Source organism: Dermacentor albipictus, chromosome 3, assembly GCF_038994185.2.
Source record: "Dermacentor albipictus isolate Rhodes 1998 colony chromosome 3, USDA_Dalb.pri_finalv2, whole genome shotgun sequence".
In the NCBI taxonomy this organism is placed as follows: domain Eukaryota; kingdom Metazoa; phylum Arthropoda; class Arachnida; order Ixodida; family Ixodidae; genus Dermacentor; species Dermacentor albipictus.
This window is the reverse complement of record NC_091823.1, coordinates 166813304-166937495: the sequence shown is the minus strand read 5'-3', so window position 1 is coordinate 166937495 and position 124192 is coordinate 166813304. Positions and strand designations below refer to the sequence as shown.

Below are 124192 nucleotides of genomic sequence, written 5' to 3'. Positions count from 1 at the left end.
AAAGTATAGATATAAAATGTCGATAGAATTCTTACCGACTGCTTATTATCTTATGTCGTTAGAAAGTGTCAACTGTGAAGCGACTATTTATTGACCACCTTTATACATCCTAACAACTTGCTAGTAACATCCTCTCGACTATTCGCCACAGATAGTTGACAGGATGTTACTAGGAAGTCGTTAGGATGTATAAAGGTGGCTAATAAATAGTCGCTTCACAGTTTTTAGGAAGCACATAAAAATTTTATTCAGAGGTAATTTCTTTTGCAATTATATATTACAAAAATAGGCTTTGATTATCTCTGAATAAAATTTTTATATGCTTCCTAAAAACTGTGCAGCGACTATTTATTAACCACCTTTATATATTCTAACAACTTGCTAGTAACATCCTGTCAACTATCTGTCTGTGGCGAATAGTGATTGCCAAGTGGCTAGGTGTGGCATGCAACAGAAGAAGACAGGTTTCCATTTGTGCTTGAACACATCCATTTAATATCCCCGGGCTAGTAAGGAGGACGAGTTCTCCAGCTGCCCTGGAAGTAGGCTGAAATGTTGCGTTGTGTAGTCTAGAAAAGAGAAGAAAAAAGGCAATATATTAGTTTTGCTACAGTGACATTGCAACACACCATGCATCTGTTTCTTAAAAAGGAAGTGCACAAGAGACAAGCTTTCAACCCTGTGAGCTCTAAACATCTCCACCTTTTTTGTGCAAAGTCCTAAAAATGCATGAAATGACTGAATTAGTGCATTAAAGCTGGGAGCGTGATGGATGTGGGTAACACCAACAGATGCACGACACATAAACTCTATCATACCAATTGTCATCTACAAACAAAAGCTGTAAATCAACTTCAGTTTAATGAACTTCGATATTCGTATTGTGACCAGTACATGGAAGTTTCATGTGTGAATTATCTTAGGAAAGGCAAGGTGCCAGTCATAACTGTGCTGCAGCTTTGCTTGGGCACAGGTACATAGAAGAGTTCACTTTTGTGTTGCACTTAAGAACCACGAAATGATACAAGCAACATGTAAGCAGTTGAACAGGCATTACGGACGTTCTACAGCAAGATTAGAAAATGCCTTTGCTGTGTAGGCAGACATTGTCAAAGTGAGCTTGTTACTAAACATGTTAGCTTTCCACAAGACAAGATATTATATTATCAGTGCATTTATATGACCAGGGCCTCTACCACAAAAATACGTATGCCAACAATAATGACAATTTTCTAGTTATGGTGGCAAAGCTTGCATTATAATATGCTAATATAATCAGGTTAATAGCTATTTTAGCAGGAAAGAAAGGAGTATACCCTAAGATAACACTGAAATTGCCATGAAAGGAGTTTTGTGGAAAACTGCACAAAGAATATTAAGATGCTTCTTTGTGACACACATGCCTACTATGGTGTTTACCTTCTTGGAATCCAACGGATCCTTCTGTGGAAGGCATTTGACAGCCGCCCAAAGAAGGACCTATCTTCAACGTCTTCTATTGAAAAAGGAGCTTTAAGGAGGCCCTCTGCGAAGTGAAAGCCTGAGTTGGTAGCATCCAGGCACAGCCTCTTCAGCATGCCCTTTTCAACGTATACTCCGTCACCGATGTCTACCTGTGAAAGAATACAACAACCACAGACTCATTTTATACACGTTTGATCAAGGAATGGTTAGGAAGTAGGGTAAGGTTTGCAAAAACGGAAGTCGCTGCTTCTCGTTGATTCGGTTTAAAGAACAAAGCAGCCTTACGTATGCCATACATGCATTGCACTGAGCTGTGTACTTTTACGTAACACTAGAAAGTATTGGGAACTTCAATGCGAAAGAAAGGCATGCATCTGCCTAGAACTAAGGAAATGTGTGCCACCCGTTGACACAGAGTGAGATCTGGTGCTGTTTTAGTGATTAGCAGACATTGAAAGCTTCAAGCCTCATCGAGTATTGGGCCAAGCTGTGCTCGATTAGTGACGCACAAGTGCTCGAGAACTATCAAACAAGATGCAATTGTCTTCAAATACAATTCTGACTTCCCCTTGCAGACATGCAGCTTTCAATTTACTGACTGCACTTGGGTGTAAAGATTTTGTCTGACAGAGTGAATAAACCACATACACAAGCAGCATTTTCATAGTTAGCATAGTCTGTAATAGGTACTGATACCTTCAATTTAGAAAGCCCTGTATATTGGGCCTCATCAAACTAATTTCACAAAAGGTTCGTCAAGGCAGAAGCATAGAACTTTAGTCATTAGAAGACAGGTGAAAGGAGTTAATTATTGCAATTATTACTGAAAATTAAATTTTAGACAGCTCATCCCAATGAGAAATTGATGCAAGCAGTTTGTACATGCCACATAAGCATGTAGATATCAAAAATAGGGATTAGAGAAAACCTTCCCTCAGAGGTTCATTAGTACAAGCAGCCATGCCCTCTAGGAGACATGACTTCTTTTTCTCTAGGCAGAAAGACGCTCGAGTATTTTATTGACACGTATATGTGCCCATGCATATATGTCATCTCTGTTGTAAACCTTTTTTTCATGTACATGCAAGGTGTGTTTATAACATCTCATTGTGCACAAAATTTGCGTAATAATTTAAAGACCGCGATTTTGTAGCGATGGTATTCCTTTTCGCTATTCATTAGTGGGCTGACCGACGCCCCGGCCCGTGCTACGTACTGCAGCTGCCGGCCGTTAGCGGTGGGCGAGAAGAGTGATGTAGAATCGAGGGGTAAGTATCGCTACAAAATCGCAGTCTTTAAATTATTACGCACTGCCGTAACCTATGATTGCAAGAGCTGACATCTCGCTATTAAGATTTGGTTGGTCTGTCTTTCTTAAAAGCCGGCGTCTGATTGAAATGTCTAGATTAAAAACGCACCTCGTTATTGTAATATCGGCCTATATCCGTTCTGTAACATAGAAGACAAATACGCGAAGACACTCAAGAACATAAACAATACACACAGGTTCTCGCGACGCGGACTTTCAAACCGCACTATATACATACAAATATCCTCATACAAGCTTCTATGTGCTTAATAAGCGTCAAACATAGCAATCGTTAGTCAACGCGCGAAGCCCATGATACATCGACACATACATTACACATGTACTGTACTTGAGGGAATGCCTACATAGCCAATAACTTCTTGCCAGGAAACTACCGAACGAACACCAACTTTCAATGTGTTTTCATAATTGTGGGAAGAAGCCGAGGCGAGCGGACGCGTGTCACATGCACTCCGCAGTTTTTGGACTTTTTGACCCATCAAACCCTATTGGACCACCAAACTTTTGGCTGGGATCGACACCGGAACTGAAGAGGACCACGAGGACCCCAAATTCAAACCGGTGGGTCCAATATTTTGGATTTTATCGGACTTTGAATTTCCCCCGTGGTCGGCCGGACGGTAGGCCTAACGAGACCTAGCACGAGAGCGGGGCTCCGCGGGCTCCCCGACCTCGGCCCGAGGTAGAGACGACCTGGAGCGAAGTCCCGAATACCCAACACCAACTTTGAGCAATCATCGACGAGAGGACCGACAGGTTTCATGGCGGATACCCAGGAAACCATGGAGGAATATTTTCGCGACGCCACCGAGCCCGTCCTCGTGCAAGATCGAAGCGGGCCCGCGCCAGGCACCCAAGCCCCCAGAGGCAGCACCCCAACGACAGGAAGACCACAGGCAGAAAGCAATAACGGCGCGGACACGGAATGGGAGATCGCCATGTCCAGGAGACAGAAGAGGCGCCAGCGAGACGGCAAAGGATCGAGCAGCCATGTTTTGGCGGGAACGGCGCTAGGGAACAGAAACTCCCTAGGTGACGCAAAGACAACAGGCGGCGCGCCAGCTGCGCCGAAGCGAGGAGGAGGAGAGGGGGTGCCGCGGAGGAGACTGCTTCCGCTCCCCAAGGACGATTTAAAGATAGTGCTCAGGCCGAGGGGACTCGCAGTCAAGAGCTTGCAGACACACCAGGTTGCGCGAGCGGTGGTCGCAGCCACCGGATCTGGATGCAAGGCGGAAGACTTGATCATCAGGCTGCGCAATGGCTCCAACATCATAATAGTAAGCACCGACAACGAAGAGGCGGCCCAACGTATACGGCGCATCACGCAGCTAACGTTCGGGAACAGCACCTACGCCATCAACGCACACGTGGCGGCGCCGGAGGGCACGTTGCGGGGGGTCATCCACGGGGTGGACGCGGGGACCTCGCCGGAAGAGCTCAAGGCGAACCTACGAACCCGAACGCAGGGAGTGAAGATACTGGCAGCCAGAATGCTAGGCCGATCGAGCGCGGCTGTCATTACTTTCGAAGGCCCCATTCTCCCCAAGCAAGTTTTATACTACGGGGGGGAAATGGGGTGCTACCCCTACAGGCCGACCAGACAGATATGCTACATATGTTGCCAGCAAGGACACCGCTCGGACGTTTGCCCAAACCCGAACATCAAGGCCTGCAAGCAATGCGGAGAGCAAGACCCAATTACAGAGCATCAATGCACACCCAAATGCCTAGTCTGCGGGGGCGACCACAAGACGGGCACTAGGGACTGCAAACAACGACTAAAGACAGCGGAGGAGCTGCGCGGCAGATCCGCCCAAAAGGGCCAGAAATGGCGGAGCCGGAGCAGGAGCCGTAGCCGAGGAAAAAGAACAAGATGGTTCGGAGAAGAAGACGACTCCCGGGACCAAAGCAGAAGCAAGTCAAGGAGCCGGAGCCGAGGAAGAAGCACGAGCCAGGACGGACGCCGGGACGAGTCCTACCCGCCACTGGGGAAGCAGAACGGGCCCGGAACAAAACAACAGCAGACGAAAGGTGGCGTTAAGGTGAGCTGGAGAGCAGGCCCTCCCAAATCACTATTTCCGCACTCGGATACCTACACTACACAGACAAACAATGAAAAGAAACTAGAGGAGGAAAACAAGGCATTAAGAAAGGAGTTAGAGCAATGTCGCGAAGGGACTAGGCAACTTAAAAGAAAACTAGACGAGCTCATCAAAGAGTTGCAGTGGCAGAGACAGGGGAGGAACGTGACAAACACGTCGGCTCCATCAGTTGAGGACACGCAACAGACAGAAGAGCAAAACTTCAGAGACCAGATCAAAGGTTTCATGATAACAGTACAGAAGCAGATGCACGAAATGCAGCAAAAGCAAGCGTTGCAGGAACAGAGCTTCCGCACCTACGTTAAAAACCAAAATACCCAAAGAACCACTAACGACGCCAGGGATAGACTCTACAATGAGATGCGTTTCGGACCTGAAAGCCAAAGTGCAAACAATAACAACAAAACATGGCAGGACAAAACCAATTAAACGTATGGCAGTGGAACTGCAGAGGGTATCGGAGGAAGCAGGGCCTCTTAGAGCAGTTCATTAACACTAAAGGAGCACAACCAGACATAATCATGCTACAGGAAACCAACATAACACCCACGCTAAGGGGATACACGTGCCAAGACAGCGGAAGGACCGCAACCCTCATTAGCAATAAGATAGTAACCATAGCACACAAGGAGATTGAGGGGACAAAAATCGAACACGTGATCACAGAAATCATACCCAAAAAGAAATATAAAGGGAGAAGTACGTTCATAATAAACCTATATAGCCCCCCTAGACAAAAAGATGGAGATTTCGAGAAGCTGTTTGCCGAGGCAGACAAACTAGCCAGATCGAGCACACTCATCATAGCAGGGGACTTTAATGCCAAAAGTCCGAACTGGGGCTACCAGAAGGCAGAACGAAAAGGACAAAAGATAAGTGACGCGGCGGAAAGGATCAGATGTGAGCTACTCACAGACGAAAACCAACCTACGCGACTAGGGAATAGCGTAAGCCCAGATACCTGCCCAGATCTAACCTTTGTGAGAGGAGCAAGCCAGGTCGAATGGGAGAACACGCTAGAAAACCTAGAAACCTAGAAACAGATTGGGACGCGTTCAGACAGGGCAGTCAACAACTAAAGGGAGAGATCACATCCATCAAGGAATGGTGTCGGCAGCTCAAACAAATACAGGAAACATATACGCATGAAATAGATAGGACGGAGCAAGTACCGGAGGTGGACAAACGTCTGCTTGGGCTATGGGAAGCGAGACGTGGGCTCACTAAAAGATGGAAAAGACAAAAGCTTAACAAGAAACTCAAAAAGAAAATAGCAGAAATCACAGCAAAAGCAGAGGAATATGCAACGCAACTGGCCAGGCAAAGCTGGCAACAGTTTAGCAGTTAGCTACAAGGTACGCTCAACGCGGCCAAAACGTGGCGCATTCTGAGAGCATTAATGGACCCAGGGAAAACAAAGGCAGAAAGCAACAAGGCAATCCAGAGGCTGATTCACCAGTACGATGGTACCGAAGAGCAGCTAATGGAGGCCTTGAAAAACAAATGCTACGGACAGGAAAGACCCGAAGAATATAAAGGGGAATACCAGGGGGAAGAAAACGCAGATATGGACAGGCCAATCACACGAGAAGAAGTGAACGCAGCTCTGGGGTCCCTAACCAAAAACACAGCACCGGAAGCAGACAAAATTAACAACTCCCTCATTCGCAACCTAAGCGAGGAGGCGATAGATCAATTAACAATCTACTTAAACAAATTGTGGAACGAGGGAACGATCCAGGAGGAATGGAAACACGCCGAGGTCGTAATGATCCCGAAGCCAGGAAAGAAACTACAGATAGAAAACCTAAGACCAATCTCCCTCACCTCGTGCTTGGGAAAGTTATACGAAAGAATAATCACAAAGAGAATACAGCAACTCATGGAAGGGAAGGAACTGTATCCCCACAGTATGTTTGGCTTCCGAGCACAGCTATCAACACAGGATGTCCTCCTACAGATTAAGGAAGAGGTCCTAAGCAAAGCACCCAAGACAGGAGAAAACATCATAATGGCACTAGACATCAAGGGAGCCTCCGAAAATGTCAGTCACACGGCAATAATGGAAGGGCTTCAAAACATAAATTCTGGGAAGAGGACTCATGACTACGTGAGAGCCTTCCTAGCAAAAAGAACGGCCACAATAGGACTAGGGGATATAAGAAGCGAAACCTTTGTCACCCCAAGCAAAGGTACGCCACAGGGCTCAGTCATTTCACCCATACTGTTTAACATTGCGATGCTTGGCCTGGCCAGGGAACTAGGCGAAATCGAGGGCATACGACATGCAATGTATGCGGACGATATCACAATATGGGCCAACCAAGGAACGCTAGGACAAAAGCAAGAGAAACTGCAACAGGCAGCAAACCGCGTAGAAAACTATGTTAAGGCAAGAGGCCTGGCTTGCTCCACAGAGAAATCGGAAATACTCAGAATTGGAAAGAACCCCACCAAGGCCGAAATCGAAATAAACTTAGAGGGCCAGCTTATAGCGGAAAAGAACATGATAAGAATTCTAGGAATGTGGCTGCAAAGCAGCGGAAAATGCAGTCACACAATTAGCTTACTCCAAAAATCGACAGATCAAGTAAGCAGGATGATTACGAGAGTTTCAAATAGAAGACATGGCATGAAAGAGGCAGACACGATCAAGTTGGTTAAAAGTTTAGTGGTCAGCAGAGTCACATACTCGCTACCTTACCACTTGATGAACAAGCTAGAAAGAGAACAAGCAGAAACCATACTAAGTAAGGCGTACAAAACGGCACTGCACCTACCGAGGAATACTTCAAACGACAAGCTACTGCAGCTAGGAATACACAACACGTTCAGCGAGCTGGCAGAAGCGCAACTAAACACACAAATAGCGAGACTTTGGCAGTCGGCTACAGGAAGAATGCTCCTAAAGAGACTAGGATACGATACGAAAGGGGCAATAGATCGAGAGGCAGACATCCCAGACAACATCAGACAAACCCTCAGAATAAGTCCAATTCCACGCAACATGGATGCGAACCTGCACGCAACCAGAAGGCAGGCAAGGGCAGATTACGTGGAAGGCCACCTGGCAACACAGGAAAACACGGTGTACACGGATGCAGGGCTATACCCGTGGGACAAGCACACTAGAACACACAGAGTAGCTACGGCTGTAGTAGACTACATGGGAGAGACAATCAGCTGCGCAACCATAAGGAATTGCACGGTAGCGGAGGGGGAAGAGGTCGCCATAGCGCTTGCAGCGACCGAAGGCTACCGAAGTAACAGATTACTGACCATATTAACAGACTCCAAAGCTGCATGCAGGCATTACGTGCAGGGGAGAGTCTATAAAGAGGCCCTGCGAATCCTCCTCGGAGCAGGAACCCTCGGAAATAAAGTGACACACAAACTTTTCTGGATACCGGCCCATACTGGGATAGAAGGGAACGTGAGAGCAGACAGTCTAGTTCGCGAGATCACATACCGAGCTGGACATATAGAGCCTCTCGAGAACCCTACAACGGTGGAGCCGACGTGTGCGGAAATATTAAACTACTATAGAGGGCAGAGAATCAAATATCCTCCGCCACACACACTACTTACACAACAGGAAGCAGCCGACTGGAGAAGGCTACAAACCAGAACTTTCTATAATCTACACATATTAAGTAAAATGTACCCGACACAATACAGAAACTCCTGCCCATGGTGCGGAGAAATACCAACAATTTACCACATAACATGGGAATGTAAGCATAACTACACATTCCATAAACATGAAAACCCGAGTGCGGAGCAATGGGAGGGCCTGCTCACCAGCAGCGAGCTCACCGCCCAAAGGGCGATCGTGCAGCACGCGTGCGAAGTGGCCAGGCTCAGTAGAGCCCTGGAATAGGTGCACACCCGTGCTGAGAAGCCAGGCAGCAAGCGCAAGACGGCTCACCGCTAAACCCCTTGATCGAACCAATAAAGTTTTCTCTCTCTCTCTCTCTCTCTCTCTCTCTCTCATAATTGTGTGCTGTTAGGAATGGCCGTACGGGGTGGCAACGTGCCAGCTTTCAGCCCGCTGCGCGTGTTCCAAGCCCCCCAGACGAGGCGCCTTCTGAGAACTATGGATGACAGGCGGCCACGTGGCGCGCGGTCAGCTCTGGAATGTGGTGCGCCGCCGCGCCACCCGGGACGGCGCGCAGTTCTACGAGGCCCTCGGGCGACGACACCGCGGGCTATGCTGTACCGAGAGTTCTACAAGGCCCTCTGACGTCGACTCCGGAGCCTTTGTGTGTGGGCCAAACGGCGGGGCGCTAGCAAGTTTACAATGATTGGACGAAGATTCCCGACCACTCGTGCTCCGTCCACGCCGAACGATGACGTCAAGCGGAGGCTTATAAGCAGCGTTTGCCGGCTGCTAGAGCGTGCTCGTGTCGTGCTCGTCGTTGGGAGCTGAGTGCTCGTTGTTATGCTAAAAATGTAGTAGTGAGCTGTGTGTTAGAATGCTGTTTGCTGAATGTTAATCTTGCGGGCTTCATATGGGAGTCGCGCTAGACTGCCGATGTATGTCTTGTCTTAAAATATGTTAATCTGTAAATAAATCCTGTTCACCGAATTCATATCTACGACCTTCGACTCCTTCAAATGGTGGCAGCGACGAGGTAGTCCGACGAGTCCTACATCTGCTTGACAGAGGTAGGATCGTCCGACGAATCTAATAGTGCCCATTCAGGCATAGCAATCAAGGCGGGTAGCAGAATGCAAGTACTACGCTGTAACATCAGAGGAAGCTTCCGTGAAATTGCTTGCTAAATGTGCACAGCAACATGGCTAACATACGATAGGAAAGCGCTTTGCTCTAGCTAGTTACACAACGCTCATTACGTAAAGCATAAGCTTCAAGAATGCGCGCAAGCGCCAAACTTGCTTACCTTTCAAGACTTCGCAAACGCTCCTTCGTCTAACAGGTACAGAGGCACCGACGTTTTTTTGGCGCAAGCACTGTAGAACTTCCGATGAACTCCAGCTGCACTAAAGCACAACCTTCAACAGTCTTCCAAACACTACAATTCGAAGCCCCAGTACCAGACTTTTGACTAGAGCGCGGGCAGGCAGCTCGGCAGAACAAAGGCAGCTCGGACGGGCGCTGTACTAGGGCACTCACTGACGACACTGGTGGATCGCTCGAAACACACGGCGAACTAATGGCGTTACGTGAGTCCGGAGGGTTTGGGATGGTTACTGCACACGACACGGAGCACGTTTTGTCTAGGCACTTCTATAATATAGCTCAAATACCACCTTACTGCAAGAAGCATTCACTACGACCAACGTGGTGTGTCGACCAAACAAATACTGCAGTAGCGCCACTCTGCGGTTTTTTAGAAAAATGTATCTTAAATGAAAAAATTGCGTGTTTTTTCCTAATAACATTTGATAGAGTCCTTTAATAGATTTGTTTGGTCCAAAAGTGTGTACTTTGTACTTTGTGATACAAAGTTTAAGGAAATGTATATATATTAAAAACTAAGCGGATGTTGCCTTCAAAATTCGCAATTGCTTCGGGTGCATGCAGGTTGCAAAAGCACGGCCTTCGAGATCGGACTTTGTCACTCAAAGGAAGCCGTAGTGGGAGGCGGAGAGGCATTTAGACCCCAATCGTTGGGTTTACAGTGCCTAGGTAGGCTTCCTTATTATAAAGAATGTGCGGGGACTTCAGCCGAACCATGAGCGAGCTATACAGACACACGCGGTACGATTCGGTGTCCGATTCGACGTGCGGCGCGTAAGCGCCGCCCACATCCAGCTCCCCAGCTTGAGTTCATATCCACGTCAGGGGTAGCACACTCTCAAGTTCAGCAAATGGCCACAGAGGGCGAAAAACTCGACCACGCGGCACTGTTAAAGAAAAAGGCACAGTACACCAATTAAAAAGGTTCCCCGTTGAGCGCATTATCTCCCGCTAGAGGCGCCGTAGTAAGCGCAATTTTAACCTACAAACTTTCTTCAACAATAAACGAAGCGTTTTTATTGCATGATAAAGGCTACAAAATTATAATCCCTAATTTTAAGTTGTACTTTTCATTACCAACTTTGTTGTTTTTTGTCATTTTAAACGCTAAATAGCGTTCAGCATCATCGACCTCCCACGTGACCTCCGGCCTGGATTTAAAATATTTACCGGTATGTTCGCCTGCACGGCAGGTACGGATTCCTTGGTTCGTACATTGGTTGGTTATTTTGTGCTAACACCAGTTTATTGCGCTTCGATATCTCGCGTTATTTAACTTGGGGGTTGGGGCTAGGTTTCAGTCTTGAGCCATGTGGAACATGTCTGCATCGAAATGGGAGCCGGGTCCTGCTGCGACTGGGGACAGCAATACCGGTGAGTCGTTTAACATCACTGCTTCAATCGCTATGTAATTTACTCGTCTGGTTAACTTACAGGCGGAGGTAAGTTAACGAACTAGATGCTGCATTACATAAGGGCAGTCAGGACCCTCCGTTGCTGTTTCCGAAATAAACTTTCAGTTGCGAGGCCATCTTTATGCACACATTCACGAAAGAGAAACGATATCGGAACGCGCGTCACATTTTTCATCTCGTTGTAGCCGTAGCCATAAGTGACTGAGTTGCCTTATGAATATATTTTTTTTTCGAGTCCGCCGGCACATTCTTTCGTTCACAGAACCGAATAACCTTTTGATAAACTCACGCTAAAGTACTGAATTTAATGTATTAAACAGTTGCACACATGATAATTCACCCATATTTCGTACCTGTTGGTTCCAAATGTTCTTGATGGTCAGTTTGGCTTACCTCAGGACATCTATTTTTGCAGTAGTGAAGCGGTGCATCACGTTCATGCACAAAAAGAATGTATCAATTCTAATAGCTTCATGTCTTTCATCTATTCGCTTGTTAAATCAGCAGTGTGATCTCTTCTAGTGTATAAACGAGCGCACAAATGTTCTTATTTGTGATCTGAATAATACTAAAGCTGTTCACATGCATTGTAGTTACGCAGACATCAATTTTACGGAGAGTAACCATATTTATTTACCCCCGCTGCTTAAGCACCCTAGAACAAACAGTGTACATTTGCATGTGTTCTGTAGTCACAAACCATTGCAATGTATATGTCGCACCTTTTCGCGTTTTATATTGCAAAATTGTGCCTATTCAATTTCTGATGCAGTCAAAATTTCTGTTCCAGACATGCAGTAATGAGGATGGCACCAGTATAAAGCAACACACTCCATGCACTAAACAGAAGCTGCTGCCTGCTACAACAAGGTCATTGTGTGGACTTTGGCTGCTACTACAAGGTAAACAACACCTGGTTCAGAAATAAATATGCTTGATATATGCTGTATTGGCTTGCTAGTCTTGAGATACATGTCATTTGTTTGTAGCAGATGATATGAACATTTGTCCATGTTTACAGTTCAGCACAATTAGTTCGAACATAAAAGAAAACACTACATGAGTTTGGATAATCTCTGCTGTATCTCATGTGCCATTGTTCTGCCCCAACAGAGTCTCTGCCAAGTACATCTTGGTCATCACGGGAGCCCCCATCTACACCAACAGGAAGGGGCTGGAGCTGAATTGGCAAGACCACGAACAAAGAAGCCATTCCAGAATTATTTGGGTGAGATATCAAGTCTATGGACGACTGTTTCAAGAGTGAAATAAGCCTACTCCATCATTCCACCAGCACGGATATTGGCCGAGTCATCCAGGTACCTCAACAACAAAAATTATTTGTCTTCAGATGTACCTACAACCTCTGAACAAGCACAGACGACGCTGGCTAAGAGTGTTCTGTCAGCTTGCCCTTCCTTAGTGAGCTTCCTGGCCTTGCCAATTCTTGCCAAGTATAATTTTGTTTCAATGAATGCAAGCTTCTTCATTCCACACTTTTGTTAGAGGTCATTCCTATTCCTCATACAAACAATAAAGGTCAACCGATTCTTTGCTCATACTTAATGCCAGTCACTGTCAAGTAGCATAACATGTGTAGCAGTTCTTTCTAGTGTATGTTGCCATGTGCAATTCCTCTCCTGAAATAGCTGATGCGGCATTGGCGTGTGTCTTGCATTAACCTTTACACTGTGTGCTATGTATAGCATTTAACTTTTGTTAATGTTTTTGGCTTTCAATGCTTGCAAGGTAGAGTGGCTTCTTTCTTGAATGCAAGTTTTCTCAGTCCCATATTGAATTCCTAGTCTCATTCAGGATTGCTATTCTTGCTCGACAGCCTGTGTTTTTGTGCAAACTACAATGAAGAGATTGATTGCAGAATCTGGTTTCGGCGCTGTGCGACTTGGTACTTGTCACCGTGTTACGTTTCTCATATGTAGGAGCCTGGTCAGTTGCATTGGGAAACAGTCTCTGGAGGCATGCACCTGCTCCTACAGTCTGCACAGTGACATAGACTGCGAATTTACACGCATCGTGGTTAGTGCTCCCCGTTCTGTCCTTTTCTGCTGCTGCCGTGTGCAAATTTTGCTTGTGGCCTTCCTCAGCCATGATTTGGCGTCAATGGAGACTCTCATACATACTTACATGGTTCTAAGTGTATGAAGTTGATATCCACATGTGTGGAAAGGCCTGCAAAAGTGACTGCAAAATAGTGATGTCCACATAACCGACCATGTCCATATGTAGAGAATGTGGCGGACCAAGTGTGAGTTACACATTAGTGGCATGCAAAAGAACAAAAAGAAACATGCAGGCTGGAAAGGCGCTAACGCTAAAATGCCGGGCACTCCATGTTACTGTTGGCTGTGGCAGCAGATGCTTGCGTCACCCGATTGCTTCGCAATGCAAGTTGCTCATATTCAACGCCGACTGTCGGTGCAAACACGTGGGACACACTGTCCAGTCTGCTTGCGCTGCTGGTTGTTGCTTGTTACCAGACTGCAGTGTGCGATGACGGCAAGCGCTATGCCTACAGTCGGACGGTTGAATATGCCGCAAGCAACCCGCGTGCATGTATTTATTTTTTATTTATTTATTTATTTTTACCCTCAGGGCAAAGCATTACAGAGGGGAGTGGGTAATACATAACACTGAAATTCAAGCAACAGCAGAGAACAATTACCAAGACATAGATAAGTTAGGATAAGTGATCAACACAATATATCATTCAATAGAAGCGGTAACAGCAGTCCGAAACAATACAGGGTCAGGAATTGTGGCAATTGAGGAAGGAAGGTGGTTCCAGTCATATGACGTGCGAGGAATAAAAGAATCCAAGAATGTTTTAGTTTTGCATGTAGAAATGCCTACCTTATGTATGTGATCTGTGCGGCGTGAAACATATGAAGGGCGAGGAAGTAACTCGTAGCCAATGGACTCATTATGAAATATTTTGTGAAAAAGGCACAGGCGTGCAATTTTGCGTCGTGATGCAAGTGAAGTTAGGCCCAGGGTAGTCTTCATAGTGGTTACGCTTGATGTACTCCGAAAGTCAGAAAGAATAAACCGCGCTGATTTGTGTTGTAACATCTCCAGTAAGTCGATCAAACTCTTAGCACCAGGGTCCCAGATTGATGAAGCATATTCCAGTTGTGAACGTACAAGTGTGGTATAGAGTAGAAGTTTGATGCTAGTTGGGGCTGCGTGAAAGTTGCGTTTCAGATATCCGAGCATGCGATTAGCCTTGTTAGTGATGTGCTCAATGTGCGCATGCCAGCTAAGGTTAGACGTAATATGAATTCCGAGGTACTTGTATCTTGTAACAGGATCAAGCACCACACCATTAAGAGTATATACTGGTAATTCACTATTAACTCGAGAGATGCGCATAAGCTTGCACTTTTCAGCATTTAAAGTCATATTCCAAGTTTTGCACCATGTTGAGATAGCGTTAAGGTCAGACTGAATCATGTGCTTATCACTGTCATTTGTTATTTGCCGAAAAAGGACGCAGTCATCGGCGAAAAGATGCTCACTGTTGTCATGTAGATCGTAGCCAATGCATAGTGCCAGTGTATAGATTGAGCGTTATGTTAGAGTATGCTGAAGTGATTTGATTGCATAATCTTTTTTCAATGTTTTCCCACTTGGTCATGCTTGCCGTGTTACATTTCTGGGATGTGGCAGCCTCTTCAGTTGTATTGGCCAATGGCCTCTCGGGGTAAGCACCTGCTCCTGCAGTCCACACAGTGACACAAACTCCCTGTTTACATGTACTGTGATTGGTGCTCCCTGTTTGTCCTTTCCTGCTGCAGCCGTGGGTAAAGTGTGCTTGTGGCCTTCTCTGGCCATGATTTGGCGTGAACAGAGACTATCATACATGATTACATGGTTTGAAGTGTATGAAGTTGATATCCACATGGGTGGAAAGGCCTGTAAAAGTGGCTGCGAATTGGCGATTCCCACAAAACAGACCACATCCATATGGAGAGCAGGTGGGGCACCAAGTGTGAGCGACCCATTAGTGGCCACCGAAAGAACAAAAAGAAACGTGCATGTAGGAAAGGAGGTAACACTAGGTTGCCGGGTAGTTCATGTCACTGTGTTGGCTATGGCAGCAGGTGCCTGCGTCTCCCGATTGATTCGCAGCGCAAGTTACGGTGATTGTCAGTGGAAACAGGTGGGGCACTGTCCAATCTGCTTGTGCTGCTGGTTGTCACTCGTTACTAGACCACCATGTGCGACGTAGGCAAGCACTGTGCCTGAAGTCGGATAGCTGAATGTGCTGTATGCAACTTGTAGCGCGTGAATGCCCACTGTTGTCATGTGGATCTTAGCCAATGTACAGTGTATTTTCTGAACCTTATGCGGTCATTGAATGCAGTCTAATTTGATAATGGTCGCCGTGTTATGTTTCTTCGATGTGGCGACCTGGTAAGCTGCATGGGCAACAGTGTCCCGAGGTAACCATCTCCTCCTGCAGTCCACACAGCGACAAAGACTCCCAATTTACATGCACTGTAATTGGTCCTCTCCCCATTCGACATTTCTTGCTGCAGCCGCCGGCAAATTATGCTTGTGGGCCTTCATCGGCCGTGATGTGGTGTGAGCGGAGACAGCACACATTATTGCATGGTTAGAAGTTGATAGCTACATGGGCGGAAAGGCCTGCAAAAGTGGATGCAAAATGGTGATGCGCACATTGAGAATGTGGTGCACCAACTATGAGTTACACAGTAGCGGCCCCCGAAAGAACAAAAAGAAACGTGCAGGATGGAAAGGCGGGAACGCTAAAATACCGTTTAGTCCATGTCGCTGTGTTGGTTGCGGCAGCAGGTGCCTTGCGTCACCGGATTGCTTTGCAATGCAAGTTACGGCGACTGTCTGTGCAAAACGGTGGTGCACTGCCCAATTTGCTTGCGCTACTGGTTGTCGCTCGTTACCAGATCGCCATGTGCGGCGACGAAAGTGAGCAGTTTCTGAGCTCGCGTTAATGGTTTCAGCGCATCTCGACATGCAAATTTTATTTCTGATCTTGTATGAGAAGGTGCACTGGTTTTCTTCTGCCAATAAAATCGGACGTCCTGTTCACTCACTTGTGGCTTGTTTGTATGGGCGTCAGTAGAGACTCTTTAGTCTCCTGGCCATTAAAACGCGGCATCTGGGGCATGCCGCAAAGCCAGCGAGGCGAGCAGGGCGCGTACCCAGCGTACGCCACCGGTATAAAGCGGCCATATTAAAAAGTGTATTAAAAAAAACATTTCCGCTTCCTGTTTAAGTAGCGCCATCTGTCGGGTCCCCCACTAAGTTCCATGCGCTGCCGCTTCTTATTTTCGAACCACTGTGGAAGGTACAGTTTCCCTTCTCTAAAGTTGTTCTTTATTCTATGTCCACGTCGAGAAACGCAATATAAACAACTCTGCACAACACTGCTTCGCTTTACGCGAACGCTGTCGATACAATTATGCCCCGTGAGTGACAGAACACTTCACGACGGCGCGTTGTCCACTGACGGCTCCGCTAAAGCCAGCGATAGGGCCGGTAGGCATAGCTAGGCGGACGTTGCAGCCGACGGCGCTTGCGATCCAGCCCGAGCTCATCGAAGAGTGCTTATTTTTGCCAAAACAATTAACAGTGTACACTTAGGTCGGCGGTAATTAAATGCAATTGGTTTACTCGACGCAGTCGTTGCAAAGGGCAAACATGCAAGCGAAGCGTGCGGCCTCGCTCAGACGGTCGGTGTGTGATGTCTGCTCGCGAAATGCCCTCGCGTCGCGGCTCCCGATCTCACCAGTAGCTTAGTGCTAGTGTACAAGGCGCTGGTTTGCATAACAGGCACACGTTCGAGATAATTTTACTGAACTGGTAACTATTTCATGTCAGAAACAAACTGCAGCAGGCAAGGAAAAAGAATAACTGCGAGAAACCGGCCAGCCAGCACCGCCTCCGTGGAGGAAACGTCAGAGAACGTCACATGCCATTGGCTGTGGCCAGACGACGGTGCAGTTGTCGGACACGTCGGACGACGAAAATCTGCCCGGTTTGTCGCACGCCGGACGTCCTTTCCGGCGCTTCGGCACGGCAAAACACCTCGATTCGGGTTGAAGTTTCGGCGCGTCGGACGCCGGATCGGACACCGAATCGGACCGTGTGTCTCCCGCTTTAGTTGGCGAACACGAGCCGATCAGCGCGCCGTCCGTGCAGCTCCGTCTAGTGCTATGGTGCATGGCCTACGGGCTTCTTTGACACCTACTGAGCACAAATTCATGATCACCGCTCATATACACGCTTCCCATGGAACTATCTGCCGTGTTTTCGAGAATACGTGTCCTCATCTTGAATTGGTGAGACCATATTTCCTCTTAGCATCCGGTATTAGAAGCAATTTTTTTCTATGAACATTCTACTATCATCTGTTACTAGAAAGTTGATTAAAAATTAGGAAAAGAGTTACTGTGCAAAAAAACATTATTTTTAAAAAGCAGCCAGTCTTTGCATATTCATTTATAGTTCAGATGCTGTTATATGTTCATTTTTCACTAAATCATTTTTAACAACTTTCTAGTAACCAGTGTTACTAGAAAGTTGATTGAAAATTGTGGAAATTTACACCTGTCCATGAAACAAGACTGTCTTGCACCAGCCATGTTCACTGAATAATTATAACCTTATTGAATAATATTTATGCATGTTTTGTAACTTGGGTTATGTACTTTAAGAATATAATTATTTTTATTGACTTCCTATTGAATCGTGTTTCTAAAAAGTTAAAATAGTGTGTCCTAACTTTCTAGAACCTTTCTTTTTACACACTGAAGTTACAAAAGAAGTAACCAACTTTCTTTTGACAAACGTTACTAAAAAGTAAAAGTCAATAGGATGTTACTAAAGTTGATAGGATGTTGATAAAAGTTCTAAAGAAAGTAAGGAAGCATTTTTGTATGGGCATGCGTTTTTCTCGTGTTGGCCCGACCACCACGCGGCGCACTTCGGTGGGTGTTCGTTTGTCCAACCGAGGGGATTTTTGCCTGGCAAAGTTTTGGACGCTTTCTGGCTAGCAGACGAGCAAAATAAATAATGGTCGCTCGCCACCATCAGAGTGGGGACTCGACGGATTGCAACGCGTTCGCTTGAGCGCAATCTGTCCGTAAAGTCCTGTCTCGCCGGTGTAGGATGCCGAGGAGTATGCGTATGATTCTCTGTGGGTCAAGCGTCTCACGTTTTCTTCGATATTCATTCACTAGATACATGAGGTGCCAAAAGTGGTCATTCGATTGTGGCCAACATGCTTTCCTTCGCGTCTTTTTTTCTTCATTTCGGTGCCTGCGCCCCACAAAGGAAAAAAAAGATATTGTTGCGGCGCAGTGAATTGCCGCATGGTGCATCATCGTCATTCAGCCTTTCTCATCCGACTCTCGTCAGGTCGTCGTTAAGTCATCGTCGTGATACATTCGTCGTGCATGCGTTGTAACAAAGACATCGCCATGACCTCGTGGATCTTTTCATCGTCTTCACTAAAGCTTCTTCATCCGACTATCGGTACGCCATCGCCATCATGACATTGTCGTCATACAGGCTTCGTGATGCAGTCATCATGACGCCATTGTAGTCATAAACTCGGTCGTCACATTTTCTCATACCGTTGTCATGCCATTGCCGACATTGTGTCGCCGTCGTGCCATTGTAGTTATGTTGTTATTATCACGCTGTCGCTTTACCCTCGTCATCCGTTCAGTAACGTCATCCCATTGTCGTCATGCCACCATTGTAGTCATACCGGCCACGTCGTTCACTCGACGTCGATCCTTCAGCATTCTGTCATAATTATTTTTTCATCATTCAGTCAGAATTATAATGCCGTAGTCATGCCGTTGTTCTTATTGCTACGTCGTCACAATCGCTATCGTGCGTCTCTCATCATACTGTCCCCATCATGCGTTTACGGTCGTGCAATCTTTCTCAATCCAGCTTCGTCAACCGACTCTCGTCATGCCAACATCGTCATGTCATCGTTGTCATACAGGCTTCGTGATACAGTCGTCGTCACGCCATTGTCATCACACAGTCGTGGTCATCCCATTGTCACCACACTGGTGTCGTGCCATCGTGGGGATGTAGTCGTCCTCATTCATCTGTCATGATGTCGCAGTCGTTCCATCGTCGTCATTCCCATTCCTACATTTGACCTTCGTCATGCAGTATTCCTCATTCCATCGTCGCCACAGCATTGTCCTCACTGCATGCAAATACAGTGTTCTGCCCACGGGTGTTATTTGCATTCCGCCAGAATCGAAATGCGATCTCCGCAGCCGTTAACCGATCCTAGGACCTTGTGCTCAGCACAACAGCGTCAGCCAATGAACCCATGGACCGTGGGGAGTCGGTATGAAGTATAATCGGCCATTACATCGTTTTCGCTTCTCCGGGTTTGTACCTACAAGCTCGTAATGGGTTAGGTACAGGGTAAAAACGTGCTGTGCACATGCGGCAACGTTTTATTCTCGTGCCTGCGCTTAAAACAGGTGTGCGAAATCTCGACCTCCGTCACCACCTGTCCGTAAAGCCCGCGTAGGAGCTGCGGGCTTGTGACGTGAATGATATCGGGCTCGGCGCTCTCCTCGCTCGTTCACCCGCACTTGCTGCTAAAAATGGCTGCCGCCTATAGACGTTTCCCAATCTGGTCGGTACGGATGATGCCTTCCTATATCATTGATAGCAATTGCCCCTGCGCATCCTGAATTTCTGTTGCTTTTGCTCTTTGAGATAGCGGTAGAGTATATATATGCCGACTGAAAGAAAAAACAGACTTGGTTGTTAGTGCTGTTGCCTGTGTCCCTCTCTTCGGCCTGATGTTTAGCGCTGTTTACTGCTCGTAATCGCGAACCAACCAGCCCAAATTCGTACTCTTTTTCTTCAGCACTTACGCGCAAAGTGCGCTGCACGGCGCTCCAAAACTACTCGATGCGGGGCGCATCCTTTGAACCTCACCAGAAGCACGAAGCACTTAGCCGACTGCTTCAGTTTGTCGTCTCCAACATCAACGTCGAAGATGCCGATGCTGTGCGCCTTACCGCCGACGAAGCCGAGCGCAGTGGTCTTGACAACGGCCGATTCTAGAGGTGCACCGCGCATAATGCCCAGCAGGTCTGGATGGTTGGTCAGCAGCCGGCATGGACTCGAAGACTTCACTGTCAGCACTATCTGGTCGCCGGCATCACCGATGATCTTCTTGACCTGCGGCAGTGGCGCATCCTTCACCACTATGCCATTCACCTGCAGGATGACGTCAAATGGCAGCACCTTGGACATGTCGGCAGCCGAGCCCTTGGCCACCGCCTAAACGCCGGCAAAAAAGAGAGCGACGCCTGTCAGCCTTTGTGCGACCAAAGCGTGGCGCATCTATGCAGACCAGATGGCCGCTCCTGACGTGCAACCGCAGCGCGTCACTTGTTCAATGGTCACTATGTCCACGTATCCCTGAAAGCTGCTACTATAATCGGATGTGCTCCTTGGTACGCATACTTCGAGAATGCGCCTTATGGCTAAGTCAACAGAGGAAGAGCGTTCAAAAATTATGTGTCGTATATCGAGTGATTCCCCGGTTTTTCAAGCGATTGAGTCGGCACACAAAGGGGTGTTCATCGCCACAAATTCTAAGATTACGAAGGTTCCATGTGGGAGCTAGTAGGTTCGTACCCAAGTAATATACATCGATAGAGCTTTCATGGTGTATTTTTGTGCAGTGCTCACTCATCGACGAAAGACGAAGCAGAAACAGAGAGGACAGGCGCTCTCCATTGCGTTGCTGCTTTGTCCTTCGACGACTTGTGAGCGTTGCACAAAAATACGCCATGAACGCTAACCAACTCACTCAGTTCTCTGTCCTAAAATAGATACAGGGCTTCTTGCACAGGTCTGAGTGAATAAGTGAGTGAAATAACTTTATTTCGGTCCAGAGACTGCAGTATTTTACACACGCAAGCGCGCTTATTGGCAACGGCGAATGTACAACAGCAGAATAATGAACGCCGCTTATTAAATTCATCCAAGTGCATGTTGCAAACGAACAAGAAAGCAGCTGCTGCCAGCTTCGTGGTGAACATAGTTTAGTGCGATAAGCCAACGTCTTGCATAACATCTTAAATTTTTTTTTTATTTTTAGAAAATTGTTTGGTGAAGTTAGCATAGTTTTATTCCTCGAGCTGGTATATTAAGAGAGGCGGACATTGCTTGTTGGAGGAATTGAAATACGTTTTCAACTAGTTACGAAGAATTGACCAATTACCTTCCTAATTAACTTACGGTACATATGGCAATTTAAGAATTGTTTCCGATGAGTTTGCGAGGTGTAACCACTTGGAATGAATATCCAAAATGACATTACTTTGGAGCTATGCGCATCAAACTCACCGTAAGAACGCAGTGTTGTTTCACTTACCTTCTTTAAATACGCTCTTTTGTGCGTAGAAGCACATAAGTAAATGAAACACCAATGTATTTCGTCGCACACTTTGGCGAAATAATATCTCTAAGCTGGTTTCTTCCTGGACATTAATTTCAAGTGCATAGGTCTTGCATACTCACCTGCTACAATTGGTAAATTGCAATATCTACCCTAAAGAAACTAATTAAAAAGAACGGTGATTTTTGCTCTTTATTGGCGACAACGCTCTTTCCCCCTTGTTGCAACTTCACATGTTTTCGTAGTGCGCGCACCTTTTATCGCCTCATCTGGCGATCCTTCAGAGTTCGGACTAACACTACTAACGCGTGCTCCTTCCTATCTTCCTGCCACTCAGATACTTATAAGTACGCTCTACACCTTTGAATAACGGTTTATTTTGTTCTACTGTCTACGCTGATGCTTCACTGGTCTGGCGTTGCTGCGAGCGCGCCATGGCTATGCTACACCCCTGTATTTTGTTTAATAGTCATATCTTTCTGGCTGGCACCGTATGCTCGCACGGCGGCGTGATAGTGAGTCAGCTGTAGGCGTATCTTCATGTGTGGGTTCCTGGACCTCGGTGTTGCTTTCCTCCATCCCTTCAGCGCTGCTGAATCGGGCTGCGCAGGGGTTGCTTGAGGCATGCGTATGGCTTCTGGGTAGAGGTAATGGAACAGCAGCAATGCGGTCTGCATGCATGAATCGTTCCTGGCCTTACCACGAATAAGTATGTTGCCGCGCTGACTCGCCGAACAATCATTCCTTGTAACTAACGTGCGCCGTCGTGTTGGATTCCTTGTACACGAATAGTGTCTCCCGAACCAAACTCCCTGCATGTCTTTTTTTTTCCCTGTCCTTGGCGTCCTCTGTTTCCCTGTCCTTGGCAAGTTGGAAAGCGTTTTACCGTCACCCCAATAAGTTCGTTCAACTTTGGCCACCACACGTGACTCGCTGATAGCATTTCCATGCGTGTGGTACTCAGGTGTCCCTCGTGCCAAAACCGTAGCGCCATCCGCTCTAGGGACTTGGCAATTATTACTTAGGTGCCCCACGTAACAGAAGCTGTGTGGACTGACAGCTCGCTTTTGTGAACAAAATATGGCGTTATGTCATCGTCAGCGAAGCCATTCATGCCAGCCATTCAAAATGAAAGGTCTCACCTAAAACGAGTTGTGGTAGATCTCCCTTTCCGTACGAATATTGTCTTCAGACTATAGTGCCGCTTCTACAGCAGAAAAAAAAATTGAGGAGCTATTACACACTGTCAAGGTGGATCACCAGCGAAGCTGCAACATATCACACCGGGTAGACAAGGATACATGAATGCATTTTTCATAATTTGGTAATGATAGTGATGATAGCTTTGTGATTGCTATCACATACACCTATTGGCTTGGTTACAACCTTAGACAGAATCTTCTTCAAAGTTAAATCTATACACAACCATGATTGAGTAGTTGAGTTACTTGTATCGGTGCGGCACTTCCAACCAAACTCTTCTAGCCCAAACTGACCGAACCATTTCTTGTCTGGCTTTGAAATATCCACATTGAAATCTCCAACGATGATCACAGTAGTAGTGTTATCGTGGCTAACCCATGCAAAGTGCGTAGTCGTGAACTTCCCGATAGGACACTTGGGTGCGCCTGGTGACAAATACCCAGTGGATATCACAATTCCGTCTTTTATTTGTACGACACAGACATCCCCACAGTCGGTGGCATTGTCATCTTGCGAGTCAAGGGTGCATGGTTGCACACACGTTTTGTCCTTTGCGTATAGGGCAACGCCTCCTGCTTGTGAGTCCATGTGCTGTTCTTAAACGATCCCAGTAAAGCCATCGACGTAAAACAACACATAATAGTTTATTTATTTCATTTATTATTTGTTGTTATTATAATTATTAGGGGCGGAGTTCTTGAAACCTGTTTCGCCTCCGCCGCAGGTCGATCCGGTATTGCAGAATCTCCGGGATGGACCCAAGCTCATATTTTTCTTGCTGACGCACAAACACGAAAAATACGTCGAACCCTAACCATATACAGCTTCGCTGTAAAAACAATACGCAGTCACTTTGCTTCGTTTGGAAGCGGTAATCGCGATAGCGCGTCTGCGTTCGCAGCCTGCACATCATTTAATGTAATTATGGGGTTTTATGTGCCAAAACCACTTTCTGATTATGGGGCACGCCGTAGTGGAGGACTCCGGAAATTTCGACCACCTGGGATTCTTTAACGGGCACCTAAATCTAAGTACACGGGTGTGTTTTCGCATTTCGCCCCCATCGAAATGCGGCCGCCGTGCCCGGGATTCGATCCTGCGACCTCGTGCTCAGCAGCCCAACACCATAGCGACTGAGCAACCACGGCGGGTTGCACATCATTTTTGTAGATCCATTTTTTCCATAAGGAGGCAACAACAGCAACTAATGTCGCTTGTACGCGGCGGCCATCTGTGAAATTGGCTTTTTCTGGCCAAAAAAAAAAAGAGCAGGATGAAAAAAAGAACATGATGAAATCAAGCCCATAAAAGCATTTGGCGGAACGGCGGTGCAACCGCCAATGCTTCCTTATCGATGTGCGCATGACCGTTCTCGGTATTGCTGAAGGTGCACGATGCGTACGCTATGGGCTTCTTTCTCCTCATGGTGAATAACGTGAAATACGACCACTGCAACCAGATACATAGATGCATCGCAAATTAGACTTTGCGGTTTTTTTGGTCGTAACAAGTTAGTACGGCGTCTTATGTCAGCAGTTGCTTGCTTTCTCGAAGTATGTTTTCTGTTTCTGTAGATTACAACAATGGCTTGGTCATCTGAGGCAGTTTGCAGAAATGCTTGAGCTCAAATGACCTGTTCATCACGCCAAGGTAGGCCTTGAGTTCAAAGCGATTTTTTGGTGTTGGAACATTTCTGATTGCTTCCATTTTTTGAACGCAGGGATGCACGTCTGTTTCTTCAATTAAGTGACCAAGATAGCTTACAGGCTTCAGAAGGAACGAACACTTTCCTGGCCTTGCTTTGACCCCATGCTTCTTGAAGCGCTGCAGGACTGCTTCCATCCGTACCAGTAGTCGACACCTATAATGAGCCCATCGTCGCGATAACAAACCACTCCGGCTATTCCCTTCAGCAGCTTATCCATAAAAACCTGAAACACTGCAGGTGCACTAGAAATACCTAACGGCATTCCAACATATTGGGATAAGCACAGGTGGGTATCTACAGCCTCTTCGTGCGGCTAACTTGTAGAAATCTCCGCATTAAGCAATCTGACCAAATAACGAAGTAACCAGTTGGCATGTTGTTGGGTCAGTAATTTTGACATCAATGTGCATGTTTGATTTTATATCTATTTGATGCTCTAGACCTCAAACTGTGCTTATTTGTTTCTGGCCATTCCCCCGTTTCACCCATTAGTATAGGTATCTTACCTTCCCCACACTTAGGCAGCACATGATATATTTCTACGCTAAATTTCTGAAATTAGAAGGACGAAATAGTAATGCCTGTTGAGATCTTAGTTCATGGCGAACGACGTGCAACCATCCTGCCTACATTGACCACGCTAGATACGTGCCCTCTAGGAAAGCGCACGATCGCTCACAAGCCATGTTCTTGGTCTTCGAACGGTAAAGAACCCTTTACTCACACAATAGTTGGTAACGTTTTAATGTGGTGCGACATGAAGCTTAACACAAAAGCCTCCGTGTCACACTTTCACATCTGCATCACATGCACAATGTACTTTCGGAGCTGCCACCCAGATATTGTGCATTATGTTCACGCATTGATGGCTGTGCATTGATGCTATGCATTGACGTTGTGCATTGACGTTGTGCATTGACGTTGTGCATTGTTGTTGTGCAGTGTTCAGGCCTGACTGTGCATCTTTTACCTGGAACAACAACGCATTTCATAGAACTTTTAAGGGTGAATTTCTTAAATGCGATGCCAGTCCTAGGATTTTTATTAGGCATACATGGCTTATTTATGCTGCTTGTCTTCAGTTTAGCAATTTCTACATGTGCCCTGAAATTAATAATTAAAAGTTCATTACTGAATATTATCTAACTCGACATTGTGATTGATCGTGCAAGTAATGTCCCCCTCTTCCCGTGCACCAGCTAAACTGACTGAATAGCAATATATGATTGCCGCGATTTTAAAAAAAGTCTGCTTGCAAAAAGGAACTTGTTGAACCAGGTGAGTGTTTTATAGATCTATGGCTTTTTAAGAACGTTTTAAGATCATCGTTTCATTGTGACATTACACAACATTTGAAAATCATGATGAGAGTTTTTTAACCTTCTCAATAAATAATACAGCATTATGTTTCTAATCTTTCGGTGCTACCTGGGAAATAAAGAATAAGTGCATTTGGAAAGAACAATGTGCAAATATACACTAAATATGTTGAAACACAGCTTAGCTTTGTGGAGTTCGGTGTCAATGGCTCCCAAGCTTTTGCTGACTTCTTCATGAACACTGGTTACTTTTGAAACTTCAATGCCGCTAGAGAAACTTATTGCGGATTCACTGCATCGTATATGTAGGAAGCACAAAGATTTAGCGTGACCATATGTTAACATGCAAATTAATTAAATAATCAATTATTAAAACTCAAATTCCAAACGCTTTCCCCATCCAAGCGCTCAAATTATCTTGCAATGTGATGTATTTACTTCGCTATGTAGAATTTTGTGCATATTACAAATATATAAGTTAATAAATAACAATCTTTTGTACGCGTGTGCACAATATCGCTATACGTTTCTATCGATGGTGCTCTTTTTCCTGCAGGGCTACAGACTATCGGAAACTTGAAATTTGTGGCACGGAATACTTAACTGTACAGTCGCTTGATGGATTACATCACTGCACTGACAGTATTTGAAAATAGTACACTTTTTCTAGAAATGACACTTGCGCATGGTTTCATGTTTCATTCTGTAGGCTCCATTATAATCTTCGGGTACGCACTGTGAAAGAAAAATGGCACATGTAGAAAGTTATGTCGTCGGAATGAGGAAACGAACATTAGGCTTTATTAGAGGCAGTAGAGGCTGTGTAGCGCTTATTTGAATGTCGGGCATAGGGTACTCACGATGGCACAGGGTTTCTACATTATTACTTACGGCGCGAACGAATAAACAGGGACAAAGAAAAAAGACGTAACACGGGCGCTGACTCACGACCAAATGTTTATTGCTTACGAACGTGATATAACTAGAAAGTCACGCGTGCGTCACCCCGTACACCATCCCTTACACTCAACCAAAGAGCGAAACAAGACAGAAGACCGGTAACACAAGATAGTGGGATTTTTTAATGGTTAGATAAATCAAAAAACTTTCTTCTTTCTTTGTTGTGTAGCGCAAGTTAGGCCTTGCTAACGCACCTGTCACCACATGGACTGATGAGGTAGGCCTCTGAAATGAGATGGACCTTTTCATTTTTATTTCTCCAGAATACGCGCGTTCAGTCAGAAGTGGGCTTGAAACCGCTATCTGTGCAATGGGTTGCCAAATGTGATGGCCCTGCGTTTTTTATCTGGGAAGAATGTTCTATCAACATTTTTTTTAACACTGGCCCGTTTGGCCAATGTAACAAGATCCGCATGAGAGGGGAATCTCGCACACGACATTTTTGCGACACGGCACGAATTTGTGTCTAGTCTTTATTTTGCGCGCACTGTGCGTAACGAAATGTGACATTTGTGTGCTCGAGTGCGCTGCCTAGCACAGACTGGATAATTTCTTTGGACTCTAACTCCATACCGGTTCACCACAATTTTGAGGCCATGTACAATCCTCTCCACATCAGGAAGAACTACTGACCTTTTGCCATCACTGCCATTTCCATCGAGTGCTCCTCCGTGTTTTCGCCATTTAACTAGTTAACCATCCCGAGCACACGAGCTCTGCTTGTGTGTTCGGGATAACCAGCCACGGTTAGCCTGCTGACTTGATCCTTAGACCCTTCCAGCAAGCTGTGCCGACAAGACATTGTTATCGCGGAACGGAAGCAAGAGACGGGAACACTATTCTTCACCAACTCGGTGTTTCCCGAACAGCACGGCAGCAAAGGTTTCACAAAACGGGGCTTATACATCAAGCACAAATGATTTTGCAAAAAACGTAGCCTCAGATCCAGAAATTGCAGCGTGTTATCTATTGGTAATCGTGGATACTACTTCTGTGCACTGCAGATATATCTCAAAAAGAGATAGGATGCAAATGGATGTAGCCAAGAAATTTTTTTCAATAACTTTGAAGTGCAAGCCATTCAAGCCATTCTGCCTTGACATTAAACAAAAACTTTATGGCGAATGTGGGCAAATGGAAAATAAGGAAATTTATGGACGAATGTTTGCTATTTTACAATAATCGATGGAGTGTCAATATTTGATGGCGGCGTTTTGAATCCATCGAAATCGTGAATCAAGCTTCGGGAATACTCCGCGATCGAGCAACGTCAATTTCATGCGCTGTGGAGACCGCTGAGCCGCAGTGTGTTACGCACCGCAAGATTTCATCACTGTTCCATCACGATGTACCCTCAAAAGGAATCAATTCCCGTTGTGGATAGATCCAGAATACCGCTCCTATTAGATTCTGTTGCAACAGTCCGAGTGAATGGAATATTACTGCGACACAAACGAACAAAAAAAATATCACCAAGGATACAATGCAAAAATAATACTTACGATCACGGTGTTCATGGTGTAGAAACCCTTCCTCGACATATAGCTCTGTGTATCCCCGAAGCTCAGGCCTTGGGGCTGCTGTATGGCGATAGGTGTGCCGTCGACGCAGCCGAGGACACCGGGGATCAGTCCGAGCCGCGCAAATGCCGCCTTTGCCCTGGCCTTCGCGGCTGTCGTCTAGGGGAAGTCCACCCACCACTTTTGCCCGCCAACGACAGTTACGGTGTTTGCCACTTCGTGGGTAGTGTCGCTGACGGACGACTGCGGCAGGCCGATGAATTCTTCACTGCCGACGCCCCGCTGGAAGCTTCCCGTTGCGAAAAAACCTCTGTGCGCACAACACCTTCCGCTCAGTAGAAATTCCACTGGCTCGCTGGCACCCGATGATGCGGTCGAGTTCACCGCATAACCAACGCACCGTTTCTTTTGAGAAACGAAAACGACGCCGGAATTCGCCTTCTGTCATCTCTTCAAACGCATTTCGCACCTCCACCCGCTCTCCTTCCTCCTCAAGCAACGCCAGCGCAACAACCGAAGTTCTAAGGCAAGCGCCATTTTTCTTGAAATAAACTATGGATTGGATCCGAACGTGCTAGTCAGCTGCCGAAGCCGCCTTTGGGTCTAATCCAATCCATCAGACGCGCCATGCCAAGCCGGTCTCGTAACGAGCGATGATCGCTCCAAACTTCTCAACTCCCGTCGCGTTCGGACGAAACGCTCGGTGGGCGGATGATTGACAGGAGCGTGTCGTCATTTTGACGTCACCAAAAACGGGGCCGCGGCCCGCGGCTAGCGACGTCGTTGCGGTGTAGGCCAATCGCGCGCGCCGGTAACCGAACGAACGCGCCGAACAACCATCTCCGATCGCACCCCTAGTGTTTCTTATCAGTTTCATGCATCGCTGCGCCGCGTTCCACTGCCCGAGATATAAACATTCAAGACAGCAACGTCACTATGGAATAATCTTGACGCTTTGATATGACACACTGGGTGCCTTGATTTCTCTTTTTTTATCTTTCTTTCTTTAACGTAGTCTGTACAGGCAATGATAGCGCACGCGTTGAGGTGCGGCACGCCTGAGAAGGTGCAGTTGAGGCCGATTAAAATGAGCTGCCGCGCCAGAATGGAACGCGGGCTATCAGGCAGGCTGAAACTTACGTCGACGTGTGTGAAACTCGCTTTGTCTCCCTTGACATTTCGCAGGGAGAAACCGAAGTCTGGGAACTTGAAGAACTCAATTGTTCTTTCGATAAAGCATCAGATCCATCTTCTCGACGCCCATGCTGACTTTACCTTCCATGCCTGCCACGAACGATTTATGGGTTAAGGTCGTCTCCATGTATTAATTAGTGATGTGAAACGGGGCCTTTAGCAACGCGGGGAGATCTAGCACAAGCCTCTATGCCATAAGCACTTTCCGTACTTCAGGCTCCTATAATTTGTTTCTCTTAATGTGCACAGCATCGGCATGTCTATGACAATACAAATGAAGCTGTTTATCCGTTGCTGTCTTACCGTTATGTCTTTGACGCTTTCATCTGAATCTCTTAATAGCGTGCCTTCCATTATTACTGCAGCTCACATAGGTCATCGCTCTGGCCATGCTCTACAAGTTACTCGTACACGTCCACGCAATCAAAACATTTTTGGCTTAAATTTTTTCTTAGAGCAGGAAAAGACAGCAAAGATCTTTGTCACAGCATCGCTCCTATCGTCTGCCCACAGGCATCATGCAAAGTATAACAAGTAATCTTTCACACTGGGTCATTGTGGCAGTTATACCTTCAGTACAAACTCACTCCTTACAATACCCCTTCTGGGGTATAAAATTTTGTAAACAGGGATGAAGTACCTCAGACAGGCTGGCCAACGTTTCGATAGGTGGACCTATCTTCGTCAAAGGCGGCCTCGTCATCCTCGGCGTGTTAGTTTTAAAGGGTTAGTGCAGTGACGTCACATGCGGGTGTTGTCGCTGGCGGCTGGTTTTAAAGAGAGAGATTACAAGAGGGAACAGGCGCTGTCGCCGGACGTCTGTGAGCCTCATTCTCAAGACGAGGGGACAAGAGCGTGAGAGTGGGCACGCGGGGAGGAAAGAAAAGAAATAGAAGCAGAAAAAAGGGAAAAAAAGGGGAAAAAAGGAGGGGGGAGCCAGGGCCGTACCAAGACACAACAAGGGGGGGGGTGAAAGAAAAAGAAAGAGAAAAATGAAATCTTTAAGAAATACGGGGGCTTGGGAGCGTGTTGGGGATGCGAAAGGTTAGGAGGTATTCAGGGGGAGTCGTTGGCGGCATGTTTTTGAGGCATTAGAACGGCCGGTCAAGCAATAGGTCGAGTAATTTTGAAATAGTTAAGGTGGCGACGAGGAGTCTGCGGTGCAATGTGTGGGGTGACTGAAAGGCAGCGGCATGGTCTTTCAAGGGGCACTGCCCCACGCGCTTAACGTAGGTGTCGTTACGGCGGCATCCAGAAGGTGATACTCTGGGTTGAGGCGCCGAAAAAGGCATATTGACTTCGGAATGTGTTGTCGAGGGGGTTTAAAAAAAAAAGACTAAAAAAGGGGGGCAGGGGGAAGGGGGGGGGCGAAATCGGTATAGCAAACAGGAGGGTGACGCGTGCAGAAGCGGGCGGGGGCAAGTGTACATGGAAGAAGGGGATCGTACAGTTGGTATAGACGTAAAATCCTGAAAGAGTACACTAAATTGAGTAGTAGGCAGGAAAAATTTTTTCTTTTTTTCCTTCCGAAATGGAAGAGTAGGTGAGGTTAAGAATCAAAGTTGGCTGGTGGCCTAATGTGTTTTGTGTATTGGTTGATGATATGAGAGTTTCAGATTTAAGTTACAGCTTTTAAAGATTCTAAGTTGCCGCGTGCCAAATTAATTCCTGTCGGGTGTAGGCAATTAAACTTGTGTATGAGGTATGATTCCGTGTACTTCCTTTCGCTAGGGGAACGGAAATTTGTTTGTAGTATATAGAGCCTTGCTTTGTCAAACATATGTCCATGTTCATTAAAGTGGCTGGCTACTGCTTTGGGTAAATTGTGTTTTGTGTCCGCGCGGTGACCATTGAGTCTTGTATTGATTTGTTGTCCGGTCTCACCTATGTATTGTTTGCTACAAGCGGCGCATTCTAGACAGTAGACTACATTGCTTGATGTGCAGGTGAAAGCCGAAGTTACCTTGTGTGTGTAATTCGACGCTGTACTTTTTATTGTAGTAGTGGATTGAATGTGTTTGCATGTAGAGCACCTGGGGCGACCACAGGGATTGGTTCCCAACTTCTTCTTTTTCTGTAGTTTGGCGTGCACAAGAACATCTTTAAAATTAGTGTTGCGTCTGTAGGCCACTCTGGGAGGGTCGGGAAAAATCTTCTTAAGTTTCTGGTTGCTGGTGAGAATCGGGGAGTATTTACATAGGGTGTTATTCACGTTTGGGAGTGCGTTTGAGAATTTAGTAGTAAGAAGAGGCGTTGTTGTTCTTGTGATCCTCGGGCGGGGCTTGAGGACCTCGGCTCGATCAAGTTTGGTTGCAGCGATGTAAGCTGTTTGTTTAGTCTTTTTTGAAACCCCCTCGACAACACATTCCGAAGTCAATATGCCTTATTCGGCGCCTCAACCCAGAGTATCACCTTCTGGATGCCGCCGTAACGACACCTACGTTAAGCGCGTGGGGCAGTGCCCCTTGAAAGACCATGCCGCTGCCTTTCAGTCACCCCACACATTGCACCGCAGACTCCTCGTCGCCACCTTAACTATTTCAAAATTAGTCGACCTATTGCTTGACCGGCCGTTCTAATGCCTCAAAAACATGCCGCCAACGACTCCCCCTGAATACCTCCTAACCTTTCGCATCCCCAACACGCTCCCAAGCCCCCGTATTTCTTAAAGATTTGATTTTTCTCTTTCTTTTTCATTCACCCCCCCCTTGTTGTGTCTTGGTACGGCCCTGGCTCCCCCCTCCTTTTTTCCCTTTTTTCCCTTATTTTCTGCTTCTATTTCTTTTCTTTCCTCCTCGCGTGCCCACTCTCACGCTCTTGTCCCCTCGTCTTGAGAATGAGGCTCACAGACGTCGGACGACAGCGCCTGTTCCCTCTTGTAATCTCTCTCTTTAAAACCAGCCGCCAGCGACAACACCCGCACGTGACGTCACTGCACTAACCCTTTAAAACTAACACGCCGAGGATGACGAGGCCGCCTTTGACGAAGATAGGTCCACCTATCGAAACGTTGGCCAGCCTGTCTGAGGTACTTCATCCCTGTTTACAAAAAGTGTGCTATTCGATCTGTCAGCCCCTTTCTTGTTTTTGGAATACCTCTTCTGGGGTATTCTGAAAAAAAATACATGCTTGGGTTAATGAATGAATGAATGAATGAATGAATGAATGAATGAATGAATGAATGAATGAATGAATGAATGAATGAATGAATGAATGGCCCTGGGGACAATCCTGCAACAGCTTTAATGTAGTACACAGTAAAACTGTCAGTCATAAAGAACGCACGCGCTCCTACATAAGTGCGAAATGAATAACAATACCGCAGCTGCTACAACATGGGTGTTGGTGAAAACTTTATTTTCGCTTTTGAAGGAAACGGCTACAGGTATTGAGGGAGGGAGGGTGCCGCACACGGTAGTCCTCCGCAACCCTCTCAGCCCAACCAAGGATCACCTCCTGGATATCGGGCCTGGAGCTGGGCAGTATCGCCGCCCACTGTTCCTCGCTACGTTTGGGGTGTTTCGCGTGGGCGCTTACTGCTTTGCGGGTCGACTCGTGGACGTCGAAGAGCCCGCACGATAGTCTATGCCAGCGGTGTTCTCACCGCTAGACTCCATGAAAGCTTCGGATACCTTGATAGGCTTCTTGCTTGACTTTACCTGGGTTGGCGAAAAATTCCCCCCTTACATCTCCTTTCGACGGGCAGTGTCATCGTCAGTGACGGTGACACGCCACCTGAGGACAACCTCCTTCTAAAAACATTTATCTTATTTTAGAAAACATCTCCTACTTGCGAGTGCTTAGGAATATGTACATACCTTGAGCATGAGTTTCTTGAAACTTGACGAAGCGTAGCAAAGCAATGGCTTTTGGCTTTCGGGGCTGACGTCGGTCATCTCCTCGATCTGCTGGTGCTTTCGCTTGTCGTCGGGGTCCCCCGTCTTGCGGTCTTTCTCGGCGTCGCTGTTCATAATTTCGGCGATGCTTGGTAGTTTGCACAATTCAGTCTTGGTGTACAGTCTCTGCCAGTTGAACTGTTCGAAAAATATGTGCGTCTTCAAGTCAATGTAGTTGCGGGAGCCGAGGCGTTCCATGGGGTTCTTCTTCAGCAACCGGTACGCCAGATCCTTGGACGGCGTGGTCGCCGAGCTCGGATGGTCCTCAGGCCGTGGCCACTTTAGCGGCGACGCGATGATGCGTTCACGGAGCAACTGCTTCGACTTTCCTCGGAATGGCACCCGGCCCGTAGTGAGCTTGTACATGACGATGCCCGCCGACCACCAGTCTGCAGCGCGGCCTGCACACAGTGAAGGACCGCTGACTGCGCATGCTGGAGTGTTTCGGCTTCTCTGCAAGCTTATTACCGTTTGCGGATTACGGGGTTACCGGAGGCGTGGGTGGCCGAGTTGGTGACGCCACCTGGTGGTGCAGAGCTCAACAGACTAACTCAGAGGTATTATTGAAATGACCAAGTGCATCCTTTTCGCTGCTGGCGTAAATTTTCGGCAGTGCAGTAATTGCAAGAACAATCCCTTTTTAAAGAATGTTTCATAAAGAACACGAATAGAACCCGTAAACATGTCTATAAGGCACTGTCACTAGACGCGGCGTCACAAGATGCCGTTACCAGCATCATTGCTACCGTAGAGTTATCCGACAAACCGTAAACGGGAGGACGTCTGAGGATAAGCAAACAGTTTCTATTGTGGAAATAGCCGCGTATAAAGCTTCCCGCTGAACGCGTCAGGCTTTTGTGCGTTTGAGAGTGAAGCCTGAAATTATGCTTTTCTACGCTTGCAAAGAAAAATGAGAGAGAAACGATGCGGAGTAACTTGCTTTGCGACCGACAAATAGTGAGCGTAATAATTATTCATTTCGAAACAGCACAATACTCTATTTTCGCTGAAAGGCACGGAACGTACCATAAGGTCTCCTTTTGAGAATTTCCGGAGCCATGTATGGTATGGTGCCGGCAGACTCGAGGTCGTAGAATTCGAAAGCAGTTCTTCGAAAGTAGCCCCTCAGGAAGCACTTGGCGACTGCATGATTGAGCATGTACTGATCATTGCAATGAAATTCTTCACGTGCACTAGATTATATTATTGTGTGTTTAACGTAAATATATGAACTGACGAAATACATCCACATAAACAAGCTCCAAGGTTTCGTCAGCGTGTCAGCGGGAAGTACTGATACATCGCGAGGATTGACGTCACTGCTAGTGGAGTGCCGAAGAACATAGCACAACTAAAACCTACATTCCACTGTTTCGCTGTAACTAGGACCACCAAGAGCATTCGGAAATTGTTCCGTGTTTCACAGAAATAGGTACTAATGGACAAGACATAGCTGATAGATATGCTGGCGTCTGTTGCTATGTCATACTTCGTTGGCAAAATGTACACAAAAGCCAAGCAGCATGCTTTCTGGTTGAATTTCATGCCGCTGTCCTTTGAAGTTATGTGCATGCGGCACTCCTAAAATGCCCTCATGGTCTAAATTAACACGGAGTGCCACACTACGGCGTGCCTGATAACAAATGGTGGTTTTGGCACGTATAACTACACTATTAATTCAAAATCTATGTGGCCGGTGAAGAACCGCATGGAAAAGGCCCATGTCGTTTCCTCCGTTTTCTTTGAAATGACGCCACCACTAAGAATGCTTCGCTAACAGTTTGTTGCACCGAGGAGAAACTCACACGCAGGAGCGCTATTTTAAAGGCGACAGGCCCTCTGAGGTGGGGGGGGGGGAGAGGGCGGTGTTTTTTTTTGCCACTTATCGGTTTGTATGTTTCAGGCCGAATTTAGTTACTAGAGACGTCACTTGTCACCAATTAGAAATAAATAAAAACGTCCGGTGGTTGATTTCAAATGCTGGGCCCCGAAGTTCGATCCTCTGACCATTAGATCACGGACGCAAGGATGAAAAGACGGAATTGAGTTGCGCAAACCAGCGCTTTGAGACGCTCGGCATGCTGGGCGCATCGCGTAGCAACAATCACGAAATGTGAGTGCACGTATCTTGTAGCTGACGATAAATATTTTGGCAGAGAAACATAAAGACTGCTTACGTGTGTGAATGCAAAAGCATTACTGTCGCTCTGGTAAAACGCTGTTATTTTATACACCCACTTTATACACCTGTGACGTGGCACCACCTTCTCTCCATTTGCTGGACCATCACGTGCCCAACGAAGCACGCACTCGGCTCGCCTTTTGTCAGCCATAACAGTGGAGGCGCCGTGGCGACGAGAAAGCGTTCTCGTCTCGCACACTGGAGGACCAGGCTCGATTCCCGCACAGACTAAAATGTGCCCCATTTTACTTTCAAAGCCACGAATTTACTTCGCGTACAGGAACATTCCTGAAAAATTTGGCCTCAATACGAGCATATTTTGACGTGCTTTAACGCCCTATGTCGCAGAAAGTCCGGCACCGGCGTCCCATAGCCGACAAAGTCATACCGAGCCACGCGGGCCCTTCGGCTGGCGCATATGCGTTACTAAACTAAGTGAATTCTCCAAGTAAAGTGCGCCCGAAAATTCGTAAAGTACGACTTGCGCACAACTTGCAGATATGATAGCGTGGGGTTGTAATTTGAATAGATGAGAAAAGATAATCGTGTTTAGCGGAGAGTCAAGCTCAAACTTTCTTTCCAGCAGCCAATCGAGGTCTGCTTTATGAGTGGGGCGGCGCACTCGCTTTCTTGCAACAGCATCAATAAAAGAACCACAAAGCTCGCCTTCGTGCATAGCGTTCGTGGCTAGCGTTTCCAGCAAAACGTTACGGTAGCGTAATATAAGCTGCACTTGCTGGATAGCGTGCGAAGCAGTCAGGGATGTTCGAATGCTGTGGCATTCCGCTCTTGTAAGCAAAGCGTAAGCGTCCTTTCAAACACGTTTTACTCTTTGTGGCATCGGCCAGTTTTGTGCCATCGCTCGGTCATGCTGCAGCTGACGCCGCCGGAATTTCGCGTAGTGGGGCATATAATGCTTTCGCATTAAAAAAGAAGTAACAGGTCGCGTTCGTCCCCGAAATGCGCGGAGCGTCACTCATCGTACTGTGGTGCAGGAGCAGGTTTCTGCAAGATCATGCATGCCATGTCTTGGGATCGCCCACGCATTAATGCTGAACAGAAGCACCCCTTTCTCTACAAGATCGACCATAGTGACTGAGGGCGGCGTTATTCACTTAAATCTACAGCGCATCTCTTCTCGTAAAGCGGAAGCCATCACTTACAAACATATCAATGCCAAAGCATTATATGCCCCATTACGCGAAAATTTATCGGCCTAGTCGGCGTGACCGAATGAAAGTACCAAAATTGTCGACATCACAAAGAGCGCAACACGCTGCAAGATGCCCGTAATGACGTCAAATTTCTCAGCGAGGTTCCTGCAAACAAAGTAAATTAATGGCTTTGAAAAACAATTAGGTGCAGTCCGGTCTGGGAGGGAATCAAACCCGGGCCTCCGGGGTGCTAGACTAGCACGCTTCCCCGACGCTACTGCAGCACCAGAGTTCTCGTTGACCAAAGGCATAACGTTTTGCGCTACTCTACCTAGAGGGAAATCTCGCCCTGCGATCGTTCAACTGTCATGGTAATGACGAGAAGTACAGGCTACGGATTGGTCTTCTGTTGACTGGCTAACTAGTCTGCAGGCGTTTTTATGGCAGTTTTGGTTTCGGTCCAATGCGGTTGGTATAATCCGCCGTGGAGCAGTGTCGCGCAACGCTATCTGCCTTTGTTCTGTTGCTCGAAGTGGCGATAACGTGTGGACTAGCGGCTGGGCCGATGTTAGTGTCGGCGCGTGGGGAAAAAGCCCTGAAAGCGACGGCATCGTAAACGACGAAAAAACGTGTTCTGGCTCTTTTGACCTTGCTTTCTTAAGTTTGTTAGGTTGGCGCCGTAGGCTTACCTGCTTTGCCAAACTTCAAAAGAGCAAAAAGAAAGGTGAAATGTATGTTTCGGGATATTTGAGAACACAAACTTACTTGTGGTAGGAAATGTTGCTGCTTCCTAGCTGTAGTCTGCTCTCGCAAAACGGGCAAGTGCAATGCCACGACCTAACAGCTCCTGGAGCACGCTTCAAAAGAAATGATACAGGCCAGATTCTGTACTCTTGTAACACTGCCATTACCTATCCTTATTTTCCTTACCATTCCCCTCCTTCCTGGAGTGCTTGGCTTCACTCGGATTCAGCGGATCAATAACGTGCCTTAGCGGAGCAAGCGCTCTACTTTACTGGACCTTAGTGCTGGCCTTATATAAAGTTTTTCCTTCTCCTCCTCGAAAGAAGCGGTACGTCAACATAAAATATAATGACGCATACTAGTAGGAGGCCACAAGCGTCCCAGCTAACACTTCAGGAAATGTTCATAAAGGCACTCAGAAATCGTGACAGCCAACGGGGCCAACGCAGCCTTCCGAAAGAGCTAGAGTTCTCATGTGCCTACGATCTGCGAAAAACGTTCACTTTTCTCGTGTTCTCATCGAGCAGGCGTCGTATCAGACGACACTTGTAACATTTCTCTCAAAGGCGCAACACTTTTCTCACAGTACAACATTTTTATTTTCATAAATATTTGATAAGTATTTTTAGGTAAGCACATGTACGGTTGTTATTTCTGTTTCCAAAATACATAAATAGTTACTCATTGCAGCTAAACCGGGAACAAAACTGCAGAAAAATACATATCCTGGTGTGCTTCGACCTCAAAGGCCTACAAATTTTATGGAATGTATTGTGGATTATATAATATACCGCAGCAATAAAATCATACTTTACGCCAAAATATTTTATTATAGCTTCGTTTGCTGCGCAGAAAGCAAACCCCACTAGTCTTAATATAGAAGTCAATCCGAAGCCTGTACTTCAATTCATTCCCATGTAGGTTGAGGCAACGCTCATGAAAGTCCCCGTGAACACTAGCGCAAACATTTCCGTCTAGGGTATTCATTTCGAAACGTTACGATTAAAGGGCTGCCTAGCAGCCGCGGCCGCCTGGTGGCGGCACTGCTTTAGGACAGTAACGTTAGTGACGGTAGTGACCATGGAGGACGGAAACTGAGGAGAGGCCCTACTCCCTCCGCTCGCTAGGAAAAAAGTGTGGAGGAAATAACGTAGTAGGTTCTCCTCTTTCTTGCTTTTTTTTTTATTTCTTTGCCGCAGCGGCCACGACTTTCGGGCAACAATGGCGGCTTTGTTATGGTTCTGCGCGCTCACACCTGTTGCTCCGTAGGTCTCGTACCGTGGGAAAGGCGCCGTGCGGGCAGGTTTGCGTTGGTCTCCGTGTTTTGTTGCGCTGCGTTATCTGGACCACGCTCTCCCGGATGTTGCTGAGGCCAGGTGGGAGAGGAGGAACTAAAGTTCGTGAAATGAACGCACATGCAACGCTGTACACAATGTACCGTGCCACGGTAATGGCAACGGACGAAGGAATTATATCCGCGGGAAATTTTGCCCTCTTCGGGGGAGTCACGCTAACGTGCCATGGCAGGCCGAAAACCATGCGTTTCAGAATCTCTATAATGAATGCCTTGCAGGTCAGTGATTCCTGTGCTTTTGACAGCGCACATGGTGCATTTGCGGCATGTAAAACGGACGTTATGAATGCACAGTTCGTGTTCAGTAATAACTTGCTTTTGTGCATATGAAAACTCACGTTGCTTAACTGTTGCTTGTTCCTCGCAGTACTCGCGACAGCACGAAGTCTTTTAAGCAGAGCGCGTTTGAGGTTCATGCACACCGGCACAGGTGTACCTCAATACACCTGCTGATAGAGCGTTACGCAGAATACGCACATTTTGCTGCCCTCGGCACCATGCGCCTGCCAGCCGACGCTTCATCCTCGAAGATGGGAAAGAAACGGCTGCTTTGACTTAAGGAACGAATCCTCCGTACCGCAGGCGTATCCTATCTGTGCGCGCGAGAAGCGCATGGAAGTGAAGGTTAGCGGATGCGGTGCAAGAGTCGGCAAGGCTCCACAGAACGTATGCCTGCGAACACATCACACGGCTGTTCCATGGTCGCATGTAGGCCGGTTCTACGCGTGTACTCTTCGGCATCGTGCGCCGTCTATCGCAAAACTTCTGTTCCGTGATAGTTCACTTACCGTGGTAAGAAGGCACGTCAGGCCGCATTCAATGAATCTAAACGCGGAGTTAAGAATGACAGTCTGCTTCCTCGCCGGCGTGCTCTCGTAGTGATGCGTGGCCACCGGAAGTTTGTTCAATAAAGCACGATGATTCCTCAAGCGAAAATGTGTTTGTGCTCATAAACTCCAAATAGATCGCAAATGGGTTGTGTGTCATACGTGTCTCCAGTGAGTTCTTGCAATGCAGTGGGAATGCGTACATTTTTTTCGTATTGCCAGACGTCTAGCTCGCAAGATTGTCTGGGAGCCCCAGGAAGCCCAAGCGGGGAAAAGCAAATAGAAGGCAGCGACAACGGTGACCTTTTAAAAAAAAAAGCACGCAAGAACTGGGCACAGAACAGTTCAGCTGGCTGGCCTTATAAGGCATGTTGATTTTCATAAAAGCTGGTAAAAGCAGCCTATTCGGCCTCGCAGCCCATTTGCGAAGTTCATTATGAACTTCTTTTAACACGAATTCGGCAACGGTAATGCAATGAGACATCGCGATTGTTTAGTGTTGCTGCGGAGCGCGCGCGTCCAAGCAGGCCATGGAGCAGGCCAATTGCGCGCAGCGCGGCGTGGTTTCGCGAGAGATGTAAACGAGAGAGGAGAGCTGGCCCGATAAGCGGAGCAACGCCATGAGCGACGCCAACTTCCGGCTTCACTTTAACTTCACAAAGAGTGACGTCAGGGCCTCTCCTGGGTTTCCTTCCTCCATGGTAGTGACAGTGATGGTAGTGGACACTGACCGACAGTTGACGGCACTGCTTTTGGACTACACTATTGCAAGGTTTGCATGGAAGTTCATAGTGTTTTTTTTTCTCTCGTTTAACCTAGGTAGGACATTAGGCAGGATAATATCAAGTGCATGGTGGCGCAACCCATCGCCCCGTTCCAAAGGGGACGCTCATAAGATCCATCCAGTGAATCTAATTTATGAAGGTAATGGAGAAAAAGAGAGAATTCACTCATATAGATCAACCATCGACCATTACTTCTGTAACGTACAGGTTAGCAATGCAGGCAATTAAATTAAAGCTGGAAGCACGGGCAGAGAATAATGGTATTTTCGGAGAACTTCAGAATGGCTTCAGAATAGGTAGGCGTCTGGATGATAACTTATTTGTCCCTACCTAGTGTATTGAAATATACAGACTAGAAAGGAGACTCTTATATGTGGCCTTTTTAGACATTAAAGGAGCCTATGACAACGTAGACCGCAACATCTTGTGGGATATTCTGGAAAGGGAAGGATTAGGCGACGACTGTATGCAGCTTTTGAGAGGGATTTACCTAGAAAATACCGTTTTCCTTGAATGGGAAGGGATGAGGAGCGAGGAGGAAGTTGATATCAACAAGGGACTGAGGCAGGGGTGCCCTATATCCCCACTGCTGTCTAGGATGCACACGGCAGGGGCGTAGCCGGGAGGGGGGCGGGGGGGGGGCTTATGGGGCATCAGCCCTCCTCCCCCCCCCTTCAATTGTTTTCGTGCTGTCACGCCCAGCCGGCAGAAACAACGCCCGTCGCCGGAAATAATTCTGGATTTTGTCTAGAACATCTTTTTCATGCTCGACAAGACGTTTCCGCGCGAAGATTGCGAAAACTGGCTGCATTTCGTGGCAACGCCCATGCACCGTGAGTCACATAACGTAAGGAGCCCCATCCGGGCACAAAGTTTCAACGGCGTTTCGATGGCGAGCGGGCTCGTTGTGGCATATCGCGGAGGCCGCGGAATCTACGGAGCGCGTGGATTTCAATCCGAACTTTTATGGGTATAAAGTTCTTATAAACATTGCATGCGAAAGGTGCATTGACATTTCCAAAGTCGTGCTCTATATATTCAATTCCGGAGCTTTGTGTGTTTACTGTTGATATAAACATTTGACGTCAAATGTTCATTGACTTTTCTAAAGTACTTCCGACCATACAACGAGACAAGCCAAATCAACACACTATCAGACTAGTTGAGTAGAGTGTACTACTCTAAAGTTTGCAAAGCACGCATCGAGGTCTAATGAGATGAAGCGTTGTGGTGCTTCATTTGTGCATTCATGTCACAGAAATGAATATCAGCATTTTTTTTTCATCTACAGCAAAGCATCCATGTGAAGACACTAAAGCTAGCAAAGGTAAGTACGTTCTTATTTATTTTTCCACTTTGACCGTTATTCGCGAAGCCACATTGAGCATCCTCAATTTTCTTCTTCTCGCTACCCGCGGGCTGCCAGAGACAGCCAGAGCGCAGGAGTTTTTCTCGTGTTGCCCCAAACCCGGCACGGCGCACTTCGGTGAGCGTTTGTTTTTCTTTGGTAGAGTGGATTTTCGTCTGGTAGAGTCTTGGGCGCTTTCTGCCTAGCAGGCGAGAAAAAGAAACAACGGTCGCTCTCCGCCATCACTGTGGGTACTTGATAGATTGCAACGCGTTCGCTTGAGCGTGAACTCTCCGGAAAGTCTTGTCTCGCCGGTGTAGGCTACCGAGTGGTATGCGTATGGTTCTCTGCTGACCAAGTGAGAAAAGCGCAGAGGAGGCGCGCCACCTTTCATCGCGCGCGATTATCAGGGTGAGTGGTGGGAGGGGAGGGTGGACTTAGGCTTCTGTGATCTGTGATATCGCAACATGTTTGTTTGCCTTGTTTTACGCGTTACATACAGTGACGTTTTCTTAAATACCCAGATTTATTAGAGAAATATACGTATATTCAACATTCTTGCTACAAGGTTTTGTGTATACGTTCAGTGAACTTTGTTTCCAGCGACACTCTTTTGCCCTTTATCAACCTGTATCTTAGCATTTGTATGTTCCATTGTATCTTCGCATTTCTAATGTGCGAGTGCGAGTCAAATGAAAGTGAGCCAAACCACCCCGCTCAAGAATGGTTCGGGTTATTATTTGGGAGGCGTGAGCTTAGCAGACTGTCATTTCTCCATTACAAAATTGACACGCAAGTGTGAGGATAAATGTTCTTTAATGCTCTCTTAAGCTGGGTTCAACGTGGGTACGTGACATAATGGGCGCACAAAAATTTGAACAGCGGGAGTCGTGAGGTTTGTGACAGCTGAAGGTGTTTCCCAAAAAGAAATGAGTAGCCGTATGGTGCCTTTTAAGTTGAACATTGCGTTACATTGGTCACTGTGAAGCATTGACGCAAACTGTTCAAAAAAGTACGTGAACGCTGCAGAGACGATCCAAGACCGGGCTAAAGCCACCATGTAATCACCCCAACACAATTGCAAAGGTTGATGAGCTCATTAGACAAGAACAAAGGGTAGGCATCGACGAACTGGCAGAGCGTGCGAACATCAGTCGTGGTTCGGTTCACACCATACTTCATGAACATCTAGGTTATCGGCTCATGTGTGCGCAATGGGTGCGCAAGATTGTAAACCACCGCCACAAGACGGGTAGGTTCGGCGCTGCCTTGACTCATTTGATCCGGTATCACAATCAGGGTGCCAACTTCTTCTCTGCAATTGTGAACGGGAACGAATCATGGTGCCACTACTACGAGCCTGAAACACGGTGGCGGCAAAACTTAGTGAAAACGTTCAAATTCACCACTCCTAAAAGAAAGCAAAGGCCGCGATTTCCGCCGGAAAGGTGTTGCTGACTGTTTTTTCGATAGTCAGGGGCCATTACTGATCGAATTTGCTAAACCTGGAGAGACTATCAATCGTTTCCGACATTGAGAAATGCCGGGTCGGCTGTGTGTCGCAAACAAGACCAAACGACGTGAAAAATTGAGGAATGGTGTCATCTTGCACAACGATAATGCCCGTCCCCACGTCGCTGACGTGGTTAACACAAAAGTTGCAAAGTTCAAGTCGGAAACGCTGCAACATCCGCCATACAGCCCAGACCTGTCATCTTGGGAGTTTCACATTTTCGGGCAATTGAAGAAACAGCTCAAGGGAACCTGATTCGTGTCGGACGATGACGTAAAAGAGTCAGTTACAGAATTTTTGAAGCAGCAACACAATGAGTTTTACGAGATTAGAATCACGTGACTCGGTAGTCAGTGGGACAAATGTCTAAATGCTCATGGAGACTGCCTTTAAATAAATACACCGTTTGTCATAGATTCGCATTGGCTCACGTTGATTTCACTTGCCCTCATAAATTTCGCAAAATTGCTGCTTTTTATGTATGCTCTCTGTTGAGACTATAATTTTGGTGCAATTACTCACAATACACGACCGGTGACAGATGCTCCTGCGCAATACATTGGAACAAAGGACAGCGTCATTGAGATTTTTCCTAACGATTGCATATGTACACAAATGTAAAGAAGGTTCTTGAATGACAAAGTTTCATTAAGCTATTCGTCCTCAACTTCTTCATTTCATGGCCTTGGCATTTGTCACATAAGCAGCATGGACTGAATTGCTGCTTTCGAACTGACATATTTCTAATGTTCGTGTTATTTTTGCTTTACATAATACATAAATAGAAATATGAAAGCATTGATATCAATTACTTCGGGCACAGTCTTTGGGACATACGAGTATATTCTCTTATTTTAAAAATATATATTTTACTTCTCTTGACAGTGCGTAGGGTTCATGAATTAGCTTGCAGCATCTTTGGCAATAGAATGCAGTTATTATTCATTTATTTGATCTATCGACAAATTCTATAAGGAGGAGGCCGAGCTCAAACGAACTTTCTGGCTACGCCACTGGTGCATGGTGAGGATGAAAAGGATGCTAGAGGGAAGTAATATCGGGTTTAATCTCTCATACAAACAGGCGGATACACTAGCAGAGCCGCAGCTTCCAGGTTTCTTTTATGTGGACAACATTGTGCTGCTAGCTAACAAGCAAAGTCAAATGTAACATCTGGCTAATACATGTTTTCAGAAAGGCGAGAACTTATGTCTGAAATTTAGCGTTAGAAAATCAGGCGTTATAGTATTCAATGAAAACAGTGAACAGACAGTGTCAATACAGGGCCAGGAAATATCTCGCATTAAAGTACGTAAATACCTTGGTATATTCAGGGTGTCTACCAACCGGGAAAACCGGTGAATTCTCAGGGATTTTGAATAGTTTGCAAATACTCAGGGAAAACTCAGAAAATTTGTGCTTCTCTAAGGAAGAATTTCCAGACTTTTCGATTTTCCAGGCTTTTCAGGGTGACCGCAGGTCCAAAACGGCTTTAATCAGAGCCACCATGGCCACTTTGATTATCTCACTACCTTAAACCAGCGCTCTCGCACACAGATCCGCTGACAGCCGTGGCCACCGTCGCGGAAGCGCTAGGCCTAGCTACTTTGACCTTTGCTACTGTTAGCAATACGCCGCTGTTAGCAATGGTGCCGACCCGGGCTTTGTAATCCTCGTCAATGGCTTCGAAGGGCGGACGACACAACGCGTTAAATTATGCTAGTTTTTGAAAACTTCGCCTCAGAATAGCGCTGTTACGCGGTGAAGCAAGCACGACATATTGCGGTGAAGTTTAAATACTGTTGGAAGGGCCATTGTGATGGGACCCAGTATGTATTAATTATACACACGTGTACTCGCCGTTTCCTGTCCCAGTAGGAGGACCGATATGCCTAATAAATGTACTGGCAGGCCTTCAGAGCTTTTTGGGATGTGCTTGTGGTGATTTAATGCCCTAAGAGCAGTAAAAACATGCATTCATTTTTTCGAACTGCCCGAGTTTTCGGATGTTTTCACGGCCCCTAGAGACTCCGAAAAATTGGACTTGACTGTTCTAGTGACCATGTGGTCCATGGGGTGAGCTCGCAGCAGAAAGAGGACGAGAACAGAAAGGACGGAAGCATTGCGAAATGAATGTGAAAGGAAGTGTGCCACTGTTTCTTTTAAGGAGCTTGAGCTTAAAATACAAACCAATATAACCTGTTTAAAGCAGTGAAAGGAAACACTGAGGCGTTGTGCGCGGGCTGAGAACATGCCAAGATAGTGCAGGTTGACTTTCCAGCTGATGAGAGGGAATCTCACTTGTAACAAAGTTCGGGCCTCGTACCAATCAGTTTGCTATCAATTGAAAGAATTAGCTCATATTCGAAAATATTTGGTTCTGTATGGATCACTTTTTATTCATCTTTGAAAACTTTTGACTCGAATTGCAATGGGCTTTATCCCTTTTTCCGAACTATATGAATCATTGTGCATTTTACTAACCTCGCCTTTCTCTTTTTTATTATAAAATAAACACTACTCCTTACAATTCAAACAGGATTAGGTTGTTTTAGTATTTTTTAACATGCTTACTAGAGAGTGACAGCATCGAGTGACGGTGTGTCTTGACATGGAAATGTCAACTTGGTAGACAGCCTGTATATGGATAGAAGACGGCAATATATATAAGGAAACACAGGAAAAAACAATAACAGTAAAGGGAATGAAAAATACGGCCATAATAACACATAAGGCTATGTGGATACAATAGATACGAGGTGCTCCGGGGTATGTGGAAAGGTGTAATAGTTCCAGGATATACATTTGGAAATGGGGTTGTTTGCCTCAAGTCAGGCCTACCATCAGGACTCGATGGCAACCAAAGGTCAGTGGGACGCCTCGCATTGGGCACTCACGGGAAGTCTAGAAAGCAAGCTGTGCAGAGTGATATGTGTTAAACAAGTTTTGAAGTCAGGCAAGCTCAAAATAAAATGCATTATGAAGCACGAGTGAGGAATATTGCAGAAAGTGAATGAGTTGGGAGAGTGTTCAGGTATTTGTACAGGAAAAATATTGATTCAAAGTGGAGGAAATTTAACAACTGCGAAGCTTACCAGTAAGTACGCGACCGGCATATTAAATAGCATGCCAACAAACAACGTCAAGTGCAAAGCGAGAGGCTGAAATTTTCTCATTGGTGGTGGCAATGGAAAAAAAAAACCCTTTATGAGTGACTACTTAAGGGGGAAAAAAACGAAATCATGGATGGAAACAACTGATGATAACTCAAAAGGAAGCTCTTTACTTTTCGAAGCAAGGTCAGGTCGCCTTAGAACACGCACTTATAAAGCGAGGTACAACAAGGAAGAAGAAGCATGTGCTTGCTGAGGTAAAGCCAGGGAAACGGTAGAGCATGTTTTATTAGCATGTGACGATGTCTACCCAGTGGTTTATTGGGATCCTCTGGCCTCCTTTAAGCCGTGGGTTTAAGCGAGAGCAGGGGGAAAATAAACATGTCCGCAATGGAAATTATTCGTAAGAGGCGATTAGAAGATTGGTGGAAGAAAACTAGGGAGACGACAAACAACGTAGGCGTAAAACAAAGTTCCCAATAGGGGTTCAGAAAGTTTGCTGATCAGCATTCTTAGCATTTCTCTTCAGATAAGTTAAGACATTAGTCAAATAATAACAGGAGCTTGGTGGTGCCACCCATCTTCCCGTTCCAAAGGACAAAGCTCATCGCATTCATCCATCCGCGGCAGCAACGGCGCCGGCCGTTCGTCATCATCATCATCATCAGCAGCAGCAGCAGCAGCAGCAGCAGCAGCAGCAGCCTGGTTACGCCCACTGCAGGGCAAATGCCTCTTCCATACTTCTCCAACAACCCCGGTCATTTTCTAATTGTGACCATGTTCTCCCTGCAAACTTCTTAATCTAATCCACCCACCTAACTTTCTGCCACCCCCTGCTATGCTTCCCTTCCCTTGGAATCCAGTCCGTAACCCTTAATGACCATCGGTTATCTTCCCTTCTCATTACATGTCCTGCCCATGCCCATTTCTTTTTCTTGATTTCAACTAAGACGTCGTTAACTCAAGTTTGTTCCCTCACCCAATCTGCTCTTTTCTTATCCCTTAACGTTACACCCATCATTCTTCTTTCCATAGCTCGTTGCGTCTTCGTCAATTTAAGTAGAACCCTTTTCGTAAGCCTCCAGGTTTCTGCCCCTTACGTGAGTAATAGTAAGACACAACTGTTACACACTTTTCTCTTTAGGGGTAATGGAAACCTGCTGTTCATGATCTGAGAATGCCTGCCAAACGCACCCCAGCCCATTCTTATTCTTCTGATTATTTCAGTCTCATGAACCGGATCCGCAGTCACCACCTGCCCTAAGTAGATGTATTGCCTTACGACTTCCAGTGCCTCGCTACCTATCGTAAACTGCTGTTCTCTTCCGAGACTGTTAAACATTACTTTAGTTTTCTGCAGATTAATTTTTTAGACCCACGCTTCGGCTTTGCCTCTCCAGGTCAGTGAGCATGCATTGCATTGCATGCGAATCGCAAGTTACGAAGGTATTCTCCATTAACTCTTATCCCCGATTCTTCCCACTCCAGTTCTCTGAATACCTCCTGTAAACACTCTGTGAGTAGCATAGGAGAGATCGTATCTCCCTGCCTGCGCCTTTCTTTATTGGGATTTTGTTGCTCTCTTTATGGAGGACTACAGCGGCAGTGGAGCCGCTATATATATCTTTCAGTATTTTTGCATACGGCTCGTCTACACCCTGATTCCGTAATGCCTCCATGACTACTGAGGTTACGACTGAATCAAACGCTTTCTCATAACCAGTCAGAGCTATCTATAAGGGTTGATTACATCCCACACATTTCTCTATCACCTGATTGATAGTGGGAATATGGTCCATTGTTGAGTAGCCTTTACGGAATCCTGCCTGGTCCTTTGGTTGACAGAGGTCTAAGGTATTCCTGACTCTATTTGCGATTACCTTAGTAAATACTTTGTAGGCAACGGACAGTAAGCTGATCGGTCTATATTTTTTCAAGTCTTTGGCGTAGCCTTTCTTATGGATTAAGATTATGTTAGGGTTCTTCCAAGATTCTGGTACACTCGAGGTCATGAGCAAGGCGTATACAGGGTGGCCAGTTTCTCTAGAACAATCTGCCCACCATCCTTCCACAAATCTGCTGTTACCTAATCCTGCCCAGCTGCCCCACGCCGGCCGTTCGGGGTGCAGCAAATAAGAACCAGAAAGCTCGCTTTCGCGCATAGCATTTGCCGCAAGCGTTTCCCAGTATATATTATGGTTGCATTAGCTGCAGCTTCTGGACAGTAGCAATTTTAGCATACGAAGCAGAGAGTGACGTAAATACACTTTCTTATGTAACAGAAGAACCCGCATGGCAACTGATTTCATTTGCGTTCTGATGCTATGGAAGCGCCATGCATGCACATGACTTCCGAAGAGCAGTGTAAACACGATGAGCCACGACGGGAACAGTGACGCCCATATGCACAATGGTGTCGTGCTCAGGCTAGGTAGGACGCAGCGGTTCCTGCCCAAAGGAAGTCACGCTCTGTTAGGATGCCTGAAGGGCAACGCGAATATGATGAGCGACGAAAGAAACAGCAATGTCACTATGCAGAACGGTGTTGCGCTCAGGCTCGGCAGGACGCAGTTCAAGGCTACGTCAAATTAGATCGGATTAGGTGATACCACAACTTCGCCGGCCAACCACCTTCATAGCGTGGTTGGAGCCCATTTTTCCCCTATATATGGGAAAATTATTTTTTCGTCACGCACTAGGTCCTGTGAAAAATACCTCTACTCACTAAGTTCTTTTCAATGCGACTCAGGACAGTCATCGATTTTCGTTTTTGATGCGGATGCACAACTCCTGGTAGACCAATTGGTGGCAGTATAATCAAAAATACCGAGGCGGGCTGATCATGGGGCAAGTCAGTCCTCGTAAGATCTGTCATGCGACAGGCCCACTAACAGGATTCACGAAAGCATGGTGCGGTCGTTACGCTCTTGTGCACTGGCGGACTGCTGGCACTGGTGTTTATTACCCGCTGTGGTAAATGCTTGTATAGCCGCTTCAGTCATTGCCCACACATTTCTGTGCGCGACCTACTCTCCCCATTTCGGTGCTGTAGTGGCAAGGAATAGACCACGAAAGTTTAGCCTAGAGTAACTTTAACATTGCGCTTGCCTAAATACCTCCATTTTACTTCATAGTGAAATACATCGCTACAGTGTCTTAAGCCGGTTGTTTCGGTAGCAATTTCGAAATAATTTGTTTTCGTTTCAGCAGTGCTTGCAGTCATTCATTAACCTGTGCATCTCATTTGGGCAGGCGATTCCGCTTTTTTTGATGAGACGTAGCATCACTGACTGTGCGATAAATAGATATTTATTTACTCTGTAATTCTGATTATATACTCACTGTAATATGCATAGAGTCATTCTACCATTCTGACTTGCTTTCAATGGAATCTCCAGCCTTCGCACAAACTATGTGAATTTCGCCCATTTATCGACATTCGATCACAGTTCCTGACTGAAGGGGATAGGCAGATTATGCATCAGGAGTAGACAAGCAGTAGCTCATAAGGTCCTGATGTGTGGCAGGCAGCCTCAGCAGACCATGGCCTTGAGGAGATCCTATAAGAAACAGTAGGTAATGAGGTCGTAGAAGCACACGAATGACCATGAGAAAGAAAGGAAGCTCATACAATCATCGATAGATAATCGTCCAATGATAGCAGGCCACGATGCTATCCCATTACAATCGTTACAATCATTAAAGTGTAACATGAAAGCCTGTGACCGGTTTCTAAAGATAATGGTCGGGGGTGCTGATTACAGCTTGCATGACTTACTAACTGATAGACGCAAATACTTAGTTGCTTGCAAGCATGTTTTTGTGCGTTGTTATTCTGACAGTGACAATGATCAGCCAACGCGTTAACACCACCATTTCTCGAAGTGTTTAAGCGAAGTAAAAAGAAAACAGGCTGCACTCACAGTGACCATTGCAGACCTTAGCTGTGTCGAAGTCGATGACTTTCAATCGCCCGCCTGGCAAAATGAGCATGCTAGAAAAGACGGGTGAATGTATGCGTTGAACTACCTCTAGTGCACAGTCGCAAGAAGCAAGTTTGTTAAAAGAGATCGGCAAAGAGTACGTGGCGAATGTATTAGCTAAGGGTAACACCACAACCCTGTTTGCAGCATTCCTTTCATTAAATCCCTAGCTTCACCTATAGCCTGAAACATTGCGCACGCAGCGACCTAAAAAGTTCAATACCATCAAAGCAGCAGAAACGTTTTCAAGTACTAACGCAATATACAATTTAAACATGGCTTTACGACCTCAATATTCGTTTATTCGTAAGCTTCGCAGCGAAGCGTCTCGTTGACAGTACAGCACCTCCGTACATTTATAAGCAACCAGAAATCTCTACGACCAAGTCTAGACCAGCTTAGGGTGCGGCCGATTGCCAGCGGTGTGCCACGTTTGCTGGCAGTCGGCCTGCAAGCGCGAGCAACCACTCACTTGGACACCTTGATATCCCGGTGGAGAAATCCTCGCAAGTGCATGTGCTCCAACGCGAGGATCAGTTGCGCCATGATGACACGCACCGAATCGACATCCAGGTAGTCCTGCTTGGTCACCACACGCATCAGGTCTAGGCCGGCGATGTACTCCATGATGGTCACGTACGCCTCCTGTGACGACGCAAGCTCGAGCTTCAGCCAGAGGAAAGTATGTTACGGCTCTTTTTTTGATCCTTGCCGTCAAGTTAGCTTCTGCTTGCGGGATAATAAAAAGATAATGGGTTATGGCAGGACAATAGCATTCTTCTAGGAGCTATGTCGGAGGGAGGATAATTTTTCAGAGCAACGTCTATAAGAAGAAAGGTGCCTTTCAAACATTTATCCTAGCTCGGCGTTGATTGGTATATAAACGTAGACAGAGAGAGCACTGTTTATGTATCTCATTGGATTCTAATGTAATGTTATCAGCGTGCAAATATATAATATCCTTCTTGCATTCGACTGTGTACGAATTTCCGACAAGCTCAATTACAGGAACATATACAGGGTGAGCCAACTAGCATGCACCAAGATTTAAATATATTCAAACGCCACGTAGCTGGACAAAACCGAGGTAATGTTGCTTGCCGTCGCTAGGGGATACTCAGACTTTTTTTCAATTTTTCAAATTGCATAATTAGTCTTAATAATGAATAAGGTTCTCAAACATTATAATTAGATGGAAAGTGTCCATCTGGACATTGTAAAGCAACATGAAAACCTCCCGGAAAAGCTTTCTGTTGCTCACAAAAAACAATATAAGACTCGTTTTCCGAGCGAGAAACAAGCTCGCGCTCGACAATCTTGCGTACATTCGCATGCCTCGGCAAACCACATTACCTTGCTTTTTTCCGGCTCTGTGTCATTTGCATATTTTTGAATCTTGGTGGATGATAGCTGGGACACCCTGTATATCAATAAACTGCTGAATAAAGAATTATTCAACAATATTTATTCCTAGCCTCAGTATCGTACGCCAGTGTACACCGTCTTACTCAAACGAAATTTAAAGAAAATTTGAGCAGTCCGCGAGTCAGCAGTGTGTCAAATGTCTGACATCGGCATGGCACCATGTAGCTAACGCAAGCAAAAGAAAATCTGAGCTACCACAATTTCGTACAGTGACCAAAACACCGCATTTTGGCTTTCAACGTGCGCAACAATTTTTTTTATGACCCATATAGTTGCTTGTGGCTCGTTATTAAGCGCATAGTGTCTGTGCACGCTGCACAGGGAACAAGCCGGGCACCACAACGAAGGCAATATTAGGCATTGTTATAGCAGCACGTGCTATAAATGGTCTCCTGATAATATTGACTGTGCACGCATGCTTTCGGTGATTACCATGACAACTATATGACATTAGTGAGAACTCCGCGTTTCAGCTGATGTGTTTTCGGTAAAGGAGCTCGTTCCGCTCAAGCAATCGATGTTCTATGGTAAGAAAGCCATCCCAACGCGAAGTAACTCGTACATCGGAAGTACGTTGGGCCTAGCTTCGACAACGAGTGTAGCGAAGGGACGAGAGGTTCCTGCTGCCGAACAAGTGTGCAGGTGACAAACAGGAAAGGCTGCACAACGTACACTAGCGCATGAACAAGCGGATCACAAATCGTGAATGGAAAGTTTGGGGACGAACGATGACCAACGCGGACGAAGAGTCGCTTCGGAAATGTATACGTTACAGTTCGTGGTGGACTACACACCTGTATATGCACATGATTTGGCACATGGGCCGCTTCGACGAGACAAGATGTTGAAGGTTATTTCGCATATAGGTATGTTTATTATGAGGGCGCTACCGACTATATATGATGGACGTGTGCATGTGTTAAACGGTGGGTTTCAATATGAACAGCGATATATATTTTAATAACATGATGACGTGTGATACATACGATACGTGTGCGATATAACCGATCTTTCGCAAGTAGCATGAGGGAGCAGAGGTTCTTTTGTTTTTGTTTTCGCTTCGTTCTCAGCGATCTACTGACGAGTCATGCGGCCGCCTGGACTTACCTTCACGCAGAAGCAACAGTAGTACTTGACGAGAAACGGGTTCCTGATGACAGACGCGACGACTTTATCCATTGCGGCCTGCTTGTGCCGACTAAACCGGTCCATGTTCACCAGCTTCACCGTCGCCACGAAGTTGGCGGGGCGGTAGTTGGCCAGGTACACCGCCCTGCAGTATGCGACTTCCTTTCACAACGATTCTCGGCTCCAAATACAGCATGCACACTCCTTATTCAGGTCACAATATAAAAGACACAAAAAAGCATGCTACCAACAATGGTACCAAATTCTCACTCCATTGTGTGGCAGATGTGTAGGAGGTAGGTGTCTTGCGTTGTCTGCACGCAGAATTAGCTTCAATGGTTGTGGGCACGACTATATTGCGTGTAATTGCGTGTAAGCAGTTGCATGCGATCTGCAGATTGACCTAAAAGACATAACCTAAAGGAAGTAATTAGCTGATGTGTGAAACATGATGGCGGTATTCCGTTCGGCAGCACTGCAACTTGACCACACAACTAAAATCTATCTGCTTTGCAGCTATCGCTTTCGTCGCTGGATTTGCCGCACGTGGAGCAGTGGGATGACGCCTACAAGATTGCGGAGCTTCATCGCCCTGGCCTTGTATCGTCCATCTGACACCCACGTGAATCCCTGGGCGCCTTTTCTGCCACAAGAGGACAGCAGGACACCACGGCTGGTTTAAAAAGCGGCGGATCGACGACCAGGCTTGCAGTTCGGCAGCAGTGCAACTTGAGCACACAACTAAAATCTATCTGCTTTGCAGGTGAGCGCTACACATTTTCGATTTTCTCCCGCTCAAATTTATGCACTGCTGCCGAACTGCATCTTAAGCATTCTAGACTTTACAAGCGTGAAATAGTGTCATAGTCCAGAAGCCTCATGTCAAAAAAAGCTGTGGACGAATTGCGCGCTGAGATAATTGATGAACTCAGAGAGATAAAAAAAAAGTCTAGATGATTTAAAAGAACTGAAACAGGAAATTAAGGACTTAGGAGCATTGAAAGAAATAATCGATGCCATTGTAACAGAAAACAAGGTACTTAAAGTGCAAAATGCTAAGCTGACGCGGAAACTAGAGGAGCTTGAAACGTACCAGCGTTCCAACAACCTGGAAATCAAGGGTGTTCCTGCTGATGCTGAGCCAATAGCTATTATAAAGAAGATTGGCGAACTTGTTGCAGAGGAAGTGCAAGATTCCGACATTGATGCATGCCATAAGGTACCGACAGCGAAACACAATGAACAAAACATAATTGTTCGATTCGTGCGCCGTTTCAAAAGGAACAGTTTTCTTGCTAAATCGCGAAAGGGAAAAATTAATGCTAGAAGGCTTGGCTTTGATGAGGATCGTCCTATATTCGTTAATGAGCATTTGACGAGACAAGGTAAACAATTACTAAGTGCTGCAAAACAAAGGAAGAATGAGGTTGGTTGGAAATATGTCTGGACCACTGGAGGGAAAGTAATGGCAAGGCGCAATGAAACATCTCCTGTTCTGCATATTTTCAGCACTGAAGATATCAGCAAGATGATAGCCTAATATTTAGCTTTATTTCGTCAAATTAATTCTTATTGATTTAAGTCCAGATATGGCTTCAGTCGATAAATCTTTATATCATGATTACCTTTCATTTACAAATATATCTGCGGGTTTGCAAAAACATATTTTAATCTTTCATTTAAACGTCCAAAGCATAAAAAATAAACAAGATAAAATTGAAGAATTGTTTCAACACACCAACACTAATCCCGATGTTCTTCTTTTTACTGAAACGTGGATATCTGATAAGGACTACCCGATACAGTTCGAAAACTACAGGCATCACATACTATACCGTACCTACGCCAGAGATGGTGGTCTAGCAACATATGTACGAAATGATCTAAACTCGGAGAAAATTGCAGATTTCTCCCTAATTAATCGCAACGTTGAATGCCTCACTATTCGTCTTCAAGCAGGAACATTTTCAGTAGTCTACAGACCAACCTGTGGGAACAAAAAAGAATTCTTTTCCTTTGTGGATAACCTGCTAGCTTATCTCAGCGGCACCGGCCAAATGTTTGCCATACTAGGTGATACGAACATAGATATGATGGATGAAAATACAATAACACGAGAATATAATCAGTTGCTTTACTCTTACGCATGCTCGAATATTATAACCTTGCCAACACGAGTTACAGCGCACAGTCAAACCTTATTAGATGTCTGTATCACTAATGTACATGATTCCACTGTGACTGCTGGTGTCATGTCCTCTGATATAAGCGATCATCTTCCAATTTTTTGTTTTCTGCCTTGTTCGCAGAAATACAAGCATAATGCGCCTGTATATTCCTACCGTCTCATAGATACAACGACGCTAGCCTATTTTCGCTCTCTTATTCGGGAAAAAAACTGGGAATCTGAACTAACTGAAAGTGACCCAAATAAGGCATACAATTCATTTTTCGATAAACTAATCACTTGCTACGACATAGCCTTCCCGCAACATAGTGCTACAAAACGACCCCAAAAAATTAGAAAGCCGTGGATAGATGTGGTGCTTTTTACAAAAATCAAAAACAAAAACTAGAGACATGAATGAATTAGCCAAATTTAAGGAGTACCGTAACCAAGTAAATTCAGAATTAAAAAAGGCAAAAGAAAAATATTATGAGAAGGTGTTCTCGCGCATATATACGAATCCAAGAAAAGTTTGGCTGGAAATTAAGAAAATATCTGGAGGAAAGGCTAGCCCTCAAGACCTACAAATAGCTTCGGTTAACGGCACTCTTTCGGGTGAAGAAGCCGTCTCTATCCTAAACACTCACTTTGTTCAATGCTGCAGCAACATTTCTGCAGCAGATCCAGAAGAGATAGGGCATACTGTGAAACCGTCTCTGCAAAATTCTTTAATGCTATTTCCGGTGACACCAACCGAAGTAGAGAGTGTGATCAAAAACTTTAAGTCAAACAGTGCTGCAGGTTTCGACGGTATCATGGCATCTCCTATAAAGTATGTGTCTGACATCATCTCTAATGTATTAGCTCATATTATTAATAAAATGTTTGAGTCCGGAATTTTTCCTAGCCAACTTAAAATAGCCAGAGTCTGCCCGGTTCATAAAGGCGGTGCTGATCATAGTGTAAACAACTTCCGACCCATATCTATACTACCTCTTTTTTCAAAACTTTTTGAAACTGTTCTAAACACTCGACTAGAAGGTTTCTTAAGGAAATATTCTATTATTAGTACGCTGCAATACGGATTTCAAAAAAATAAATCATGTGAGGATGCGCTCTTAAATATAAAACATAAAATACTGCAAAATATAGAAAACCGTTTATACACGGTAGCCTTATTCCTGGACCTACGTAAGGCTTTTGACAGCGTAAATCATGGTATACTTCTGTGCAGACTTTATGACCACGGTATACGTGGTACAGCATTAGAGTTAATAAGAAGCTACTTAACGGATCGTTACCAGTTTGTTTCATATCATCAGGCCACTTCCTCACTTCTCAAAATAAAGAATGGCGTGCCACAGGGATCCATACTTGGTCCTATATTATTTAATCTAAATATCAATGACCTTCCTAACAATTCTTCCTCACCTAATATCATCATGTACGCAGACGATACTAATCTTTCTTTGCAAATTCTTCCTTGAAATGCATAGAAAAAAAGAAATAAATGATTATTTAAATTTATTATCTGAACGGCTGCACATAAACAAACTACAATTGAATGTCAATAAAACCAAATATATAATATTTAGACCGATAAACAAGCCATTGCCTGTTAATATAACTGTTCTATTTCAAGCAAAGAGGCTAGAACAAGTAACAACGCAAAAGTTTTGGGGGGTATGGTTCCAAGAAAACCTCTCCTGGGATAATCATGTCAATAAGCTCTGCAATGATCTTAGCAAAGTAGTAGGCTGTATGTATAAAATAGGTGATTTAATTCCTTTATGGCTAAAGAAATCAATATACTTCGCCCTTTTTTTCTCGAAGCTATCTTATTGTGTCTTGATCTGGGGAACAACTACAACAAAAAACTATGATAAGTTATTAGGTTTGCAAAAACGAATAGTCCGAATTTTTGAAAACTACCACGGTAGGCCGCGTGACTTTCCCACACACATTCTCTTCGACAAACATTTAATGATCCGAGCAAATCAAGTATTTTATTATAGATTACTCTTACATATAAAAAAACACAGGCTCCATGTTGTCAGCATACCCACTTCTTTTCGATACCCATTACGTTATCAAATCAAGAAAATACCATTCACGCGTACTAATTACGGACGTCAGGATATAAGCTATCAAATACCTAGGCTACTAAACATTGTTGAGCAAAAAATTGATTTCTGTGCGCCTAATTTTAAGCAATGTATAAAAAACCTACTCATACACTATCAAATTAATTACACATAAATTGCTCTCGCACTATTTTTTTTAATAATGCACTATATATGTATTCCTTAATCTGCGCGGTAAATGTGATTGCACAAACAAAAACTGAAACATAAATGTCTTTTACACATAGTCATTGTATAATGTACACATTATCTTGTTTACTTGTCTTTTGTACATCGTACTTGCTTGTTTTCCTGTTATATTTGCTTTTTTGTTTGTACATCGTATCATCATGCAACCCGAACGCACTTAGGAGCAAGAGCCCCTGTCAGGCCGAATGGCCTTTAGCTCTTGTTTCCTCTTTCTTTCTGTAATGAAGAAAGGAAATAAACTTCAAACTTCAAACTTCAAACTTTGTGCACCTGATGCACTCCAGGATTGCAGACTCCTAATGCATGTACACAAAGAAAAAAACGTTGTCCACATGTTGGGAGCCAAGACAGCTAACTTGAGTGCCCTTATAAAGTGTTAGTTCCAGCCCTTCATACATCAATTGCTACCATAGCGGTTGTTCATATTCAGAACAAAAATTGCTGACGTGGCTGTGTGGTTCATGCAAGATGCTGGGGCCTGACGCGAAAAGGCGAAGTCACATCTTTTTTTAAGCTATATAACGGGCTTTCTTGAAGGGCTGCAATTAGCTCGGTAAAGCACCCCAGGTGGTCTAAATTAATCGGAAGCCATCTACTACGGTCATAGTTCCAACGTTGCTTTGGAACTGTTAACCTCCCCTCCCTTCAAAATCAGTCAGATAAATGACTGCAAAGAGACCTACGTAAAAGCTAAGTCATGGAAACAAATGCATCAGGTGTTTCCGAGCACACCCGGAAAATTTTACAAATACAGCTGATGTCCTAACAAAGTATTAAAATATGAGCATTTCACTGGTAAAACACGGTTAATTTAGCCTTATGCTTCCCTTGGCTTCATTGTCTGTTATGGTTGTTACTAACAGAACATTGAGCCGATCATCGCTACTGATTCTTCTCGCTCATAAAAATGTCATTTCATTTCTTTATTTTCGCCTTAAAGCCCCGGAGGCCTTGAATAAAAAAGGGTGGGGGCAACTCTATGTCACAACGCCTGAACAAATGAAATGGACGTGATGAATTTAAAGCGAGACGCAAAAAAATAACACAATTGGAAAAATATTACCATTGCATCGGTAGGATAAGGTCGAAGTAGGGGTAGAGTGGGATGCGGATATTAAGTGAAATGGTTAGTCCCTGAAAAGTTTCGCTGAATGATTTACTGTCAGGGCATGAGACAGTTCTCTGCGACGTTGTTCCAATACGTTATTCCATCAGGGAAGAATGAGGTGTTAATTGAGGATGTGATTGTGAATTTACCAGGGAATGACTAGAATGCAGATGGTAATAAAAGCCGTGGAGCAAACGGAGACGAGAGATGATCCGGAGGGAGCCAGGCGATAGCAGTTCAAGAGTGCGTTTTAGTGGGGTTATGCTAATTTCGCAATTCTTGGGAAGTTAAAATTAAAGTAGCGTGATTTTGCATGGCTTCTATGTCACAGGAATACTAAACCAACGAAGCCAAGGCAAGCATATGGGTAATTAGTTGTGGTGGATGTTGAAAGCAAAGTGAAAAAAAAAACGAACATATAACATGTCCCCAGTGAGGACTGAACCCACCACCTTCACATTGCGCGCGCGATGTACTGCCAAATTTACTGCAGGGACGCTGCTAGAGACCCTTCCTACGAATGTACAAAGTTAATGCAAACGAAGGGGCTCGTTTTTTGTTAATCGCGATCATATAAAGCGCACAGGCAGTGGAGCTGAAGAAAGCATACGGGATATTAGCTGTGGTTAAACAGAGAGGTTAACCCCCTTTAGCACAATAATGTGACGGAGTTGTGAGCCTGTTGAAAGGCGGTGAAGTCCTTATTGCTTTTAGCAGGAATAACCGTCTTATGTTAGGAATGACTGTAAAGAGGCCTGCTCGCCTGTCCATCCGTCCGTCTCAAAACATTTCAGGCACGCCTTTACTTTGTTCACGGTTCTGAAGCCTAGAATGAAAATTCGACAGTGCTGCACGCCAACGTACCCAAAGCCGCCAGCCCCGAGCATCTTCATGTTCTGAAAGTCACGCATCCGTGGAATATACACGGCGAACGGAAGAGGTTTAGGTGGATTCATCTGTGACGAAAACAACAGATATACAAATATAAGGCAAAGAAACGCTACAATGGTACTCAACGGTATGGAGCGATGGTTATGCTGTGTTAGGTGACGTTCGTACATTCTTCGAGTGCTTTAGAATTAAGATAAGTGTCGTAACACTCTCATATCGTCTCGTTTCCTTGGTTGCCCTTGTGCTTAGTGGTTATTTAACATTATTCCACGCAAAACAGAAGAAAACAGTAGTGATTACGAAAACAAATGGGCGTGTTAAAGCTCATTCTGCCCGTTTCCTTTCCATTCCTCCTGTCCGCGTACTGAGAATGAACGTTTAGTCGAATTAGTGTAGTGTAACAAACATAAGAATCCTTTTAAGATGTCATTACGAATAACTGCATCACATTTTCAAAGAAGATTGCGTAAACGTCTTATATATTTTTCGCTATATTTTTCAGTTATCATTATTGGCTAACATGTTGACACGCCTTCCCCATCGCAGGTATCGGCCCCTCATGGCGACTGGCGATAAATGTAGATATAAGGAAACGAATTCTTGCGTAACAAGGCCCCTGGTCATTTAGTGCCTACCGCATGTGCACCACTGCACCACTAAAGTTGTTGTCGTAGATTGTCGACGGAGAGACTTCGGCGACAGCGCCACAAGGCAATTTTCCTTTTTTTTTTGTTCATTGCAACAGTGTTCGGCTAGAGCTATCGTCAAACATTCCCTATCACAGATGATACCGACTGGTGTAGTCCGCACGTGGAAACCACTGAACTAAATCAAACACCATGCCTTCTTCATGAATGTTTTACAAATCCAGACAACTGCATTCACGCTCAACTGGAACAGTGAAATCTTTCTTCCGTTCATGTGCGATGCAATCGCCATGTTTCAAAGCCTACCCTCACCCGTGTTTGTCTCGTCGGTTCGTTACGAACAAAAATGCTCATCTACATTCCGCTTCCTACCGTCACTGTAATTTAACTTCTCTCTCAATGGCGACAGATTTTATTAAAATCGGCTATCTCACAAAACCGCTTCTGCGTTTTACATGTATTTGAATACGCGGCACCGGAGTTGGGCCCGAGCAACGCTTCCTCTTAAGACTGCTCGCGTGTAGGAATGTCAAAGCATCAAACCGTTCGTAGACCTCGGAACGCCTTCAACACGCTCATTTTATACAGTAATGACGCGGTGCCACCTCGCCCGCACCGACCCGTGTGCCACCCTATGACGCACGCTCTAGTCATCGAGGTGGCTGCGACGTGACGTGTGCAATCAGGCACGCACTAGGCACACCTTTAGCAAGCCATAACTATGGAGCAGCCGCGGCTTCAAGGAAGCGTGCTCGCCTCGCACGCCGGAGGCACGAGCTTGGTTCCCACCCAGCCCGAAATTTAGAACATTTTATTTTCCAAGCCACTAATTTACTTTCTTTACAGGAACTTCCCTGAGAAATGTGAAGTCAATCCGAGCCATTCCTGACGTGCTTTTACTCGTTGCGTCATCGGCCATTTTTCGTCATGACGCAGTTTCGCCAAGGTCACCGCCAACATAGGCACCTGAGGCTTTCGTTTTAGAAATAAAAAGGTCGTTAAGGTAGGCAGGCACATAACGCTGTGAATGCCGAAGCTGATTTTCTCGAGGCGTACAACATGGCCGCATCAGCACGCGCCATTTATCTTCGAGGTCTGCCTCTCACGCACTGACCAATCACAATTAGTTTCGGTGACTTCACGTAAACCGGCGTACTCAGCTTGAGATGATCGATGGCACGAATGTGCATTTGTGTGTGGTCTTATCGTTCATATACATTTCTAAGCCGATTCTTCGAACCCAATGGTTGCGATATTTCACTGGCAAAAACTTTTTAGACCACGTGAAGCAACTCGTTCATCTTCATCCACTATATAACATCTAAGATGCCCACCCGTTCAAGCTTGTTGACAATAGCATCGCCAAAGGCCATCCAGTCCGAAACGGGGACTTCGGCGATCTTCTCCAAGGATGTCGAAACCTCGCAAACGATGATAATCAGCTTGCGTACGGTGAGGCCAAATTCTTTCGCAACTTCCGTATTTTTCTTTATACACTGCGTGAAAAACAACATCGAAGATTATTGAGCGTGTTCGTCTGCAATATCTTAATTGGCGCGTTTATCCTAATTGCCTCGAAAAGCATGGCACCTGGTTTCCGTACAAATCGAAACGCGTAGCTGTGTGCAAAAAATACGAAACCCGAATGGCCTTCTATTTCCTATACCCTCCAACCACAGCGCGAAATTAACAAGCCAACAGATTACCAAGCAACGGAGTGGCTATATAAATATTGCCTACACGGCTTGTTCCGTTAACGTGGATTACTTTCACTTAAACTTTAACTTTACAACTAAACTTTAGACCTGCGCGAACATTCTCTGTGTGGTCTGAGTAAACTTTTTTAGCTGCTTTAGCTTCTCAGACGAGATTGATATGGCTTGTACGAACATTTATGCAAATCTCTTCAACACTTTCGCAATGATGTCTTTGCAAGATTTTCATTGATCGCGCTGAAAACTACAGAGAGAAAACTCGCGTAGCGGCGCGTTTTTCTTTTGCCGTCCGTGAGCCTTCAAACCACGTGACAAACATGTAGAAGAACAAGAAAGAAAAAAGTGCATCCTGCAAGATAAACTGGCTCTCTCCATCCGCAGCTCGACAACATATATTCCACTCTTCAGTCTTGAAGTCGGTATATCATATGGAATTAGCGACGTTATTAGTTGGGAATCACGCGGTAACGACAGTTAGCCGCGTACGTGCTCCGGGTATATCTTGCAAAGGAAACACGCAATAAAAGTGCGCCTGAAATCACAAAACCTGCCTTACGCTCAAATTGTCTGTAACATCAAATTGCAGCCAATCCTGATGCAGAACATATTAGCAAAATCAGCCGGTCAAAGAAAAAAAAACAAAACGTTTGCTAAAGAGGCCCGAGAAATTGTGCACACGCGGACCCAGTTCGGCATTTTGATGGTGATGGTGATTTGTGATGGTGAGCCTTTGCAGGTCCAGAAGGTGATGTCAGCTTATATTTCCCAATGAAGGCCTGGCACAGCTCTGACATGGCGCGTCAGACCGTTGAGAGCGAGAATAAGGAGGCTTTGTGACAAAATCAACCCTTACAGCAACCCAGCCAATTGTCGGTCGTCAAGTTGTCCGCGTACTCGTGAGCATTTTGCATGACCTCGTCTTTGCGGGTTCTGAGCCGTTTGTGACGTTTGTGACGTTTCCATCTGCGAATTAGCGCATGCTTTTTGTTCCAGTACGTAATGAGGTGTCAATAAATTTGGGACTTGTCCGCGTTGCATTGGACTATTTTGGTGGTTTGTCTATGTGCTGTGCGGAGGGAGCGATTCCACGCGTCTAGATAGACATGTGGACTTTTGTAGTAAGCTTGCAAAAAGTGTCCCAGTCTGTGAGTTGCGTAGGAATAGAGTAGTGACCACGCTTTGGGTCATCTTTGTCGATTAGATAGGGGAACATTAACTTCGAGGGTTCAATGATGACTACCGAAAGTATCGCCCAAGTTGCACAAGTCAGGTGTATTTCCTGTCCTGCCCTATGCCAACTCTGGATTCGTGTCGCATTCTACAGAATTTCCGTTTCTGGTGGTTTTTTAACGTCATTGAGAAGTTAATGGTTGTGTGTGTGGGCCAAGTCATGAAGGATCATCCCGACCACCCAGAAGTCTGCGTACCACCAGTAGACATGATGTTCATTGAAGCTGCCTGCTCACGGAAAGTCCCACTTTTCAAGCTGCTTCAGGAGTTGGTGCCAAAGGGTTCACAGAATTTTCGTATTGGGTAAGCGATATGTGTAGCTGATGTTCATGTCGTACTCTCGGAAGAATTGGCATTTTAAGAGAACGCTTTCTTTATTGGCATTCTCAGGGTGGTCGACGGGTTCCTGCACAGCCGTGTGCCATCTGCTACTAGCGCTGTGGCCATAATTCGGCATGTGACCAGATCAGTCCCATGCCTACATTTCTGAGGGATGCTAAGAACGCTGTAGGCTGTATAGCCCGGTAAGGAGATTGACGCTAGGGGTGTCTCGAGAACTGTAAGAGCTGGCTTACGCGGGGATTGCTTGATGAAATGTAAAAGAGAGGTACGTTTACGGCGAATACCCTGGCAGTTCCACTGCCAGACCACAATCGCCGTAGTGTGCTCTGACGCAACGCACTGAGAATTATTCGGCGTTACTAGTATTGAGGAAGAAGAAGAAGACCGCGTGTGAAGGACGAACTCCGAATGAGCTCCGGCTCTTGGAACACCTCACAGCTGATCTTTTGTTTCTACAACGTGCTTACCACCACCAGTCGACGGATCTTAACGGGTGAAATTTTTTGAGACCAAGATCTGCCAGATCCGGTGAGACCTCGGCCCTTGGACATTTCGAGGCGAGCAGGCCGCAGCACTAGGCCTAACGTAGGCGCCGCGATTACGGCGCGACAGTATCGCGTGCCGCACATGCCCACTGCACTGCTACCGTGACGATGGCTGCCCGAGACACCCTGCCTGCTGCAGCATTGGATGAAAGAACACCAGCCGCTGCTATGGATCAAGAACCGACTCAAGACAACGAAGACGGGATTTGGTTTCTCGTGGCCCGAAAGCGCAAGAAACAGGTCCAAGCTACGTCGAGCTTGCCACCCAACACCGAACCCGCACAGCAGGACCACCCACATCTGACATTGCTCAATAAGAGCTCGCAGCTGCCCCCGCTACCGATCGACGACTTGAAAGTGGTCTTCTGACCGAGAGATGGACTGAATCTCGGTGAGTGGCCGCAGCACTCTATAGCCAGAGCTATAGGCATAGCGGCTCAATTAAACGAGAGCACGCTCCACCAGCTAACCATCCGCATACGCCGAGAGCAGAACGTCGCAGTGGTCAGCACACCGAACGAAGAACTAGCGGCAAGACTGCAGCTGATCAAGTTTATATGCCTGGAAAACAAGCAGTACGAGGTTCAGGCCTATGTGGCTATTCCGGATGCTTCCTGCAAAGGAGTCATCTCCGGCATAGAAAAGAACACAACCCCGACAACGCTGATGACAAATATCCGATCACCGATGGCTCAGGTCCTGCATGCAAGAATGATGGGAAATTCAGCCACGACCATCATCACGTTCTCTGGCATTCGGGTTCCCCGGTACATCTACTATTACGGAGCAGAATATCGGTGCTACATTCATAAACCCGACAGCAGCTGTGCAGCGTGTGCCTCTCCATGGGTCATCGAGCAGATGTTTGCTCAACCCCGGATAAACCCCGGTGTGCTGCGTGCGGAACTTCCAACCCCTCCGAAGGACGTGATTGCACGCTGAAATGTTTTCATTGTGGTGGTGAGCACCCCGCCACGGACTCTCGATGTCCCGTAAGGCAACGCAAATCCTTGAACAAGAGCCACGTGTTCCGAGAGTAGCAGAAAATGGCGGAGCAACAACTGTAGCATGAGAAGAAGTCTAGCAAGGTAACGACATTCAACGGTGCGGCACCTGCGACTACTGATGCAACACGTGGTCGTCCTCGCTACCGATCCCGGGGACACAGCCAGTCCCAAAGTCGCAGTAGGTCCAGGGTCCGCAGGCCGTCAAAGGACCACAAGCAACCACGTGGTCGAAGCCGATCTGGGAGCCACAGCCTGACGCAGCAGAAACAGCCACCGAAGGAACCTCAGACCGCGTGGACGAAAACGCCCGACCATCACACCAGGAAGGCGACAGCGGTGAGTTGGTCAGCGCAGTTTCCCCGTCTTTCCTCCTCCCTTCCTTCACCTCCGTCCGCACAGCAAACAAACAAGCAAAACAAACTGTCTCCCACAGCGACGCTTTCACTCACCCAGACACACACACTCGCCCCTGAGAAACTCCCTCAAAATTCCTGCACCAAACAAGAAGTGTGCGCAATGATAGAGGAAATGGCGACTGTTTGAAAAGCGGAGAGGCAAAAAATGAAGGAAGAGATCATGGCTGATGTCAAGCACATGCTACAACAGGTCATACAACAAGCCATGACTGACATGAAACAATTCATCAGTGAAACTTTTAGCTCAACTTTCAGCCATAAATGACTCACTTCCACATGACACTAACGCCACTAGAGAACCTAGAAGGTCATACCCTTATACCTGTCCGGCTCGTACAACACCTGCCCCCACCAGCGAGGCGGTATGAACCAATCATGGCCAGCAAACCTAAGAGGCGCACTACCACCACCTTCCGGGTGTGGCAATGGAATTGGAGAGGGTACCGAAGGAACAAGGGTTCCCTCACACAGTTCCTAGCCACACGTCCTCACCCACCAGATGTTATAGCACTTCAAGAAGTACATTGCACTCCCACACTCACTGGATACAATGCATACACCGACAAGCATGACACCACCAAACAACCACTAGCTGCCACCCTTGTGTCCAAACAAATCACAGTGATAGAGCACATGCTCGACAGCTGCCACATTCCGCATGTGCTCTTAGAAATTGTACCTAGGTATCGATATGAAACCAGCTTGTCTTAATATCTACAGTGCACCCAAATCGCGATGAGACGACTTCGGATAACTTTTTTCGGCCGCCAGTAAACAAGCCAAAAATTGATTTTCTGGGAGATTTCAATGCGTCCCACCCAGCCTGGGGATACCAAACAGAATCTACAAAAGGCCGCCGTCTAGCTTACGCCATGAACCTTCATCAATTCACTCTGTGGACAGAACCTGACAAACCAACCATAACGGCCAACAGTGTAAGCAGGGATACCTGCCCTGACCTAACAATGGTCAAGGGGTTGACTAAATACTCCTGGAACAACCTAATGGAGAATCTGGGCAGTGACCACAGCATTCTAGCCACAGACGTCCAACTGGTGGCCATACGCACCCCAGAACGTTCAATTAAAATAACGAACTGGGACACTTTCCGGCGCAACAGAACCAAATGTCAACACGACCCGCCATCTCTACGCGAGTGGACACAACAGCTACAAGCAGATTTTAAAGCAGCCACTAAGCAAATTACTGCAACAGCGGAGACACCGGATGTGGACAGACATCTGCTCCATCTCTGGGATGCTCGAAGAGGCTTGACCAAACGATGGAAGAGGCAGAGGCACAACCGTAGGCTGAAACAAAGAATCGCCCGGATCACAGCAGAAGCTGAAGAATACGCCACCAGCCTCACTAATAGCAATTGGCACAACATCTGCGACCGCCTTAATGGCACACTAAGTAGTTCCAAAACGTCGTCCCTCCTCAGAGCACTACTCGACCCAACGCACACAAAAACGCACACAACGAACAAGGTCCGCACTATCATCCACAAAGCAAAAATGAATGATGACGTGCTCCTCCAAACACTGCAACAAAGATACATTACTACAGGCCACCGACCGGAGTACAAAGACTATCCACACGAGGAAGAAAGCCAATTGGACGGCGATATTACAGAGACAGAAGTGAGGGCACCCCTACACGGCATAGGACGAAACACGGTGCCCGGAGCAGACGGCATTCACTATGCACTGCTACGCCACCTCGACGACCAGGCCATACGGCAGCTCACTGCATACTACAACGTCAATTGGCAAAACGGAACGCTTCCACAGGAATGGCGGCACGCCGATATCACCTTAATTCCGAAACCCGGGAAACCGCTGTCTCTCCAAAATCTCAGACCCATATCCTTGAGTTTGTGTATTGGCAAACTCTTCGAGCACATAGTTCTAAATCGCCTCCAGCCTGACCTCGAAGCGAACCAATTCTTTCCCGATACCTTATTCGGCTATCGACCAGGTGTGTCTGCGCAGGACATACTACTACAACTTAAGGAGGATATTGTGGATGGTCCAAGTAAAGCTCAAACAAGAGCCATTCTGGCATTGGACCTCAAAGGAGCCTTCGATAACGTCTCACATGACTTCATTCTAAACAAGCTTGCATTCTCCCGATGCGGAAAGCGCATCTATGATTATGTCCGAGCCTTTTTATCTGACCGAACAGCCACCATCGGCCTAGGTGATATTCGGTCGGATATCATAATGCTTTCCAGCAGAGGGACTCCCCAGGGTTCGGTTCTCTCACCCACCCTGTTCAACGTGGCGATGGCAAAGCTACCACCGCCCCTCGACAAACTTCCGAACGTGCAGCATGCCCTGTACGCCGATGATATTACAATCTGGCTGACCACGGGGTCAGACGGCACCATTCAAGACGCACTACAGGTATATATAGTTCAAGAGTATGCGACAGCCAGAGGACTGACATGCGCAGCTTAGAAGTAGGAGCTCCTGCTTGTATTCAAAAAACGGAACAAAGCCGATATTCCACCAGCTATCACATTGCATCAAAATGGCAACGTTATTCCAAGGGTAGACAGACTACGTGTACTAGGACTTCACATACAACACAACGGGAAGGCCACACATACCCTACACGTGCTCCGCCAACAAGTTACCCAAATAACGCACGTGATAAAGCGCATTACAAACCGCCGACAAGGACTGAAAGAAAAACACGTACTCCGAATCGTGCAAGCCCTCATAATTAGCCGATCAACCTACCACCTCCCCTATCACAATCTGACTCAGACTGAGATGCACCAGATGGACACCCTCCTCCGTACGGCACTAAAGGCAGCGCTGTAACTTCCCAACATGCATCTACGCAGCTGCTACTACGCCTGGGGGTACACGACACCATCCGCGAACTACTTGAAGGTCATTTTAACAGCCAATTGCAACGTCTGCAACTAACAATGCAAGGGTGCCACATTCTATCCCGGCTAGGATACCAAATACCAAGAAAACTACAACAGGAAAACCGCAAACTTCTTCCGCTTAGCATTCGGAACAAAATTCACGTGCCCCAATTCCCCGGAATATGCACCCTGACCGTTATAAAGGTCGACGAAAGGCAAGAGCACAAGCCCTGGCTCGCCTGTTTGGCGATGACAAATCCAACACTGCAGTCCTATACACCGGCGTGGCCCGCTACCCACAAGAACATGCCCTATGTCTAGTCGTGCTAGATAGTGCTGATATTCTGAGAGCTTCGGCAATGCTCCACACTGTGGACAGTGGCACGGTGGAAGAGGCTGATATTGCCCTAGCCATCGTACACGCTTCAACCATGCCGGCGCCGGATGGACCTATCACAGTGGTCACTGATTCTCAGACCACCTGCAGGACTTTGGCACAAGGGAGGCTGACACCCTACACACACCGCATCCTTACATCATTACACCCCACAGCGTTACACAGGGTGCGTATCGTATGGACACCTGGACACGCCTCTCTCCATGGTAATTTTTTTTTTCTCTTATCAGAATCCACTTTATTTCCAACACACTAGTTGGGGGCCCCCAGGCAAAAAGCTGTCGCAGACAGCTTGACGGGACCTGGGGGCCTACAGAGAGCAGCAGGCAGTGGATTTCACAAATTCGAACAATTCGAACAATTGAACGCGCTAATAAACGCGCTAATGCGGTAACCCGAGAGCCCGCTAACCGGGCGCCATTGGAAGAGCTGTCGAACCCAGACGACGCACCTACAGAACCACTGAACTACACTGAAACTCTACAATATTACAGAGATACCAGGAGACACTTCCCTCCACCACATAATTCCCTTAATCGAGAAGATGCCGTCGCGTGGCGACAGCTTCAAACTAATTCATTTTCCTGCCTCTTTTATCTTCACCTCTTCCACCCCACACAATATCCCTCATACTGTCCCTATTGTGGAGCAAAGCCCACAGTATATCATTGCACCTGGGAGTGCCCACACCATACTGGCTACTCCCCTATTCCTTCACCTTCCCCTTCCTCCTGGGAGACTGCGCTGACCAGCTAAGACCCGCAACAGCAGCGACGGCTGATCCGGCGGGCACGCGGAGTGGCGCGAGCCAATGGAGCCCTGAACTAAGGGCTCCACCCTGCGAGGAAGTCGCCCAAACTCATGATAAATAAATGCTTTCTCTCTCTCTACTAGTATTGGTTTTCACACGGCTGTATCGATGCGCCTTGTCACGGGCTGTACCGCGTCTGCACGTAGATACTGCGTTTTGCAGGAGGTCAACTGATCGCGTGAGTGCTCTAAGTTGTTTGAGTAACTCTAATTGCTGCTTGTAACTCAGCCATAACTCTAATTTGGACTTGTTTCTGCAGATGATAAACTTCTTACTATGGCGTGTAATCGCACATCTGTCTCAGTTCTGTATGGGAGAAAGTATCGCGGAGGTGCTGATTCCTGTGGGCCAGCGCAAGAGAGTTATGCTTGAAGGAGCAGGATTGTTATGTAGTCTGATATCACCTCGAATCATAGGAGTGAAGGACAGACTCACCTTGGTCAAGGAGGAGTGCATAGGCCGAGAGTTTTCATTTTTCCCGGAGAGGGGGGGGGGCAGTTTGCCGAACCCATATACATATATGGCATGTGAAGAAACTTGGCGTGACCTCAAAGAATTGAGCGCTGAAGTGGCGGCGTCATATGATTACATCAAACACCTCATAGTAGGAGACAGTTCAATTTCACAGCCTGAGTACTCTCGGTGGTGTAACCTTCCTTCATGTAACTGTCGCACACTTGGCTATCACTCATACTGCTTCGCCTTTCCAGCGAAACTGCAGCCTCTCTCTTTCTCTTTTTCTGTTGCAATTGCATTGCCTGTGGCAAACCAGAAGAGACAGCGCATCACTTTGATAATGGTACGGACGGAGCACCAACCGCAGGTTTCGCGGCTTCGTAGCTATTCTTTCTTCTCATTTCTACGCTACAATTATTATCCGTCTATTAAGGCTGACTGGTCACTTTGATAACACAAGCCCCTTGATAATGCGGCTGCAGCGCTCACTCACGAAATGCGAAAAGCAATGTAATAGGCATGTAAAATGTTTCATAATCCCGCCTTTGCTCGCATCACATCGATAGAGTGGGCGCCAGAAACTTGCTTCGGAACAAAGCCAAATAAAAGTGACCGTTTTATTTTTCAAGGAAGTGTATACGTGCTGAAAACAGTTCGTGTCAAAAACTAAAAGCGAAATAAACAGACCGGCAAGCGACCAACATGTAGAGAAAAGGCAAAACCTATGCGTTCAAGAAAGTAAATATGCCACTTATAAATGTGCCGAATTGAGAATCAGGACGTCTGCACAAAAAAAAGCACAAAAAAACTCAGATTTCAGTGCGCCCTTATTACCTATGAATTCGTAAGCTCCATTGAACGCCAGCTTAGAGGACTTGTTCGATTAGGTCGCCTTTTTTGCAGCTACGCAGTAATGTGTCCGTTTTATCTCGTCTTCCCAGTCTTTCTTGATGACCGAGGCCGGAATTCTACGGCAGACATCCGTTATGCTTGCCTTGAACTAATTTGGCGTCCACCTCGACCATGTAACACGATCTTTCACATAACCCCAAAGAAAGAAATCCAGTGGAGAGAGGTCACATGACCTAGTCGGTCACTTTACAGGCCCGTGCCTTCCAACCTACTGCACATGAAAAGTCCCATCCAGCCACTTTCCTTTTCGGCTTCTGCTGTGTGCTGGTGTCCCACATTGTTGATACCAAACAAGTGGAAGACTCGACAGCGGGACTTCGTTGAGAAACTCATCCACCACACCTCCAAGTACTTCGTTCACGTAACGCTGTCCAGTCAGTGTGAGATCGAAGAAGATGGGGCCGATTATAGCACCGGCGTCAATTCCGAACCTCATATTGAGCGACCAATGGTACTGGTGCCAATTGTGCTCTACCTAGTGTAGATTGAAGTCCCCGTAATAGTGTGCATTATGTAAATTTACCTAGGTGTTTCTGCGAAAATTAGTTTCATTTCTGCACATGATGTTAATTAAAAAGTCCGGGGACCCATCGGCTTTTGTGAGGGCTCGATTCGGTAAATCTAGATAATTCAACAGGTCCTAAACTCCCAACATATCCTAAGCATTGGTGCTTCTTAAGTTGGTACAGGTGAAAGGCCGTCGTTCAGGATCCTCTATAGTGATGACCTGAAAATTGGTACTTGGGAGGCCACGTCCTGCACGCTAGCATGATGATTTCAGGTCATAAATGCTAGAACATCCGTGCGTAGGCTAGGGCTCAAAGATGAAGTCCTCCACAGCTGTTTCTTGAAGCTGCCTGTTGGTCCCATGTTTTCATAATTTCTGACGATAGCCGAAGCATTTCGTCTACCACCACTCCTCCATGACTCATATGTGTATTTGCGGCCTTCATCTTGTTCCCATTTGCCGATCCCAAGGCGAAGATCATGTATACCTCCTGCTCATTAGTGAAAGGCATGGCCACTAGGACGAAACAAAACATACCTTTAACCTTTACACTGACGTCGTCAATTCGCTATTGTAGTGATACGTATTGCGGCAAAAAGAAAACGTCCGCACACTTTATCTACGCTATGACAACAGCTGTCACAGCTTGTTTCCAACTAATACCAAGCGCGACATGTTGCTTCGGCCGGGGCACAGCAGATAAAGCAGTAGCTCGATCACAATTTTTGCCTTACTTTTACTTCGTTCTGGATAACTCAGAGGGAGCCTGTTCGAGGGCGCTGCTTTATGATCAGGGTGGGAGCGCAATCACGTAGTATTCTCCAGATTTCGAGGGGTTTATTTATCAGTCGAAAAAAAATCAAATGCCTTATTGACTCTCATATTTAGCATAGTGTGTCTCGAGTTAGATAATTAATTACAATTACGTTATTAAATCTCAGTAATGAAAAATTACTGGCAGCTACTCCACTTTACTGTATACAATATGCACTAAGTTTTCTTCGAGTAACGCATTGCCCTTAGCAATGCGTTACAACTCTAGGAACTGTTGTCTTTATAAACGTCTTTTTTGTTCATCATTCGTTAGCATTGCTTATTGGAATGTGAAGCAATACCGAGACACACATCATTTATGTGCATTTCACCCGCCATTGATAAAAGACTGCCGAAGGGGTCACTGAAGTCTATATGTTTTTTTTTCTCATAGTGAAAAAGCGCGGAAAGCAATTTGAAGAGTTGTGAACATACATCAACATATTCATTCTCTACACACAGGCTACCCATACCTTTAGAAATAATTTTTATTTGCCTGCCTCAATCTCTTTGAAAAATATGGAGGTTGCGGACGTTGTTGGCACCAAGAACGTCCATGCCAACAATGATGCAGTAAGCTATTATTCCCAGTAAAATTTCAAGCGAGAAGTCAAGGAAAGTTGAAAGGAACATGAAGTGATGGTGGGTGGCAAAGCGCTGGTAATGGCACTTTAGGTGTGTGTGGGGAAGAGGGAAATTCGGCATCGCCCGGACGGGACTCAGCCCCCCCCCCCCTCCCGGAAAACTGCGGAGGGGGCTCAGGCCCCGGAGCTTCCTCTTAGGCTAAAGCTAAAGCTTCCTCTTAGGAAGCTTTAGCTCGAGTGCTCCTATCTAAATGCATGTAAACAGATAATTTGTTTTTCTCGGCAACCACTGCATCAAATTTGACGATGTCTGTTGCATTCAAAGGAAAAACTTAAAATCTAGTGACTGTTGGTTTCGAATTTTCGAGTTAGGTCGTCAATTTCTTATTAAAAATTTGAAAAAATCGGAAATTTCAAAAAACGAGGCCATCAAGTTTACAACTCTGTAACTCAACGACGAAAACTTATATTACAGTTCTGTAAATTTCATCTAATAATACATCTAAAGCGGCCAAAAATGATATGTTAAACATGAAAATAAAAAATTTTGTAATATGGAAATACAGCTTTTGCAGAACCATTGTAACCAACGTAATACATTCACATACCATGTAAAATGACATATCGAATTTGTCCGCTTTGAATGATGTAATGGATGCCGTTTACTGAACCGCGATATCTGTTCTTGGCGTAGAGCTATAGATTTGTAAACTTCGTGCCTCTATATTTTTAGAGCGCAGCTCTTTGGCGTCCGTTCCTGGGTTTCGCGTCGTCGTCGGCGTTGTCGTCGGCCTCGTAACCAGCTCCGCCCCCCTTTCATCCCCCCAGCGCTAGCAGCGACCGACTGATACCGCTGGATGCCGCTGACGCCGCTAGAGAGTCAAGATAACGTGACTGCATAGAACACCGTCGCCGCCATGCAGAAAGAGGAGGAAAGGGTCCCCCCCCCTGTTCTTGTGTGGCGGATAGGGTGCTCTTCAGTTGCCGACGCGCCGGTTATTTCACGTAGGCCCCGGCACGTCGACGAATACGTGACCACCTTCCCACGGCTAGACCTGGTTCTTAGCGCTGCGGAAGCGAGGGTATCATATTGTTTGTGTCCGCATCGGCGGCGTTGTCCCTGAAACCAACTCCGCAGCTGGGGTTGACTGACTATCGGCGTCAGCGGCATCAGTCAGTCGCTGCTATCTCTTCCCTCCTCCCTTTATCGTGTTGTCCGCTTGCTGCGCGCGCTTCTGCCCCCATCGTTTGCCGCTGGGTGTACACGCCGCCCCCCTCCCCCCTCTTCCTGCGAGTCTCCGGTTGTCAAAGCGCCGGCTCGAACTTAATTCCTTTCTTCGCTCCTCCTCCAATGCAACCCCTGTGCGGTGGCAATCAGAGAGCCAGATCGGTGGCGGCGGATCTGTATATGTGCACCGCCCGAGCCGAAATTGCCGCTGCCGTTCGCCCTGTGCGGTGGCAATCAGAGAACCAGATCGGTGGCGGCGGATCTGTATATGTGCACCACCCGAGCCGAAATTGCCGCTGCCGTTCGCCACTGCGAAATTATCTGCCAGTTCTTTCTGAGCCATGAGCGAGACGACCGATGGAAGTCCTCCGTCTGCTGCTGCTGCTGCTGCTGCTAAACGAGCTGCCAGAGCAGAGGCCCAGCGCCGTCGCCGTCAGAATCCAGAGGTGCGTGCCGCCGAAGCAGAAGCTTACCGTCGCCGCCGTCGAGATGATCCAGGAGTACGCGTCGCCGAAGCAGAGGCTAAGCGCCGCCGCCGAGAAGACCCTGCCGTTCGCGCCGCCGAAGCGGAGGCTCATCGCCGCCGTCGAGAGCAACCAGCAGTAAGCGAGGCTGAAGCAGAAGCTCATCGCCGCCGCCGAGAAGACCCTGCAGTTCGCGCCGCCGAAGCGGAGGCTCATCGCCGCCGTCGAGAGCAACCAGCAGTAAGCGAGGCTGAAGCAGAAGCTCATCGCCGCCGCCGAGAAGACCCTGCCGTGCGCACCGCCGAAGCGGAGGCTCATCGCCGCCGTCGAGAGCAACCAGCAGTAAGCGAGGCTGAAGCAGAAGCTCATCGCCGTCGCAGAGAAGACTACCGTTCACGCGGCCGAGGCCGAGGCCAAACGCAAACAAAGGCTCGCAAACAGTCAGGGTGCAACAAATGCTTTCCGGCGACAGTTTACAGACAATCCGTTTGGAAGTTTGTGTTCACTGTGTGATCGCCTCTGGTTCCAAAATGACGTGAAACCGCTTCCGGATACGTGCCGTGAGAATCTCCGGTGTGCGTTTCCCAACTCGGACTTGTGTCAATTCAGACTGTGTTCTTCATGCATGCAATCTGTGCGGAAAGGTGACATTCCTCATTTTTCGACAACAAACGGTTACAAATATCCCTCGAGGCCAGCGCACCTTCCACAACTTAATGCGGTGAGTGTAAGACTCGTATCTCCGCGAATCCCATTCATGCAAGTGCGACGACTGATGCACGGCGGAGGCCAATATGGCATTAAGGGTCCAGTTGTGAACGTTTGCGTTGACGTGGACGAGATGGTTACATCGTTGCCCCGTGCCATCGAACAAGACCGCGCTCTCAATGTGCATCTGAAGCGGCGTATTCTCGCGAAGACGACCTACTTGGCGGGGGCAGTGAGAAAATGTGATTTGCTGCCGTGGCTCAAGGTGCTTTGCGATAGCACACTATACAAGCACTACAACATCAAGTGCGACTTTGCCCGTTTGGGTGATATCACTGAAGTGGACAAGCAGGACGAAATTGAGTCGCTCCCGGAATGCGCGGACCTCAACGATCCCATCCAGGCGGCCACAGCCATGACGTTGGCTCAGCACACCTTGATATGGGATGAAGACAAGTTTCTTGTCATTGCTCCCGGTGAGGGAAAGAAGCCCCTGAGCATTCTTTACGACGAACATGCGGAGGAGCTCTCATTCCCACAGATTTACCTCGGTGAACCACGCCGAGAGGACGCCAGTGCCAAACCAACCGTCTTCACGCACGCCATGAGCGAGATCCGCAGGTCTGATCGTCGAGGTGCCACCCCACAACACGTACTGTACATGGCCATGAAAGTGTTTAGGCACCGAGTAGCCAGCGACATGTCTGTGGCCTTCCGCAACGTCAGAGCGGTGGAAACCCTAACGAAACAACAGCTACTCGACAAGGACTTCGTTCAGGAAGTGGTAGAACATGACATGGCTTTTATGCATGGCATACCCAATACCGTGCAGTACTGGGCCAGCCGCAAGAAAGACCTCTTTGCCATGATCCGCCAACTGGGTAAGCCTACGGCGTTCCTCACACTGTCTGCCTCGGAATTTCACTGGCCCGAGCTGTTAGTGTTGCTTCAGCGACTTCGCCTACAACCTGATGAGAATGCAGTTGCCGTAGAGGAAATGAACAGCATTTATCGTGCCCAGCTAGTAAATGACGATCCCGTAGTCTGTGCCATCTACTTCGACCGCCTGGTGCGCATCATTCTAAACATACTCCAGAATACCCGGATATCCCCCTTCAGACCATACGTAGTGGTCGACTACTTTAAACGCATCGGATTTCAACACCGCGGGTCGGCACACGCGCACATTCTTCTCTGGCTTGATAATGCCCCCGATGAGGAACTCTCCATGCACATGCCCCGAACTCTGGAAATGGCCACTACTCTGCTTTCGCTGGACACCACGTACTTGAAGCGGGAGCGCACGCAGGTGCACCAACACACCCACACCTGCTACAAGCGCAACAACACCAAGTGCCGCTTTAACGTCCCCTTCATGCCCATTGATGAACCCATGGTCGTAGTGCCTTTCCCGAGTGTGGAGAGTGAGGCGCAGAAGAAACACATCGAGATGCTCCAAATCAAGTACCAAGCCATGCACCAGGCTTTGGAAACGACCAACTATGATTCACTACAGCAGTTCTGCGAACATCACGGCATCACGGACAGGGAGCAGTACATTTCGGTTCTCCGAGCAGGTACACCTCGTCCCACCGTCATGCTACCCCGTACCGTGCAGCAAAAGCGGGTTAATTACTTTAACCCATGGGTGGTGTCCGTTCTAGATTCAAACATGGATCTTCAGATCGTGCTCGACACGTACGCGTGTGCTGCCTACGTGGTAGAGTATGTAAATAAGGCCAATCGAGGTATGTCCAATCTGAACCGTCCGGTGCAAGAAATTGTCAAGGATAAGGGGGACATGGATTACACGCAGGCACTGAGACACTTGGGCGTGAAGATGCTCAATGCGATCGAGCTCTCAGCACAGGAGGCCGCCTGGTGTTTGCTCAAGCAGGACATGTCGCAGGCTAGTCGCAAAATTGTCTTTGTAAACACTGCCTGGCCTGAGGAAAGGACGCGCATCCGGAAGTCTAACGCTCAAATGGAACGCTTGGACGAATCTAGCACGGACGTTTGGAAAAGGACGAGCGCTACGAAGACCGCGCGCCTGAATTGGAAGCCGTCACTCTGGCAGAGTTCGCTACAGACTACAACATCTACACCTGCAAGAAGAGAGTTCAGCGAGTGGTACTTCGCTACCGCGGTTACTCCATCGACGATTCAGTTAACTTCAAGAGAGAACATGTCCTACTCTTCTTTCCGTTTCGTAAGGAGGTGGACATCTTAGACCAAAATTGTTTCGAGCGGCTATACGAGGAAAACACTGACGTCATTCGGGAGCACAAATCACGCTATCAGAGTGATGTAAATATTGAAGACCTCCGTGCGGTTTGTAATTCCCTGATACGACCCAATAACGAGGAACGGGAGACGGCTTCTGAGATTTCCGATGTGACCGTGCACCCGGCAGCCATTGAGAACGACGACTCTGATCTCCTAGACATTGGTGCAGTCGAGTCCAATGCCCCGTTTAAACAATGCCCCGCCGTGTGCACGCGCCAAGACGTCATGAGCAGAGATCAGTACCTGGACACCATGCGGAAGACAAATGATGAGCAGTACGAGATCGTCCGAGAAGTCCTACACCGACTGACAACTCCGAACTCTCCACCACTGCAAATACTCTTCACGGGAGTGGCTGGATGCGGCAAAACATTTGTACTGCGCCTGATCATGGACCTCTACAACAGGTACTGTAACCCTGCTGGCCCATACAATCTAAACGCATATGTGGCTTGCGCTACAGCAGGAAAGGCGGCGGTGGCACTAGGCGGAGTAACTGTGCACGCAGCGTTCAAGCTTAGCCTCAAGACAGACAGCGGACTCAGGGACAACGAGTTGAACACCTTCCGCTATGCTTTCAGGAATGTCAGATGCGTGATTATCGACGAAGTTAGCATGATGTCTGCTGATATACTTCACAGAATCGACTCGCGGCTCCGCTCCATCACCTGCAAATATCTGCAGCCCTTCGGAGGGTTGGACGTCATTCTCTGTGGGGACCTGCGTCAGCTTCCGCCCGTTCGTGCAGCTGAGGTGTTCAAGCGCGTCAAAACAGACGACGTGTTTAACACAGAAATCGCGTGGCACCATCTCGCCTACTTTGCACTCATTAAAGTGGTACGACAAAACAATCTCAGGTTCTCCACGTTGCTTTCCAAAATTGGAGATGGTGTCGAATTAGACCCCGAGGAAATCTCACTTATCGAGAGTCGGTTCGTTCCACAGCAGGAAGCAGAAGCTTCTTGCCCCGGTGGCATACGCTTGTTCTACTCCAACAAGGAATCTGATTACTACAACACAACAAAGGCCATAGTAGCACAGGATAATGCTGTACCATGCACGGCACAGGATACAATAGTTGGGTGTAGGTCTATGCAAGAGCAAACAGAGGCCATGCGTAAGGTCGAAACGTTACCCAAGGCCGAAATAGGAAATTTGCCAGCAAATATAATGCTGTGCATTGGCAAGCCTTACATGATCACCCTCAACGTGGATGTTTCCGATGGCCTTGTTAATGGATCGGTGGGAACACTGAAATTCATCGAAAACGACACCCATGGGAAACCGCTACGCATATGGTTGCAGTTCGGGGAGCTTGGCTCCAAACTTGCGATCGGAACCGTAGCGGCCGCAAAATCACACCAGTTACGCAAGCTCAACAGAAACATTCAACCGAACTGGATACCGATTGAAAGGCGTACCGTCACCTGCGTTATCGATAAGAAGACGAAGGTATAGGTAAGAAGATGCCAGCTTACCGTTGTGCAGGCGAGCGCCATTACCATCCATAAATCCCAGGGTGGCACATATGATGAAGTCGTGTACTCCTACGCCAAGAATCATCCACAGAAGTTGGTATACGTGGCACTGAGTCGCGCTACAGACATCAACGGATTCTACCTGACCAATGTTGACAACGACTTCACATTCTACCACGGAAAAGCCAATCCGGACAGAAAGCTAGCCGATGAATTTCGTCGGTTGCAGTCCCACAAACTTGACACCATCACCGCCAAGTGCCTCGCCATGACTGAACAGCCGCACTACTTGTTGATCTCTGCTCTTAACGTACGCTCCCTTGCCGCACATGCCAAGGACGTACAACACGATCACATTCTGCGCCATTCCTCTGTACTTTGCTTTGCTGAAACCTGGATGGATCCCGAAGAGCCTCTCGAAATCATAGATTTCCTATACTGCTGTGGTGCTCGCAGAGACCACAACAGAGCGGCGGGAGTCGCTATCTACTTGCGCACAGGTCTCTCTGCAATACCAGTCGAAATGTTTGGCACGTCACATGAAGTTGGCGAACTGTGCGCCGCAAAGTTGCCCAACGGCTTGCTGGTAGTAGCTGCCTACTTCGCCCCTACCGCACTCACGAAAGACGTCGTGCACTTCCTGCAACTCGCATTAACCGTCCATCGATCCACACCGATGTTAGTAGTGGGGGACTTTAATGTTGACATAAAGACAAGCAGCAATTTCCTAACACTTATGCGGGAGAACATCCCGTTCCTCTCGCTCGTAACGCGTCCCACGGCTGTGACAACCTCGCGAGGCACTTGTATAGATCTCGTCTTTGAGAATCAAGCATTGGTGTACCAAGTCGAACATATATCAGTCTATTTCTCCGACCACAAAGCTTCCTTCATGACTGTCAAGAACTGTTAGTGGAGTCTTTGTTAAAGGAATACGTGTGAAAAATAAAAAAAAATTCTGTGATAGCGCATACATGTGTTGCTCGATTTCTTTGCCTCAATCTATCGAAAAGGTGAAACAGCTTATTTGCTGCTCTCAAATTTCGCATTAGGAAGTAACGTAATCGTCGGTAATTTTTTAAACGGTCGAATAGTTGAATATCTGTTTAACAGAATTCAAGCCCTAAATCGAAATTGCGCTTGCAACAGTCACTAGAATTTAACTTTCTCTCTAAAATGGAACAAATTTAATTAAAATCGGTCCTTCTCCGCCTCGTCCACTCTTTTCTCATATGCCACATTACCTACGTTGCTGCGTACCTCAACTGGTACCGGGCTGAGCGAAACAAGCTCGACAAACTCATACGAGGGGTCTACAAGCAAGCACTTGGTCTCCCTCATTGCACCAGCACTGAACTCTTCAACCAACTGGGAGTTTACAACAACCTTTCCGAACTCAATGAAGGCCAACAACGCTCTCAGCTTGAACGGCTCACCCTTACTGAAATGGTACGCTTTATTCTGTCCACGCTTGGCTTCACCTACCATCAGCAATAGGGCCCCAAACAACCGATCCCGACCGACATCCGTAGCTGGATCTACATAGACGCTATCCTTAGAAACATGCACCCTGAATATAACAGGGCACGGCGCCAAGCTCGGGCCGGAGCTATCATGAAATCCCTTGCCCACGTACCTGGCATCACATTTGTTGATGCAGCCCAATATTCCCATGGCACACGATTTGAGGCCGTCGCCACACGCGATGGAGTCCTACACCATGCCTGCAGCGTCACTACCCCCATTGCCGAGACGGCTGAAGAAGTGGCCATCACCCTGGCCACATTAGATCCCACCTGTCACACCATACTGTGTGACTCTCGCTCAGCCGTCACTAACTTCAGCAGAGGCCGTATTTCTCCCCAAGCTCTTCGCATCCTCTGCCAGGCACCACACTCTAAAGACGGCATAATCTCCCTAACATGGATCCCGGCCCATGCGGGCCCTGTCCACTCACACCTCCCCAATCTCAACGAGGTCACCCCCTCCATTGCGCGAGGCCTAGTCAACCGCGCCGGAGTCACTGGAGATGAGTTGGACACCAGGGACAATCTGACAACTTATAACGATCTCGTTAAGGCCTTTTACTTTAGTAGCCGAACCTTCCCCCCACCTCACCCAAAGTTCAGCCGGGCGCAGGCTACCACCCTGCGTCTACTACAAACACGTACCCTGCACCCGCCCGCCTCCACCTTCTATTTCCAGACGTCTACACTACCCCCAACTGTCGGTGCTGTGGAATTCATCCGGCTACGCTTCCGCATATGCTGTGGGAGTGCCCAGCACAGTAGACACAGACTAACACCACGACTCTCTCGTCGAGGTTGCATGAGGCTCTGCGGAGCTCCGCCCTCGACGATCAAACCTGGGCGACCCAGCACGCCCGCAAGGCGGTGGCGAGGCAAGCCCTCGACGTTTCTTCGTGGAAGGCTTAGGCCCGGCCATCATAAAGTGCTGGTTCTACAATAAATGTTTATTCATCCTCCTCCAGTGGTTATCTCAGAAAAACGTTTTTGCGTTTTACATGTATTTGAGTAGGCCGCGTCGGAGCTGGGCCGGAGCTAAAGCTTCCTTTAATGGTTGCCACCGCTACCACTGAGTGCAGCGGTTGTTTTTCGCCTCGAAGGGAGAGTCTTTGCTCGCCTGTCAAAGTCGCCGTCGGGTCCCATCGCCGTCCCGACGGGTGCAGGCCGAAGAGGTTCCCTCGTTGGAAGTACCCAAAAAATGCACATCGCTGTTTTGCGACGCAGCAATGAGTTACCCAGTGTGCATGCTGGGCTTCGGCTGCCTAGTAGCCAGTCACATGATGGTGTTCTCATTCGGGTGTCATTGAGCGTCATCGATTCCCACCCGCCCGGCGTTGCGACGATGCTCTGCAGCTGCCCGACATGTATATTGACTCGGTGAGCCTGGCAGCAACGCCGACAGCGATGGTGGCTTGATACGTCGGATACCTTACGAGGCTGAGTTTTATGCACAGCCTCATGATGATGGTCGTAGGGCTAACGTGGCATCACACGACATCTACAGGAGTGAGGTTTTCGTCTACCTGCTGATCTTGTGACATCTCAATGGCTGCTTCTTGGTCCATGGCGCCGAGACGCGCAATCGCGTTTGTTCCAGCCACCGGCGAGGCACTGGCGGTTAGGGCTACCACGGTCATTTGTACGCAGATCCAAGAAAAGGAATCCGATACGGAAATACACTGCTCTGGCTTAGACTAAATGAGGTCTATGAGGTGCCAGAACACTGCCGTATTCATAAGAAGAGTTGAGCGTCGTATGATGTTATTGTATTATATTATTCTGGTATGGCAGTAAGATATTTTGGGCGAAAATATCGGAGCTGTAGCGAGGTAACATAATGATATTTCTGATTGAACAGGTGAAACTTGACAGCTAGCATGTTACACGACAGATTCGCCAAGAGAAGAACGTGGTCTGCGCTCGGGATATCAAAGCATGAGACCAAAAAAATCTGGCTCAGGTCGACTGCTGATGGTGAACGGCTAGGTAAAAAAATGGCCCGATGCTTAACAGGAAAAAACTCATCGGCGATTACCATACTCCCTAAGGAGAAATTTGAGCGCGCCTCTATACACGTTTTTATTTCGGGCTATATTGAGACAATAAATTTGAGGGCAAAGAAAGGTGGCGGCCAAATAGAAGGTAGAAGGGTGAAAAGCGCCAGTGGTCTCGTGACGCGACGAAGTATAGGTGAATGTCACGAAGGGTAACGTGCTGTCGCGATCTCTGTGGTAGCAGAGTCGGCAATCCTCGAAAATCTCGCCTTTTACAAACGACTCATTGAAACTTCGAAAATAATCGCTGGTGTCGCGTGGCTTCTAGAAAGCTCTATACAAATCGCGTCGCAACTATGATCAGATTACAAAACAACCCGCAAGCCACGACAATCGAAACAAGCGCGAACGAGACCAAACCAAGCAAACCAAACAAGTGCGAGCCTGAGCTGACGTGAGCAGAGGGTAGTACGAAACGAGTGGTTTGAGACCAGTTACGAGTAGGCATCGAGTGGTAGGGCGGGTCCGCATGATGCCAGTTTCCCGCGCAGACGTCACTGAAGGGGCCACTCCCAGTGCTCCCAGCCGTTCGTGGCTCGCGTCTTTCATATCCCGCTCCGTTTTCGCTCGTTCATCTTTCGCCATGCGCATTCCCTCGGCTAAGTCGCCGACGCCGACGCTCACCGCAGGAACGACTGCCTACGAGCTGCGCTAAAAAATTGCGGTTTGGTTCAGGTTCGGGTTCAACGCGTTCCGATTTCGTTCCGGTTTGGACAAATCATTTTTAATGGTGCGTGAACAGGTTTTTAGCACCGAACTGATTCGTGAACAGGTCCGGCACTGCAAACTTTATCTTGCCTTATGAAGATACGCTGAACAGCGCTATTGATTTGTACGTGCCACGCATGCGAAAGTTTTTCCAGTTGGCGGCTGAAACGGACACTCTGGCACATGGGAGGCAGATATCCCAACAAATATCCACACAACTTGGTGTTATAAAGTGTTACAGTAGGCATACACATGCTAGGCAGTGGCGTCGCAATAGTGTGCGCAACTGATGTGGCATATTTCCTTTTGCATGACGTCATCCTCCATCACGGAGCACCCCAGCAACTTATCACTGATCACGGCCGCACCTTGTTGTCCCGAGTAGTTGAAGACCTACTTCGCTCCAGCTCTGCCGAGCACAAGCTTTCCACCGCCTACCACCCGCAGACAAACGGACTGACGGAGCGGCTCAATCGCACGTTGACAGAAATGCTGTCTATGTATGTTTTTGACGACCGCAGTGATCGAGACAGCACGTTACCCTTCACGACATTCGCCTATAATTCGTCGCGTCACGAAACCGCTGGCGCTTTTCAGCCTTTTACCTTCTGTTCGGCCGCCGCCATTCCTTTCCCTTCGACACACTGCTTCCTTCCCCGACGAACACTCCAACTGAATATGCTCAAGACATCTTCGCCCGGGCTCGCACGGCGTGCCAGATATCCGGATTTCGGCTCACTAAGGTCGCGCAAAAGATCCGGTATGACAGCCGACATAGGGACGTCCAATTTCTCTGGCTCCGTTCTCCTCCTATGGACACCATGCCACCGCATCTGCTTGTCTGAAAAGCTGCTGCCGCGCTAGACAGGGCCCTACACCATATTGCGTCGGCTTGCCAATATGAACTGTGAGTTCACTCCGCTGGACTCGCGCGTCCCCATGGACTTTGTGCATGTGTCCCGGTTGAAGCCTTACTTTGCCGTGAGTTCACCCCCCTTATTGTTGGTGCCGAGACGGCGACATTACAGGCGGGGGGCTACGGTACGGCGCAACCAAGAGTGACGCCAGTCAGCAGACGACGTTCTGACGTGTAGAGGTGGAATCGGTCTCGACAGCCGTCTTGTTTCGGCATGGATCTCTCTCTTGTAAATATGGTAAGTACATATTTATATGTGACTTATGAAACGTAATGATATGCATGTGATTCACAGAAATCAGACCCTTCGATCGATTCCCCTTCTATATAGTTAACACATTGGGAAAAAGTGGGTAGGAGTTCTAAATTGCGTGTTTATCTTCAGCGCACGAACATTGCGTTCAGCTTCGTAATATCTACGTGTAAAATCCCTACAAAAGTGTCCATTAGCAAATGTTTTGGAGTTATACAATTAAAATATTTATGCAACTAGCGGTTTCATAAAGCATTGCTTGGAAATTGAGTCCGCCTTGCCAAAGAAAGCTTACACAATTTTATTCTGTGTACCTGCTGCAGCTTTCCGTGGAAAAACGCTGAAAGTAACTCTGCACGGTAGGACATGCTACAAAAAAAAGTTAATGTTGTAGTTCGTCTCTACATCAGCTTATGCGTCACGCCGGCGGAGCTACGGTAGGGACTGTTACCATGTTATGGAGGCCGACCAAATTGTCAACCATATCGCGGGCGTCCTGGTACGTGATGACCTGCTTGCTGAGCTTGACGAGGAATTCTTGCGCGTGGAGCACCACCTCTTCCTGGCAGAAGTGCGACAGCGGATCGCGCATCAGCGACACCTTGCTCTCGCGCTTGATGAAGAAATCCAGCAGCACTGAGGCCGTCTTCGGAATCTGAAAACCAGCAAGCGCACTCCGTTAAACCTGGCCGCTTTCAAAACGTGAGGATATCACCACAGAAAGCCTACCCAGTGGCGCTTTTAGGGAATCCTGGAGGCACCTATCAATGGATGGCTGCACTAACGGCTGCGTGCCCGTGGCGCCTCCTGGCGCTTTTTTTCACTGCACTCAAGGAGACAGCTGTGCATGAATGTCACATTCTACCGTTATTCCGCGTGTCATTTTATTGCGATAGCAGTTATATGGACGCTCCAGGGGCGTTTCTGCCGCTGGCGTTGTATTTGCCATGAGGTTTCGTATGAGTGAAAGCGTGGGCTTTCACTCGGTGAACGCGGTGAACACGGTGAAGCGCGTTCACCGCGTTCGCAAGGCAAGCAGAGCACTTATATACCATGTATCACGTGAGTGTAATCTCATGTTATGCACACGTGTGCCAGTGTCCACAAGTCATGCAGTTCTTTTTTTTCTCTCTTTGTTTCTAATAATGGTGCAGGCCTCCCACGCGTTATGTAGCGTTTAAAAGGTTACCACCGGAGTAAGTGGACAAAGAACGGCAGGTGGGGAATGAAAATATTTCGAGCAATTTATGGCGCAGTCGTTTTGAAGTTAGGGGATGAAGATGTCACTAAGCTTCTCGATGCGATGCCTATAGCGATGGGGTGCTTATGGGTCGGGGTAAGGGGGCACTGACTGCCACGGAACCCGTAACCATCTCGTTCAAAGCAGAGATCTCGTAAAGTGAACATATCGCGGCCGAAGCCTTTTTCATGGCTTGTATATTTCTGCACATTGAAACACTCTCACGACAGTCCGATGGAGCTCTTGCAGCACATATTCGAATAAGAATGGCACGTGCGTTAATGGAGCATGCAGGGAAGCAAGCTTTGCGGGTCGGTCCCGTCTCACAGGGCAACTGTGAGAAGCGATAGAGCCCTGGGAAAAGAATGTTTCTCCAGTCAATCTACGTCGTGAGATTCCGCGCCGAACTTTAGATTTTGTGCTCGGCGCCAGCTTTGACGAACGTTACCCGCTTTGTAAGCCTGTCAGCATTCTGGCTACGATACACTATAAGTATATTTATAATATTACATTTGTTACATGCACTATAATATAAATTTGGAAAATAAAATAATGAATGCCAATAAAAGCAGAGAAGACATAGTTGTTTGGCCGCAAGATTTTCGCAGTGAGTGGAAAAGAAGTTATCTTGAAGGAACGACTGAACCACTTACATCTCGCCCATTCCGCATAAATCAGCAGCAACAAGGAAGACAAATGCGATGTTCCAGATAAGAATGATTCAAGTAACATGCAGGTGGCGAGAAGAACAGCCTCGTGGGGAAGGGGAATTGACCATAATTAGTGGCAACTCCTCGGGAAGCTCTGTTTAATAAAATAGATTTTTGTCTGAATTTTGGTGTGTTCTTCTCATAAATTATATACGATCTAGTTCACTAAAACTATGCGGCAACGTTGTCGCGCAAATAACGTACTGCGGCGCTCATTACCATGCAGTTGGATGCTCTACATGGCCTCATCCTGTCATCGTTGTATCACCACATGATTTGCGTAAGACAGGCGTGAGAAGCTAAAAGCACTGATGAAAATCAAGTTGCTTACCCTGGGGAAAAGCGACACAAGCGTCTTCACCGATGCTTTTGTCTTGTCCAAGACTGAAATATCAAGAGCATGCGTGGGGTCGCAAACATATTCTCCTCGCAAATTAAATGTGCTTCAAAACTACCATCAACATAAGCTTAGTGGGCCACTTTTATGCGTAATTGTAGTATTGTTCGTTAAGTTGTTTTGAAATACTACGAGGAGCAATAGGTGCGTGGATGCAACCTTACCCCAAAAATATCGAATAATGCGCAATAATCTTTGAGCAATTCTGCAATGAAGATGAAAACACCGTTTCCTACGCCGCCTGCTCATATGACGATAAACACGTATCATCGCTCATCGGCCAGGTAACTTAGTAATGGGTGTTTTTCGTGCCTCTTGCGTTGTGCTGCTCCACTAGTTCTGCGCTTTACGTGTGTATGCGCACGCGTGTGTGTGCGCATGGAAGGGACACTGAAGCATTATGTTTAAGCTTTATTGTCTCCTTTCACCTTCAACTTATCGGTTCCTCTTAAATGAGGGAACGTGTTAGCGATGCCCTGCCTATCAGTACCAATCCCAAGCCTTTCTTTCTTTAGAGCGATACTGTTAGTCTCCAGTTGGTCGGAATCTTTTGAGGCGCGTCTTCATGCAAATGCCTTCAGCTATTGAACCGAAAAGTGCAGACATTCTCTGGTATCAGGCATACAACATACAGCACAGCATTCGTTTCAATGAAGAACAAGCACCAAACAAGCATCCAAATCATAGCATTGAATTGACCTTGTCCAAGCAACATCATTGATGGTAATATCATAAGAAACCAACAAACAATGACGCCAAGGACAACACAGGGAAAATGCCTTGTGCCTAATAAATGAAGTAAAGAAACAATAAATAAATGGAAATGAAAGTGGATAAAAAAACAACTTGCCGCAGGTGGGGAGTGATCCCACAACCGATGCTCTACCAACTGAGCTACCGCGGTGCCGTTTCCTTAACCACTTTCTTGGGTATGTGTTTTTTAGCAGAACCCTGGGTGTGTTAGCCAGTGCCACCACTCACAGACCTTGGCGACGGATGTGGAACATCCTTTCAGCCGCAGGCGTCACGAGAACGTGATCTTTTTGGGTGAAGGCAACCGGTCAAAAAACCCTCACATGCTACCTTAAGGCACCAATGTTGCCCGATCCGAGTCCCTCGTTATATAATATTTATTTATTTATTTATTTATTTGTTTGTTTATTTATTTATTTATTTATTTATTTATTTATTTATTTATTTATTTATTTATTTATTTATTTATTTATTTATTTATTTATTATTACCCTCAGGGCCAGAGGCATTACAGGAGGGAGTGGAACATAGGTTTTGTTCTCTTAATACAATGTTATCTAAAGAGATGAGATAAAATCGGGAAGCAACAAAAATTCAAGCAATTGACCGATAACCAATATAATTACGTACTTGGTTAATTACATTGCAATCACTTCTGTTTAAAGAATTATGAAACTGGAAATAGTGAGCAGTGGACGTGACTGATCCCGGAAGGTGGTTCCAGTCCTGTGAGGTGTGGTGTACAAATGCCTGATAATATGTTTGCCTTAAGCACGACATTATTCACACCTTTTTTGCATGACCAAAGCGAGGGTAAATGTATGGAGGAAGAATAAGGTCATTGGGCAGGGCGGGACTGTAGTATATTTTGTGGAAGAGACATAGGCGAGAAAACTTGCGGCGACAGGCGAGTGACGCAAGATGTAGACACTCTTTCATTAAAGTGATACTGGCAGAACGGCTGTACTTGCTTAGAATAAAGGGGACAGAGTTATTTTGGACAAGCTCGAGGGCAGAGGTTAATATAGCTGTGCTCGGGTCCCAGATGGAAGAGGCATTTTCTAGTTCTCTTCGGACTACAGATTTGTAAAGGAGGAGTTTTAAAGTAACAGGAATAGATAAAAAAATTGCGCCTGAGGTAACCTAACGAGCGTTTTGCATTGCTAACTGTTTTGCTAATAAGAAGAGACCAAGTAAGAGAGGAAGTTATGAGGAAGCAATAGCAATAGGGTCCTACGGATTCGAGAGTGGAATTCTCTAGCAAGTAGGAAGTGGGACAAGAAATTGTACGGTAGATACGTAATACCTTACATTTCGCTGTGTTGAGGTTCATCAGCCAGAGTTTACACCACGTAGATATACAGTAGACATCGTCTTGAAGGATCGTAACATCATATTGGTGAATAATTTCTCGGAATAATTTCTCCAAGGAGAGGAAAGGGGGATAACCGAGCAGCTCGATTTTTATTAGTCATATCATAACAAGCCAACAAACACTGACACCAAGGACAACATAAGGGAAATCACTTGTGCTTAATAAATGAAATAACGAAACGATAAATTAATGGAAACAAAAGTGGATAAACAAGCAGCTTGCCAAAGGCAGGGAACGATCCCACAACCTTCGTATTACGCGTGCGATGCTCTACCAATTTAGCTACCACCAGTGCGGTTTCCCGAAGCACTTTCTTGGGTATTTGTTTCCTCGTAGATCCCTCGGAGTGTTAGCTAGTGCCACCACACACACACCTTGGCGATGGATGTGTAACATCCTTTCAGCCGCAGGCGTCTCGAGAACGTGACATTTTTGGGTGAAGGCAACTGGTCAATAAACCCAAACATGCTACGTGACGGCATCAATGTTGTCAGATTCGAGACCCTCGTTATGTAATAAACGAGAAGAAAGGGAGTCAACCGAGGGGCCCGATTTTTATTAGTGCATGATATTGCTACAAGCGTGTGGTATTTGATTGTTTGAACAAGGCGCGTGGGCGCCATCACTCGAGAAAAGAGCAGGAAGAACGAATTGGGCTCGCGCTGTGAATTAACCGGTCAGCGCTGCAACTGCTGTTGTAAATGTAAGCTGTAAATACTTGCTCGTCTTACTGACTCGTCTTTCGCGTAACATTCTGGTGCAGGTGGAACGTTACCCGTCCTCACTACGGAGCTCCGAAGCGGCCGCACCGTCGTCTTCTCAGCCATGGTTTCCGTTGGAACCACCCAGTCGCCACCTACACCTGCGGTGCCAACCACAACGTACGTTACGGTTCCTACTATCCGTGATCCTGGTACATTCTCCGCCCAAAATGACGTTGACGTCGACGGCTGACTCAGCATGAATGAACGTGTTAGTCAAAGCCGCCACTGGGACCATCACGCTTGCCAATGTGATCTTTTATCTGGACGGGACACCGCGTGTCTGGTTTAGCAGCGATGAAATCGAGCTCTTCAGCTGAAACATCTTCAAAGAGCGGCTTCGCGAGCTATTTGGCAACTCGTCAGGTCGCCAACAGGCTGCGCTAAAAGAGCTTGCCACACGTGTCCAATCGTCGACCGAATCGTATGTCTCCTACATACAAGAAGTGTTCGCGCTTTGCCGGAAAGTCGACGAGCACATGACCAAGGTTGACAAGGTGGGCCATATACTAAAAGGCAACGCGGAGGACGCCTTCAATTTGCTCGACTATAACGATGTTTCTACCGTCGGCTCCATCGTCAAAGAATGCCGCCGCTTCGAGGTAGCCAAAAGCCGCCGCGTCGTCCCACAGTTTCCTCGGCTCCTAAACACCCCTGCCATGTCCTCTTGCTTCTCTGTTACCGCCGCACGACCATTTCAAGAGAACGTCACACGTATCGTTCGCCGTGAGATTGAAGCGGCGAGTGTGGCCCCCCTTCATCCGCGACCCCTGAGGGTACCTTTGACCAAGCGGCTCCCACTACTTCCGTTATTCAAGCAGTTGTGCGGCAAGAAATTGCAAACCTCGGCGTCCCTTACCGCCTGCACTGTCTCCCGATCTGATTCGGCACCCATCCCCTTGTCACAGCCTGTAATGGCCAGTATTTCACCCCAGACCACTCGATCCTGCTGAATGGCGAACCCCAGACGACAAACCGATCTGCTTCCGCTGTTATTACATTGGTCATGTATCCCGCCACTGCCGCACCACCTCGATGCTACCGTACTGGAGCTAATTCCCTCTTCCTCGCTCATGCACCAACGCTCGCCGTTATTCATCTCACCGACTGTACCCTACTCTTCTGATGTTCCTGACAGCCGCTACACCTTGCGATCGCCGTCGGCTCAACGCCATCGCTCCCCGTCACCCCAGCCTCACCGCTTTTACTCGCCAAACCAATGGATGGAAAACTGTGCCATGCAGCTCTTCGAGGTTGTGCTACATAAGGTTCGTCCTGTCCAAATCCTGCGTTGACGCTCCTCACCAACACGAACCTAATTGAAGCAGACGTAGATGGTGTTCCGTTGGCGGTACTAATTGATACTGGAGCCCAAGTTTCCAAAATGAGCGCTAACCTATGTCGTCGCCTCACAAACGTTATTGCGCCTGCCATCCATCGAGCCGTACGCGCTGCCAATGGCGCCACTGTTGCCGTCAGAGGTATATGCACTGCTCGCATAGGAATCGCTGGCTGGCAAGTTCAAGTCCTGCTGACCATGCTGACCAGTTGCCCTCAGGACCTAATCTTCGGGCTCGACTTTCTGACAACGCATTCTGCCCTCATCGACTGTTCCACCGGCACACTGTGCCTCGAGCTTCCTCTTCTTTCAGACGTTCGCCCCGAACAACCGAACAGCCTCTGAACTACAGTGCTTGTTCGCTCACCTCCAAAAGCCCTAACGTTCGTCGAATCGGCCTCAACGGCAACCGTGCCTGATGGCGACTATGTCGTCACACCTATTCATGATGTCCTCCTGGTGCGCGACATCTCTGTAACCGACATCGTAACCGACATCGCGACATCGTAACCCTTGCCGCTTATCGCATGTGTCTCCCCGTTATCATTTTTGGCTTCACGAAGCAAGTATTACCTGAAGGCATAGCGATGGCCACGCTCCGGTCAGTGACAGACGACCACGTCACTGCTTTTGCAGCCGAGGCGTCTCCAGATCCTCTGGATTACCCGCAGGATGCCTTGAACCTCGTTGGCCGATTACGTCCCATGGTCGCTCCGGACCACGCACCTGACAGAGCAGCCACCCTATATCGCGTTTTGCTTTTCTTCCGCGACATATTTGACGCTGAAAATCAAACACTTGGTCAGACGTCCCTTGTTAAGCATCGGATAAACACTGGTGATGTTGTTCTCATTCACCGCCGACCGAATCGCGTGTCCACGGCAGAGCGGGAAGTTATTCACCACGAAGTAAACAAGATGCTGGCCAGAGGCATTGTTGAGCCATCGCCATGTCATTGGGCGTCGCCGGTCATGCTCGTCAAAAAGAAAGCTGGCACGTGGCGTTTCTCCGTTGATTACCGCCACCTAAACCGAAATACTAAAAAGCACGTTTCCCCTTTTTCCACGAATTGACGACGCTCTTGATTGTCTTCACGGTGCCAAATACTTTTCGTCCATCGGCCTTCGATCTGGTTATCGGCAGATTTTCTTCATTCACTCAATCAGTCAGTGTTTTATTTTCAACAAACAAAAACATCTGTGAAAAAGAGGAGACTACGAAAAAGCTGCGGATACTGCAGCTTGATGAGCAAGACCAAGAAAAGACCGCTTTCCTCACTCCAGATGGCCTCTACCAATTCAAGCTTATGCCGTTCGGTTTATGCAATGCCCCCGCCACGTTCGAACGGATGATCGATTGTCTGCTTCAAGGTTTCAAATAGTCAACTTGCCTTTGTTACCTCGACGACGTCCCTATGTTCTCGCCTACATTTGAGGCGCACCTAGAGCGCATCGCAGCTACCTTTGACGTCTTCCGCAAGGCTGGGCTCCATTTAAACTCATCGAAGTCCCACTTCGGGCGCCTACAGATTACCGAGATAGGCCATCTCGTCGATGCTTCCGGAATACAGCTCGACCCGGAGAAGGTTCGAGCAGTAACGTCTTTTCCTGTACCTCAGTCTGTCAAAGACGTCCGGAGTTTTGTGGCGCTTTGTTCTTATTTCCGATGGTTCGTGAAAGATTTTCCTGCAACCGCTCGACCACTCGCTGAACTTCTGAAGAAAGACGTGCCTTTTACGTGCGTTCCCCTCAGGCTGCCGCATTTTCACGCCTATATCACGATTCTCACCATTCCACCGGTCTTGGCCCACTTTGACCCGTCCGCACCTACAGAGGTCCAAACCGGTGCCATGGTTATGGGATCGGCACCGTCTTATCGCAACGCCAACATCACAGGACCGCGTTATAGCCTACGCTAGCCGGCTCATGACAACTGCAGAGCGCAACTATTCGATTACCGAGCGCGAATGTCTTGCTTTCCTCTGGGCTGTTTCAAGGTTCCGCCCATATTTACATGGCAGGCCCTTCTCAGTAATCACAGACCACCATGCGCTTTGTTGGCTTTCGTCGCTCAAGGATCCTACTGGCCGGCTCGGTCGTGGGGCCCTCCGACTACAAGAATATCCCTACACAGTAACTTACAAGTCGGGACGTCAACACCAGGACACAGATTGCCTCTCTCGCTACCCAGTCGAAGACGCGACCTCTACGTCTGATACTGACACCGACGCCTGTGTTCTCTCTGTTTTCGCACTGCTCCCTGTCGCTGACCCGCAGCGCCGTGACCCGTCCTTGTGTGTCATCATTGACTGCCTGGAATCGTCACTTGCCGACAGCTCCCTTCGCTTATTCACACTTCAAGATGGCATACTCTACCACCACAACCTTCACCCGGACGACTCTGCATTACTCCTTGTGATCCCTAAACACTTGCACTCGGGTGTTCTCCACGAACTTCACGACCTCCCCACTGCCTGTCACCTGGGGTTCACGTACCTACGACCAGATCCACCGACGTCTTTTTTTTTTTTGGCCATGGCTTGCTCGTTCCGTTCGAAGATACATAGCTGCGTTTGAGAAATGCCAGTGACACAAGACAGTATCGACGCACCCTGCTGGGTGCCTTCAACCACTCGACATTCCCGCGCAACCATTCTTTCGGGTTGGTTTGGACTTACTTGGCCCTTTTCCTCTCTCTACCTCTGGGAACAGGCGGATCACTGTGGCAAAGCATTACGCCACGCGCTGCGCCATCTTACGAGCGCTTCCTACAAGCTGCGCCACCGATGTCACCGATTTTCTTCTACGTGACGTGATTTTGTTACATGGAGCTCTGCCACAACTTCTCCCAGACCGTGGCCTGACATTCCTATCAAAAGTTATAGCAGACATCCTGCAGTCCTGTGCCACGAGGAATAAGCTATCCATGTCCTACCATCCGCAAACGAATGGCCTCACCGTGCGCCTCAATCGCACTCTCACAGAAATCACCACGATATGTCTCTTCAGACTACACTGACTGGGACCTCGCTCTACCGTTTGTCACATTTGGTTATAATTCTTAGCGCCACGACACCAGCCGGTTATTCCCAATTTTTCCTTCTGTTCGGCCGAGAACCAGCACTGCCCCTCGACACAACCCGCCCTGTTCACGAGGCACCGACCAGTGAATGTGCACTAGACGCCATTGCCCGCTGTGCCCACGCAAGGCAAATTTCCCGTGACCGCCCACTGAAATCCCAAGAGAGCCAAAGGCGTTTGTACGACAGGCGACACCGGGACGTACACTTCCCGCATAGTTCGTTGGTGCTTCTGTGGTCTCCGTCACGTCAGGTCGGCCTGTGAGAAAGACTGCTGCCTTGTTAGAGAGGCCCATACCGAGTGCTTCGTGCCGTGACTCCCGTCACCTACGAGATCGCCTCTGACGCCCCATCTGACAACCACCCCAACCTTGTCCAGTGATGACATTTAGACGCTCCGGGACCTCGCTTCTGCCGCCAGGGGACTATGCTACACGCTAGTGGTATTCGATCGTGTAAACGAGGCGCGTGGGCGCCATCACTCGAGAAAAGAGGTAGAAGAACGAACTGGGTTCGGCGTAAATAGTTGCTCGTCTGACTGACTCCTCCTTCGCGTAACAATATCATAAGAAGCCAACAAACACTCACACCAAACACTCACACATTGAGGAAATCGCTTCTACTTTGTAAATGAAATAAAGAATCGATAAATTATTAAAAATGAAAGTGGATGAAAAAACAACTTGCCGAACGATCCCACAACCTTCGCATTACGCGTGCGATGCCCTACCAATTGAGCTACCACAGTGCCGTTTTCCCATCCACTTTCTTGGGTATTTGTTTCCTAGTAGATCCCTCAGAATGTTAGCCAGTGCCACCACACACACCTTGGCGACTGATGGGGAGCATCCTTTCTGCCGCAGGCATCACGAGAACGTAATCCTTTTAGGTGAGGGCAACCGGTCAATAAAGCCACACATGTTACGTGACGGTATCAATGTAGTCGGATTCGAGACCTTCGTTATGTAATAAAAGAGAAAAAACGGGGTTAACCGAGAAGCCCGATTTTTATTAGTCATGTCATAAGAAGCCAACAAACAGTGGCAACAGTAATTTCTTGCATGTTGTCTTTTGTATCAGTGTTTGTTGGCTTCTTATGATATGACTAATCAAAATCGGCCCCCTCAGTTAACGCCCTTTCTTCTTGTTTATCATTGATGGTAAGGCGCTCTTGATAAAGCGAAGCACGTAGCACTCCCCGGGTACGTTTTCCGGTAAATATTACTGTTGCGCAAGCTGCCGGGGCGACGGCAGCTTGCGACGTGGGGAGGAACGTCACTAGCCTTTCATATATAAAAGCGTCAGCCCAACAACTCATTTCGTCATTGTTGCAGCACCACTATGGGTGGGAAACGCCTAGTTAGGACTCTTAAGGAGCCGCGTGATTACTAGAAGTGGCAAAGGGAAAATAAACGGCAATGCGACCAGGATCGCTGTGCCACCAAAATTATCATTACTACCATTACTCCAAAACAATAAAGGATTGCATACTCTCCACAGCAGTCATTGTGGTGATTTTCAACGCCTTCGCTGGACATACAATTTCGGAGGGCCGGGATGGCGAGTCAATTTTTTCTTTGCGCAAGGTAGTTTTGGTAACCTTTTGATGCAACTGTGAGATTTCGAGGTGCATTGTCAACATATTCGAAACATTTTCTTGCTCACTTCCTGAACTGTTTGAGTGCCGTTTCATGAGTCGGTAAGTAAATGAGCAATATAATTCAAGAACATCGCTCAGGATATATACAAGATGGTTAATTTGAGACGACTCATATTTTTAAAAGTCGCCTGTGGCTACTAGATATCAAAATTGTAGCAGATGCTTGATAATTGTAGCCCGTGATAACTGTAGTCCCTGGTAGAGGACATATTATAGGCGCACGAGAAATTGAAATGCTTAAGAGATCAATTCAGAAATATTGATTAATCAACTTTTACAATTATCACCTTAGGACACATATTGAAATTTACGAATTGTAGCCACTGAGTTTGCTACTCATGTCCACGTGAAGCTAAATCTAAGGATCGCGCGCATTTCCATATACGCGCTATTAAACTTGGGACAAACGCTTTAGGCTTCGAAGTACAAAATTATACGCCCGCGTCACACACTTTCGGAATGAATATATCGAAACTGGTGCCATAAGAAAAGTTTGTTCCATGTGGATACGCCTTGCAAACTGAACGCCGTCAATTCGTAATTGTCATATATGCTGTAAAGTAAAAAATGAAAAAGAACAGTTATTGTGTTATTAATTTGTGAATTATGCTGTTCAATTTCTCGCATGCGTAATGTCCACCTCTGAATAATCCAACTCAACGACTTGAATTATCATTATCAGGGAATTATCATAAAAATATTGATGGTCTAAAAATGCGCACCCGGTAGAGAGCGCTACAATATCATGGCGGCAATTAGCACTCTTACGAATTAAACTCATCGCAAGTAATTAAAAGCTCCATCTTTAGCACCCTACTCAAATAGCCTATGTGCCGTCCTGTAGCGCATATCACCGCTTCCCTTCCGAAATAGCTTGCCACTCGAGACCGTTTGGTAAGGTCACTTGTACGTTTCCTAGGCGTTAGAGCAAGGTTCTTACGTTACCTACAAGTAAGAATCTTAGCAGACAAGCCGCACAAGACATGCTGCGAGTTGAAGTAACTAGATGCTAACATTTCAAGCACCAATATACGTCTTCGTAAGCGGTATGTTCCTAAACGTTTCGCTGCAAGTTTTGGCTGAAAGTGCATTTCCTAAAATACAATTGCCTGCGCAGCGTTTTTATCATATAATCACAGCTGGAGTGGCTGACTTCTTTCACACTTGCAGAAATTTCATCCAAATGAACACCTCGGCGTAATTGCCCAAGCATCCTGTTTACTACATGCTCCCCCTGCGGATTTAGAATTAGTGACATCCTCCAATTAATGCGGCAATATCAGAGTACACAAGCTTTGAAAGTGCGCGGTGCTTTTCAGCTTCTAGTTATTTTAGTAGACTGAGAAGTTATACTGCTTTTAACAATGAATGACGTTTCCTATTGGGCGTGGAATTAGTGCCGCTGCCTTTGGGCAGCGTGCCTCGTAATCACATAGAACCTACCAGGCTTAGCTGGCGGAGCAGCAACGGCGATGGCCATTGTTTAGCTTGGGATCAGTTCTTGAATAAAAGCTGGCAACGTGTAAGATGCGGGCGTCTAGGATTCGTGGAGGTGGCAAGCACTCCGGCAAGGCTGCAGGGAAGTCACCGCCGGTTGAGAAGCGGTGATACGACGTGGTGCTGGAAGGGACGAGACCGCCCCAACCTTGTCCTGTCTTGTTTCCAAACATTGGCGCAAACCCACTATGGAGCATTGGCCAAGAATCAGGTGGTTTCCAGTATGTTTGGAATTAAAAAAAAAACTTAATTTGAACAGTGGAGCGCCGAGTAAAGAAATTTGATTTAGAAATTAGAGAATATTGTTAAATTTCTGTGATAGAATAACATAGAGAAGTTCAATAATGTAAATAATTTATCATTTTAGAAATTCAGCAAGGTACTCTTTCTGTCTCTAATAGGATTGTATACTGCGAGAAAAGCATCCCTATGCCTGGATCCCAGTGAAGCTTCCCCAAAAGAAAGAATAATTGGCGAGATTAGCGATAGCGCAAACTCTTGAAACGAATTTTTAAGACATCTTTTTATGAGAAATCGTCGGTACGAAAAAAGGAAATGCTTATCAGATTCAGGTACAAAATCAACATGGAGGGGACACAGCGAGACAAGACCTGCGTAAGTAAAAATTTAGACGAGCTATGCGACATCTCAATTTTTTAAAGGAAACTTCCAGGACACATCCACCAATAATTAATCCATGGTAAACAAAGATGGGGGAATTTAAAGGAAGATATTAGCATGGATATTGCAGAATTTTGCGATATAGAGAAGTTTCTGTACCAAGCTGAGGTGACATAAGCTGATGTCGGCAAAGCGGATATGACAGGGCAGTTGAGGGATGCTCGTGCAAATAAATCATCCATTTCATTCAAGTGCAACCCGTGATGTCTCGGTTCCCAAAGCAAGTATACTTGCCGTAAGTACGGAAGTAACATCAAACAAAATGTTCGCAGAATTCTTGAATTTGTAAATGCAGTAAGTGCTGTACAGATGGCTAGTCAGTCACAATAACAGCTAATGGGTCATTTTGCGGAAGCTTTTGTAATTCTAATACAATCGCTAATAACTCTGCCTGAAGTATGGGTCTGAAGTCGGGAAGGCGAGGAGAATAAGACCATTGAAGAGATTCAGAGAAGATACCCACTACTGCCTTCTCATTCAACATAGGAGCGTCAGTAGCTACTATGTTGTCATTGGCTAACTGGTGCAGGTGGTCTTGTAATATATTAATTAAATGTATGGTTGGTTTCGAACGATTTGTAAATATGTCCTCGAACTCAATTTTCAGGTCTGGTAAGACATCATTCGAATAGCAAACTTGATGTATGGACACATGCAATTGAACTGTAACTGTGCTTGCAGAAACATCATATGATGGCTGCATAATATAGACCAGGATACCGCAGAAAACTGAGACGGTTAAGTGATAAATACATATTGCGCATGTCTTTTTGAAAAGCCATAAATATTTTAAAATGTCTCAGCCATAAGCATGCTGAATGTGCAATCTAGGGTGGGTACATGAGCTTCGTGATATAAAAGGGTTGGCGACCAATCTAGGTGGCCCGAGGCACAAGCGTGGAGCTTCCCTTCCTAAAGGTACCAGAGGTTTAATATTATAGGCGGCACCACCGGAAAATAATACGCAGCCAAATTCTAATATGGGCCGAACATACATCTTATATATAATCAGTAATGCATCCTTGCGTACTCCGTAGCGACGGTGGCTGATGCTCTGGAGCATAGCTACGGCACGTTCTGCCTTTGTTGCAATATGTTCAATGTCACTGCGCCAGGTGAGCTTTCTATCGTAAATAACCCAATGTACTTGACAGAATCAACTTGAGGAATGATTTCCTGGTGTTATTCTAGAGGTGTATATACTGTATATACATATGTTGTAATTATCCTCATTTTGTCATGAATAAAAAACTGATTCTGATTCTGTATGCACCTGCCAGTTAACGTAAAGACAAATACCGCACTTTTACTAGCCTTTAACGTCATGCATAACCACTCTAGCCATGTCCCAAGCATACATTCATAAATATGAAACGACTGGTTCAGTGATTATATATTAGTTGCGGATGTAAAAATGCGATTTCGCCCGAATAAACATAAACGTGTACTTCCGGAGACCAAGAAAATGTGCTTGTCATAATGGTAAATAAAATAGGGGAAAAAACAGTACCTTGCGGTACACATATTGCCTGCTTGTGTTGAGACGTCAAAATACCGCGTTGATAATAATAAAACTCACTCTCTCATAATTTTATACATCCAAATGGTTATATACTTCAGGAAATTCGTAGACTGAAGTTTATTTAGTAGAACAAGATATTCTAGAGTCGTATGCTTTTCCTGCATCTTGAGTCACCAAAGCTGCGTTCTATCGTTTGCAGCGAGCAAGTTTAATGCGGCTCTCAAGATTACATGGGCGCTGAGAAGTTTGTCAACCAGCATAAAATTTGTTATACGGCCAGTGAGTGAACCGCACCAGCATCGTTTGCTTGATGTTGATGGCGATTCGCTTCAAATATCGCACAAACCTACTGTGGGGGAATAAAAATTATGGGGTTTTGCATACCAAAACCACGATGTGTTTATGAGGCAAGCCGTAGGGAGGGAATCCAGAAATGTAGACCACCTGGGGTTCTTTGACGTGAATCTCAATCTACGTGCCCGGGTGTTTTCGCATTTCGCCCCCACCGAACTGCGGCTGCCGTGGGCGGGATTTGATCCCGCGACATCGTACTTAACAGCCCAACACCATAGCCACTAAGCAACCAAAGCCGGGTTACTGTGGGGGATAGACCACGAACCATGTGATATAACGACAATGAAAAGAGATACGAAAATCCGAAATAAACCAACCATAAATTAATTAACCTAGTGCGCATTAGCCAGCCTTGCCAAACGGGGAAGAAATAAAACAAAGTTCAAACTTCTTTTTGTTTGCGGAATCATAACAATCCTCTTTTTTGTCTTTCTTTGCAGAACGCTCATACTCAGTAAACATCTTAGCAGGGCAATCCTCTGTGGTGGTATTGCGCCTCTGGCGGGGCGCTTTCAAGGGCGAGGATCCGGGATGAAATCCCAGCTACGGCGGCCACATCTCTATGTGGGCGAAATACGAAAACGCCCATGTGATCTGCACTGGGCGCACGTTACACATGCCAAGGTGGTCAAAATTATTCCTGAGTCTGCCACTATAGTGCGCATCACAATCAGGTCTAAGTTTTGGCACGCAAAACTCCACAGCTTAATTTATTTTACGGTGAATAGAGCATAATTGATAGATCTCAATAGTTGCACAGACAAGTCATCAGTAAAAAGCGGCGACAAAGTTCAGCAATCGCGCATCATAAGTTTCCTCACATTATAGATAACGCCTTCACAGTAGACTAAATTCATGTTATGTAGAAATACTCGTTTGTCCGCATATAACCTGTGAATGACCACCAGTCCATGGAACTGCCTGGAAGACGATAACCTTTGTAAGAAGGACAAAGAGTCGACCATTCATCATTAAACTACGTAATGACTACAAGACAGTTTTTGACAGTTTAATGAGTCGGCTCAAAAACGATGAAAAGATTTGTTACGCAAACAAGATTGAAAGCAGTAGCAATAATTTGAAACGTCAGTGAAATATTGGCGGCAAGAACTTACGGAGTCGCCATTTGTCGAAGCGTCTCGCTCGCGTAGTACAAGGGATAACGCGACGCGCTCCTCATAGGTTTGGCTGTCGACGCTCAATGAGAACACCATGCGGGAGCCGTCCTGGGCATTTCTACAAGTATTCTCGAAACGAGGGAAGCTTTTTACTGACAAAAAAAAATAGTCTTGGGCAAACAGAAAGCACAGAGTGGCTTATAGACGCGATTTCTATACCAAATATGCACAGTGAACGCCCACTGCGCGCGGTCGCCGCGATGGAATCCCCCAAAATGGTTTCTTGCATTAAAGGTAGGCTGTCGCAGAAAGCAAACTATGTGAAACATTTATTTTTTTTGGGTGGTCTGTGTAACGAAACGGAGCATACCAGAACGAAGCGTCAATGCAATGATCGCACGGGTTCGTAGCGATCGACTGTGTGTCTGCATGAATGTCCATTCACAATGTTTCGCTTTCGCTGCGAGGGCGTTTTCGTACCGTGCCGTGCGCTTTACGTCATGGCATATGAGCATTTGACAGTACTCAAGCAATCATGTTTAGTGCACGTTATCAGTGCTCTTCAAAGATAATTTTGTTCCAACTAGGAACTTCGACGCCTACGCCGACTTGTGATGTGCCGTCGTGACGATTCACTCTTTGTTTTTGTTTTCGTTTCTTCTAAATCATAGGATGTTTCAATATCATCATTTTTCAAGTTCCATCACACTGTATGTTTATCAATCTCGTCAGCGAGCAATTTCCCGCTGCTTATACTTAAAAGTGCATTCATGGTTTGGTACCTGCTAAGACAAGCATGAGCGTATGCCATGCCTTCTTTAAAGCGCTTCTTAGCGTTCCCTTTGCGTTACAGCGAAGCTGCCACTACCTAGCATTAACAAATTCATAGACCAAAGTTTCACGGCATTAGCCGGGCAGCGCGCGTGGGCGAGCGTCTCAGTGGGCGCCCTCTGCTACGCACTGAACATCGCAGCCCCGACGCCGTGGCAGAAATCTTCCGCGCCGAAGTGCTTGCTGCACACCCGAGTCGTAGCCAATGACTGCTTGTGGGTTCTAAGTTTCGCGATCCAAGTTTCACGCAGCATCTTGTCGTGTGGGTAGGGGCAAAAGCTAATGCCGGGCATCGTTGCGCACGTCCGGCACTGCGGCACCGTGCAGTAGCCTACCATGTTGAACCCCTTTAAAGGCAGCCACTACGGAATATAGTGCTTTCAAGTGTTGCCAAGCAGACAGCCGAAGCGAGAAAACCTTCCCACTTAATCAGAACCGCAGCGCAGGTGGGACTTTATACATTCGTTTTCAGCTTGCTTCGGCACTTTCGAAACAGCCGACGCTGCCGCTGTGTCCACGTGATCCCTCATACCACATCACGCCGATGACAGCGCCAGCTTTTCTAGTGGTGGAGCTCTCCCCCAATAATCAAGCCATTTCTGGCCATGACTGCGTATAATACTGTCATTCCCATGATTCACTCGGGTGATTACACTTGCACATCAATCATTGTAAATGCATTCGGCAATTCCTTCTTTGCGGAGGAAGAGGACTCCGTGGAACCGTTGACTTCTTTATGTCTTCCTTCACCTCACACATTCTCTATCCTGATTCACCTGAAGAAGTACGCACCGTCATCGACAAACGCATGAGTACAGGAAAAGACCCATTGCTTTCAGAGAAATCCATAGCTCGGGGGCTCTTACCGAAATACATGGGAAAGGAGAAATCGTCTGAGAGCGCAGCTCTTCAGCGTCCGTTCCTGCGGGGAGTGGCGTCGGCGGCGTCGGCGTCGTAACCGAGCGAACGAGCACAGCGAGAGAGGAAAGACACGAACAGCGGACAGTAATGCGAGTGGCGCTACATTGTAGTGCGCGCGGGAAGATGGTGTCATGCCGACCCTCCTGACCGCTCTCTTCGAATTGTCTGGCACTTTCTGGAAGGCACGAGGGCATGAATGATTACACTGGAACCTTCGACGAGTCGTGTATAAAAGCCGACACGCTTGACCCGCAGATTAATTTCCGAAGATGGCCGACTCTGCTCGCTGCTACGGTTGTGCTTGAGCATTACTTGTTTTGCTGGGCACGAGTTCGTCCAATAAAGAGTTAAATTTGTAACTCACAGCTTCGATACTGTGTCTTTCCTAACTGTCACTACCCTGTGACAATATAATCATAATACAAAATAGTGTCATCCAATTCTTTCTGAACAGTCAGCGACGCAACCGGTGGAAGTGTTTAGTCTGTCGTAGCTCGTAAACGAACTGCCAGAGCAGAGGCTCAGTGCCACTGCAGAGAAGACCCAGTCGTTCAGAATGAGTTTCTTTGCCGCAATATATCGCGAATTCAAAACACCAAAACAGCTGCGTTCAAAATTCGATAAGTTGAGTATAGTAATCGTCGGTGAATTTTCCTCTCGGCAACGACTACACCAAATTCGACGAGGATTGTTGCATTTAAAAGAAAGAGTTCATATCTAGTGACTGTAGCAAGCGAACTTTTTATTTAGACCATCGATTATTTTATAAACATTATTGAAATTCGTAATATTCTAGAAAACAAAACTGTGAAGTTTACAACTCTGTAACTCATCAATAAAAAATTATATTACAATTCTTTCAATTTTATCTAACGCTACATCTAAGGCGGACAAAATTAATGTGTTGTACATAGCCGCCTAATTTATCACAAATACGTGAGAAGGACTTTTGTAACACCTTTGTAAACAAGGTTACAATAAGATATATACTGATACATAACATTTGGCCACTTTGGATGCTCTAATGGATGTACTTTACATAACTGCGATATCTTTTCTTGCTACCGAGCCACGAATTTGCAAATAACGTGCAGCTGTTTTTTTTTTTCAGCCTTACCAAGTTTTGAAAATTTCTTTTAAAAAAAGTCCTAAATCAAAATTTTCCTTCTAATGTAACTAGAATTTAACGTTTCCTCTCACATGCCATAAATTTCATTAGGCTTGGCCCAGTGCTTACCTCAGAAAAGCGTTTCTACATGTTGCATGTATTTGAATACGCAGCATCGGGCTTCGCCCGGAGCTAAAGCTTCCTCTTAACTCTGGTCGCATTAAATTCACAGAACATATCTGCGACACGTTTTCGTACACCATCACGCTTATAATAAAAAAAAGAGATATGTTTCTCAGCCACAATAAAAAAGGCAAGCTAATATCTGTTTTTTAAACGGGTTACAAATCCCTGATATCAAACTATCGTCCCAACGCTATAGTTTTCTTCGGTGGCAAATTTATTTAGAATTTGTGGTCATTCGTAGGACAAATTACTTATCAGAGTTAATACATTCTTTGTGAAAGTCTGTGCTATCGGCACTTGCGACTCGCAAATGATAACGTACGGCCACGAGCTTCTGAAGAATTGGGGTTCGTTAAGTTAGATCGAAGTCGGTTCAGCCGAACCACACGTTTGCCACTATCCTCAGCTGTTCCAAGGACTAGTGTATTTCACTGGTGAGTGCAGAATACGTTTGCAGCCAGGCACCGATCCATGCGCTGTTCACGTGGCACGCCGCGTTCCGATTCCGCCGAGGGATGCCGTCAAGTGAGAACTAGATAAAATTGAAACACAACGAAGGGGTGATAACAAACGTTGAAGGACCAACCGAATGGTGAGCCGAAAGGGTCCGGATTCACAAACCATCTGAGTACGTTGGTATTTTAGCTGGTTTAACCCAGTGTTGTACAAGAGCGCTACACGCTGCCAACCGCAGATGAGACGCTGGGTCTGCTTACCGGAGCAGTACGCTTTTCGAAGCTAGACTCCAGCTCAGGGTTTTACCAAGTTATCTGAGGAGTGCCAGGCGTTAGCCATTCTTATGACGCCGTACAGCAGACACAGCGTTCAGGGATCGCTCTTCGGAATCACGTTTGTGCCCGAGTGCTCAGAGAAAAGGATGTTGGAAATCTTCACAGGCGCGCGAGGCGTGGTAAATTTAATGGATGATATCCTAGCATGCGAGGCAACAAAGAATAAGCACGACGAACGTTTTGAACAGACGTTTCAAACACTCGCAAAGCCTGGTGTTACCTTAAACAGATCCAAATGTTGGTCGGCGTTAGTGAGTGAATGAGTAAAAAATGGATGTGGCTTAGCTAAGGTTAAGCCCAGGATGCGAAGCATACTAGCCTTTATTTTAGTTGTTGAACCACTGTTTAGCCTGGTGAACTGCTGTTGCTTGGCTATATTTGGTTCGGCTAGACGAAGAAACAACTCATGCGTTACTCTGCTTCGCCTTCAAGAGTGGAACGCGACAGCGTTCCCGTCGACCCGCCAAGGGGTGTAAGACAATGGGCTACGGCGCAGCGACTACGCGCCCCGCATTGGACGCGGTGAGCGTCGAGCAACGCAGCGTTCGGCGCGGCAACGAAATGTGCGCCTGAGCAAGCGACGCAGCTCGTTTCTAAGGTAACACCGCATTCACTAGAGGCGCTTTTGTACCGCTTTGAAGCATCGTACTCGTGGCTCAGCGGTAGCGCCTCCGTCTCACACTCCGGAGACCCTGGTTCGATTCCCACCCAGCCCATCTTGCAAGTGTTGAGCCAAAGCCACCTAGAAACAAGCGCAGCTGCTTATATACCGCCGCGACGCCGCGAGCGACGGCGCGAGTTGGAGCCCCGTTTCTCCGCTGTCGTGACGTCAGGGTGTCACGTGGTATGGCATGGGGTCAAAGGTCATTGAAGGCGACACCGCCGCGCCTGAGGAGCTGGGTTGAGCTCTCGTAATATGCTTCGCATAAAACTTTAGTTAAAAACAAGGTGTTGACGGATGACCTTGTTGTTAGGCAGCCGCGAGCCCCTGGGCCCGGGCGGCTTCTTCAGCTCTCTCGATGACCTTGGCCTGCAGGTCAGGGTTGGAGCTGAGCAACACGGCCTCCCACTGCTCAGTATTACTTATTTCGTGATTTGTGTGATTTTCGGCTGGACACGACCACATAATATGAAATAGATCCGCTTTTTGCTTACATTGCTTACATGTATTAGGGTATTGGTCCAGGTAGTAGTAGGGATAGGCTACGGGGTTGGGGTGGGTGTTCGTCTGAATACGTGTCCAAGCTACTTCTTGTCGCTTGTTAAGCGATTTGTGTGCTGTCGGGTACACTGCCCTGGCTAACCTGTAGTGCTGAGCTATTTCCTGGTAACTGACCATGCGATCCCTCTCTGATCCTAGCGTGAGCCATCCGAGTGCTCGGTTGGCGATTCCTCGAGCGGCGGTGTGGGCGGCATCGTTGCCGGGTAGGGAGGAGTGTGCTGGTGCCCAAATGATCTGGATTGGTCGTGGGTGTTGGGTGGTGTCTACTATTTGTTTTACGGGAGCCGAGACCCGACCTTTCGCAAACTTGCGTACTGCTGCTCTGGAATCGCTAATAATGTAATGACAATGTGTGGAGGCTATTGCCAGAGCGATAGCCGCCTCCTCCGCTATTTCGGAGCTTCTGGTGCGAATTGAATCACCAGCGCGTATTTGACCTGAGAAGTCCACCACTGCAAGGGACATACAGTTGCGTTCTATGTACCGATTTCCTTGAATAGCGAATCATCTTGCTCGATTTCTTTCGGATATCTCGAAAAAGAGCGCTCCACTGCGCCACCTACATCAGAAGGGCCACGAGTGGAACTGCGGCGAAGTACAGGAAGCTGCTTTCATTCGGATAAATGACTTATATTGAGGCGATTGCGTGGACAAGTATAATCCCAGATACATAACGATGCTTTCCGCAGATGCCTCTGCTTTTGGTCGGCAGCTGCAGGGGAACGGGGAATGACGCTACGAAGCACTTTCATCCAGAGCCCTCGAGCCTACTGAATCACTATATGCACAGATCTAGGAGGAGTCACTGGCGCTGACTTGGGTTGCGGAGAGGTTGGAAGCTTACCTTAGAGCTCTCGAAGTATAATTTGAGACTGACCACAAACCTCTTGTGACGTTGTTGGGAAAGACTCCTCTCGACCTGCTACCCCAACGTGTTCAACGCTTCTGGGCTGCTAAGCACTACGTCGTGGGATCGAGTTCCGGTCACAGTGGCCGCATTGCGATGGGGGCCAAATGAGAAAACACCCGTGCACTTAGATTTAAGTGCATGTTAAAGATCCCTAGGTGGTCCAAATTATCCCGGAGTCCCCCACTACGGCGTGCCTCATAATCAGATCGTGGTTTTGGCACGTAAAACCCGCTTTTTTTGTAGTTGTAGTTCACCGTTTCAGAACGAGGCTAGTGTTTGTGGTTGTTCTCGTCCCTGGGTAAGGCTTGGTAAACGCGAAGGCCCTTTAAATGCCGCCGCTTTGAGAAACGCTAACAAACTCGGATATGCTGCGAGTAGCGGAAATCATTGGCTACGCAGAAGCGTGCATCGACGAAGTGGTCGAGGTTGGACATATAGAAAATGTGAAAGAAGGACCAATGGGAGACGACGTTTGCAAGGCTTTGATTCGTCTCTGTCGATGTGGATTACCTAGGTACCAGTCACTTCCTATCTCGTTGCGTCCATATTGGCAGGAAAGAGCCTCTATTACAGTTTGGAACAACATGATATTGAAAGGCACGAGGCTCGTCGTTCCACAGCGTCAATGGGCTGTAGTTCTGCGTCACCTGCATGACTGCGATCAAGGGACCTTAAATCACAGTCCAGAGCACGCGAGTCCATATGGTGGCCGGGACTAAGCTCAGAAATTGCCGAATCGATAAGAGAGTGCCAAGTCTGCGCGTTGTCGCGCCACCAGAACGCAGAACCTATGACTCGAACAGGAACAAACAATACTATGGAAAAGGTTGGCGTAGACATATGCCAGATTGATTTCGCAGACTATCTTGCAGTTGTTGATTACCTCTCGCGGTACCCAGACCTTGCGCGTCTTGCTATATCAGATAGCACCAGTGTCATGAATCGCTTGAAGGGTATTTGTGCACTCTTAAGCAAAATTAGGCCCTTTGTGTCGTATCTTGCCACACAACGATAATCGTCATCTGTCTTGTCCGCATTTCCTTTCTTTAACGCTGCGAGTCCGGCACTTCCAAGTCAAGAACTGCATGCACGTTAACGGCATCATGGAGTATTCTTCGCAGGAAAGTAGCGACCGCGGCGTTTTCAAGAACGGAAACGCAAGCAAGACAGATGAGGATTATTGTTGTGCGGCAAGATACGACACAAAGGGTGTACATTTGTGTAAGAGCGCAGAATGAAGCTGTTTACCTCTAGCCCCTGTATGCATCCCCCCGCCGTACAACCCCCCCGCTGTTCCTAGCGAGAGTGCCCTGGCAGGTTTGCGTCCCTATTACGGCGTGTGGACAGAAATGCATGGGCCGATCCCGGAAATAGTGCAATACCGAGCCGACTTGTAGCAGATGGGTAGCAGGCTTGAAGCTCTCCGCCAACTTAACAAAAATATGTTGTATATGCTGGGTCCAAGTAGAACCGCATAAATTCGGCGTTGTAAGATATATATATATATATATATATATATATATATATATATATATATATATATATATATATATATATATATATATATATATATATATATATATATATATATATGTATATATGTGTGTGTGTGTGTGTGTGTGTGTGTGTGTGTGTGTGTGTGTGTGTGTGTGTGTATTATAAAGCGCACTCACGGTAACCAGTTGGCCTCCATGTGCTTTATTTCTTTGAAATCCTGTTTGACGAACAATGAGAGGGGGAAAGAGTGTGGCGACGGCGCCTGTGCACGTGGCATGCGCTTCTGTGGTAATGAAGTCACGCGCGTCGGAGGTGCCGGCAAGGTATATATAAACTGGTAGCGAAGCTTCCGTGGAAGCCCCCGTGTCAAGAAAATGGGGCTCGTTGTGACTGTCGCCATCTATGTATCGCCATCATCATCATCATCATCATCATCATCATCCTGGTTACGCCCACTGCAGGGCAAAGGCCTCTCCCATACTTCTCCAACAACCCCGGTCATGTACTAATTGTGGCCATGTCACGCCTGCAAACTTCTTAATCTCATCCGCCCACCTAACTTTCTGCCGCCCCCTGCTACGCTTCCCTTCCCTTGGGATCCAGTCCGTAACCCTCAATGACCATCGGTTATCTTCCCTCCTCATTACATGTCCTGCCCATGCCCATTTCTTTTTCTTGATTTCAACTAAGATGTCATTAACTCGCGTTTGTTCCCTTACCCAATCTGCTCTTTTCTTATCCCTTAATGTTACACCTATCATTCTTTCCATAGCTCGTTGCGTCGTCCTCAATTTGAGTAGAACCCTTTTCGTAAGCCTCCAGGTTTCTGCCCCGTAGGTGAGTACTGGTAAGACACAGCTATTATATACTTTTCTCTTGAGGGATAATGGCAACCTGCTGTTCATGATCTGAGAATGCCTGCCAAATGCACCCCAGCCCATTCTTATTCTTCTGATTATTTCCGTCTCATGATCCGGATCCGCCGTCACTACCTGCCCTAAGTAGATGTATTCCCTTACCACTTCCAGTGCCTCGCTACCTATTGTAAATTGCTGTTCTCTTCTGAGACTGTTAAACATTACTTTAGTTTTCTGGAGATTAATTTTTAGACCCACTCTTCTGCTTTGCCTCTCCAGGTCATTGAGCATGCATTGCAATTGGTCCCCTGAGTTACTAAGCAAGGCAATATCATCAGCGAATCGCAAGTTACCAAGGTATTCTCCATTAACTTTTATCCCCAATTCTTCCCAATCCAGGTCTCTGAATACCTCCTGTAAACATGCTGTGAATAGCATTGGAGATATCGTATCTCCCTGCCTGACGCCTTTCTTTATTGGGATTTTGTTGTTTGCTTTATGGAGGACTACGGTGGCTGTGGAGCCGCTATAGATATCTTTCAATATTTTTACATATGGCTCGTCTACACCCTGATTCCGTAATGCCTCCATGACTGCTGAGGTTTCGACATAATCAAACGCTTTCTCGTAATCAATGAAAGCTATATATAAGGGTTGGTTATATTCCGCACATTTCTCTATCACCTGATTGATAGTGTGAATATGATCTATTGTTGAGTAGCCTTTACGGAATCCTGCCTGGTCCTTTGCTTGACTGAAGTCTAAGGTGCTCCTGATTCTATTTGCGATTACCTTAGTAAATAGTTTGTACGCAACGGACAGTAAGCTGATCGGTCTATAATTTTTCAAGTCTTTGGCGTCCCCTTTCTTATGGATTAGGATTATGTTAGCGTTCTTCCAAGATTCCGGTACGCTCGAAGTCATGAGGCATTGCGTATACAGGGTGGCCAGTTTCTCTAGAACAATCTGTCCACCATCCTTCAACAAATCTGCTGTTACCTGATCCTCCCCAGCTGCCTTTCCCCTTTGCATATCTCCCAAGGCTTTCCTTACTTCTTCCGGCGTTACCTTTGGGATTTCGAATTCGTCTAGACTATGTTCTCTTCCATTATCGTCGTGGGTGCCATTGGTACTGTATAAATCTCTATAGAACTCCTCAACCACTTGAACTATCTCATCCGTATTAGTAATGATATTGCCGGCTTTGTCTCTTAACGCATACATGTGATTCTTGCCAATTCCTAGTTTCTTCTTCACTGTTTTTAGGCTTCCTCCGTTCCTGAGAGCATGTTCAATTCTATCCATATTATACTTCCTTATGTCAGCTGTCTTACGCTTGTTGATTAACTTAGAAAGTTCTGCCAGTTCTATTCTAGCTGTAGGGTTAGATGCTTTCATGCATTGGCGTTTCTTGATCAGATCTTTCGTCTCCTGCGATAGTTTGCTGGTATCCTGCCTAACGGAGTTACCACCGACTTCCATTGCACACTCCTTAATGATGCCCTCAAGATTGTCGTTCACTGCTTCAACACTAAGGTCCTCTTCCTGAGTTAAAGCCGAATACCTGTTCTGTAGCTTGATCTGGAATTCCTCTATTTTCCCTCTTACCGCTAACTCATTAATCGGCTTCTTATGTACCAGTTTCTTTCGTTCCCTCCTCACGCCTAGGCTAATTCGAGGTCTTACCATCCTGTGGTCACTGCAGCGCACCTTGCCGAACACGTCCACATCTTGTATGATGCCAGGGTTAGCGCAGAGAATGAAGTCTATTTCATTTCTAGTGTCGCCGTTCGGGCTCCTCCACGTCCACTTTCGGTTATCCCGCTTGCGGAAGAAGGTGTTCATTATCCTCATAATATTCTGTTCCGCAAACTCTACTAATAACTCTCCCCTGCTATTCCTAGTGCCTATGCCATATTCCTCCACTGCCTTCTCTCCAGCCTGCTTCTTGCCTACCTTAGCATTAAAATCGCCCTTTAGTATAGTGTATTTAGTTTTCACTCTACCCATCGCCGATTCCACGTCTTCATAGAAGCTTTCGACTTCCTGGTCATCATGACTGGATGTAGGGGCGTAGACCTGTACAATCTTCATTTTGTACCTCTTATTAAGTTTCACAACAAGACCTGCCACCCTCTCGTTAATGCTATAGAATTGCTGTATGTTACCAGCTATATTCTTATTAATCAGGAATCCGACTCCTAGTTCTCTTCTCTCCGCTAAGCCCCAGTAGCACAGGACGTGCCCGCTTTTTAGCACTGTATATGCTTCTTTTGGCCTCCTAGCTTCACTGAGCCCTATTATATCCCATCTATGTATCGTGCGGACAACTAAAAGCAACAAATAAATAAAAAAATAATAAACAAGGGACGTCACAACCGGAAATGGCAGTGACTTCACGATCTTACGCCGCTCTTGGCGTGAATGTTTGAATTTCTTTAGCCTCCGGCATTACGGCCGCTACGACAGAGTTATTTTTCTTTTGAGGCTGACGCGAGCTTGCCACTCGCCTCAGCTGTAACGTCAGTGTGTCCTTTAACTATTAGGAGTGGCGTATGTCCTAATGTGAACGTAATTAGGCTGTTAATGACGGCAATTGCTCCAGTAGCTTCCTTAGGCAGGTGAGTGAATAGGCTGGAAATAAGTGACACTGCCAAAGAGCTTTTAAAATCAACTTCACTTTTATTCGTCTCGAATAATGCAATCAATGTAATTCACCAAACAAAACATGTTTCAATGATTAAAAGTCACCGAATCATTTGAAATTCCGTGCCACACCATGTATTCATATACAACAGCTATCAGACAAGACAACATTGACCCACATCATCATTTATAAATCATTTCACTTACTAATTTTGCTTCTCGTCGGAAACTTAGAGCCTGTGTTACGGAGAGTAAACGAACATGGCGCGAGGTTTCTTTGTGGGGTGTTTCGGATTTATCGTCATGACGAGAAAAGCGGGTCCGATGGCGCAGCGTGAAGCTGCACGATAACAAAAACCTGCACTCACACCTTTCGCCAATGAATGCAGTGCGCTCGGTCACGCAAAATTTGAAGGGAAGCGCATGCCACACTTTGAAGAAACACGCTACGAAATAACAAAAATAATAAAACAACTCCGAAGAAGCCACCCGTTGAAGAGAGTAATGCGATTCCTCATGACGTAATAGCTGGCTTGCACAGCCTTGCCAAGTCTTACGCCAGAATCACTTGTTGGTGGGGGTCGCCAAAAAAGAACTAACAAATTGTAAAATAGAAGAAAAAATAACATTTGTTCTTTTAGTACAGGAAAAATATCTGAAAGGGAAAATTTGCTGGAATACCAGTATTCTGATTAAAATTTTCGAACATTTTCTTTTTCACATAGGTTTTCTAGTTTCGGTGTTTGTACCCCCCCCCCCTCGCCTCAACTAGTCACCCTTCAATCGTGCGCCACTAACTGATATCCCAGGCGATAGGTTTTGGCACGCTTTTCATTCCAAGCTTCGAGACCTGTTTGGACGGACCTTGGTGCTGGCGCGGATGCAGCAGTGGTTCCGACAGATGCGGTGACCGCGGCTGCGCTTGTGTCGGCGTAGTGTGGTGCCATACGAAAACAAAAAAATGTATCATTTCATAATGTATGCAGCCCATGTATGCAGCCTCAACAGCTTCCGTGGTAATCGGTCCCCACGTGAATATTGCGGCCCCACGATTTTTTCTTTTGCACGGCATTGTATACCGGAAATTGTGTCATCTGACACTGAGCAGCCATTTCCGTCGTCGGAATTCAGGAGTTTTACGCAAAATTACGGCTTTCTGCGAGTCCCGAAAAACCCGAGATATCCACCGGCGAATCGGGAGGTGGAGAATATGATACAAGCTGTAAGAAATCTCATCAAGAAAACAAGTGACCCCCACCTAGCACCGTTATGTTGCAGGGATACCTCGTACCCCTCGGGGAAAAAGTACAGCGGAACTACTCATGGGCAGGCGCCTGCGCACGACCTGCATCCCAGCAACTCGGCGCCCAGAACTGCGAGCCAGGCGCTCATTCGTCGGAGGAGCAGCCCTACCAGGAAGGAACAGAGAAAGGCTTTCAATCGCTACCATGAGACTTGGAAGCTGCCTCTCCTGAGTTCTGGGGACGAAGTGCTGGTCAAAAACTGCAATGCGATAGTAGTAGTCTTGCCGCCTGCTTACAAACCGAGGTCGTCCGTCGTTCAGATGCCTTTGTCCGAGTCCAATAATTGAAACTAAAAAAATGAAAGTGGAATTACACAAAATACACTTCCCTGAATACATGTTCTCACAACGCCTAGCAAGCTTGATTTACACCAATGCTTTGAAACGGGCTGCGTTTTTTTTTTCGCCTTGTGTATTCCACTTACGCTCGAAACAAGTAAACGTCTTCTCTTTACGTATGCGGTACTTGATCGAGGCATATATTGCTCGAAAACTTAAGCAAGTTCATTCCTATAATTATTACAATAAACTCCTTCTAGGCAATATCAGCATCTATAGAACAACTGATCCACATCATTTTACGTCATAAACAGGCTTTAACACGCTTGTCTGCAGAAAGTAGTTCATTCATTCCTTGAGGGTTCCATTAAATTATGGGGTTTTACATGCCAAAACCAATTTCTGATTATGAGGCACGCCATAGGGGAGGACTCCGGAAATTTGGACCACCTGGGGTTCTTTAACGTGCTCCTAAATCTAAGTACGCGGGTGTTTTTCCATTTTCCCCCCATCGAAATGCGGCCGCCGTGGCCGGGATCCGATCCCGCGACCTCGCGCTCAGCAGCCCAACACCATAGGAGGCTTCCATCACGGACATCTTATGTGAGAAGGGCAAATGAAATATGGAGTTCATGATGACAATGTTAAGAAATTAGTCAGCACGCTTTGTGATGGCAGGTTTCAAGCCCGCTGGAGTGATGATTAGCACAGATTATCTCAAAAATTCATTGCAGTAGAGGTAGATTTGAAGACAAGATGGCAACAGAAGGTAGCGGTACGGGCTCATGGCGAATGTCCTGTGTGACGCAAACGACGTGCTACACGAAACAACTGACTTTTCCGAGATAGGGAATGAGAAAACATGCGATTGACAGAAGTCAAATACTCTGGTGAAAGACAACAGCAGCGTTTTGAGCGAAGAGTGTGGCAAACGTAACAAGAAATAATTACTTAATAACGTTTACTCTTGAAGAGCGTTACTATTTTGACGAAGAGCTACCTGACTTTGCTTTTTTAAGGCTCATTGTAAAACTTCACTACATCGGAAACCCTTTTCAATCTTTTTCAACCAATCTGAATAATTTTTTAAGCGTGAACACCTCGTTTTACCTCTTGATGTCATATGCATGCGCTTGCCATTGCCGTAAGCGGTGCAGACACGATGGTTTAAAAGCTGCCAAAAGGCGCTAAAACTGCTCAATTCCAAACACGTGGTCTTTGAGCGCCTACAATGTGCTGCCATCTATGTAGTAGAAAACAAAGACCGCAAAAACCGCCCCCCCCCCCGCCTCCCTCCAGCGCTGACGACATGGCTGCCATCTATGTTGTAGAAGCCAAGACTGAATAAACACGGCTTTTTAGGCGCTGCATAAGTGCAGACATTTCTGCAGTAAGGCACGAAAGAGCCAAATAACCGCGGATTTCAAACACTGGCACTGCAGCCTTCAATGCAGTAGGAGAAAAACCAAGGGGACGAGCCGAGTTCGTGCAAGTCTGTTTGGAAAACGGGATTATTGCCGTTGGCGAGCTGATTTTGTCCACAGAAAAATTACCCAGGATCCCGTTGAAGAGCCCAATTTCTCCAAAACACCCAAGGGCCGGGTTAAGCGCCACAATAAGTGCGAACAAGAAGTAAACAAACAAACAGTTTCTGCAGTATGTGCCTCCGCCTGTCAGTGCGCTTAAACATACTCAACTACAATTTATGATCAAGACTTAACCTCAACACGAAAATAATGATTAAAGCAACACGGTTCTTCGTGGAATTGAGTGTTTTAGTGAAGTTGAATTGGGTGTTGGCCAAATATAACATGCTTATAACGTTTATAGGTTGTATGAGCACATTATAGGGGGCAACCAATCTTACCGAATATGGTACATCATGGCGAAAGTATCAAACAGATTTATTTGCAGAATTGGTTATATGAGTTGCATACTTCGACCAAGACAACCATTTTGAGAGGGGAATGCTTCAAATAATAACTGGCGTCATGGTACGGTGATCGATGCAATGATGGCCAAGGTTAAATTTGGCACTTACGCAAATGAGATTTTGTAAATGCAGGATCGAACAATTTCGAGCAAGCAATCCAATAACAAACTCGAGTAAAGCACAAATAAGCACCATGGAATGAACCAACATAGTTCAAGCCAAGTGGAAGAAATTGTTCAATGAATATGCCTAAGCAGCTGAATTTGTTTTGAACAAGAAAAATAGCTTCAATGGCTGAATTTGCAACGGATGTCGAGGAATCATGGTCTCTAACTTGTCGGCATCCTAACTGGTTAGAGCCTTATTTTCACTTCAGTTCTAGTGTAATCCCTTATCAATTGGGTCTAATCGTTTTATGAATGTAAATTAAAAAGTACCACGCGCACCAGACGTAAATTTCGCCATGTAAAGAGGGTTCTAAAAAAATACCCGTGTCTCAGATTGACATACATTTCGCTTTCAAAGGCGGACTCAAAACAAGCCCAGAAAATGGAAAAAGTGACAGAAAAATTTTGCAATCGACCCGGAGAAAGCAGCAAGCGCTTGTCTTGCCCACTCTGTCTGCAACTTCAGATAGCAAGATGCTGATTTTGCCAGTGCCCGCACGGCGTGCCGCTTTGCACGGGACGTTTTGTCAGTGCATAGTACCTTAGAGGTTACCGCTCCCAAAGGTTGTGTGAACTGATCGTATCTGAGAACGAGTATGAAAATACAAAGCGGCCCGCCGTGTTGTTACCATTTTTTTTTTCGCAGTACACATGTGTGTTTGAGTGTGCGCTGCTTAACCTGTTTCACATCGTTTGAGAGATGCAAATACCGGCGAACGCCTGCGTGGTGCAAAGTAAATGCCTGGTCTGCCTAAGTATATCACGCGAGGGCGACCACTGGAAGCGCCAGCGCTGCCATCGTTCCATGCACCGAAAGTTGAATCACGTGACATCCTTCTGCCTTAACGAGAGCACGCGTCGTTGAAAGGCCCCATCTTTAGCCGCGTAGAAATTCTTCCTTAGCGAGTTACCCCGACTTTTTCCCGCATAACGTATGTTTCTAGACTCTTTTCCCTGGTTGGCCCCGGAGATAGTGCAGCCTCAAAATGTAGGCCGATATGTACTTCCGGCTGTGTGTCCAGTAGCGCTTAGGCGCGTGGCCCGCTTTATTGCAATGTCAATTGTATGAACACTTAATGCGACCTCTCGCCGTCGGCAATAACTGCGCTTGAAAAAAATATCCATTTGGTTACTTTTAGTATGTTTGCTGAAGAACATTACTCACATTATCCGTACGCGTTCTCGCTACATAGGAATTTGAACGGCAGATGACGAAGTATGACGAGCCGTGTTCTCGTTCCAAACGTGCAGACCGGTGCACACAAGCAGCTGTATTCTAAAGCATCAGATTAGACAAATTTACTTGCTGAAACAAACTACAACACAGCTACGCAGACCCTGCCAGTTTGTGTCAATGTTTTCTCACACGTACTAGCTACGGCAGTTCCTGTCGGTACAGGGTTTCTCCAGCGAATCACTACACCCTCATATCGCGCAAACATACCTCCACGTGATAATGCAAGTGCGGTACGCTAGCCGAAAAGCTCCCGCGAAACGGTAATCGCACTGAAGCAAGGAGGCCGGGCATACGCGGGAAGACCACTCCATCAGTCCAGATGCAGAAGCAATGTGCTGATGCGTGCGCGGCACACATTGCAGCTCCATGCCGGAGGTGGCCAGACGTCGGGCTGCAGGAGCAGGGAGGCCGAGGTTAAGCGACAACGTCGTCAAAGCCGTGCAGTTGAAAAGCGCAAAGCAGACGACACACATGGTGGCCGCCGTTAGCATGCCGCACTACTTGAAACGGAGGACAACGCAAGGCGACATCGCCGACAAGACCCTATGGTTCTAGCCGATGCTGCTCGCGGTCGTAGAGTTCTTTCTGCCCATGTGTGTCTGCGCACGTCACGCCCGCCTGTTTTACTTTGCCAATATACAGCGTGTCCCAACTATCATGCACCAAGAGTTAAAAATGTGCAAATACCACGTGGCTGGGCAGAACTAAGGTGATGTTGTCTGGAGTCGCTTTGAGATACTCATATTCCTTTTTGCAGTCAGCCTAATTACATTATTAGTGTTAAATAATTAGTGAACTTATAAAATATTATAGTTAGATGAAAAGAGTCAATGAGAAAATTTCTCTTGCTCAATGCGTGCTACATAAAAGTGTTTTTTATGCGAAGCATATTACGAGGGCTCAACCCAGCTCCTCAGGCGCGGCGGTGACCATGAAATCACGTGACACCGTGACGTCACGACAGAGGAGAAGTGGCTTTGGCTCAACTCTTGCAAGACGGGCTGGGTGGGAATCGAACCAGGGTCTCCGGAATGTGGGACGGAGACGCTACCACTGAGCCACGAGTACAACGCTTCAAAGCGGTACAAAAGCGCCTCTAGTGAATGCGGTGTTGCCTTAGAAACGCGCTGTTTCTAAGGCGTGCGTCTCTTGCTCAGGCGCACATTTCGTTGCCGCGCCGAACGCTACTTTGCTCGACGCTCACCGCGTCCAATGCGGGGCGCGTAGTCGCTGCCCTGTAGCCCATTGTCTTACACCCCTTGGCGGGTCGACGGGAACGCTGTCGCGTTCCACTCTTGAAGGCGAAGAAGTAATGCATGAGTTGTTTCTTCGTCTAGCCGAACCAAATATAGCCAAGCAACAGCAGTTCACCAGGCTAAACAGTGGTTCAACAACTAAAATAAAGGCTAGTATGCTTCGCATCCTGGGCTTAACCTTACCTAAGCCACAGCCATTTTTTTTTCGAGCGTGAAAGAAGCCCACAAGTACACGCAATTGCCGCGCGACTGGCTGCTGGAAGCACCTTCCGTGTCCACTTGAAAACACACTTTCATGCAGCACGTATTGAGCAACAGAAAGCTGTATCGGGAGTGGCAACTCGCACAAAAATACTGTCTTTTAACGTATTGATACTTTTTGTGCGCAAGCAAACAGGGACGAAGAATAGGGGCAACACAAGGACGAGCGCTCGTCCTTGTGTTGCCCCTATTCTTCGTCCCTGTTTGTTTGCGCACAAAAAGTATCAATATGAATATGTTCCAACTAGGCCGACTCGCAGTTATGTCTTTTAACGACTTCAACTAGTGGTTTAAACGCCTTCCAATGTTTATTTTTATTAATGCGAAAGCGTTATATGGCTCATGAGGGAGAACAGCCTGCGTTGGAGTGACCAAAGTCATCGAACACTTGACTTTTATTCCCATCATCATCATCATCATCATGTTTTATCTCCACTGCAGGACGAAGGTCTCTCCCTGGGATCACCAATTACCGATGTCATGCGCAAACCGATTCCAACTAGCGCCCAGGAATTTCATAATTTCATCGCTTCACCTAGCCTTCTGCCGTCCTCGACTGCGTTTCCCTTCTCTTGGTACCCATTCTGTAACCCTAGTGGTCCAATGGTTATCAAACCTTGGCCGTTATCAAATGACCTGTCCAGCTCCTTTTTTTTCTTTTGGTGTCAATTAGAATATCGTCTATCCCCGTTTGCTCTCTGATCCAAGCCACTCTCTTTCTGTCTCTTAACGTTATGCCTAGCAATCTTCGATCTATCGCTTTCTGCGCGGTCCTTAATTTGTTTTCCAGCTTCTTTGTCAGTCTTCAAGTCTCTGCTCCATATGTCAGCACTGGTAAGATGCACTGATTGTACACCTTCCTTTTCAATGATAATGGTAAGCGTCCAGTCAGGAGCTGACAATGTATGCCGCATGCGATCCAACCCATTTTATTCTTCTATGAATTTCCTTCTCATGATCAGGGTTCTCTGTGATTAGTTGACTTAGGTAAATATACTCCTTTACAGACTGTAGAGGTAGACTGGCGATCCTGAACTCTTGTTCCCTTGCCTGGCTATTCACAATTATCTTTGTATTCTGCATATTAATCTTCAACCCCACTCTTACACTCTCTCTGTTAAGGTCCTCTAGCACTTGTTTTCACTCGTCTGCGTTATTGCTGAATGGAACAATCGTTGCTGACATGTCAGCCGTCGATCCTTACTCTTATGCATTCCCAGTTTAATAGCTTGAATACTTCTTCCAAGCACGCAGTGATTAGCATTGGAGAGATTGTGTCCCCCTGTCTCACCCCTTTCTTTAGAGTCATCTTTCTGCTTTTCCTGTGTAGAATTAAGGTAGCTGTGGAACCTCTGTAGATATTTTCCAAGATATTTACGTAAGCGTATTGTGCTCCTTGATTACGCATGCCTCTATGACTGCTGGTGTCTCTACTGGAGCAAATGATTTTTCGTAATCTATGAAAGCCATATAGAGAGGCTCATTCTACTATGTGGATTTCTCGATAATCTGATTAACCTGATCCCTTCCTGATGCCAGCCTGCTCCCTTGGTTGATTAAAGTACAGTGTTGCCCTATTCTATTGGAGATTATTTCGGCAAAAATATTATATAATACCGGGAGTAAGCTAATGGGCCTATAATTTTTCGATTCTTTAATGTCTCCCTTCTGGATTAGTATAATGTTTGCATTCTTCCAGTTTTCTGGGACCCATGCTGTCGATAGACATTTCGATAAAGAGCCGCCAGTCTTGCAATCATTATGCCTCCTCCATCTTCGATTAAATCAACTGTTATTCCATCTTCTTCTGCCGCTCTTCCTCGTTTCATGCGTTGCAAATCCTTTCTGACCTCATCTTTAGTTATAGAAGGAATTTCTGCATCCTGGTCATTACTGTTTCTAATGGATGTATCCTGACTCCTCTGGGTACTGTACAGGTCAGTATAAAATTCTTCCGCTGTTTTTACTATATCTTCCAGATTTCTGATGATATCACCTTGCTTCTTTCTCCCTGATTTCAGTCTGCGTCCACTTTTTACGGCTTCTTCAGTCTTTCTCACGTAATAATAGTTACGAATATCACTTATTTTCGCCTTGATGATGAGCTGTGACAGTTCCGCGAATTCTATCTTATATCTTGAGTTGGACACTTTCATTATTTGTCTTTTCTTTATTAGGTCCTTTGTTACTTGGGAGAGCTTGCCTACTGGTAGCCTTCGTGCCTTGCCTCCCACTTCAATTGCAGCCTCTGAAGCAAGCCTATTTAAGGTTTCATTGATTATCTCTATGTCATCTTCATCTCTCTGTTCTAAGGCTGCATATTTGTTTGCAAGTACCAGCCTGAATTTGTCTGCTTTTACCCTTACTGCCTCTAAATTAACCTGTTTCTTCTTGATCAATTTAGATCTTTCTCTCGTCAAATTGAGGTGAATCCTAGCCCTCAATAACCTATGATCATTGCATTTTACTCTACCTATCACTTGTACATCCTGCACTATCCTGGGATCGGCACAAAGTATGAAATCAATTTCATTCCTTGTTTCACCATTAGGGATTTTCCAGGTTCACTTTCTGCTGCTACGCTTCCTGAAAAAGGAGTTCATTATACGAAGCTTATTTCTTTCGGCGAATTCTACCAGCATTTCTCCTCTAGCGTTCCTAGAGTCGATGCCGTAGTTGCCAATTGCTTGTTCACCAGCCTACTTTTCCCCCGCTTTTGCATTGAAGTCGCCCATTACTACAGTATACTGAGTTTTCACTTTTACCATCGCTAATTCAACAACTTCATAAAACTGATCTACTTCTTCCTCGTCGTGACTGGATGTTGGAGCGTAGGCTTGTACTACATTTAATCTATACCTCTTAAGTTTTATTACGACTAAAGCTAGCCTCTCGTGAATGCTATAAAATTCGGTGTTGATTAAGGTAATTAAGATTAAAGTGATTAATTACAACCCTTGACCTTTGATGGGAGTCGAACCCATGACCTTACATTCAATCTCACAATATCCGCCGTGGTTGCTCAGTGGCTATGGTGTTGGGCTGCTGAGCACGAGGTCGCGGGATCGAATCCCGGCCACGGCGGCCGCATTTCGATGGGGGCGAAATGCGAAAACACCCGTGTACTTAGACTTAGGTGCACGTTAAAGAACCCCAGGTGGTCGAAATTTCCGGAGTCCTCCACTACGGCGTGCCTCATAATCAGATAGTGGTTTTGGCAAGTAAAACCCCATAATTTAATTTAATCTTACAATGAACCTAACTGGGGACGAAAACCGTTGGTCATGTGACGTCGCGGCGCTTCTGCTGAAGTGGCCGTTGTGTGTGGGTGTGTGTTGCGTTGGTTCTGTCCAGTTACGTGGCATTTGCGTATGTTTAAATCTAGGGTCGTGATAGTTGGGAGACCCTGTGCGTATATATATATATATATATATATATATATATATATATATATATATATATATATATATATATATATAGTTAGATGAAATGATCTGTAGGTCCAGTGCATAGGTAGTTGAAGGAACGAAGGTGCGCACTTACAAAAATTGCATCTTTAATGTTTTTAACGTTTCGGCCGTGGCATGGCATTCATCAGAATAAACACAGGTACAAGCACGCAGCCGTTTTTCTGGGCATGCGCCGTGTGCATAATCAGCAGTACATGCTCGTGTAGACTTGCAAATAATAAAAGAAAAAAAAATACAGCAGCAAATATAACTTAAGCACGATAAATGATAAGCATAAAATATCAGGTGTCATGCATGACAAATATCAGATGATACATGACAAAAATATCAGGTGATAGGCATGAAATATTAAGGTGTCATGGTAATTGCACATGAAGAACAGAATAATATCAATTGCGACATGGCAAAACTGATTTTGTATGCTTTGGTAATTCTGTACAAGAACATACACATCAAGATATGACAGAAAGGCACAATTTCCCTACGCTGTCGTTGATCCCGGATGACACAGTGTTAAATTTATGGATGAGAAAGGATTCCCGTACTTCTCGATCATGGTGCGATTTGAAACCTGATTGTATTATGGTTACACTGATATTGTCAAACGTATGACCTGGCAGCCTAACATGTTTAGATAATGGAAGATGTTGCACGATGGTTACGTGTGCTTTGTGGTTGTTGAGTCTCATATGATTGAGTCTGATACGAAAAGATGTTTCGGTCTGACTGGTATACTGCATAGGACGCACTGAACATTCAAGCAGGTAGATGATGCTAGTGCTGTCGCAAGTGAAGTCGCCGTTGTTTTTAACAGAAAAATTGGATACTATGCTTCTAGCAGTCTTTGTTGTGGTCATGTGTGTACAAACTTTACAACGGGGCTTACTGCAGGCATGACAACCGGCAGGAGCAATCACTTTAGTCTTGGAAGAGGTTACTAGGTCACGCAGATTCCTAGAGCGACGGTAGATAACCATTGGCGATTCCGTGAAAATGTGTTTAAGACGGTCGCTTTGTGTCAGTAAGTTATAATGCTACCTGAGAATGTGGGACACGTTAGGAATGGATGCCATGGCTGAAACGTTAAAGCGTCAACAACATTAAAGATGCCATTTTCATAAGTGTGCACCTTCATTGCTTCACATATATATGTATATATATATAAAGGTAGAAGGACGACAGATACGTAAAATGCATGCATACAAAAATGGTGGAATGAAACGCATGTTAGCGTACCTCATTAGCTCACGCAGGCTAGGTGACTGTCACTTTCTCGTACAAAGGGCCTGTCAATAATTCATCAGCATCATACAGCGCCTCTGAAGGCCGGCCAATATATCGCGAAATGAAAGCACGCATAGAGATTATCTCAAATTTCCAATTAGGGAGTATTTCTCTCCTCAGTAAATTTTTCGTAGCGTGATTTTCGGTAGCCTTCCGTAAATTCAACTCATTAGTATGCGCGGCAGTATTCGGACGTCACTGATTCCCTCTCTGCGTTTCTGCAGCACTGCTTCTGGTTACTTACCGATTTTGCACACTCCCGGATGATTACTCACTTGCCACTTAAAGCATATTCGTTTCGTTATTTACCAAAACGACAGGTTCATTGGTGAAAGCGCTGCTGCTTGATTCGGCTAATCAAGTTTTTCCCTTCAGCTTTCATCTTAGCGCCTGGATTCCCGAGATTAATTATAATGCGCGATTTGTATCTGACATATGTATCAAATTTTCTAGATTTTAAACAACTACTCCGTTCCTAAGAAAGCAAATTATGGGATACATGAAGCCTTCATCAAGACTGTACTGTAGCACACCATCTCTGACGTATTGCTTGCTAGGGATAGTGTGATGCCATCCCGTTTCGTTATTTTGTTTTTCTGGGCAAGGTGCACCATAGGCGATTTTTCATGCTCGTCCACGATTTTCAAGCGTACAAGAAATTAACACTCCAAACACCACCTTCGTCCTCTCTGCAGACTCGCCTTAAGCACTAACCATTCCTGTTTCGCCATCCTTTCGTACCTCTAAGAATGAGCACAGTGGCGGGAACGCTTCCTGCGCAGTATGGGAATGTCATTAACATTCTACGGAGTTTTGTTGCTGAACTTCTTCGTTTCTTTTATTTATTCATTTTTTTTGTTTTCTGTTCTCACTTAATCCTTCAATTTTGTTAATCTACACACTACATCTTTTTTCCCTTTTGTCACTAACGTAATTTCGTTTTCGTTGGTTGGGTTTGCCGCCAGACAATGGCTCTTACCCACTGCCGGGAGCTGTGAAGAAGCCGGTGGCGTTACAAGTGTGTTTGTGTGTTGTTCTCTTGTAATC

At 46.5% G+C, this 124192-nt stretch overlaps 1 protein-coding gene, 1 long non-coding RNA gene and 1 pseudogene across 3 annotated transcripts; 2 read left to right on the top strand and 1 right to left on the bottom strand.

Annotated features, from left to right (window-relative positions):
- Positions 1 to 11194: 11194 nt before the first annotated feature.
- LOC139057028 (uncharacterized) lies at positions 11195 to 12503 on the top strand. Its single transcript, XR_011512522.1, has 3 exons — positions 11195 to 11254; positions 12086 to 12197; positions 12409 to 12503. It is a non-coding gene; the product is annotated as an uncharacterized lncRNA (long non-coding RNA).
- Positions 12504 to 33001: 20498 nt separating this feature from the next.
- On the bottom strand, positions 33002 to 97466 carry LOC139057027 (probable serine/threonine-protein kinase DDB_G0280717). Of its 2 annotated transcripts, XM_070534828.1 has the most exons (11): positions 97258 to 97466; positions 86782 to 86834; positions 84952 to 85155; positions 61594 to 61755; positions 59586 to 59677; positions 53093 to 53258; positions 51033 to 51205; positions 50501 to 50571; positions 34584 to 34700; positions 33480 to 33958; positions 33002 to 33320 (listed from the first exon to the last, which is right to left on the bottom strand). In XM_070534828.1, the coding sequence occupies exons 1-11, from the start codon at positions 97292 to 97294 to the stop codon at positions 33195 to 33197; spliced, it is 1680 nt and encodes a 559-aa protein (XP_070390929.1). In that variant the 5' UTR covers positions 97295 to 97466; the 3' UTR covers positions 33002 to 33194. The 2 variants fall into 2 exon arrangements, with proteins under 2 accessions (XP_070390929.1, XP_070390931.1); XM_070534830.1 differs by lacking the exon at positions 61594 to 61755.
- On the top strand, positions 78723 to 79944 carry LOC139057026 (uncharacterized; annotated as a pseudogene).
- Positions 97467 to 124192: the final 26726 nt, after the last annotated feature.

Excerpts from the sequence above, each read along its gene's own strand:
- LOC139057027 (XM_070534828.1), bottom strand. The coding sequence starts at position 97,294 with ATGGCCATCGCCGTTGCTGCTCCGCCAGCTAAGCCTG. Across the intron at positions 61,756-84,951 it reads TGGTCGGCCTCCATAACATG|TGTATAAAGAAAAATACGGA; the intron begins GTAACAGTCCCT and ends TTTTTCACGCAG. Across the intron at positions 59,678-61,593 it reads TTGTCAACAAGCTTGAACGG|ATGAATCCACCTAAACCTCT; the intron begins GTGGGCATCTTA and ends TTTTCGTCACAG.